This window comes from Schistocerca piceifrons, chromosome 5, assembly GCF_021461385.2.
Source record: "Schistocerca piceifrons isolate TAMUIC-IGC-003096 chromosome 5, iqSchPice1.1, whole genome shotgun sequence".
Lineage (NCBI taxonomy): Eukaryota > Metazoa > Arthropoda > Insecta > Orthoptera > Acrididae > Schistocerca > Schistocerca piceifrons.
The window spans coordinates 177,783,148-177,927,326 of record NC_060142.1 but is presented as its reverse complement, the minus strand read 5'-3'; the positions used below and the strand labels follow the sequence as shown (position 1 = coordinate 177,927,326).

General features: G+C 43.2%; 1 protein-coding gene and 1 pseudogene across 1 annotated transcript; one reads left to right on the top strand and one right to left on the bottom strand.

Annotated features, from left to right (window-relative positions):
• Positions 1-54,677: 54,677 nt before the first annotated feature.
• Positions 54,678-130,662, top strand: LOC124798862 (trypsin alpha-4-like). Its single transcript, XM_047262395.1, has 4 exons — positions 54,678-55,046; positions 64,014-64,386; positions 120,820-121,391; positions 130,588-130,662. The coding sequence occupies exons 1-4, from the start codon at positions 54,678-54,680 to the stop codon at positions 130,660-130,662; spliced, it is 1,389 nt and encodes a 462-aa protein (XP_047118351.1).
• On the bottom strand, positions 107,884-108,001 carry LOC124799614 (annotated as a pseudogene).
• Positions 130,663-144,179: the final 13,517 nt, after the last annotated feature.

The window sequence follows — 144,179 nt, the reverse complement described above, 5'->3', positions numbered from 1 at the left end:
ATCTTGCACGTCAAACCTACAAAGCTTTAACTGAAATCTAAAACAATGAAAAATCCCGGAGTTCTAAAAAATTCCCAGGTTTTTCCAGAATTTGTCCCGGATGAAAAAATTCCCAGGTTTTTTCCGGATCTCCCGGATGTCCCGGGCCGTATACACCCTGTATAAGGGCTCGCCATAGTAACTTAAATACGTTGAACGAATCTTGCAGAATTTGAAAGCACTCGCTGATATCCTACGAACACTACCGCCCTCTCTGCCGGTAACAGAGTACCAACTCAATTTATAGGTACTTAGTTATGGTTCCTCAATCTCTTAGAAATAGTCAGAAAACGTCTACGACGAAATAGGGAATGTGGGTGAATACGGCTGTGACAAAGTCTCCATTAGAAATGCTGAAACTGTGCCACCGTTCTATCTTCTGTGAAGTCTTTTAGTTATGCCGCCTTACGCACGTACGTGAAAGTACGAGAAACCAGTTTGTGGTAAGACGGCGGTGAGCTGAAAGCTCACATTAGCTAGCTAGCCGAATTGACAAGGAATGCTAGTAGGCTGGTAGGTGGGCTCTAGGAGCAGGACTTTCCCCGAGGTCATGCGCACTTGGGTGAAATGTGGAGACAACTCGATGGGAGCTAAAATCGGCGAAATAAACAATTAGTGATAGATTTTAATGAAATTACATTGCAGACCCAACAAAAATGGTACAGAAGAACCAAGTATTCGTACAGTAATAGAAACTGTGGGAACGGAACCAGCTCATTTGCATCTTCAAGAATGATTGTAGGAGAAAGGCTGACAAAGTTACATTTTCTTTAATTAGGATAGAATTTAAAATTCAGATCAACTGAACTGCAGGGACCATCTGACAACATTAATTGCCAAACTGAAGTTGATGATGTCGGTTAAATTCACAGTCAGCTAGTTTTCAAATCATGCATGTGTGTACAGAAACGACTTCTTTGAAATCTGATGCACAAATACGCCAGAACTATAAATCCTCCATAATTACAAGTAGTATTAGAGCACCGTGATTTTCCTAGATAACTACGTATCTTCCTAGTGTATGGCTACAAAAAATTTTCTATTTCTGGATGATTAGTCATGGAATTGCTCATTGACAAAATTGTATACAACTGATATATCAAATGATAACAGCTGCGTAAGAAATGTTAACATTCCAGCATATCACACTGAAATGCCATGCGGCGTTGAAACTTATGATAACTCGCAGCTTATGGTTCTTAAGTTACCTTTTATATCAAACTACTGTTTGGTTACATGTTCATTCCAATATTTATTATGCGATATATACACAGAAATATTTCTGTCAACCTCTGGTAAAAATTTCAACTCAAAATGCTGGCAATGTCTGCACAGTTGATTAATTGTTGCCATAGGAACCAAAGATGTGTTAACATTGTTCTATAGTTGTGTTTATATAGACAGACGAATTACTCCTGCTTCAAGTTTGATTGATTTTAAATTTTAAGTTTCAATTGTGATCATTACCAATTTATTATATACAATAGCTATCACTGATGGATAACTCAAGCATCCTTCATTTCGGAAAATATTGAAATCATTAGCCATAAATTTACTCTCTTGCAGTATCGAAAATACAGAGATGTTACTTGTCTTCATTCTCTGTAATATTCACTATCCCTATGCCATAAAGCAACACAAAACAAGCAAACAAATTCACTATTCCTATATTCTCTACTTTTGAAAAACGGCTACTGTCACTTAAATAATTATGAAACCACCAACAAAAATGGAGTTTCTGAAGGATATCCACTTTCAAAAATCCATAAATCAGAAACATTTTTATCTCCACAAGGGACTTCCTGTAAGTTTATTTCTTCATCAAAGAGCTCTACTTACTTCACCTACTAGAAGTTCATGTCATTTACAACAAACATCAAAATGCAGGTGAGGAATCATGAGAACTGAAATGAGAATTTACTTTTTCTTACGTTTACAATTTCAGTAAATTTTTTATTCCTAAAATAATCAGTGTTGTAATACAATGTAGCTCTGGCGTATTTCTCGTGATATACAACCACCAGCCCGGTAACGATTTTACCTAGTAATGTGAAATTTCTGTGCTGCACGAAGAACTGCGATTCTCTCTCGATCCCTGTGTTGCTCATGAAACAACGAAATAGAAAAGAAATAAGTATCTTATTGTTTCATATATATAAAATTACTACTATAAAACATCATTTATATGTAAATGTAAAAAGCATACTTGACAACATATTGTGTGGTTGGTACAACCACATGGAGGTATGTCACCATCCAATGTATCACTACAAAGACCCTCCTTAGTATCACAAGATATTGTTCTAGAAATATCATATAGGAAATCGCCATAGTTTAAATTCGGTTATCGAATCAAATGCTTTTTAATTAATATTTAACATATAGTCACCCAGATGTTTACTACTCCACACAATTGGAGAGAGCACTTTAACGCGAAAAAGAATTACATACTTACGTGCATCACATTAAAAACTTGGCAAGGGAAATATTACTCTTGGGATGTATGCCGCAGAGACAGGCTGAACAGTGAAGGGCAATGCGTGTTTAGAGCGATAAGAAGTGCAATAGTAGCGAAGGAACCTGATGGAGATTCGAAATGTGAAATAATTTGGGTGAAGGTCACAGTTAAAGCAGGCTCAGACATGGTAATTGGATGTCTCTATAGGCCCCTTGGCTCAGCAGCTGTTGTGGCAGAGCAACTGAAGGAAAATTTGGAAAAGTAGATTTCCCGACCACGTTATAGTTCTGGGTGAAGAATTTAATTTGCCAGATATAGACTGGGAGACTCAAACGTTTATAACGGGTGGCAGGGACAAAGAATCCAGTACAATTTTTTTAAGTGCATTGTCTGATAACTACCTTGAGCCGTTTAAACAGAGAACCGACTCGTGGCAGCAACATATTAGACTTTCTGGTGACAAACAGACTCGAACTATCTGAAACAATTAACGCAGAACAGTGAATCAGCGATCATAAAGCGGTTACTGCATCGTTCATTTCAGCTGTAATTAGAAATATTAAAAAATGTAGGGAGATTTTTCTGTTTAGCAAAAGTGACGAAAAGCAGATTTTAGAGTACTTGACGGCTCAACACAAAAGTTTTGTCTCAAGAACAGATAGTGTTGAGGATCAGTGGAAAAAGTTCAAAACCATCATACAATATGCATTAGATGAGTATGTGCCAAGCAAGATCGTAAGAGATGCAAAAGTGCCACCGCGGTACAACAACCGAGTTAGAAAACTGCTGCTGAAGCAAAGGGAACTTCACAGCAAACATAAACATAGTTAAAGCCCTGCAGACAAACAAAAATTACACGAAGCGAAATATAGTGTGAAGAGGGCTATGCGAGACGCGTTCAATGAATTCGAAATTAAAGTTCTATGTACTGACTCGGCAGAAAATCCTAAGAAATTTTGGTCTTATGTCAAAGCGGTGGGTGGATCAAAACAAAATGTCCAGAAACTCTGTGACCAAAATGGTACTGAAACAGAGGATGACAGAATAAAGGCCTAAATACTAAATGTCTTTTTCCAAAGCTGCTTCACAGAGGAAGACATTAGTGCAGTTCCTTCTCTAGATTGTTGCACAAAAAAAAAAAATATGTTTCAAATGGCTCTGAGCACTATGGGACTTAACATCTGTGGTCATCAGTCCCCTAGAACATAGAACTACTTAAACCTAACTAACCTAAGGACATCACACACATCCATGCCCGAGGCAGGATTCGAACCTGCGACCGTAGCAGTCGCGCGGTTCCGGACTGAGCGCCTAGAACCGCTAGACCACCGCGGCCGGATGACCTTGTGGATAGCATCGGAAGTTCACTTCGGATGATGCTGTAGTATATCGAGAGACTGTAACAATGGAAAATTGAACTGAAATGCAGGAGGATCTGCAACGAATTGACGCATGGTGCAGGGAATGGCCATTGAATCTCAATGTAGACAAGTGTAATGTGGTGCGGATACATAGAAAGAAAGATCCTTTATCATTTAGCTACAATATAGGTCAGCAACTGGAAGCACTTAATTTCATAAATTATCTGGGAGTAGGCATTAGAAGTGATCTGAAATGGAATGGCCGGCCGGAGTGGCCGTGCGGTTCTAGGCGCTACAGTCTGGAGCCGGCATGGCTGTGTGTGATGTCCTTAGGTTAGTTAGGTTTAATCAGTTCTAAGTTCTAGGCGACTAATGACCTCAGAAGTTAAGTCGCATAGGGCTCAGAGCCATTTGAACCATTTGAAATGGAATGACCATATAAAATTGATCGTCGGTAAAGCAGATGCCAGACAGATTCATTGGAAGAATCCTAAGGAAATGCAATCCGAAAACAGAGGAAGTAGATTACAGTACACTTTTTCGACCACTGCTTGAATACTGTTCACTGGTGTGGGATCCGTACCCTTTAGGGTTGATAGAAGTGATAGAGAAGATCCAACGGAGAGCAGTGGTCTTCGTTACAGGATCATTTAGTAATCGCGAAAGGGTTACGGAGATGATAGACAAACTCCAGTGGAAGACTGCAAGAGAGACGCTCAGTAGCTCGGTACGGGCTTTTGTTGAAGTTTCGAGAACATACCTTCACCGAGAGGTCAAGCAGTATATTGCTCCCTCCTACTTATATCCCGCGAAGAGACCATGAGGATAATATCAAAGAGAAACTTCCTGGCAGGTAGGAGACGAGATACTGGCAGAAGTAAGGCTGTGAGACCGGGCGTGAGTCGTGCTTCGGTAGCTCATATGGTAGAGCACTTGCCCACGAAAGGCAAAGGTCCCGAGTTCGAGTCTCGGTCGGGCATACAGTTTCAATCTGCCAGGAAGTTTCATATCAGCGCACACTCCGCTGCAGAGTGAAAATCCCATTCTGGAATATCAAAGAGATTAGAGCCCACACAGAGGCATACCGACAATCTTCTTTCCACGAACAATAAGAGACTGGAATAGAAGGGAGAACCGATAGAGATACTCAAAGTACCCTCCGCCACCCACCGCCAGGTGGCTTGCGGAGTATGGATGTAGATGTAGATTGAAATCACCTAACAGCTAAATATTCAGAAATGAAATATTTTTGATCTTGTGCGTACACCCACCCACCCACACACACACACACACGCACACACACACACATACACACACACACACACACATACAGATACGAGGGGGTACCCAAAAAAACCTTAATAACTTGCGTGAGCGGAGCTTATGTAGCCCAGATTTCTGCCGCTAGCCTTTTATAGTGCCATTCATTGCCTGTTCAGTGCCACCTGTGTTGTCATCCTGGCTTTCTCTGTTCATCTGCAGTGGTGGTTACTGCTAGCACTGTTTTGTTCTTCTCTCGGATTTTACGATGGCAAGTTTAAGTGAACAACGTGCAGCTTTGAAATTTTGTTTTCTACTCTCTAAAAATTCTGCTGCAACTGTTTTAATGTTGAAAACAGCTCTCCAATGGGAAAAACTCAAGTGTACGATTGGTTTGCTAGATCTAAAAACGGTGACATGTCGACTGATGTCAAACCTCGTTTAGACGTCCATCAACCGCCCGAATCGACGAATATATTGAAAAAATTCGAGAGCTTATGCTCACAGATCGTCATCGATTAACTGTCAGACGATGGTGGGTTATCTTGGAGTTCGGTTCAGCGAATTTTAAGTGAGCATTTAAGAATGAAAAGAGTTACTGCCAATTGTTCCTCAGGTTCTGACTGACAACCACGAAAAATGTACAGTTGAAAACTGTGTGCTTTGAAACAACGACTTTAAACCTATCTAGAGTTTCTGTCGAAGGTCATTACTGGTGATGAGTAACGGTGCTATGGTTACGACTCAGAAACAAAGCAACTGTCCAGACAAAGGAAGACGTCATTGTCACCTGGTCCAAAAAAAGTCATCAAATCAAATCAAACATAAAAAAATGCTGATTTGCTTTTCTGACGCCAAGGGCGTGGTTCATTCAGAGTTTCTTCCCCCATTTTAGACTGTCAATCATCTTTTATTTGGAAGTTTAAAGAAGATTGTGCAGCAGTGCTTGTCAAGAAAGACCCGAATTCTGGAAGACAGGAGACTGACTCTTCCACCACGACAACGCACGTGTGCACACAGATATCTCTGTTAGACAAGTTTGGCTAAGGAAGGTATTGTTCGGCTGCCACAATTACTCATCCAATCAGGCTCCATGCGACTTTTTCTTATTTCCATACATGAAAATCCATATGAAGAGACACCGATTTGACAACATTGGAGAAGTTAAGAAAAAACAGAGGGGGGAGTTTCCAGCCATTTCTATAGATAACAAAAAAAAAAGTTTTCAACATTGGAAGCGCTAATGGGACAAATGTGTTAGTTCTAATAAACAATAATCTGAAGGTGATAAAGTTACTTATATATATACTGTCTGCTCATAATACTACAGCTTCATATAAAACTTCAGCATCTCTCACGCCATTTCCTCACACATACCTTATCCTAACATCAATCCCGAGAACCAACTATCAAGATGCACCCACTTTGTCGCACAGTACCACCTTGGACTGGAATGATCGGACCACGTCCTTCGTCAGGGCTTTGATTATCTATCATGATGCCATGAAATGAGAGATATCATGCCCAACCCGCTGCCCACCGAACCTCCATATCCCTATGCCACTCCATCGCCATACCCCTGCCAGTAATCGAACACCACTTACTTCAGTCCTGTCATATGCTTATCCTAACAAACTGGAGGCCAGGCCACTTGTTACAGCAGCCATGCTATATACCAGCTCTGCTGCAACCACTACATAGGGTTTTACATTGGTGTGACAATCAATGAGCTGTCAAATAGAAGCAATGGCATCGCCAAACTGTTGCCATAAAACAGGGTAGATCACCCACTGGCACAATATGCAGCAGAGCACAACATGTTAGACTTCAATGGCTGCCTTGCAACCCATGCCATTTAGATCCTCCCCTCTTCCACCAGATTTTCTGAGCTACACAAATGGGAGCTTTTCTTATAGCATATCCTTCACTCCTGTAAGCTTCCTGGGCTAAATATAACGTAACTCGGTGATCCCAACACCCCTCCAAATTGTGTGTGTGTTTGTGTGTGTGTGAGTGTGCATGTGTGTCTGTCCACATGTTTAACCATCCCCTGCCCCAATATCCCAGCTCATATTGTGTCCCCACGTCACTTATCTGTATGCTGTTATCTCAAACCACAGCCTATCAAATCATGTGGTCAGCCATTTGCCACCCACCCCTTCTGCCAGCACATCCAGATAGCCCACAAACGGCTCCCCACTCTCCCATGAGCTACTAGACGCATCCACCAAACCCCCCCCACTGCCTCGTGCCTCTCTCCACTCCTCACCCCACCTCACCCCACTCCACTACCTCACCCCAGGACAGTCACTATGGTCCAGTAAAAAGCTGGCAGTCGACTGAGTACAATGTGCTGAGACAGGTGTGTGCATTACTGGGCATTAAAATTGCTACACCACGAAGATGACGTGCTACAGACGCGAAATTTAGCCGACAGGAAGAAGATGCTGTGATATGTAAATGATTAGCTTTTCAGAGCATCCACATAAGGGTGGCGCCGGTGGCGACACCTACAATGTGCTCACATGAGGAAAGTTTCCAACCGATTTCTCATACACAAACAGCAGTTGACCGGCAGTGCCTGGTGAAACGTTGTTGTGATGCCTCCTGAAAGGAGGAGAAATGCGTACCATCACGTTTCCGACTTTGATAAAGGTCGGATTGTAGCCTATCGCGATTGCGGTTTATCGTATAGCGAAATTGCTGCTCGCATTGGTCGACGTAGAATGACTGTTAGCAGAATTGGGAATCGGTGATTTCAGGAGGGTAATACGGAACACCGTGATGGATCCCAACGGCCTCGTAACACTAGCAGTCGAGATGCCAGGCATCTTATCTGCATGCCTATAACGGATCGTGCAGCCACCTCTCGATCCCTGATGGGGACGTTTACAAGACAAGAACCATCTGCACGAACAGTTCGACGACGTTTGCAGCAGTATGGACCATCAGCTCGGAGACCATGGCTGCGGTTACCTTTGACGCTGCATCAGAAACATGAGCGCCTGCGATGGTGTACTCAACGACGAACCTGGGTGCACGACATGCAAAACGTCATTTTTTCGGAAGAGTCAAGGTTCTGTTTAGAGCATCCTGATGGTCGCATCCGTGTTTGGCGACATTGCGGTGAACGCATATTGCAAGCGTGTCTTCGTCATCGCCATACTGGCGTATCACCCGGTGTGATAGTATGGGGTGCCATTGGTTACATGTCTCGGTCACCTCATGTTCGCAATGACGGCACTTCGGACAGTGGACGTTACATTTAAGATGTGTTACGACCCGTGGCTCTACCCTTCATTTGATCCCTGCGAAACCCTACATTTCAGCAGGATCATGCATGATCGTATGTTGCAGGTCCTCTACGGGCCTTTCTGGGTTCAGAACGTGTTCGAATGCTGCCCTGGCCATCACATTCTCCAGATCTCTCACCAACGTGAAACGTCTGGTCAATGGTGGCTGAGCAACTGACTCGTAACAATACGCCAGACACTACTCGTGATGAACTGTAGTATCGTGTTGAAGCTGTATGGGCAGCTGTACCTGTACACGCCATCCAAGCTGTGTTTCACTCAATGCCCAGGCGCATCAAGACCGTTATTATGGCCAGAGGTGGTGGTTCTGTGTACTGATTTCTCAGGACGTAATGTAATCACATGTCAGTTCAAGTATAATATATTTGTCCAATGAATACCCGTTTGCCATCTGCATTTCTTCTTGGAGTAGTAATTTTAATTGCAAGTAGAGCATATATACATAAAATTCCAATGATCTCTTTAATGAGACCTTTTAAACAGGACCAAAGCATCTCTTGAAGTAAAGGCTTACATTACATAATGACAGTGATTATATGACCAACACTTGTGGCTAGGATGTTTAAATATACTGCTCCTTCTATGTCCCTTTATTTATAGCCTTTTTATCATCAGTGTGGGCGAGCACTTCATCCCCCAGTATCAATGTGTTACGGTTGCGTACAGTGACATCAGTTTAAGCTAACTGGCACCCAGCCCAATGTGATCAGTCTCATGCAACAACTTTTCTACTTAATATTACTGGGTTCTCCAGGCATTAACTTATGGACTTTCCACAAAGTTTTTGACTTAATACTTACTGGAACAAATTTTCTTATGTTGCGAGCTTAAAACCACATTGTCCTTTCTTCAACCTGCTGAGTGATACATAATATTAGCCTCACTGATCTTCTCGTATGACCTCATTGTATTCTAACGTTATACAACCAATGTTATACATTACTATCAAGACATTTATTCTGATAGCCTTTATTCTGATAACCCATGCGTCATCACTTCGTCACACCATGAAGCCTTCCCTCTGGAATCAGCACACTTGATGACTACATAAAATATTCTCATAACTCAGTTCTATGCTTTGTGTTTCCGACATTCTGCTTATCCAATCTTAATGCCTGCGTTTTTGTTAATACTGTAGACTATTTCATACTATATATGGAAAACAGAGTCATTTTGCAGACACACAGGCTGTAGACAGGACGACTCCATCGTCTTCCTTAAGAGTGGACTCATTGCGAAGAGAATGTCAGGAGCGTGCTGGAACCTGGTGGACCCCTGCATCCTTTAGGATGGGAAGTCAGTAATTCACAAGCGAAATGATGTGAAATCTTCTGGTCTTGCAGCAGTCATTTTACTTGACGTAGAAAGCAAGGAAGTGCCGGTAATTCCAGCACATCACAGCCACTGGGTGGATCGTATACAATGTGTGAAAAATTGGCACAAATAGACGTATGGAAGATATCAGCCTTCCGAAAAAGATGTTTTCTCGACTGTATGGATGTTATTTATAAATAACAGATGTCAACAGATTCTGGGACGAAGCACATACATGAGTCTGTACAGGCCTCATGCAGTTATAGTGGTTACGAAGGAGTGTCGCTGGCTGCTCTCACAAAAACTTCGGAATGCAGAAAAACATCGGAAGGAAGTGCCACCAATGTTAGTGAAGTCGTGCGAAAGACGGCAGTTCCTGGGTCACACGTCAGTACACTCAAGATAGATAGTTTCCACAAACCACAGAGAGGCGTGGCCATGAAATGGTGATGAGACATTGGGCGGCATTGCGAAGAGAGTTCACCAATGACAACGTAGCGCGAGAATAAAATTTAAGGGAATAGCTGAGCTGCGAGAGGGATGAGGAGTGAAGAGAATAGTCAGTAAGATAGCGCGGAAGCTAGATGACATGGGAGCTCTTCCATCCATCGCCTACGTCCATCGCAGCAGTTCGGCTGCGGCAAACTCGGTGACCCTTTAACGTCGAGACAACTCTGGGCCTTTGGTGTACAGCCGGAGAAAACCGACCCGCGCCGCGCAGTTCCGAGGCGACGCATCGTTCAGAGGAGCTCCAGTCGTTGACAGCACTACACGACGAACGATCACGAATAATGAGATGAGTCTTTCCCTTCCTCCTTCAAAATAATAACTGAGTCGTGTCCACTCCCAGTCAAACCGGCCCAGAGATTTGTAATTTTGTTTTGGTTTGTGTATACGGTACTGAAATAAATACATTTCTTACATATTTTAATCACGTAAGCATTCTGTTCGACTCATATATCAACTCCTTAATCAGTTAACCTTTTGTGGGTTATTTCATTTAATTATGGCTATCAGTTGACTGTTCGCTCCCAGTGTGGGGCGGTCTCATCGCATATTTCCATGTTATGTGATGTCACAAACAATTTCTTGAAGTCACTACATTTTCGGGCACAACCTGTGGCGCCTATTTTTCTTTCATTCTAACGGTTTTATTGGTTTTCAAACTTCAAAATTTCCCGACACGACTCAGAAAGAAATAGCTTCCCATTCCTTTTAATATACGTTAAATTCTTCTGTATGATGTCAGGCTCACGCATAGCGTATTAGTGTGTGCTGAATGCACTGCGAATGAGCTGTATGAAGTAAATATAGCGGTAGGTAGAGTTTTTAGTTTCGGTTCACACAGCCCCCCCCCCCCCCCTCCATGTATTTCATGATGTAGTTTCACAACATGTGCCAACGGCCTTGCCGCAGTGGTAACAACGGTTTCTGTCAAACCACCGAAGTGCTGTCGGGCTGGGCTAGCACTTGGATAGGTGACCAGCCTGTCTGCCAAGCGTTGTTGGCAAGCGGGGTGCACTCAGCCCTTGTGAGGCAAACTGAAGAGTTACTTGATTGAGAATTAGCGGCTACGGTCTGGTAAACTGACATACGGCCGGGAGAGCGACGTGCTGACAACATGCCCCGCCATATCCGCATCCAGTGACGCCTGTCGGCTGAGGATGACTCGGTGGTCGGTCGGTACCATTGGGCCATCCAATGCCTGTTCGGACGGAGTTCAGTTTAGTTTTTAGTTTTAGTTCCATAACATGTAGTTTGTCGTGATTACTCTGTTCCACTGTCCTGTTAGCTGCAACCAGCGTTGCCATTATCGTTGTATTGCCTATGTTCGTTCTGTTGACTGTTTGTGGTTTGTGCTTCTGCTTCTCTATGAAACTGACGTCAGGATGATTTATAATTATATACTCCGCAGGACCAATGGAGGAGATATCATGTGTGAGTGAGGGAACACAAGCCACTTCCGTGAGTGCAACGCGAAGCCGAAGTCCACTGGACAGAATTCTAGTGATATTAGAAAACCACACATCGCAGATAACCGCCATGTGGGAGGAGAATAAAACATGGTTTTAAACAGTGGAAAACGAGCTAATACTTTGCTGTCAAAGGCTTGATTCCCATCATCGAAGTTAGGCACAAATTGAAGACCGAAACCAAACTGATACCAACGGAGGTCATTAATAGCCTGGAAGAAATGAAAAACATATTTGGAATCTCGGGTTGACAGTTTATGAACGCGGTTAAACGCGAGGACGATGGACTTGTCTGAGCGTATAGATGAGGAAAGTAGACTTTCCAAGGAGACACAAACAAGAGTGACAGTCCACGAGAAAGCAGTGTCTGCAATGCAACAAGGTATTGTCCTTGCAATGTAGGTTACATCAATTACTTTGCAAGCCGCAAACTGGGTGCACATACCACTTCCCAAGATCGTTGGAACCCACCCGGACGCATACCTCGTGACGGTATTTAATGCCTTAATCGTTGCACGGCAGACGCTCTACCAGGAGGAGGGTGCCTGGTTTGGTGTAACAGTCATCGAGCTCAGTATTTGCAAGGATTTCTGCACGACGTTTGAGGCAACATATAGGAACTGTTCGCACAGGCAAGTGAAAAAACTAGCATACATCGGGGAAAGCATGCGCCACAGTCACTTCATTCCATGTCAACATATGCTTTCCACTTTGACGCTCTGGCGGACGACAAAATGACAGATAATGAATGGTGTAGCGCGATACGCTCACGTTTTGCTGCTCAAGTGCAGCATGCACTTGTCAGGGCAATGTAGAGAGAACAGAGTTTCTAGATATTTTAAAGTGAGAAACAAAGGACGGTACAAGATAGCGCAATGAGGACAGAAAATAAGTCATCACATGGGTTTGTTCGGAGTAATGACAGGCAGAATTGGCTCAATAACGGGCGCAGGAATGAGTAAGGGAGTATATGTGAGTGAGATAGACACCATGGTCAACACCAGGGAGAACTGACCAGGAAACGAAGTGCTGCAGCACGGACGGCACGTCAATTGCATGCCAGCGTCGAATAGTGAGTGAGAGAGAGAGAGGGAGAGAGAGAGAGAGAGCATGAGATTAAGGCCAACAGTGCCATAGGATCACTTGAATTTTTGCCTGGTTCAACTCAGGCCGAGGTGCGTGAGAACGCACAAGTGAATGATCAAAGCCAATGAGATATCATAGGGGGCGCCACAGTAGAGAAGGGTAGTGCCTTAACACGTCCCTGTTTCCAAGCTTCCTTGAAAACACTTGTGGGTGCGAAGTGGATGAAGTTACATGTTGTACTAGGCAGTGGTTGTTTAACAATAAGTGTCATTCTTTGGAATGTGACACTTTCGTGTCCTGATGCACTTGATGGAATTTGGCTTTGTCTGCAACATATTAAACACAAAATTTTTCATGTCTGACTTCATTCATTCTCACTCTGTTTGCGTGTGGAACGGGAAAGGAAATGACTAGTAGCAGACGTACGGTATGGCGGCTTGCGGAATACGTATGTCGATGTATGTACCGGGTGACCAAAAAGTCAGTATCAATTTGAAAACTTATTAAACCACGGAATAATGTATATAGAGAGGTAAAAACTGACACACATGCTTGGAATGATATGGGGTTTTATTAGAACAAAAAAAAAACAAAGTGCAAAAAATGTCCGACAGATGGCGCTGGACAGCAAAACGTCTGTGACTGCGCATGACAATCGTGTATAAAAGGAGCTGTAATGAGAGAGAGAATCAGATGCGGCAGCAGTCGCAGCATGTTGACGTTAACTGAAAAGGCGCTTTTAGTGAAGCTGTATTAACAGAATGGCGAATGTGCTAGTTAGCGTTACGATCCTATCGCCATAGCCGGCTGGAGTGGCCGAGCGGTTCTAGGCGCTACAATCTGGAACCGCGTGACGCTACGGTCGCAGGTTCGAATCCTGCCTCGGGCATGGATGTGTTTGATGTCCTTAGGTTAGTTAGGTTCTAAGTTCTAGGGGACTGATGACCTCAGAAGTTAAGTCCCATAGTGCTCAGAGACAGCCAGCCTATCGCCATAGGAAGGGGATTCAAATGGGTTAAGGTCCGTTTACAAATGCAGCTGTGGCGAGAATGATTTCGAAGTTCGAATCCACGAGTTGTTTAGACGATAGACCCCGTAGTGGCTGACCGAGTACAAGGCGTAATGCTGCTGATACAGTTCAGGAAGAAATGGAGACTGTAGCGGATTCGTGTATGCACGGGGAAGTCAGCGCTCGTGCAGTCGTACGTCGCACCGGCATTCCATACACTACTGTATGGTTGGCACTTAGGCGTACCCCCCGATGCTATCCGTACAAGCCGGCCGGAGTGGCCGTGCGGTTCTAGGCGCTTCAGTTTGGAACCGCGTGAAGACTACGCTCGCAGGTTCAAATCCTGCCTCGGGCATGGATGTGTGTGCTGTCCTTAGGTTAGTTAGGTTTAAGTAGTTGTACGTTCTAGGGGACTGATGACCTCCGATGTTAAGCCCATAGTTCTCAGAGCCATATTCGTACAAAATCTATCGGCATCATGAACTGCTACCTGGCGATTTAGTGAAGCGGAGGGCATTTGCGGTGTGGGCGTTTCAAATGATGGCGGAAGATGACGATTGGTTTAGTAACGTGTTGTAGACCGACGAAGCTCATTTCGTGCTTCGAGGGTCTATCAACGCCCACAACTGCAGAATTTGGGCCACCGAAAATCATAGAACTGTCGTGGAAACTCCATTGCACGACGAGAAAGTCACGGTATGGGTTGGATTTACCACATCTACCGTTATCGGGCCTTTTTTCTTCGAGGAAATGCGTGATTCTGGTTTTGTAACTCTTACCGTGACGGGTGAGAGGTACGCCGATATGTTAGAGAATCGCATCATCCCAAGCCTGGCTGATAATCTCCTGCTGGAACGTACGGTGTTTATGCAGGATGGTGCTCCACCCCATATTGCTGGACGGGTGAAAGATCTCTTGCGCGCGTCGTTTGGTGCCGATCGTGTGCTCAGCCGCCACTTCGGTCATGCTTGGCCTCCCAGGTCCCCAGACCTCAGTCCGTGCGATTATTGGGTTTGTGGTTACCTGAAGTCACAAATGTGTCGTGATCGACCGCATATCTAGGGATGCTGAAAGACAGCATCCGACGCCAATGCCTCACCATAACCCCGGTCATGCTTTACAGTGCTGTTCACAACATTATTCCACGACTACAGCTATTGTTGAGGAATGATGGTGGACATATTGACCATTTCCTGTAAAGAACATCATCTTTGCTTTGTCTTACTTGGTTATGCTAATTATTGCTATTCTGACCAGATGAAGCGCCATCTCTCGGACATTTTTTGAATTTTTGTATTTTTTGGGTTCTAATAAAACCCCATGTCATTCCAAGCATGTGTGTCAATTTGTACCTCTCTATCTACATTTATCCGTGATTTATTCAGTTTCAAAATTTATACTGACTTTTTGATCACCCGGTAAATATAGATGAAGTAATCAATACGTAAATGTTGGTTTTGCGGCTCACTTCTGGTAGTAAGTAATGTGAAGTATCGGTTCAGTTCCTCGACTAGGGCCATGGGATCAGCTTCAGCTTGTACTTTGCCTATACCAAAATGATGTAGGCTAGGTTTTTCTATTGGACAGGTGACCTGTACCTGTCGTTGGTTAATGTGTGTTCATGCTTGAGTTTAGTGTTTCTCACTATGGTACTGACTCTGTCTCAGTTCTTCTTGTAAGTGGTTTGATTCCCTAGTGCAGGGTGTAGTTTTTATGTTCAAAAAATAGTTCAAATGGCTCTGAACACTATGGGACTTAACATATGAGGTCATCAGTCCCCTAGAACTTAGAACTACTTAAACCTAACTAACCTAAGGGCATCATACACATCCCTGCCTGAGGCAGGATTCTAACCAGCGACCGTAGCAGTTTTGCGCTTCCAGGCTGAAGCGCCTTGAACCGCTCGGCCACCCCGGCCGGCGCAGTTTTTATGTAGTAAACAATACACTTGAAAGGCGAGATATGGAATTGGCAAGTAAACAAATATTACTGTCACTGACAGATATACAGAACTGGCCTTGCAAATTCCGACACTGGTAAAACCCACACTTGAAACGCGAGATGAAGAACTGGCCTCGCAAATTACGACACAGGTAAATACAATACTTGAAGTGCGCGACAGAGATAGCATTACGAACTGTAGCACAGGAAAAAGAGTTAGCCGCGTGGATAAAGATTACTTTATCTGATATGTCTAATGAAATATCAGACCTAAGGGAGACTAACGAAGGTGTGTAACATACGTGTTTGACCATCAGCTGCTTTTTTATTTTAAACTGAAATATCGACCGGCTTCAGTCACAGACCATCAACACGGATTAGGTTTAAAACAGATTAAGCCACGACATCAGACAGATGTGATGTTGTGTCACGAACTGTTTTTTTTTATCCCAGTACGAGAAACGATGTGTGACTGAAACCGCTCGATATTTGGGTTTAAAATTAAAGAATTGCTGATGGTCAAACTTGCATTTATACATTAATTGACGGTTGGTAATAGTCACCTGCCAAAAATGTTTACTTACATAGGTACGTATGTTGACATAGAGCAATTATCTAAGGAAGTTCAGACTCTACCGACGATTAAAAATGCTATCGAAAACACCGTGCAGCAATTGTTGGCGATGAGGAGAAACTTACACTCGAACCCGAAGAAGTATTACGAGAGTGCCTAGATACTCAAGGCGAATAAATTACCAGTTACTGTAATATATAGCCAGACGATGAAGACAAAAATGATGTGGATGGGAAGGGGCTGTACAGTGAGTAAGTTCAGAAGCATTCACTAACACAGTGACTCACGTAATGCCTTTCATATCTAAGCACCGAATATCAAGCAGCCATAGAAGCGTGATCTTCCTGAATGACGAATCAACTGTCACGTCGCGGGCCTGCATTATACTATTGCGGTTATGAAGAGCCCATAACGTTACGCATCATACGTCACTACTTGTGCTCCCATTGTTTATGAATGGAAAGATCACCCTCATCGCAGGTCACCTCTCAACGAATTTGAGTAAGTCAGCGAAGTGCTAAACATGTCAATCGACTGCGGTGCAGGGGGTGGGGGTGTGAGAGAAATGGGTGAGTTCTTCTGAGCCGCTCTTCTGTTGAAAGGCAGCCTTTTTAAAGCTTCACCAGTTCCAGGTGTTGACACTAGAGAAAAAGTAACCCCACCCAGTGCAGCACGTATTCTGGGCGACGGAGCCTTACGGATGACGGAAGCCAATGAAATCTGTATTATTAACCTGAAAAGCTTTCATGGCCAAATAGTGTTCACTATGAGAACGGAAACGCGTGCCTTTTCCGGTGTTTAACCCAGAAGTCTATAATGACATCCAGGGTAGTTTATGGAAACAATTTGCGAGGTTTATTAATAAGTCATGCTGGTCAGACGATCCTATAGATGATTATCCTAAAGGCTAAGTTGATTGGCAATATCCGTATCTTAATGTAATTTTTATCAGTCCTGGATACAATACGTATGATTAAGGATGACGTCAAGAGCAGTTACAGCGTAAATATGCCACCGCCTGTAAATTGAGGACACCACAACAGTACTGCGGGTAATGGCGGATACCATGGCAACAGTGCGACACCGGATACAGAAGAAGCAAATCAAAACACAAATGTAAACGGAAATCCACCGGCAGACGAAAAATAACAATAACAAATTTGGTAATTCTGTGGTGGTGAAACACAGACTGTGGGAAAACCGGAACAGAAGAGAATCGAAGCATTGCAGATGTGATGCTACAGACGAATGTTAAAAATCACGTGTACCGTGAGATGTTGTATTTTCACACCGCCACATCTCCTCACATAAAACACTGATTTGAGTAATGAAATACTCCAACAGCCATTTATTTGCCAATATATAATATTTAACTACGCATTGTAATGATGTATTTTGACGGTTTACAAAGAGAAAGAAGAGCGTAGCGTTCCATAGGATTGGAAAAGTGCACAGGCCATCGCCGTTTTCAAGAAGAGACGTCGAACAGATGTTCAATACTATAGACCTATATCTCTAACGTCGATCAGTTGAAGAATTTTTGAGCACGTATTATGTTCGAGTATAAAAACGTTTCTGGAGACAAGAAATCTACTCTGTAGGAATCAGCATGGGTTTCCAAAAACAAACGATCACGTGAAACCCATCTCGCGCTATTCGTGCGCGAGACTCAGAGGGCTATGACACGGGTTCCCAGGTAGATGCCGTGTTTCTTCACGTCCGCAAGGCGTTCGATACAGTTCCCCACAGTCGTTTAATGAACAAAGTAAGAGCATATGGACTATCAGACCAATTGTGTGATTGGGTTGAAGAGTTCCTAGATAACAGAACGCTGCATGTCATTCTCAATGGAGAGAAGTCATCCGAAGTAACAGTAGTTTCAGGTGTGCCGAAGGGGAGTGTCGTAGGTCCATTGCTATTCACAATATACATAAATGACCTTGTGGATAACATCGGAAGTTCACTGAGGCTTTTTGCGAATGATGGTGTGGTATATCGATAGATTGTAACAATGGAAAATTGTACTGAAATGCAGGAGGATCTGCAACTAATTGACGCATGGTGCAGAGAATGGCAATTGAATCTCAATGTAGACAACTGTAATGTGCTGCGAATACATAGAGAGAAAGATCCTTTACCATTTAGCCACAATATAACAGGTCAGCAACTGGAAGCAGCTAATTCCATAAATTTTGTGGGACAGACATTGGGAGTGATTTAAATGCAATTATCATATAAAGTTGATCATCGGTAAAGCAGATGCTAGACTGAAATTCATTGGAAGAATCCTAAGAAATTATAAACCGAAAACAAGGGAAGTAGGTTACAGTACACTTGTTCGCCCACTGCTTGGATATTGCTCACCAGTGTGGGTTTCGTACCAGATAGGGTTGATAGAAGAGATAGAGAAGATCCAAAGGAGAGCAGCGCGCTTCGTTGCAGGATCATTTAGTAATCGTGAAAGCGTTAAGGAGTTGATAGATAAACTCCAGTGGAAGACTCAGCAAGAGAGACACTCAGTAGCTCGGTACGGGCTTTTGTTGAAGTTTCGAGAATTATACCTTCAACGAGGAGTCAAGCAGTATATAGCTCCCTCCTACGTATATCTCGCGAAGAGACCACGAGGATAAAATCAGAGAGATTAGAGCCCACACAGAGGCATACCGACAATCTTTCTTTCCACGAACAATACGAGACTGGAATAGAAGGGAGAACCCATAGAGGTACTCGAAGTACCCTTCGCTACATACCGTCAGGTGGCTTGAGGAGTATGGATGTAGACGTAGAGAATTGAATCCAGCGCCACTAACTCGCCTAAGAGACAATAGACTAATTCAACACGCATGTAAAAACATCGATATTATAGACACACTCTGAAGATATTTGAATATTATAAAAAACAAGCATGCAACCCATCGTCCACTACCGGACGATATCACTCTCTTTTGATCTCCAGTATAATACGGACGGACCTTTGCAGTGGCGTCATTGTAAGATTTGTAATTTGTTTAAATTCTTGATAAATACTGTGATTTTGTTGCGTGTGAGACTAGTATGTGTGAAAAACACAAAGTGGTTAATGAATGGACATTTCTATGTGATTTATAAACTTTTCATACCCGTCAAGCTCTGTCATTGTTACTGACGTAAGTGTTAACATGTTACATGTACGTCCAAGTTCGTAATTATAACGTCAAATGCTCTAAATCTGTGTTTGCTTAATCGTTTACTTCCTATATGCCAAGTTTTTTTACAGAGCCAACCGTGTCCGGCGTGTCATTGTGTGGACAGAACAGTCGAGGCCGGCATTAACATACTACTTATATTCCCCCTCTTGTAATACTCGTCAAACTCAGTTTGAAACTGGCCCTTAGGTACATTTCCAGTGTGACTGACGTCCGGGAGTTTCTTAGCTAACTTCTCTTATCGCACATCACTCGTACAAAGCCTCATTGTTCCACAATGGTACGCGGCGCTTTCTAAACGGGAAAGGGAGCCACGCAAATATGTTGCTTACCCTTCTCAATTCCATGGTTAAATAATAATAATAGTAATATTTCCTTACATCAGATGTGGCGCCCGAACAGGGACGCGAATCAAAATCATGGCTAATCCTCTTGTTTTTAATTTCATGTATAACCGGAGACGGAAATTTTCAGAAAGAGAGGAAAGCGGAAAATAATATGTTGACTACCAACAGAACGGTAAAATACAATTGTAGGCCGTAATTGCAGTTCCGAGTCGCTGTTTCAAGACAACGCAGAGTAGAATCCTTTGTGTTTGCGAAAATCCCGCTTCCGTAGTGCATTTTCCGACATTCAAGTACTGTGCTCATTTGAAATCCAGCTTTCCCGTCAAACCCCACTTCATTTCGTAAATTTATTCAGTTTAGTTATCTCAAAAACGTTTCTTTGCAATTTTTACAGGCAAGTGCAAAATTTTTATTGTTTTGTTGTAATTGTCTGTATATGTTCTCTTGTTGTCATTCTTGTCATTCAAATCCAAGCTGGTGGAAATACAGCGTTGGTGATGGACAGCAGCGTTGTCTTAAATTGTTTACATTTAGTTGGACCCATATTGTCTCTTTCATGTTGTGCTATTCAATTTTCATTGCCGCCTGTGACAATTGACTGTTTTAGTAACTCAGTGATAAGACACCCTGTGCGCAGTACAGTAGTGCATCGAAAAAATATTACCAGTAATTCTACCGCGAAATCTTTATTTGCAAACATGGCAGAATACAAGCGATTGGATAATTCCGCAGATAAACTTTCCGAAACAAACGCGTGTACATACCAGCTCCGGTAGCGTACAGTTTCTAATCGCCCGGAGTCCCCGCAAGGCGTTTTAAATACATCGCAGATGAGTCAATTGGATAAACTTGACATGTGTTTTCAAATGTGGCAGAGAGATAAATGCGAACGGGAAGAGGAAACACATGGAAAAACGCGGAATTGATGAGAAGGAAAACCACGCGAAGAGAAAGAGGGAGCAGAACGAGAAACAAACCTTGTTATTCTGCAATTTAAAATCGGACTTGAAGGCAGATATAAAAGCAGAAATAAGTTCGGTAGAGGCAGATGTACTAACTAGACTTGACTCAATGAATAATAATTTGAAGGCAGAATTAAAAGCGGATATTGGTAAATCAAATTTGGTACAGTGGAAAGCAAGACAGATTCGGTAAAGAACGAGCTAGAAGGTCTCAAGCATGAAGCAGACGTGGTTGAAACCGAATTGTGTGCGCAAATAGCTAGTAACATTTCCACGGTAGCAGACCAAATTGTGATGTTGGAAAGTGGCATGAAATCAGTGGCCGACCTACTTCCGCTTCAAGTAACCGCTTTCCAGTCTGAGGCGGCGAAGAAGCTGAAAAAGTACGAAGAAATGTCTCGAAAGGTCAACAAACGTGAAGACAATATCAGGAAAATAGGCGATGAAATGACAGAATTGTCAGATAACATGTCTAAGTTGAATATTGAAAGTAAAATAAAGCATGGCTTAGAGACGTACACCACAGAACTGAGGAAAAGATACGAAGATTGGGAGGAGACCAAAGACAGAGAAATTTCCGACAAGGTAACGAACGAGCTCAAAGACGCCGTAGAACCAGCCACATTAGAAGTCTTAGCTGCTCCCGGAACTTTAGGAGACACAGTCAGTAGCGAGTTAGGGCAGATTCGACGTGTCTTCATGAGAGATTTACCAGAGCGGAAACGAAGACTTGACGGTCAAATTGAGACAATGTAACACCGTTTAAATGATCTCCAAACCAATGACGCGCAGGGCGAATCCCAAAGCGAATTACCAACCGTCCGGAGTATTTCGACCATCAGCAACAAGCTTCCGCACGATCAACACCGAAGCAGAACTACCAACCTTCACAACCGGAACAAATCGCTCTAGTATTGCTCACGAATCTATTGAAAGAAGAGAGCGAATTGAAGCTTAGAGACTTTCAAACATTCATATCTAACAAAAGGAACGTCCAACCTGTCGTATGTTTAAAAGAATTTTCTGGCGTATTCCCAGAACGTTGGTTAGACCGCCAACGCATACAGTTTGTTATCGGATTCATTGAAGGAGAAAATGCGTTATGGGGAACAGAGATGCTCGATAGATGTCATACCTATGCCGAATTCGAACACCAATTTTTGCGTAAGTTTTGGAGCACAGGAATACGGACTTCGGAAAGAAGTGTATAATGCCGAACCTTTTCACACCAAATTTGGGAGTCTAAGGAAGTATTTAGAGAAGTACTTGACGAAGAGTCGCTATTGTGATACACCAATCATAACTAAAGATGTAATAAGTCGAAATTGCCTATATCGATAAGGGAAAAACTGGTAAACGTTCCAGATGACGACCAGGAGATGTTCTTATCCGTGTTGGACAGTTTAGACCACATCCATGAAGACGTGCGTGTTCAGAACAACCACAATTACGGATATCAAACGCCAAGCGCACCGGCCACCTATATCCACGGCAGCGTGAGCGCGAACAGTCAGGGCAGCCAACAGGAAAATGCGAACTGGCAGCCAAGCGACGGAAAGTGTTGTGGACTGGCAAGACAGCCAATCCACTAGGAGGAAGCCGAAAGGCACGCGTTTAAGTTCACGCAGGCTGGCGTGAGGTCTGGAACAGTTAAAGGAGTTGAGTCTAGTAAAAAAGGTACGGAGCTTCTGGAATACTTAACTTTAATCCATAATTGGTGAACATCGCTCTTGACGGTACATGTTTTATAGCAACACTAGTGACTGGTAATGGCACCTTGCTAGGTCGTAGCAAATGACGTAGCTGAAGGCTATGCTAACTATCGTCTCGGCAAATGAGAGCGTAATTTGTCAGTGAACCATCGCTAGCAAAGTCGGCTGAACAACTGGGGCGAGTGCTAGGAAGACTCTCTAGACCTGCCGTGTGGCGGCGCTCGGTCTGCAATCACTGATAGTGGCGACACGCGGGTCCGACGTATACTAACGGACCGCGGCCGATTTAAAGGCTACCACCTAGCAAATGTGGTGTCTGGCGGTGACACCACAGAAAGAATTATGGCAACTATCGGAATGGAGACCAGCAGAACAGACGTAACAATAAATACAGAGACAACCCCATTTATAATGACAATCAAAAAAACTATGGCAATGGCTACAAACGAAATAGATACGGCAACGATTACCAACGTAACAACTACTGTGGGAACCAAGGGAACCAATACGGCGACGAAACTATGGAGGCTACCAAAATGGGTCGCGAAACCATAACAATTTTCAGCAGCAGAACCAAGTCATGCAATACCAACAACATGCGCCACCACAACAAGCAACGAATGCAAATAATAATCAGCAGTTTAAACAAAATCAGAAGCCGCGTGGAACACACAATCCGCCCATATTCTACACCCAAGTCAATTCGCCGCCGAACTTTAAATTTACAAACCAACTTGAATTCACACCAACGGGAACATGGTATCCAAGCTCTACCGTGACGATAACTGAAGACTAGCACGAGCGCTACGTCAACCGGTACTCAACCAAAAATGGCTCTGAGCACTATGGGACTTAATATCTATGGTCATCAGTCCCCTAGAACTTAGAACTACTTAAACCTAACTAACCTAAGGACAGCACACAAGACCCAGTCATCACGAGGCAGAGAAAGGTACTCAACCCAAAGGAAAGCGGAGAATCAGAAGGAGCTAGGAGAACTCTATGAAAAACTCGGATAGGCCATGATATCACTTACTGTTCATGCGAATATCGGAAAGACAGCTCACGATAAGAAGATCGGGAAAGTGGTAGACTGCAAACTTAATGAAAAAGTATTAGTGAGGACGCATTACAAACCGTCATTACTGTACCGTCTAAATAAAAAGTGGAGATACTTGTACGAGGGTCCGTACATAGTTTTGCACAAACCACACATTGGTTGCTATCTGACAGCCGGTCCCGTGTCTGGAAGAATAAAGGGTCTATACCATCAAGACATTAAGAAGTATGCTTCGGGCCAAGGGAATAATAACAATCATTGAGGAAGATTTTACCGATCACATCTACAAAAAGACCGCTGAAAGACAAGAAGAAGAATGAATCCACGAGTCAAGACACTGCCGCACTGAAAGAGGATAGAAGAAATGATAATTACTAAAGAAAGTCGCCGACCAGATTTACAGGAGAAATTATCGGATTAGTTTTAAGTGAGTTATTAAGACGATGAAGTCCTACGTGACTGATGGCCATCAGTGCCGATTTCTATTTAGGTTTCATTTGAATACAAAGGAAGAACGCAGCCGGTGAGCCGACTTTCGACATTCTACATGATGAATTTTCTTAGATTTAAGACGAAGATAATTTTATCCGAGGAACAGACGGTGCGACACGATGGAGAGAGAACAATTATTCGTAATCACCGCATGTAACGACAGATATAGACGCACGGATGATGAAAGAAACTCCAATGGTACGTGAGATTATGAACCACGTGGACTGAGAGGTAAGAACGAAAATAAGGCAATGTACGCCGTGACCCTGACGGCAAACACGTACGGAATTTTTGTCCCTTGACACGCCCAGCTTAAATATTTACGGATCGCCGCGTGAAGCGAACACTACATGGCGCAGGAAGACGGAATAATGCGACCACGCTTACTCAAAATTAAATTTTCCATATTTAAAGATTTGATAAAGCTACTAGAATACTTAAGCGTTACAAGAACGAAGACCCAAATCTTATACTATGTATCAAGAAGTGTGCAACCAGTACAAAGTAGTGATACATGAGTCTACGAATTTAAATCTGTACTGTTCTATTATTAGAAACCAAATGTAAAAATCACCACCCACGAGGAAGCAATCTGATATGGACATTGTAAATAAAATATAAATTGATAGAGAATGGTATTAGAGATAAATTCAGAAGTAATTTGATTTCACTGATACTTCTGATGTGGCGGAAGTGTCACAGACTTAGTTTTCTTCAAGATTTCAAGGAAGTTTAACATCTTCTTCTCACTATGTATGTATGTGTGTATATATACATGAATTTCTACCTATCCTGTTCCCAACCTAAGTGAGCATCAGTAGTTGAATGGAGGAATTGTAAACAGAATGCGAACCCACACTGGATGCAAAGGATTGTAACACTGCGCGCGACTCCGTGTATCTTCCAAATTTCTTTTAACCCTTTCAATAACTTTCATTACTGAACAGTGTATAAGTGAAGTGATATTCACATCCTCATCCCTTACCCTATTAGTGGTGCAAGCTTAGTGTTAAGCAGAACCTAACTCAGGTTTTCTTTATTGTTTCATGATAAAAAAATGCACCAAGACGAACACACGTCACGGACATTTATCTACGTGGACGAACATTTAACATAATGAGGCTCCAGTTTCACAACGTCCTTGTCTTGCTCACCAAATCATGTATAGATGCGGTGAGACAAGACCATAAACTACCATCGACAACCCACAGCGAAGAACGTCACAATGTTTTGTGTTCGTTGGCAACATGAACGTTCAATAGTGCGCATTTAAGCAATAAGCAAATGCCGTGAAATTCACACTTAAAAAAACAAAAACTCTACAAAAGACAATTAAAATGATGAACCACGTGGACTGAGCGGTAAGAAGGAAAACAAGGCAACGTACGCCGTGACCCTGACGGCAAACACGTACGGAATTTATCAGTCATTTGTCCCTTGGCACGCCCAGCTTAAATATTTATGGATCGCCGCGCGAACTAAGTAAAATATCGTAGAAATGTACTGACAATGATTAGTGTATAAGCCACCTACCTATGATTTTCATGTTAAAATATAAGTTTCTCTCTTTCCAGCAGGACTGAATTTATTAAATTTAAGAATATGTAAACTAGATCAATCTGTTGTACAATTATATTTCAAGGAATGAAGGTCACCGCTTGACCGTAGACAGACGAACACAAATGACCGTGGCACCGACCACAATGGAATGAAACATAATAATGCGAAAACAATGGACTTTAAGATCAAGGCATAAACACTTCTATGCACTTATTTCATAAAAGTTATGGATATTATGATGTATATGTGGTGTTCATTAATTTAAGAGTGTGATTTTGACAATTTACATGAACGCATGTACTGTGTCCAACTGTTGTTTTTGTGGTCTTCAGTCCTGAGACTGGTTAGATGCAGCTTACCATGCTACTCTATCCTGTGCAAGTTTCTTCATCTCCCAGTACTTACTTCAACCTACATCCTTTTGAATCTGCTTAGTGTATTCATCTCTTGGACTCCCTCTACGATTTTTATCCTCCACGCTGCCCTCCAATGCTAAATTTGTGATCCCTTGATGCCTCAGAACATGTCCTACCAACCGATCCCTTCTTCTTGTCAAGTTGTGCCACAAATTCCTCTTCTCCCCAATTCTATTTAATACTTCCTCATTAGTTATGTGATCTACCCATCTAAACTTCAGCATTCTACTGTATCACCAAATTCTTCTGTTCTCATCTTGTCTAAACTATTTATCGTCCATGTTTCACTTCCATACATGGCTACACTCCATACAAATACTTTCAGAACGACTTCCTGATACTTAAATCTATGCTCGATGTTAACAAATTTCTCTTCTTCAGAAACGCTTTCCTTGCTATTGCCGGTCTACATTTTATATCATCTCTACTTCTACCATCATCTGTTACTTTCCTCCCCAAATAGCAAATCTCCTTTACTACTTTAAGTGTCTCATTTCCTAATCTAATTCCCTTAGCATCACCCGACTTAATTCGACTACATTTCATTGTCCTCGGTTTGCTTTTGTTGATGTTCATCTTATATCCTCCTTTCAATCAACTGTCTATTCCGTTCAGCTGCTGTTCCAAGTCCTTTGCTGTCTCTGACAGAATTACAATGTCATCGGCAAACCTCAAAGTTTTTATTTCTTCTCCATGGGTTTTAATACCTACTCCGAATTTTTCTTTTGTTTCCTTTACTGCTTGCTCAATAAACAGATTGAATAACATCGGGGAGAGGCTACAACCCTGTCTCACTCCCTTCCAAACCACTGCCTCTCTTTCATGTCCCTCGACTCATATAACCGCCATCTGGTTTCTGTACAAATTGTAAATAGCCTTTCGCTCCCTGTATTTTACCCCTGCCACTATCAGAATTTGAAAGAGAGTATTCCAGTCAACATTGTCAAAAGCTTCCTCTAAGCTTACAAATGCTAGAAACGTAGGTTTGCCTTTCCTTAATCTTTGTTCTAAGATAATTCGTAAGGTCAGTATTGCCTCACGTGTTCCAATATTTCTACGGAATCCAAACTGATCTTCCCCGAGGTTGGCTTCTACCAGTTTTTCGATTCGTCTGTAAAGAATACGTGATAATATTTTGAAGCTGTGGATTATTAAACTGATAGTTCGGTAATCTTCACATCCCAACATCTGCTTTCTTTGTGATTGGAATTACAATATTCTTCTTGAAGTCTGAGGGTATTTCGCCTGTCTCACACATCTTGCTCACCAGATGGTAGAGGTTTGTCAGGACTGGCTCTCCCAAGGCCGTCAGTAGGTCTAATGGAATGTTGTCTACTCCTGGGCCCTTGTTTCGACTCAGGTCTTTCAGTGCTCTGTTAAACTCTTCATGCAGTACCATATATCCCATTTCGTCTTCATCTACATTCTCTTCCATTTCCAGAATATTGTCCTCAAGTACATCGCCCTAGTATAGACCCACTATATACTCCTTCCACCTTCCTGCTTTCCCTTCTTTGATTAGAACTGCGTTTCCATCTGAGCTCTTGATATTCATACAAGTGGTTCTCTTTTCTCCAAAGGTTTCTTTATTTTTCTTGTAGGCAGTATCTATCTTACTCCTAGTGAGATAGGCCTCTACATCCTTACATTTGTCCTCTAGCCATCCGTCCTTAGCCATTTTGCACTTCCTGTCGATCTCACTTTTGAGACGTTTGTATTCCTTTTTGCCTGCTTCATTTACTGCATATTTGTATTTTCTCCTTTCATCATTTAAATTCTATATTTTTTCTGTTACCCAAGGATTTCTACTAGCCCTCGTCTTTTTACCTGCTTGATCCTCTGCTGCCTTCACTGCTTCATCCCTGAGAGCTACCCATTCTTCTTCTACTGTATTTCTTTCCACCATTTGTGACAATTGTTCCCTTATGCTCTCCCTGAAACTCTGTACAACCTCTGGTTTAGTCAGTTTATCCAGGTTCCATCTCCTTAAATTCCCACCTTTTTCAGTTTTTTCAGTTTTAATCTACAGTTCATAACCTATAGATTGTGGTCAGAGTCCACATCTGACCCTCAATATGTCTTACAATTTAATACCTGGTTCCTGAATCTCTGTCTTACCATAATATAATCTATCTGATACCTTCTAGTATCTCCAGGATTATTCCATGTGTACAGCCTTCTTTTATGGTTCTTCAACCAAGTGTTAGCTATGATTAAGTTATGCTCTGTGCCAAATTCTACCAGGCGGCTTTTTCTTTCATTTCTTTCGCGCAATCCATATTCACCTACTATGTTTCCTTCTCTCCCTTTCCCTAATCTCCAATTCCAGTCACCCATGACTATTAAATTTACGTCTGCCTTCACTACCTGAATAATTTCTTTTATCTCTTCATACGTTTCATCAATTTCTTCATCATCTGCAAAGCTAGTTGGCATATAAACTTGTACTACTGTAGTAGATGTGGGCTTCGCGTCTATCTTGGCCACAATAATGCGTTCACTATGCTGTTTGTAGTAGCTTACCCGCACTTCTATTTTTAAATTCATTATTAAACCTACTTCTGCATCACCCCTGTTTGATTTTGTATTTATAACCCTGTATTCACCTGACCAAGAGTCTTGTTCCTCCTGCCACCGAACTTCATTAAATCCCACTATATCTAACTTTAACCTATCCATTTCCCTTTTTAAGTTTTCTAACCTACCTGCCCGATTAAGGGACCTGACATTCCACGCTCCGATCCGCAGGATGCCAGTTTTCTTTCTCCTGATAACGACGTCCTCTTGGGTAGTCCCCGCCCGGAGATCACAATGGGGGACTATTTTACCTTCGGAATTTTTTACCCAAGAGGACGCCATCATTATTTAACCATACAGTAATCACTGGAATTACGGGTGGATCACGAAAATGCAGTAGGAGTTCTCGTTCTCCACGCGGGACGCAATGGGATGCTGTATTTTCACACCGGCACATCTCGTCACATAAAACACTGATTTGAGTAATGAAAGAGGCCAACAGCCATTTATTTGCCAATGTATAATGTTTAACTACGCATTGTAATGATGTATTTTGACGATTTACGAGAAGAAATGAATCGAGCGCCACTGACGCGCCTAAGAGACTATTGACTAATTCAGTGCGCATGTAAAAACATCGATATTAAAGACAGACACTGAAGGCGTTTGAATGTTACAAAAAATAAGTGTGCAACCCATCCTCCACTGCTGGACGATATCACACTCTTTTAATCTCCTGTATAATACGGACGGACCTTTGCAGTGTCGTCATTGTAAGATTTGTAATTTGTTTAAATCTCTTGATAAATACTGTTATTTTGTTGCGAGTGAGACTAGTATGTGTGAGAAACACAGAGTGGTTAATGAATGGACACTTCTATTGGATTCCTAAACTATTCTAACCCCTCATGCTCTGTCATTGTTATTGACGAAATTATTAACAAGTTATATGTACGTACAAGTTCGTGATTATAATGTCAAATGCTCTAAATCTGTGTTTGCTTATTTACTTCCTATATGCCAAGTTTTTTTACAGAGCCAACCGTGTCCGGCGTGTCATTGTGCGGACAGAACACTCGAGGCCGACGTTAACATACTACTTACATTCCACATCTTGTAATATTCGTCAAACTCAGTTTTAAACTGGCCCTTAGGTATATTTTCAGTGCGAGTGACGTCCGGGAATTTCTTAGCAAACGTCTCTAATCGCACATCGCTCACACAAACCCTCACTTTTCCACAACGGTACGCGGCACTTGTAAACGGGAAAGCCAATATGTTACTTCCTCTTCTCAATCTGATGCTTAAATAATAATAATAATGTATCCTTACGTCAGAATTGATAACGTAAGGAATCAGGAGGCTTGGCCAGAACCGGAGAGGAAAGAAATATGAGGAAAACAAGTAGAAGTGACGGGATGATAGAAGATCTTTAAGACACCAGGGAATGATTTCCTCGGTACTAGAGGGTGCTTGAGAGGGCAAATACTGTAGAGGAAGACAAATATCGGAGTACATACAGCGAATAATTGAGGATGTGGGTTGTAAATCTACTCTAAGATGAAGAGCTCAGCACACGGGCCGAATCGAACCAGTCAGAAGACTGATGACTAAGCAAAAAAAATAAAGAAGAATGCATAGCGTTCAAGGTATCGTTCCAGTCAGAACTGGAACCCAAAGAGTCAGTGCCATTAAAGTTATGAGAACCCGTGTCTTTATGACAGTGGTAACCAGTGTCATGTAGGTCAGAGGGAATCGAATACAAACAGTCCACCACTGCCTATAAATCCGCATAGCGGAAGTGGACAGAGGCATGATGACGGAAGTCCACTACATTGGATACGACAAAACAGACTGAAGTTTCGCGTAGTCCTGGTGGCTGAAACACTGATGCCGAATACAGCTAGTCTAACAGACTACAGGCGACGTCATTGGTGACAGTCACAGTCTCTCTCTCTCTCTCTCTCCCTCTCTCTCTCTCTTTCTCTCTCTCTCTCTCTCTCTGTCTCTCTGTCTCTCTTTCTCTCTCTCTCTCTCTCTCTCTCTCTCACACACACACACACACAAACACACACACACACACACGCACACACACACACAAACGCGCGCGCGCGCGCGCGCGTGTGAGCGCACACACGCACATATATATCAGATTTCTGTACAATCTGTGTATCAGTTACATAATTAACGTCATTAGCATCATGGGAAGAGATGAAGAACCGCTTCTGCTAAGATTCATCTTTCTTACTCCTGCGGTTGCGTAAGGTAAGTAAGTTATTCTCTGCATCCTTTTCACGTACCTAACATAATTAGCGTTTTTAGAGCTTTTTCAGGCTAAAAGCAGAAAATGATGGTTACGAAATGGTTGGCGACAATCGAACGAATACCAGTGGCGTTGTTTACGAATTGTCAGGCGACAAACGAACGAATACCAGTCGCGTTCTCTCGTGGTTTATTTCTTTAAATGAAACTAATGATTCCCTGGGATACTGGTACCGATTACTCTTCGGTAAACTACGTAGAATTTTCCGTAAGAACAGAAACAATCTCATCGGTCACCCACCGTCAAACAAGTCCATCTAAACTACTGGCCATTAAAATTGCTACACCACGAACATGACGTGCTGCAGACGCGAAATTTAACCGACAGGAAGAAGATGCTGTGATATGCAAATGATTAGCTTTTCAGAGCATTTACACAAGGTAGGCACCGGTGGCGACACCTACAACGTGCTGACGTGAGGAACGTCTCCAACCGATTTCTCATACACAAACAGCAATTGACCGCGGTCGCCTCGTGAAACGTTGTTGTGATGCGTCGTGTAAGGAGGAGAAATGCGTACCATCGCGTTTCCGACATATTGGTCGGATTGTAGCCTATCGCGATTGCGGTTTATCGTATCGCGCAATTGCTGCTCGCGTTGGTCGAGATCCAATGACTGTTAGCAGAATATGGAATCGGTGGGTTTTCGAGGGTAATACGGAACGCTGTGCTGGATCCCAACGGCCTCGTATCACTAGCAGTCGAGATGACAGGCATCATATCCGCATGGCTGTAACGGTTCGTGCAGCCACGTCTCGATCCCTGAGTCAACAGATGGGGACGTTTGCGAGACAACAACCATCTGCACGAACAATTCGACGACGTTTGCATCAGCATGGACTATCAGCTCGGAGACTATGGCTGCAGTTACCCTTGACACTGCATCAGAGACAGGAGCGCCTGCGATGGTATACTCAAGACGAACCTGGGTGCACGAATGGCATAACGTCACTTTTCGGATGAATCCCGGCTCTGTTTACAGCGTCTCGATGGTCGCATCCGTGTTTGGCGACATCGCGGTGAACGCACATTGGAAGCGTGTATTCGTAATCGCTATACTGGCGTATCGCCCAGTGTGATGGTATGGGGTGCCATTGGTTACACGTCTCGGTCACCTCTTGTTCGCATTGACAGCACTTTGAACAGTGGACGTTACATTTCAGATGTGTTATGACCCGTGGCTCTTCCCTATATTCGATCCCTTACATCCCTTACATTTCAGCAGGATAATGCACGACCGCATTCCTTCCTGGATACAGAAAATGTTCCACTGCTGCCCTGGCCAACACATTCCCCAGATCTCTCACCAATTGAAAATGTGTTGTCAATTATGGTCGAGCAAATGACTCGTCACAATACGCGTCACCACTCCTGATGAACTGTGGTATCGTGTTGAAGCTGCATAAGCAGCTGTACCTATATACGCCATCCAAGCTCTGTCTGACTCAATGCCCTGGCGTATCAAGGCCGTTATTGCCGCCAGAGGTGGTTGTTCTGGGTACTGATTTCTCAGGATCTATGCACCCAAATTGCTTGAAAATGTAATCACATGTCAGTTTTAGTACAATATATTTTTCTAATGAATACCCGTTTATCATCTGCATTTCCTCTTGGTGTAGCAATTTTAATGGCCAGTAGTGTACCAATTCACTCAATGCTGTGGTATAAAAAATACGAAGAGGAGCCTCTGAGATAAAGATATGCTAAGCGTCTGTTATTTTCCTCTTCGTTTCTGAGTTCAGACAATGTATTACCCATTATTCCGTCCCCCATCACCAATTAAGACTACTTCCCTAGGAAAGCACATAGTTAAAAATGGTTCAAATGGCTCTGAGCACTATGGGACTCAACGTCTGAGGTTATCAGTCCCCTACAACTTAGATCTACTTAAACCTAACTAACCTAAGGACATCACATACACCCGTGCCCGAGGCAGGATTCGAACCTGCGACCGTAGCGGTCACTGGGATCCAAACTGAAGCGCCTAGAGCCGCACGGCCACACCGGCCGGCCATAGTTAAAAAAAAAAGGAAAAGAACACTTCAGTACAGATTACTATGTTAGGGGATTTGTTACATGTACTTGTATATCTATGAGAGTGTAGCTAGTAGCCGTGTTTTCGGTAGGTGCAAGCTGAAGTAGCGTCACCTTTGACGACGAAACGATTGAAATGCTCACTGGAGGGAGCGTTGTGCAGAGCATTTATTTAAACGTCACTAGCTGTAGATATGTGCCTGTATGTTGATTCGAGGCTTAACAGGACAGTTTCGAAACAGGCCTCCTGCTTACTTTAGGATGTTTGCAGAAGACGTAAATTAGTCGCTTTTAGTCAACGGATTTTATCCCTATTAATATGTGATCCACTTTCTTATGTTCTTTATTGTTAGACGTAGGCAGTAAGGTTGGTAATTATTGTTAGACGTAAGCAGTAATGTTAGCAATACATCAGAGTGTCTTTATGACTCTGATTCATCCCCCAGTCTGTTACGTCTATTAGTCTTAGAAAGATATATCCCTCTATATTTACGGAACCAATGAGAATGCTTCTTTTGAGCCAGGTCTCCGACAGAAGGGAGGTATTGCGGCCAAGGACTGCCGGATTTACAACACTCGTGAGATAGCGGAGTGGTGTCAGGAAAAATAATCCCGCTAACCAGAGTTATAATAACCGCCAAGCAACAGTATAAACTGCAGGATAAAAAGAGTAACAGGGCGTACCATTAATGGAGCTTATGGTGGGTAACACCCATTACATATTACATACTTACCAGGAAGGACACACAAAACCGCAGTCGGTTTTTGGCCTAGCAATACAATCTCCTCCTTCTTCTTCGGTCCACACACACACACACACACACACACACACACACACACACACACATACACACATATTACAGGGTGTCCCATTTATTTTGACCACCCTAAATAAATGTTTGCCCAGAAGCAAATTACAAAATGTTTCAAGCAAATGTTCTTTAGCCGTGAGTAGGACATTTCCTTCGTTGTAGCTTTGTTTTTTACAAAGGTATGAACAGCGGTATGACCTTTTTAAATGGCATCCTGTATTTATTTTCGGTAATTCATTTCCTCTCTTAAAGACCTTTTCAAAAATGTATCGCAGTGTAACATTCATTGAAATATAATGTTATTAATTACATAACACAACATTAAATTTGACTCCTGGATCACAAATTCGACCACTTACTGGAGTTGTCAGAAAACAAATAAAAACCAAGTAAAAACAGAACACAAAACTGACTATGGCTCTCCTATACCATTGCTCAGCAGTAGAACATTCAAAGGTGCTCAAAGTCGTGACCCTGGACACCGATACACTGGCGCACTCGTTGAATGAAAGAATTATTTACTGCTGCCAGTTTTGTCTGCTGAAGAGAATTACAAGCAAGCATGATACGTTCCTTCATGTCCTCTGGAGTTGTTGGAATATCGCGACAGACAATGTGTTTAATGCATCCCCAAATAAAAAAGTCCATAGGATTTAAATCAGGAGACCTAGCAGGCCGAGTAACTGTCGCTCCTAGACCAATCCGTCTAGCCGGATATCTTCGGTTCAGAACACGATGTGCACGCAAGGCGTTATGTGCTGGACATACATCGTGTTGACACCACATAAGCATTCTGGTTCTTAGTGGAGCTGCACTTCATCCAGAAGAGGAGGAAGACTTCGTCTGAGGAAGTTGACATACGCTGCGCCGTTGAAACTAAAATTGATGAAATAAGGGCCCACGCCAGACGTTAACTGTCCATTGACGCTGATGTTCCACCTGTCTAAGCCGTCGTGGGTTGTCGCTCGGCCAATAATGAATGTTCCTTTACCTGTCCTTTGTTTGAGAATGAACATTTATCGGTAAATAGAACATTGAAGAAGAACGTTTTGGCGAAGATTTGATGCCGTGTGCCTACTCTATATCACAGTATTTAAAAGGACTGAACTACTGTACTAAATGTAAATAAGAAAATAATATTGTAATTACTGTTCTTCTAACTTGCATTCCCCATAGATGAGCAGCATTTCGACCTTCTCTTCGTTGGTGTACATTCTACTCACACAACTCTTCAACTGACGATGGTTGAGGGAATGAAGGGTGTGCATTCTACTTACGTTTACATTTGTCCTCTGTCAACGTTAGCAGGTGGATGTATTCCATTACCCCGAGACCCTGCACTAAGCGCTGGAAGCGTCAACGTAGATGTTGTATTACGTAATTAATAACGTTGTGTTTCCGTGAATGGTACATTGTGACACATTTTTGAATTGTTCTCTAGGAGAGGAAATGAATTACCGAATAAAAAATACAGGATGCTTTTTGAAAAAGTAATAATGCTGTTCACATCTATGTAGAAAATAAAGCTACAACAAAGGCAATCATGCAGATTGATGTTCCTCCAACTGTCAAGAAACACTTGCTCGAAACACTTTGTAATTTGAATCTGAACAAACAGTTATTTAGGGTGGTCAAATGAATGGGACACCCTGTGTATCCTCTCTGGTCCCGTCAGTCTATCGCAGCTGTCGTCTTCCCGTTATTGTGCTGCCTCTGATATCTTCTTCCGCCATCTGCCCTGTTATCTGGTCACCTCGACGCACTATGTGGTAGTACCACCTCAGTTTCCTCTCTCTAATCTCACCCACAGTGCCCATCGACCTGCACAATTACTGCAGTTCGCCGTTTTTCCTTTTTCTCTACTGGTCGCCATCCCTCACTAGCCCAAACATCTGTCTAATAACAGCATTCTCATAAGTCGGAAGTTTTACATATATCTTTCAATCTTTTGCGTCAGATCCCTGGTCTCTGCTCGGTATAGGACGACAGGCTGTATTAACGCCCTGTAAGTGCTAATCTCTGTGTATCTCGATAGAAGCCGGGACTTAACATCTTTCCGAGTGCAAACCTTGAGCTGTTTCCTGCCTGTATTATTTCCATTATTTCATTATCTGTGTTATTTCTTTCCCTAAGTACTGTCCCAAGGCATATGAACTCTTTTACCCTTTCAAAGATTCTGAGATCCACATTTAAAGGTCTGTCATCGCTATCTGCTCACTACGAGGTATTTGTTATTATCTATATTCATTTTGAAGCCTGCTCTCATTGCCTCTTCCATTAACACTCTTGCTTCCTGATCCAGATCTTCCTGATTCTAGGCTATAAAATGCATCATCCACATACAGCAGAGTGTTGATCCTTGTAGGCATCTGTATTCCAGGCTTGTTATCTTTCTCTGTGGTATCGATAGCTACGATGCCAGAACGTACGTGCGCTCTGTTAGGTTGGCACTACGACACCGACACCAACGACAACGCCCTCTAGCCGTCACTGTGCAGCTCTACTAGCGCCGCCGCAGATTCTATCCATTTGATTCGAACAAGGGAACCTCCCCATCGCACCCCCCTCAGATTTAGTTATAAGTTGACACAGTGGATAGGCCTTGAAAAACTGAACACAGATCAATCGAGAAAACAGGAAAAAGTTGTGGGGAATAGAAGAAAATAAGCAAAATATACAACCTGAGTAGTCCATGTGCAACATATGCAACATCAAGGACAATCTGAGGTTAGGAGCACCGTGGTCGCGTGGTTAGCGTGAGCAGCTGCGGAGCGAGAGGGCTTTGGTTCAAGTCTTTTCTTGTGTGAAAATTTTAATTTTTTTTTTCAGACAATTATTATCTGTGCGTCCGATGCGAGGTAACTGCGCCGTAGTATGGGGACGCTACACCTAAACAAACATCGAAACACACGACGTCACTCGACTACAGCGCACGGAAGAGAGAGTATTCCTGCTAACGAGGCTCCCTGGCTGGCAGTTGACTGTTCGCTACTTTGCACGAGAGTGCATTAAATATGTGAGGTGTATTCCGTGGGCAATATGAATGCAGCAAATATAGCTCGCGACTTCAATAATAATCGCACGGTTTTGCGGTGCGGTCGCAAAACACAGACACTAAACTTAATACAGTGAACAGCGACGTCAATGAACGAACGAACAGATCATAACTTTGTGAAAATAAAGAAAGTGAAGTTTTCGCTCGAGGGAAGGCATGAACCAAGGACCTTTCGTCCCGCAGCTGCTCACGCTAACCACGGGACCACGGCGCTCCTGAGCTCACAGAATCCTTGATGTGGCTTATCCTGTGAATGGACTACTCAGTTTGTATATATTGCTTATGTTTTTCATGGTTCCACACAACTTCTTCCTGTTTTCTCGATTGATCTGTGTTCAGTTTTTGAAGGCCTATCCACTGTGCCAACTTATAACTAAATCTGAGGGGGGTGCGATGGGGAGGTTCCCTTGTAAGTAGACGACCAAGCATCGTTGTTTCTATTTCATTGTCGGAGAGCCACTACAGATTTTGCCTGTGTTTTGTGAGCTTTGAGACATCTGGCTTCTCTCGTAAGTGCTCCTCAGTACAAAGTTATGTATTCATATTCTTCCTATAGTAAAGGTGATTTAAATTTAAACGCAGTACCGAAGCATTTAACCTGTTTGTGCTCCTACTCGCTTCCTACATTCAGCCTACCCTTCAGTTTACACGACCAGACCGACGCGCCGCCTTCCAGGTGGGGTACAAAATTCTCATTTTTGCTTTCCAGAACCAGGCAATTTGAATTTCTCTGACATCATTCCATTCATATTCACCGTTAGTTTTGTGTCTGGTATACGTGCTTGTGTTAGTTTTTTTATGGGTTATTGCGCTTTTCCAATTTCTTGCCATACTGCTTGCCTGTTCCCACTATGGTTCGCTTCTTGCAAGTCCACAGAAAGGCAGTGAACATCTCTGATAAATTCCTAGCTTGTTGATAGCGTTTGCCTTGGTGTATGTAGATGATTCACCCTTTATAAACCCTGCTTCTTGGAATCCAAATACCTCCACAAGTAAAATGTTAATGGCTTCATCAACAACAAGCAGAGGATCTTAGAAGTCCTTCATAGTAAGATAATTCCTATACAGATGACGCATCTCGTTGGACCTCCGTTCTTTAGTGTTGGGCAGATGACAGTGGTAGGGCACTAATCGCTGAAAAATCGCTAGTACAGGAAATGATAGCGTAAATGAGAAACAAGAATGGAATTAATAACAGCAAAAGGTAAATCACTTACCTTGTTTGTAACTTATGGAAGTAATACTAAATTAGTACAGTAACAGATAAAATAAATAAAATTAAAAAACAGTTAGTAATAAGGTAGAGCCAAACAATTAAATTGTTAGTAAGTTATGGCTAAGTACGTTCTACGGCAACAAAATTAACACATAGACAACACTAAATGCAGCAAGAGAGGTCATTATTACCAATGGCCAAGTCGTATCCAAATGATACCTCGGGAGAGGGATCTTATATACCACGAAGACAGCATATATTGTGTTTAAGATATCCACAAGTCGCCTTTACAAAATGAGGACAAACTGAAGAAAACGATCGCTGAGAGGAGATGAAGCATGAAAGGTCACATTGACGTTTGGTAGGAAATGGATGGTGTCTGTGTTACAGGGTATGTATTAACTCATCATGCCTATACAACAAAATGGGGTTCTCGACCTATTGTGATGAGTCCACCATTGGACGAAGTGTTCGAAATGGAAAACATGTGTCTCTAAGCGTGTTTGTACAAGACACAACACCCACTCAAACAAACATTCAAATAAGACAGCGAGCAACCCAAAACGTTACAGGCGGCACTTATACATCGTTGCATTGTCTACAGGTAGGAGATGGTCTGCAGACACACGACTTTTTTTCCAGTGACCAACAGGTATAAATCTAAAAGTCCAGAGAGCACGCGACGCCGCGGCAGGACCACCTCGTTCATTCCATCAACCGGGGTTGAAGCTATCGAAATGTCGCAGCACGGAAATGGGGAAGAGAGGTGCAGCATGATGTAGTAACCACAAAAAAGTGAGGCTAAATGTCCTGCAGAAAGCGCAAAAATGCCTCGCCTTTGCGACGTGGAAGGACGCATGTGGCAGTCAGCAATCATTGCCGCACACACATCGAGGCTTAAGCGGTGCTGATGGTTCGGTGCCATCATGGGGCTTCGCTATAGACCAAAGGTGAATGTTGTCAAGGATGGCAGTATCTCGCCTCGTACAGCTTGCCTCATCTGTATGGATGAAAGAAATCACAGCACTGTAGTGGCCGTGCGACAACCAGTAACAAATCCGTCGCCGTGAAGGGAATTCCGAGGGTTGTCATACATACAGTGGCTACTGTCGGGGAGAGAGTTCCACACGGTCTTTCGGCTTGCCCCTTTCTGGTGTCTCACCTTATAGGGTACTGATAGGGGTGTCGTATTCTCAAAGACAATTGTTCGAACTGAGCGCACCCGACTTTTTTGGTTCCTCATTTTCTTAAACCAGGCTGTCTCACACTAACGAACAAATGCTGTTGCCAACAACTTATGCCGTGACTGCTGTCGGTGAAGATACATCTACATTTACATCTACATCTACATGACTACTCTGCAGTTCACATTTAAGTGCTTGGCAGAGGGTTCATCGAACCACCATCATACTATCTCTCTACCATTCCACCCCAGAAATGCGCGCGGGAAAAACGAACACCTAAACCTTTCTGTTCGAGCTCAGATTTCTCTTATTTTACTTTGATTATCATTCCTACCTATGTAGGTTGGGCTCAACCTAATATTTTCGCATTCGGAAGAGAAAGTTGGTGACTGAAATTTCGTAAATACATCTTGCCGCGACGAAAAACGTCTTTGCTGTAATGACTTCCATCCCAATTCGCGTATCATGTCTGCCACACTCTCTCCCCTATTACGTGATAATACAAAACGAGCTGCCCTTTTTTGCACCCTTTGGATGTCCTCCCTCAATCCCACCTGGTAAGGATCCCACACCGCGCAGCAATATTCTAACAGAGGACGAACGAGTGTAGTGTAAGCTGTCTCTTTAGCGGACTTGTTGCATCTTCTAAGTGTCCTGCCAATGAAACGCAACCTTTGGCTCGCCTTCCCCACAATATTGTCTATGTGGTCTTTCCAACTGAAGTTGTCGTAATTTTAACACCCAGGTACTTAGTTGAATTGACAGAATTGTACTATTTATCGAGTAATCGAATTCCAACGGATTTCTTTTGGAACTCATGCGGATCACCTCGCGTTTTTCGTTATTTAGCGTCAACTGCCACCTGCCACACCATACAGCAATCTTTTCTAAATCGCTTTGCAACTGATACTGGTCTTCGGATGACCTTACTAGACGGTAAATTACGGCATCATCTGCGAACAACCTAAGAGAACTGCTCAGATTGTCACCCAGGTCATTTATATAGATCACGAACAGCAGAGGTCCCAGGACGCTTCCCTGGGGAACACCTGATATCACTTCAGCTTTACTCGATGATTTGACGTCTATTACTACGAACTGCGACCTTCCTGACAGGAAATCACGAATCCAGTCGCACAACTGAGACGATACCCCATAGGCCCGCAGCTTGATTAGAAGTCGCTTGTGAGGAACGGTGTCAAAAGCTTTCCGGAAATCTAGAAATACGGAATCAACTTGAGATCCCCTGTCGATAGCGGCCATTACTTCGTGCGAATAAAGAGCTAGCTGCGTTGCACAAGCACGATGCTTTCTGAAACCATGCTGATTACGTATCAATAGATCGTTCCCTTCGAGATGATTCATAATGTTTGAATACAGTATATGCTCCAAAACCCTACTGCAAACCGACGTCAATGATATGGGTCTGTAGTTCGATGGATCACTCCTCCTACCCTTCTTAAACTCTGCTGCGACCTGCGCAATTTTCCAATCTGTAAGTACAGATCTATCGGTGAGCTAGCGGTTGTATATGATTGCTTAGTAGGGAGCTATTGTATCAGCGTAATCTGAAAGGAACCTAATCGGTATACAATCTGGACCTGAAGACTTGCCCGTATCAAGCGATTTGAGTTGCTTCGCTACCCCTAAGGTATCTTCTTCTAAGAAACTCACGCTAGCAGCTGCTCGTGTTTCAAATTCTGGAATATTCCATTCGTCTTCCCTGGTGAAGGAATTTCGGAAAAGTGCGTTCAATAACTCCGCTTTAGCGGCACAGTCGTCGCTAACAGTACCATCGGCACTGCGCAGCGAAGGTATTGACTGCGTCTTGCCGCTTGTGCACTTTACATTGTAACCTCTCCGCAAAATTGATAAATGAAAATTGATCATAAACCCACAATAATATTAATCAAATAATGAACCATGAACCGTATCTAACATCTCAACAGAAATAATTAAATCTGCAGCGCTGACCTTCGGCCCTGTATTCTGATTAAAACAAGCAAAATTCTTAAATCAATAAAAACTGCATCTATATCTGCTCTTATCTATCGACATAGCTTCGTGCAATGCTGGAGTGTATATATATTTTTTTATTCTTGGAAGGAATGCATAGGAAAAATACTTTAAATTGAAATGAATTCTTTTCTTTAAAAGAGTTACTTTATAAAAAATTATTATTGGGGCATTTTTTGACCAAATTGATTACAATTAACATTGGGGTGAGGAACGCTGCGAATCCGATATGGACCTGCGTATTAAATCTCAAATTTACTGCACCTATCTTTTACTCTATTGGATAAATAGTGTGTACGTACTAATAACTTCTGTCCAATGTGAAAGTCACGGCGTGTACAAACCTGTTTTTGCTGTCTTCTTCGGCGCTCTGTGGCACGTTTGATGTTGTTCAGCGCAATGTCAATTATGTCACGGTGTCGTAGTCGACGAGATGTAGGAAAGTTTACTAATTCTTTAATTTTGTTAAGTGGTTCAACATTTTTCAGTATAACAGATGGAGATAGCATAGTGGATTCATTTGGTATGGAATTAATTACATCCTGGAATGAGAGTATGTGTGTGTCCCAATCAATATGTCTTTTATGGCAGTATATTCTACACAGTTTACCAATTTCTTTCATTAATCGTTCACAAGAGTTCGAAGAAGCATGGTACCTGGATATATAGATCGGAGAAATGTTTCTAGCTCGTAACGTACGTGTCCATATAGCAGATCGAAACTGTGATCCATTGTCGGAAATTACTTTCAACACATGCCCTACATGAAATAGAAAATGTTTTACAAATGCTTTCGAAACAGTTTTAGCAGTAGCTTTGCGTAACGGAGTGAAGGTAACAAATTTTGAAGTGAGTTCAACAGCGACAAAGATGTAGCAAGAACCTCTATTAGTTCTGGGAATCGGACCAAAAAATGTCTACAGCGGCCGTATGTCTCAATTTAACAGGTACAATGGGATGTAATGGAGGAATATGTGAAGTCGTATCTGATTTAGCTTTCTGGCAGATTTTACATGGCGCTAAAACTCGTCGAATACGTTTCTCCATGTTCGTAAAATAACAGTTCTGTCTCAGTATAAGAAAACATTTTCTGGCTCCGTAATGTGCGTAACTTAAATGAGTATACCAGATTAATTTGTTAACAAGTTCATCAGGAATGCATAATAACCAATTGTTGCTGTCAGGATGAGAACGGCGAAACAGAATGCCATTGCGTACAGTGTAATGGTTTCTAATGGTAACATTATTCCTATCTTGCCAAAGGTGTTTAATCTCTTTCCATACGTTGTCTTTACTCTGCTCTTGTGCTATGTCTTGTAATGGCCCGTTGGTTTTGTTGCTGTTGTGGAGAAAAACCTCTATTGTTACTAAAATGTATTCGCTATTGCTGATAATTTTGACAATTGCTGAAAATGCTATACATACTGATGATCAAATTTTCGTCTGTTATTAAAGATTACGCTGGTTGTCGTTTCTGGAGCGTCTAATGATAAATTGTCACTTTCGGTAAAAGTTGTCGTATCGGGTTTTCTTGACTCATTTCTTAATCATAGGTAGACCAATAGTTAAAGAGCTGTTTTGATAGATATAAAGGATAGTAGAAGAAAAGGCAGCAGTGCAGAAAACTAAAAATGAAACAGCACTACTATGGCTCAGCGCCCTGTGCACGCTACGGCACATACTCATTAAAGTGTAATGAACCCCCTGAGGTCGATTATGCGCTGCAAATAAATTTTAGCTTTTGTGTTACAGGCAATGCCAGTGCTGTATCCATGCTAATTCAAGTTTCTGCATTACAGGCAATGCTATTGAAAATACAAAAATAAATTGTCGAATACGGTTCAAAGCGTGTACCTGTGCTCTGTCATTTTCAAATACCTTAGATTTTTTTAGACATACAAATTGCTCGTAATCAACGTTCTCGTCACTGAATGTGTGGACAGGTTCACGATTACATAAGATTCTGTTTGTCTGTGTCTTTTCGGATTTTAAGTCACGTAGCTTTTCGGATTTTAAGTCGCGTAGTCTCTGTAAATTATCCAAATTGCACTGGCTGTGTGAGTCTAACAAATGCTCGGAACGTGGCGTATGCTGTAACGTGTTAATGAGTGAAACAATTTTAATTTCTGTCACTTTAAAACATTCGTCAATTTGGCTATTCTGTTGTTCACACTTCTTATCGACTTCCGTATCCACAGTGTGTGAAAGTTCTGGTGACTTTAAATTAAACTCGTCGTGTAACTGTATCGCATTTTCAGAACATTGTTCAGCGACTGCATTAATTTCATCTCTAACTAATTCTGTTGTCGCTAAGGCAAAAACATTTTTCATTTCTGTTACTTTAATACGTTCGTCAATGTGGCTGATCTGTTGTTCAAATTTCTTATCGACTTCCGTATTCAGAGTGTGTGAAACTTCTGGTGACTTTAAAGTAAACTCGTCGCGTATCTGTGTTGCATTTTCTGAACATTGTTCAGTGACCGCACTAATTTCATCGCTATGTGATTCTGTTGTGGCTACATGTGTATTAATTAATTCTTGTGCAACAGATCTATTTTCTTCACTACTTTCCCTAGCATGAGCCTTACTTTCTTCACATGATTTTTCTTTCGTGTCGTGACGTTGCACGGTAACAGCTATAATCTGTTCACTAACTTGTTTGTTCTGTTCGTTAAGGTTGTCGTGTTTTTCATTCGACAGATTGAAACTTTCATTAATTAGTTCATTAAATTTATCTAGCATCTCCTTCCGCTGTTTGAAATGGTTGTCTATCATTTCATTAAGTTGTTTGAGATTGTTCTCGTTAAGTTGTATCATTAATGCTATGACTCGATCCATGCCAAAATTAGCTACTGTATTCTTTGTGCTGTTTAATGGCGTACCTGCAATTGTCACGTTTTCTGTAACCATTTGGTCATTCTGTAATTTTTGAAAATGTTCGCCAATCGGATGTACACTGTTAGTCCCTAAACCGGAATTAAATAAATTTGTCGTACTCTGATTACACTGTTCATTCTCATTAGAAAAATTTGTCTGTTCGTCACGCAAATCCTGCAAACCGGGTATGTCAAGCTGGGCAGCGCTCATTGCAACAGAACGCCCCGCGTCATCAATTGTCGTAAAATTAACAGAGGACACAATTGAATTTATTTACTCATCATTAGCAATAAAATCATTACCGGTGATCAGCCCGCACTGATTGTCCGAAAATGGGAAACTGTCATTATTACACTGCGTGTCGCAAGTACTATCGATCAAGTTATTTGAGTCGGCTATTTCACTCATTGTACATCGCGATGTACTGTTAACAGTTTACCGCGGCATTTTTACACAAATCAAGATTATTCACTAGTGAAACAAACACAATGCAAAATGCAACAAACAGAAATACAACAGAGAGCAACAAATTGCCGATGATCTGTGGAAGAAAGAGCGACAAATTAGTAAATGCTTTGCGCCAAATGCTAATTACATTTAAGTAAATAAGAGCAGATATATGACTGCTTATCAGAAGATTCACAAAGAAATACGATCCTGGTCCGGATTTCGCAAAAATTTTAACTAAATGAAAATTTGAAATGGAGCCAAATGTAAACTCCCACAAAATTGATAAATGATAAATGTGAAATGGAACCAAGCTTAAACTCCCCACAAAATTAAAGAATAATAATTGATCATAAATCCACAATAATATTAATTGAATAATGAACCATGAACTGAATGTACCATCTGAACAGAATTAATTAAACCAGATAAATTTTATAAGGACAGCAGCGCTGACCATCGGCCCTGTGAAATAATTAAACCTGATACATTTTATAAGGACAGCGGCGCTGACCTTCGGCCCTGTATTCTGAATAAAAAAGCAAAAATTCTTACCTCAATAAAAAACTGCATCTATATCTGCTCTTATCTATCGACAGAGCTTCGTGCAATGCTGGCGTATATTAAATTTTGATTCTTGGAGGAAATGCATAGGAAATATTCTTTAAATTGGAATGAATGTTTTTCTTTAAAAAAGTTACTTTATAAAAAATTATTATTGGGGCATTTTTTGACCAAATTAATTACAATTAACATACATTACTAGATGTGCGCAATGCTGCTTCATTACCTTCTACAACAATACTCATCGTCCACTACAATCCCGACCAGAGTCGCAAGAAGAACACGCCGTCGACGCATGCCGACGCCTGCTCAGTACAACTGTCCACTCGCTACTACTGTCGACTGACTACTCCTGCAGACAGAGTACAACTGGACACTCGAGCGGTCAAGCGCAGACTAGCAACGATAAATAACTCTCTGGTCAGCGATTCTGTCATGCGCCGCCATCGCTGGTAATGAATACATACGTGTTTCAACATACGACCAGAATTTCTTCGGGTTTTCTACCAAATTTCGAGACAATGTACTGTCCCCAGTACAGCAGTGCCTGCCATCCGGATTCCCATTTGTCTGTTCGCATGTAAAGCCAACTAGTCTTTTCGTGGTGGGCATCACGAACCATCGTCTCGCAGCACTACACTATATGACTCACTCCAACACCAGAATAAGTAGGAAACACTATAGAAAAGGATGCAGCCTAGGTCCTGTGTCTGAGTGGGCAGCCGTCTTGGACAACATTACTGCTCTCTTGAGTCTGACACTGAAACACTAGTGCAGACAGAACATACCCACTTGCCTGGAGTGCTCTCTTGTGTGATTTTAATCACTGACTGAAAGTTACACTTGACAGTTCTCGTACATCCATCTTCAAAGGTTCCTACCTACCTGGGGACCCATTTCCATCCACACGTCCTTGCGGCCATTTTGCTCACCGTCTTACATTTCATTTCCTGTAGTTTTTCCTCGTTTAGCAAAATCAGCCTTGTATGCCAGAGCTAACAGTGCACAGAATCATCAGCAGATAGTATCCATCTCCCGCAGAGATAGTATCTCTGGTGGTGAAGTTGTTGTATTAGTTCACACGGTCACCAGTAGAGGGCACTTCACCCGTATCACTTGTGTGATCAGCAAACGTGCGATACTTGAAGCACCCGATGATGATGCTGTAACGCATCCGGCACAGAACTGATAACCGTCTCCAAGAGGCGCGGCCTTCGTCTTCAGATCACGGTGTACTGTTATTGACCGCAGGATTACGAGTCTGGCATATTGTAAGAGTGTTGTTGACGTACTTGGTGAGAGAACATGAATTTCTGTGCAAACCTGGTCGACAGAAGCACTTTAATTCACCCAGACGACACCACTTCATGGATCCTATTCTCCATAATACTGAAAATTCTACGCACTACGATACTTAGCCAACAAATTGATGAATTTATCAAAATGTCCCCTACAATGAGTATGTTTGAAACCAATATGGAGGACAAAATGTCAGAGGCTCTCAAATGAAACGAAACACCGAAAAAAGGTACTTCACTATTTCATAAGTAATCGATGTAGCCGTTAATATATTTATCGGAAAAACGACGGTCTATTCCCTGACAGAAAAATGTAGGCCTTTGCCTACGGAACCATGATTCTATTCAGACGTATATCTCTTTGCCCGTAATAAATCGGCGGTCACGAATTTTTTCCTTCAGCACTCCAGAAATTTGGGAATCGTGTCCGGAAAGGTCGGGACTGTGTGGAAGTTGTGTCTGGAAATTATGATCTTTAGTTAGACTGCAAAATCCTGCTTGAACACCGCACCACAATTAACGCACTGGAGTGGGTGAATACCTCGCAAAACTTAAGCTCTCCTTCAAGTCCAAATACCCAGCATAGTTGACAGGCGATATCATTCCGTTAAAGTAAAATGGCCGCCTATTGCCTAGGCTATTTCGACTACGCTGCAGACGTTTCGTTAGGAAGCTCTTACACATCATTTATATTGTCCCAATCTGCCCATATACCATATCCAAATCTTTCGAACTCTGAAGAAAGACATTCATGGCGGTCGATGAAGTTCGGATGAAGAGATACACGCCTGGGAATAACTATGGTTCCATAGGCAACGACCTACATTTTTCCCTGAGGGCGTTGCTCCTATTAGTGAGTTCAATTTGTTAATAGTTACTTTTCAAATAATAAAGCATTAGTCTTTTTCTTCTATATGTCTCGTTTTCATTTAACTGCTGCTTATATATCTTCAAGTACAACATTATAACTGTTAAAAGGACTGTGATTCAATATGTCCATGAGGATGAAGCCCATTTGTAGAGTGTTTTATTTTATTAGGTCTACAACTTTGCTCCCGCCGTTTTCGAATAGATGGCAGTAGTGGAATGTTGTGGTGCAAGTCTTTCGTCGTAAGTGTCATAAGGTAAGCTTAGGCATTTGAGAACATATCGCCATGAAACTGTCAGTCGGTTTTTGATTGCATCATAAAGTTATTCTCGACTGAATACGTCAGCTTATGAGCTCAATTCTCGCCATATTCTGGAGGTTTTAATTTTTTGCTTTGATAGGAAGAAATCTGCGGCTGAGGCTCATAAAAAGCTGGGTAAGACCTATGATGAGACGCCTGTTAGAACTTCGCAGAAAATGGTTTCCACGCTTCAAGAATGGTGATTTTGACGTTGAAGACCGGCATGGTTGTGAAAGAGAGAAAGCTTTCGATGCTACTGCAACCGACGGGAACAATCACAGGAAATCGTTATCGAAGGCAGCTGATGTGTTTGAGTTAAGTACTGAAAGACAAACGGCCACACTACAGAGATACATATGAAAAAAATGACAGTGCACGACCCCATGTCGAAAATCCCGTCAAAACACACTTGAAAACATTGAAGTGGTAATTTCTACCCCACCTGCTGTATCCACCAGATATTCCTCCCTCTGACTAAGACCTTTCTCGATGTGTGACACACGACCTAGATGAATTGCACTTGCGGTCATGTGAACAAGTGCAAAAGTGGATCGATTCGTGGCTCGCCTCAAAAGATGCCCAGTCTATACACTGCGAGATTCGTAAGCTGCCCTAAAGCCAGGAGAAAGCAGTGGTCAACGATGGCCAATACTTTGTATCGTAAATGTTTTGCAAGTTTTTCACAATAAAGCTTCCAACTTCGAGAAAAAACGGTGGAAGCACAGTTGTAGACCTAGTACATCTACGTCTACATCTACATTCATACACCGCAGCCAACGTACCGTGTGTGGCGGAGACTACCATGAACCACAACTACTCGTTTCCTGTCCTGTTCCACTGGCTTAGAGAGCGATGGATAACGACTGCCTATATACCTCCGCATGAGCCCTAATTTCTCGCGGTCCTTATGCGAAATGTATGATGACGGCAGTAGGATCGTTCTGAAATCATCTTGAAATGCCAGTTCTCTACACTTTCTCAGCAGTGTTCTTCGAAATGAATGTCTTATTCCCTCCAGGGATTCCCATTTGAGCTCCCTGAGCATATCTGTAATACTTACATGCTGATCGAACCTACCGGTAACAAATCAAGCACCTCGCCTCTGAATTGCTTCGATGTCCTCTTTCAATCCGACCTGGTGTGGATCCCAGACACTCTAGTAGCACTCAAGAATAAGTCCCACTACATCCTATGTGCGGTTTCCTTTACAGATGAACCAGACTTTCATAAAATTCTCCCAATAAACCGAAGTCGACCATTCGCCTTCCCTGCCATAATCTTCACATGCTCGTTCCATTGCATATAGCATCGCAGCGTTTCTTCCAGGGATTTAAAGGACGAGATTTTCTCAAGCAGGACTCACATTAAGGGTTTGTTTTTCCTACTCATCTGCATTAACTTATATTTTTCTACGTTAAGAGTTAGCTGCCATTCATCACAACAACTAGAAATTTTGTTTAGGTCATCTTGTATCAACCTACAGTCATTTATCTTAGACATCTTCCTGTACATCACAGGGTCATCAACGAACAACCGCAGACTGCTACCCACCCTGCCAGGTCATTTATGTGGATAGAAAATAGCAACTGTCCTATCACACTTCCCTGGGGCACTCCTGATGTTACCCCTGCCTCCGATGAACACTCGCCGTCGAGTATAACGTACTGGAATCTATTACTTACGAAGTCTTCGAACCAGTCTCTCAGCAGGGAGCCTATTCATTATGCACATACTTTCCTTAACAGTCTGCAGTGGGGAGCGTGTCTAATAGTTTTCTGAAATCTGGAATTATGGAATCTGCCTGTTGCACTTCATCCATAGTTCGCAGCACATCATGTGAGGTAAGAGCGAGTTTGGTTTCGGTTAACCGATGCTTTCTAAAGACGTGTTGATTGATGAAATTGAGCTTCTCAGTCTCTAGGAAATTTATTGTATTCGAATTCAGAATATCCTCCAGAATTCCACACCAAACCCATGTCAAGGATATTGGTCTGTGATTTTGCGCGTCTGCTCTTTTATCCAGTTGTTTGGGACTTGGCACTGGTCGCGTGACTCGCGATAAATGCAATCTAAGTAAGAGGCCAATGACATAGAGAACTCGTTCTAATACATAACTGGAATTTCTTCTGCACCTGGCGATTTACTTGCTTTCAGCGTTTTCAGTTGTTTCTCTACGCCAGGTACACTTATCACTCTATCATCCATACGGGACTCAATGAGACTGTCCAAAAACAGTACGTTTGTACGAATCTCCTACGTGGACGATTTCTTAAACGTGGAATTTAAAAACTCAGCGTTGCTTTTGCTATCTTATACTGAGAAACCAGGCTTGTCAACGAGTGACTGGATGGAACCCACAGAATTGCTTAGAGAATTTTGTCGGGATCTCCACCATACCTGTAGCCAAGATGTGACGGTGATAGCTGTTGTATGCTTCGTGCTTGGATCTTTTCACAGACGCACTAATTTCTACTCACAATGATGACATCCTGGTCGCTAATCTCTGTGTCTATAGTGACGCTTCGATGAGGTCAAAGCACTTTATAAGGCTGTACTTTATAAGACTGTCTGTCTGTACCCCTGCAATGAATCCATTCACGTCTCAGTCGATGCTCGTTAGGTTGCAAGACAGGGGGATTTATGCACAACTGACCATGTACTTTCTTTGAATTACTCTAGAACTGTCGCAATGGAGTGGGGTGGTTGGTAAAAAGATTAAACAAGTATATTTCACAGATTCCTGTTACTAGCGACCAGATAACTTCACTATTACACTCAGTTTCAGACTCAGTAGAATGATTTTGTCGACTGCAATGCAAACTGTCCCTTCTGCGGCGTATAAACTGTCTTTCCGGTGAACATTCCAAGCCTCGCTAAATATCTCAGAGCTTTTTACTTCGGGCTTTAGCCAGTTTCAGGTCGTAAGAGTAATTTGAGCTTGGGAACTTTCCAGGAAGGCAGAAATTCTGGATCTTTGTTTCGAATGCTTCGACAATTTAATGATAAAATTTTTAAAGTCGACCTGTGTTTACTCTGTACGCGGTCTGGTGTCCCTATATGCGTATCGACTGGCAAGTGTTCATAAGAGTACCTCAAACTGCAGCTAAGCCTAAAAGAAGTCCCATGTACTCTTCACAAGTATTCTGCTAGCCAAGTAGCTACTTCCTGTGTGTAGAGCACACCTAACCTATCAAGAGGAATCCTACAAATCCCCACCCGATAATGCTGGTCCAGATATCTGCGAAACCTTTGGTTGAGACCCTCCGCTTGGCTCCAAAACAAAAGAACCCGGTCAACCCTGGGAACGATGGTGCAAATTGCGAGCTCTATTTGCACCCCACGTGTGAGGCCAGCAGTATTCACTATTTGCGACAGCCGCCTGTATGAACTGCCACGAGCCGGCCGCGGTAGTCTAGCGGTTCTAGGCGCTCAGTGCAGAACCGCGCGACTGCTACGGTCGCAGGTTCGAATCCTGCCTCGGGCATGGATGTGTGTGATGTCCTTAGGTTAGTTCGGTTTAAGTAGTTCTAAGTTCTAGGGGACTGATGACCACAGATGTTAAGTCCCATAGTGCTCAGAGCCATTTGAACCATTTTTGAACTGCCACGCGACAAGCGTCTTTGGCGCGCGACATGAGCCACATATTACAGACGACTATACCCTCCACGCTCGATAGCCTCAGGCAAGGCCGCCTCCACATCTTGGATGAGACTCCCCGCCAAACATATCGAGTGCATGTGATCTTTCTTCTCAGACCTGAACACTGTCTTCCTAAGGGGCTCCTCAACGTGCCTAACATTGCAGCTCCTAATCACTCGCAAACATCTGATCACGTGTTCATACTAGGACCCTGCTGAAGTAACGGCAGCCCGTCACTGCCATCAGTATTGTAGCAACTATTTGCAATTAAACGTCTATCTTGTAGAACACGGTGACTGTCAGCTTTGCAAAGTAACGTTATTCACAATACATTCATCGGGGTCATACAATCGATTTTATTCTGTGGGACTTTTTTCCATGCTGTTTAACTAAGACGATCCTACATCTACGGAGATGACTGTTTGAATGAGATAGTCATATAATAACGAATAGCTCTGCGAGAATGATGCCGAGAGAAAGAAACAAACGAAATTACGTTAGCACACTTGGTTTATACAGGGTGAAAAGTATTTAAACCGACAAACTCTGGAAGGGTGTAGGGGACATCAAAACAAATATTTTTCCCTAATGTCATTTTTGCCTGGGAGGATTATTTAAACCGGTGGAGGCCGTATTACGCTCTTCAGTTGTTAGAGGCCGTATTACGATCTTCAGTTGTTAGAGGGCGTATTACGCTCATCAGTTGTAGGCAACTGCTGTCCACCAGTGTACTACTGCATTGTCGCTGTTTACTGAGATGGAGCGATACACCTGGAGTGAGTGCGCTGCGTACTACGCAGCGTACCAAAACGGACGAGCTGCACAGCGGGTTTATCAACAACATATCCTAATCGGCGTATCCCGCATCGTACGACCTTTGCTGCTGTGTACCAACGTCTGCATGAGACTGGGTCATTTAGCAAATTACCTGGACAGCGACGCCGTCGCACGGTAAGAAAACTGCTATTTTAGGAAGCTGTCTTGCTGCATGTGGAGCGGGATCCTTCAATCAGCACTCGTGCAATCTCACGTAACGTGGGGACCAATCAGACGAATGTAAGAACAGTCCTTCGAGAGCAATTGTTACGTCCATTTGGTTACAGCGTGTCCACAACCTGGAAGCAGTTGATTATCCACTCAGAGCACAGTTCTCGCTGTGGTACGTGGAACAGTGTGAAATGCATCCTGCATTTCCATCATCTGTGTTGTTTACCGATGAAGCAACATTCGGGCGTGATTGAGTCATCAACATGCACAATTCGCATGTTTGGCGTGAGGATAACCACATGCCACATTTATTAGCACTCGTCAAGTGCGGCTCTTCGTTAATGTGTGGGTCGGTGTTGTTGGGGACTGTTTAATTGGGCCGTATCTGCTACGTAGGCCATTAAATGGCAGGCACTATTACAATTTTCTCGCCGGAGCATTGCCAGAATTGCTCGAAGGCGTCCCACTCCCTACAAGACAATGCATGTGGTTCCAACATGACGAGGCGCCGGCACATTTCAGTGGTCGTGTGCGTCGATTCGTGGACCGACGGGTCCCAGAAACGTGGATTGGCGGAGGTGGTCCTGTACCACGGCCTGCTCGATCCCCAGATATGTCCCAAAAAGATGGTTCAAATGGCTCTGAGCACTATGGGAGTTAACATCTGCGGTCATCAGTCCCCTAGAACCTAGAACTACTTAAACCTAACTAACCTAAGGACATCACACACATCCATGCCCAAGGCAGGATTCGAACTTGCGACCGTAGCAGATATGTCCCCTCTTGACTTTTTTGTGTGGGGAGGAATGCACAACCCTATCAACGCAACTCCTGTTGCATCAGAAGAGGATCTGGTTGTCCGGCTAGTAGCAGCAGCAGGAACAATTCAGGATACACCCCGTGTCAGACAGAACATGATCCGACGTTGTACCCTTTGTTTACGTGTCAATGGAGACATTTTTGAAAATATACTTTAATTGAAATTGGGTTGCGTTAATGTGTTGTCTCTTGGTCATAAAAAGTGGATAAGTATTTGTTGGTTTGATTAATTTTCCGCCAGAGAAATCTTCCTCTACCGGTTTAAATAATCCTAACAGGAAAAAATGAGATTAGGGAAAAATATTTGTTTTGATGTCCCCTACGTCCTCCCAGAGTTTGTCGGTTTAAATACTTTTCACCCTGTAGAATCAAAATCTCTGTCGATAGTTGCATGGATTGGGTTCAAAAATTGTTCAAATGGCTGTGAGCACTATGAGACTTAACTTCTGAGGTCATCAGTCCCCTAGAACTTAGAACCACTTAAACCCAACCAACCTAAGGACATCACACATATCCATGCCCGAGGCAGGATTTTGAACCTGCGACCGTAGCGGCCTCACGGTTCCAAACTGTAGCGCCTAGAACCGCTCGGCCACTGCGGCCGGCGATGAGTGTATTAGGATAATAATGTACCCAGTCATACAGCAACATCTTTGAGCAACTGTTCGTGTGCTACAACATCCTTCAAATAGATTGGTTGGCCCAGAGTCACTACCTGAACGCCATGAATCTCCCTTCGATGTGTGTTAGAACGTTTAATTCGTAGCAGATAGCAGCTTCGGCTCTTGAGGAAAAATGGACGGCTATTCCTGAACAGACATTCAGACATTGGGAATGTTCATAACACGACGTGATGAAGGCAAAGTGTGGACTCACACCATATTACTATCGATTAACAGGCTCCCAGGTATCTTTGATGAGGTAGTGTACCACCCTCAAAGCGACATTGTAAATATGGCTTAGTGATTATGAGTTCACTGAGAAGCCATTTTGCATATCATTTGGTTGATAGCAGCTATTTTCCATTAAAGTGACGCCCTTCTTTACTGTTTTCAGATCTTGGCGGTCAGTTATATTGATTCTTTTCGGTTTCTTTTTACTTCTGTGTTAAGTAAACATTGGGTACTTGCGCAGACAGGAGAGTGAGTATGTGTGAAAAACTGTAAGATCATCGTAATTTATATTTTCATCATTTCCCTAACTATTTCACGTAAACGACAGTGAAAGTATTCCACTTACTATATTAATCTATACCGTAGTCGATTCTAGATGAGCTAGCGCTCTTTACCTTGTTTCATATATGTACACGAAATTTTAAATCGAAATATTCCATCCTGTCCTTCATATTATTTCAAGAGCTTTCAGTGACAAGAAATGAGGACACAGATTTGTGGGGTTATGATACATGAAGTTTTTTAGGATCAAAATGATGTGCAGTGGGCATCGACTAGTTACATATACACTAATTTCAACCCTGCCACCTGATTATTCTGTTATCCTTTACATCTTCAGACAGGTCAGCAATCTGAAGTGGTTGATGACAGATACAAGAAAGTGGAAAATACCGGTAGTTTATCTAGTGTGTAAGAAGAAAGATAACAAATTGAGTGTAGCTGCTAATATAAAGATGTTGCAAAGCTGGACCACAGTAGCTGCGATGATGTTGCGCCTCCTCGTCGCGGTCCTGTGTCTGGTGTCTTGTGGCCTGGCCGCTCCCCGGCCGGTCAGGGTCAGGGCCAGAGGGGACGGCCGGATAATCGGCGGCACCGGCACTGACATAACTAGCTACCCGTGGATGGTCTCCATGCAGATCAACGGCCACCACTCCTGCGGGGGCTCCGCCATCAGCAGCTACTGGGTGCTGACTGCCGGCCACTGCCTCTACGGTGCCAACATCGGAACGTACAGCCTGAGGGCCGGCACCACGACCCGCGAGAGCGGCGGCGTCATGACCGCCGTGTCGTACGGCGTACTGCACGGCAACTACGACCCCAACACGATTGACTACGACATCTCGGTACTGCAGGTGAGTGTGATCTACTTCCTAGCACTGCCCGATTCAGTTACTGTACCGGCTCTGTTCCACAGAATGTAGTGGGGAGAGGTACTGGTCATTACAGAGCAACATGGTAACTTTTGTCAAGTGAACCCATACTGTTGGTTAATAAAAAATGCTAAGAAACGAAGTTCTTATGGCATGTAATAGAGCAAGGCTATTTGTATAAGTAGATGACACAACGACTAATACTGGTTGCTATGAGGGGCAGTCAAACGAAAACCGAACACCTGTCTTATCAGGAACATGCAATGGTTCCATTCAGAAGTAATCATCATACGCGTTAAGACATTTATTTCACTGGGAGACGAGAGATGATCAATTCCTGTCTCGTCGAATCTGGGCAGCTGCTGACGGATTCACGGCTACACTCTTTCACTTCCTCGTCAAACTGAAAGCGATGTCCACACATGTATTTCTTCAGGTCGCCATTAACACATACTGTCTGTACGGAGGATGTCGTAGTGTTTCTCGACCAAAGCGGTGAAGTGTAGCCTTCTACGTATTGGAAGTGTGGGAGCGGGTGTTATTGCGCAACTTTGTCACAGCATTCCGATAGCCAGAGGGCAGACGGCGAAGCTAAAAATTAAAACATACCACATTCCCACGCCACGGATATCTAAAATTGTTGACACAGGTTCCGGTAAGATAATGACGACCTTCTTCTCTGACTGCAGCGACTCTGCTCGTCGATTCCCTCGAACGTGGGACCCCAGTCAATGCGCACCACAACGAAGACCCTTTGCAGAAGCTGCTGTGAACCATAAGGTCACAACACCCAGGGTTACTGTCGCACGCACTTATCCTTTCGTTCGATAACGCTTGCCCCCACACTGTCAATCGGTTGAGGTCTTCAGATGTAGTCATCCTGTTGTACCATAATGCCTACCTCCACACTGAAAATTCGGCAAGGATTCGCTTCAGCGATGTCTGCACCACGTGATACAGTCGCTACCGTTGCTGCATATGTTTTCCAGGGTCCCGGGCTCGACTCCCGGCCGGGCTCGGAATTTTTTCTCCAGGGGGACTGGGTGTTTGTGTTGTCCTCATAATTTAATCATCACCATTATTGGTGATAGTGGCTAGATTGGACTGCTTAAAAATTAGACTGTGTAAAAAATGGGACTCTCTACGGTTGCTGACGACCGCGCAATTGGATCTCCCCCAAACACCACAATCTTCGTTTCAGAGGTTCAGTTAGGAAACGCTGCAACTTCCTCCGTACAGCTCGGATCTTTCACCAAGTGATTTCAACATCTTTGGTGAGCTGAAGACAGTCAGGGGTGCACCTCAATTTCAGACAGCCGAGGAAGGGCAAAAGTGGGTCTTGCTCCATCAGCGGCTAACCGCTTTCTACGGAGCAGGACCTGATGGTGCCGTCTCCCAGTGTATCAATGCGTATTGTGATTTCTTTTGAATGGAACTGTTACGTGGTCCGGCCGGCCGTGGTGGCCGAGCGGTTCTAGACGCTTCACTACGGAACCGTGCGACTGCTACGGTCGCAGGTTCGAATCCTGCCTCGGGCATGGATGTGTGTAATGTCTTTAGGTTAGTTAGGTTTAAGTAGTTCTAAGTTCTAGGGGACGGATGACCTCAGATGTTAAGTCCCATAGTGCTCAGAGCCATTTGAACTATACGTGGTCCCATTGTCGTTAGCGTTATGTTTTTATTTGGCTGTGACTTATACTTTGACCTGAGGGGCGGTCGTAGGGTGCATATTTCGAATACAATATTTGAATACTTGCATTCCACACCGCCACTCAGTTTAACATTACATCAGAAATTGACTCCCGTTAACTGAAAAACAAACGCTATTAGCGTTCGCCAAGGCAGAAGTCTATAGTTCTTATCGAACTAAATTGGACCCATGAGTGTCAATTTCCTCCCACTCCCGCCTCAGATAAGGATATTATTATCTAGGAACAACCCTAAGTTAACTCTTCAGAATACATTAACAAAGGCGCAAAAGAACACTCTCTCGGATAAAGGGTCAACATTTAACAAGCTTACCAATAAAATAACTTACCAATAACATGACTTAAAGTTTCACTCTGTCCGATTACTTTTTTTGGGTCATTAGTCTTCAGACTGGTTTTATGCGGCCCGCCACGAATTCCTCTCTCCTGTGTCAACCTCTTCCTCTCAGAGCAGCACGTCCTCAATTATTTGCTGGGTGCATTTAAATCTCCTTATTCCTCTACAGTTTTTTCCCTTTACAGCTCCCTCTAGTACCATGGAAGTAATTCCCTCATGTCTTACCATACGTCCTATAATCCTGTCCCTTCTCATTATCAGTTTTTTCCGCATTTCCTGTTCTCCCACATTCTACGGAGAACCTCCTCATTCCGTACCTTGGTAGTCGACCTAATTTTCAGCACTCGTCTGTAGCACCACGTCGTAAATGATTCGATTCTTTTCTGTTCCGGTTTTCCCACAGTCCATGTTTCACTACCATACAATGCTGTACACCGGACGTTCATTCTCAGTAATTACTTCCTTAAATTAAGGCCTATGTTTCATACTAGTAGGCTTCTCTTGGCCAGGAATGCCATTTTTGCCAGTGCTAGTCTGTTTTTGGTATCTCCTTTGCTCTCTTTGTGATTGGTTATTTTACTGCTTAGGTAGCAGAATTCCTTAAGTTTATCTGTTTCGTGACCATCAATTTCGATATTAAGTTTCTTGCTGTTATAATATCTGCTACTTCTCATTACTTTCGTCTATCTTCGAGTTACTCTCATTCCATATTTCGTACTCACTACACTGTTCATTCCATTCAGCAGATCATGTAATTCTTTTTTACCATCACTCTGGATAGCAATGTCATCATCGAATCGTATGACTGATATCCTTTCAACTTGAATTTTCATTCCACTACTGAACCTTTCTCTTCTTTCCGTCATTGCTTTTTCGATGTACACGTTGAGCAAATATAAACTAATCGTCACCTGGTATATCGTCAATTTTCTTTTCCATTCTTCTGTGTTTTGATCTTGTTAGCAACTTGAATGCGTGATCTGTTACACTGACTGTGGAATAAGTCTCGTACTTGTCAGTTTTTTCAGTCTTCGGAATTGTTTGGATGAAATTCTTCCGAAAGTCAGATGGTATGTCGCGAGGAACATGCATTCTAAACAACAACGTGAATAGCGTCCGGTTACCATCACTTTCTAAAATCCTAAAGGAAATCTGGTGTGGATAACATAATAGGACATTTTTTCGTCACACAGTCTGGCTACCACTGTTTTAGAGGATACTGCAAGCACCAGAGTAAAACATATGTCAAGATACTACCTCGTTTATTTGGGCCATACAACATTAACGCCCAATACGCACAGTGGTTAGCAAGTTCACTAACTCAAGCCCCAGAGACAAGCTAATTGTCAGTAAGAGTCCCTGCCTTTGAGTTTTGCAGTCAGCATGTGTGCCCTGTCTCACAGTGGGTGCGCTCTCGAATACAGCCTAGATCAAACTAGTTACTTAACCTAATGGATGAAACGTCCCTCTTGAATTTCATATTTCTTGGAATTCCGTGTATCACTTCATAATAGCTTTTTCCCTTCCTGGGAGTTCCACTGCGCTCGTATAATACTCGAAAGTATCTAAGATAATTACGATTCATGAATTTCTGGGTGATAATCCGGATTCCGGTATAAATGCAACCCATGAAAGTGCTGCAGACAACGGGGCCAAGACTCAGATCACTAACAGCACGACGCACTTCCCCTAGCTCCACAATTTAACCACCGCCGGCAGTTTCCTAGGTTCACAACCTGTAGCCCACCCAGGACGTTCCAGGCACTCTTCGGTGCAATCGGTTATAGGTGGCACCACTGAATGGTGCCAAAGATCCTCGTGACAACTAGAGAGGGTCGCCAAGCGGCACTACACCAAGATTATCAGTAATTTAATCAGGTATTGTCACTCACTCATATAATACACTGAAAAAAATGTTGATCTCATACTCTTTAGATCTTGATTATCGAATTAAGTGTAAATTTTATGTAAAGTACTTATCCATTCCATAATGTAGTATATAGTACATGATTTTTGGCGTGCTGGAAACATTTCATTGCGTTCGTGTCATGTTTCACCAAACGATAACATACTCTCTGGTGACAAAAGCCATAGGATAACGACATGCACTTCTGCAGACGGCGGTAGTGTCGTGTACACAATGTAAACAAAAGGCAGTGCACTGGCAAAGCTGTCAATGACAGGTGATCCATATGAAAAGTTTTCGGACGGTAATATGGACTGAAGACGGCAATTAACAGACCTTGAATCCGGAGTGGTGGTTGCAGCTAGACGTGTCGGACATTCAACTACGGAAATCTTTATGGAATTAAATATTCTGAAATTCACAGTGTCAAGAGTAGGTCGAGTGTACCACATTTTAGACATTACCTCTCACCACGGATAACGCAGTAGAAGACGGCCTTTACTTAACGACCGAGAGCAGAGCAGCGTTGTTTGCGTAGAGTTATGAACGCTATCAGACAACAAAAAATCCTGCGTGGACTAACCATACAAATTTATGTGGCGCATATCGCAAACGTATGCGTTAGGCAGGGCACGAAATTTGGCGTTAATGGGTTATGGCAGCAGACGACTAAAGCAAGTGCCTTTGCTAAAAGCACGACATCATCTGCAGTGCCTCTCCTGCACTCTTGACTATATCGGATGGACGCTAGACGACTAGAGAACCGTGGCTTGGTCAGATGAGTTACGATCTGAGTTGGTAAGATCTAATATGGTTCGAGTGTGACGCACACTCCTCATAGCCATGGGGCCAAGCTGTCTAAAGGCATTGTACAAGTTGGTGGTGAGTCTATAATAGTATGGGCTCTATTTGCATGGAATGGATTGCGTCCTCTTGTCCAACTGGAGTTAGGTAAATGGTTATGTTCGACCACTTAGGGACAGTTCGCAGCCATTCAACGGTGGAATTTTTATGTATGACGATGAACCAGGCCACAGTTTTCCTCGATTGGTTTGCAGAACAATCTGTAAGGTTCGAGCGAATCATTTGGCCACCCAACGCCCAACATGAATAACATCGAGCATTTATGGGACATAATCGAGAGGTCAGTTCGGGCAAAACATCTTGCATCACCAACACCTCCGCAGTTATGCACGGCTGTATAGGCAGCATGGTTCAATATTTCTGCAAAGGACTTCCAACGAGTTGTTGCACTATGTCGGGCAAAAGGATATCCAACACGATACATGACTTACATCGCCTCAGCATAATTTTATCCCCAGTTAATTACATTTTAGTTAATTTATGACCCTAATTGATTATTCCAGTAACCGTTACGAGAGAATAAAGGGAACAATTGAAGTGATCATGCAACACAGTTACAGGCTTTCGCAACGAAGGGTAGGTGCGTACACATGAAGGGGCAGTTACCCTTTCTGGAATCACAGAAGCTGTTCGCGGGAAATTATGCCTCTTCTTTGGCGCGGTCGGATTTCGACAGTGCCCTGCGTTAAAGAGAGACGTGGAGATCTACAAAATATTGTGAAAATATAGACCCATGATTATCCTATGTCTCTCCATCATGAAGTCACAATCGAGCCCTACGAAAGAACCATTCCAACATGGCGCTTCACCATTTCCTCCACCTGTTCCCAGCCTCAAATAAACTGGGCTAAGTATATCTGCCCAAATTCCATCCACATTATCCACAAGGAGACTCTGCCCTCCTGCTGCACAGCTTAATCTAAACAGTAGTCTCAATTTGTCGGGGGACGAAACAGCCCTGAAACAGCTTTCTCATACCAAATTCAGTTTTATAACTGCGCAGCGAGTGTAGCAGGTTCTAAAGAATGCAATCATACTGTACTTCATCTATGGGCCAAAGTGAGAAAATACCAGTTTTTTGGGCTAGTGGCGAGGAAGAAAGTGAGAAATATCGATGTCGAAAAGATCTACACTTCAATAAATGAAGAAATGGGTCTTCAAACTGAATTGAGTGCAACAGGGCTCGAAATGCAGCCTTAGAATTGCTAATTCAGCTGTCCAATTGGCATGGCTTTGCAATAACGTGTAATACTGTGTGGAGGGGATAGGTAGGGGGGCATGGCTCTCCTTGTTTCAATCCATGACTATCAAGATTCAATTGTACTGGGTGATTCGTGATTGATTTGTGAGGTTACCCTACATTAATCTCGTTCAGTGCTGACCCAGGCTATAAATTAACCTAATAACAACAAAAAATATGACTCTGAAAACACGTTTTATTATATCCTTAGTTTCGCCTGTCAACTTTAAAAAGTGGTAGGTATGCAAATAATGTCAAAAATAGATTAACATGATGAGGTAAGCAGTTTTATAATCAGTTTTAATGGCGCTATAACTTTAATAAGCATTTTTAAAGTTTCTTCCTGTTCCTACACTTTGAGAAGTATTAATCAATTAAATTTTTTCTGTTTTTTTGTTAGTAAACAATAATAATTTCTGAGACTGTAGGACATAAAAAATGGCAATTGTATATCCTTGCCCACTCTAGGTACATTTCTGTAGACGGCCGTGCGCGCTCCCATCATCTCTTAGTGAAACGTGTGAGCTGGTAGCAGCATTGACAAAAGATATCAACGACGATAAAGCTTTCCCACTAATAAAATTCATAAATTGGAAGACTACAACGCTGGTTACTTTATTCATATATAACCAGCTCAGCTATCGTTTATTTCGCCCCAACGCTACGATAATCCTTTTGTTATCAGCACATTATTTTTACTTCCCATATTGTTGGGACAGAAATTAGTATTTCTTTGTTATTGACGCCAGAGCTACAGCATCGCCAGTAACAATAGTTTTATCGTCTTCTTAATCCTTCGTCTTCTTCTTCTAACCTTGTCGGCTTCAGTGCCCGGCTTTGTCTGTGTATTCAGTGAAGATTGTAAAAAAAAAAAAAAAAAAAAAAAATCACAGCGTTCCTTGTTCTTCCTCATTGGGTTAAAGTGTAATGGTTTGTTCCTCAAGTAAAGCAAATCTTCCTCAATATTTTAACTTTTTGTCCTTTAAAAACTTCTATTTTTCTTCATGAACGAAAAATTATGTTCGATTTTCATGAGAAAGTACGAAAAACTCAACGATTTTCTTTGTAAAAAGGAACCTATTTTTTTCGGCCATACGGAAAGCACCAGTACAGTATGCCAGTCAAGCCGTCAGCATAATATTAAAAAGAGAAATCAGAGGACGAGGATCAGCTGTTGACAGTGACGCTGTAGTACTATTGTCTAAAGGAAAAAAAAAATGCTACTTACTGTTGTAAAACGGGAAACTTACATCTTGTGCCAACAGTAAAAGATATTTTTGTGTGTTACTTGGTGCGAAAATGTCTACGATACGTGAAAGGTTGTACACTTACTACTTGGTTCAAATGGCTCTGGGCACTAGGGGACTTAACTTCTGAGGTCATCAGTCCCCTAGAACTTAGAACTATTTGAACCTAACTAACCTAAGGACATCACACACATCCATGAAAGAGGCGGGATTCGAACCGGCGACTGTAGCAGCGGCACGGTTCCGGACTGATGTGCCTAGAACCTCTCGGTCACAGCGGACGGCAGTTCAGTTGGAAGTAAGGAGTGCAGAACTAATGAATGCTTTAATTTAAAATCTGATGTTGAATAACAAATGACAAAAGAATAATTTTTCGTGTGCCATTATTAAAATATTAGCACTTCTCCGATTTTTTCCTGTACTTGTACTTTGAAATCTTGCTTCTCGCCAAATTTCATGATTCTACGCCAACGGTAAGTACCCTATAGTTTGGATGAGAGATTTTGCGAGTGTTAAGGTATGTGACGTAAATGACTCGAACTTTTGATTGTCCTCACTTGGAAACTTAATTCTGTTATCTCACCAAGAGACAGTAGACCTAAGTATGTGGCATAAGTTACAGCTTGATCCGCCTACCGTTTCCTGATAAAGAGCGGCGTTAACGGAATGACGAACAGACGGAGACAAATAAGAAAAGACAAACACCTTTTTCCCCGTATTATAACTACAAATTTGCAGTTTTAGGATTTTTCCTTTAGTTGTACTGTGAAACCTTGTTTCTTGCCAAATCTCATGATTTGGCATCGGAAATTACCTATAGGTTGTGATGAGTGAATCAAACAATGTGACAATGACGGACGTAGCTTATGAGTACATCGACTTAAAAGCTGTGCCAAGAGACCTCAGGCCTTAGACATGACATAAAACTCGACTTGATACACCCTCCCTCCGTGAGAGAAAGAGGAAGTAACAGAGGGACTAACAGAACGACAGTCGGACTAGAATTTAGCAGAAATGTTTTTCCGAGCGGTATAGTTACAAAATTTACAGTTTTCAGATATTTCTCTTCGTTTGTACTGTGAATTCTTATTTTTTGCCAAATTTCGTGATTCTAGTCCAACGGGAAGTACTCCAATGATTTCTATGAGTGAGTTAGCGAGTGTTAAAATATGTGCCGTAAATGGCGTATTTTTCGATTGCATTGATTTGAAGATTGATTTTTTACAACGTCAATGGGCCACAGACATCAGTGTCCAATCCAAATTAGAACTTTACAACTTTACGCGTTCGTGAGAAAAAGAATATTAAAGTCGAAAAGAGAGAAATACAAAAAAGTGATTCTGTAGCGGTTCGATTTTTACCTGTTGCAAAACGGAGCTCTAAAAATATGAAATTTGTAAAAGGTAACCTCAATCCCATCTGACGATGGTCACAACACTGAACTAGATACGACGAAATAAATAATCGATCGGAATATGCGACTATTTGCAGTTTCTATAATCAGTCATATTTGCATCTAATGTGTCTTAAAACTTTAATTAACAGTTCCTTGTATGTCTATATTGATTTGCTAACTGGCTCATTGTGTGTCCCGATGTCCCCTACGCACATAATCAGAAATTAAGGAACTGCTTGTTAGGCTGCAGGCAGCCACTCCTTTCCCCGTCGGTGGATTCATACAGAACGTGGGTCTCCCTGCCGAAGGCTACGACCCACCAGGCGGGCTCGCAGTCACCATCACTGGCTGGGGCGCCACAGCCTCCACGGGGTCGGCGCCGGTCAGGATGATGAAGGTTGACATCACCGTCATCGACCGCGCCAGCTGCGTGGCCAGGTTTGGCGTCACCGACCGCATGATCTGCGCCGGCGAGGCCGGCAAGAGCACCTGCTACGGCGACTCCGGCGGTCCGCTCGTCAGTGGCAGCACTCAGGTCGGCATCGTCTCGTGGGGAAGGCAACAGTGCGAGTCCGATGGCGCCGTCTACGCTAACGTCGGCAACCTCCGGTCCTGGATCAGGGGTACCACAGGAGTCTGATCATGTTCTCTCATTCTATCTGCATCAATGTAAAACGAGTTGCTGCCTAATTAGTTTTGATACAAACTCAGAGCTTCTTAAATTCCAGTCTCCTGCCAAGTTTAGCGTGATCGTGTATGTCGTACGTTATTATCATCAAATAAAGAATATTATCTCTTAATTGGAATATATTTTATTTTCACTCATTATTTTCTGGGAGTAGGTGGCAGGCGAATTGCTGTGTTAAAACGTAATTCGTCAACATTATATTACTGTAATAGCTGGCGTCTGATCAAGTTCTCTCATTCTATATACATTAATAAACACGTTGCAAAATAATCAGTCGTCATGTACACTCAGAGGTACTCAAACTTCTGTCATGTATCAAATATGCCTTTACGAGTTGTGTCAAGCATTACTAGCATCAAATAAAGAATTATTATCTTTAACTTGGAAAGTATTTTTGCTCAGTGCTTTCTGGGAGTAGGTGCTAAAATGTGATTCGACATAAGCAGCGACGTCATATTACTGCAATACCTCTCAAGTGGGAAAAGGTATACGCAGCTTTTCGCTGTTGCATTCCGAGGAAGCAACTGGACACACTTCAGCTTACAATGGTTTTGGGTAAATTACAGGCATCTGTAAAGCGAGTAACGTTGTTCGTTAATTGTGCAGTTGGTATATGTGTCTTGTATTAGAGTTGGTAGATACCTACTCAATGCGCACCTGTAAAAATGACTTCGCTGGATACGCAAGGTCGCCGCTTCATTCAATCAGTTTTCCCACAGTGAAGACATCATAACCCGCATGGTACTGTCGTCCACCGATTAACATGATTGAGATAACTCTTTATTTTTAAACTCCAAGAGAAGTTTATTAAAATTTTTTCCGTCTGGGTCATCACAAATATATGATTTTTCTCTAAAACATGCTTTTTATTTTCGTTACTTCGAACATAGCCATTGGTATGAAAATAACACGAACATGATCACTTGAAAGCTTGGGTTTCTTCTACTTACGGCACATTCTCTTTTTATTTGACAATTATGTGTTGTATATATTTCATTTTGACACGTATTTGCCAGCCGAAGTGGCCGTGCGGTTCTAGGCGCTGCAGGTTCGAATCCTGCCTCGGGAACGGATCTGTGTGATGTCCTTAGGTTAGTTAGGTTTAACTAGTTTTAAGTTCTAGGGGACTAATGAACTCAGAAGTTGAGTCCCATAGTGTTCAGAGACATTTGAACCATTTTTTGACACGTATTTTCATATTTGATATATGTGTAGTACTTCAAGCCGTACACTTTGTAACCTCCCAACAGTTCAACTCCCGCAAGCTCGCAATAAAACTCTGACTAACCTCCAATGAAGCACGCCGGGTTGGCCTTGCGGTCTAACGCACGGCTTTCCGGGCGGGAAGGAGCGCCTGGTCCCCGGCACCAATCCGCCCGGTGGATTTGTGTCTAGGTCCGGTGAGCCGGCCACCCTGTGAATGGTTTCTAGGCGGTTTTCTATCTGCCTCGGCGAATGAGGGCTGGTTCACCTTAGTCCGCTTCAGCTGCACTATGTCGGCGTTTGCTTCGCAAACAAGTTCTCCACGTACGCTTACACCGTGTGGGGCGGCCGAAAAATGAAGTGGACTGCGGTAGTCGTCGTGGGGTTGCGGACCACTGCGACTGAGGCGGGGGTGGAGCCTCTCCGTCGTTTCTATGTCCCCAGTTAACATAAGGTAACATAACATATCCTTCAATGAAAATGTGACCCATATATATTCTTTCAATAATTAACTGACTGTGAATGTATCAGGGAAATCTAGACGTCAGCAATGCTGCGTCATGGGCCTGAAAAGTCTTTCTGAATGAACCGAAAATTCTTACCTCCGCGAAGTCGCTGTATAACGCGTATATATCTGCTCCTACAAGAAATTTTTTTGGCATAGGCCAGTGCAATGCTGGCCACTAGTTTTAGTTATGTATGATAAACAACTGATTTTATTTACGATAAGTGGCATGACTATGGATAGGAGAAATTAGTAAAAACTTTAAATTCAGATGAATGACTGTCGAAAGTTATCTTTATAAGAAAGATTATTATTGAAAAATATTTACATGTGACTTGGATATAACTATAGTACAAAATAAGTTGTTGCAAATTACTTATACGCGCGGCAATAAATAATTATAATTTTTGCTTTTACCTTATACTACATCGCTCAGGCACCGCCATCGTTCTCCACGTCCAGCCTTGGTATTTCCATACAGGACACAAGTGCTTTCTGTGAGCTATACAACTCGACAGCTGCTCTCTAAGAGCGACCTGACCCAACCGCCCGTCTGCGAGCTACTACTCCTACTTTAACTGCTGCCGACACAGCTCTCTGGTCTGCGATTCTATTGTAGCATACTTATCGCAGGCAGCGCGTGAGCAATCCATCGAAGCTACATCTGCTCGATTACACCAGCAATAAATTCCTTAGTCATGGACCTCTTACAACTTTCTCGTTACTGTATACAGTTTCACATATTGTATAAACTTCAATCGTCTACATTCAGTTTACTCACATTTAATTTTTTTTGTTTCATCAGCTTACTTTGACGTTCAGAGTGATTCAGGATTATAAATTAGATTAAATGCGTATGAGATACAACTTCAAGCTACTTTATATACAAGTGGATTTAGTCTTTATCAAGTGTGTTTTTATACACTACTGGCCATTAAAATTGCTACACCACGAAGATGACATGCTACAGAAGCGAGATTTAACCGTCAGGAAGAAGATGCTGTGATAGGCAAATTACTAGCTTTTCAGAGCATTCACATAAGGTTGGTGCCGGTGGCGACACCTACAACGTGCTGACATGAGGAAAGTTTCCAACCGATTTCTCATACACAAACAGCAGTTGAACGGCGTTACCTGGTGAAACGTTGTTGTGATGCCTTGTGTAAGGAGGAGAAATGCGTACCATCACGTTTCCGACTTTGATAAAGGTCGGATTGTAGCCTATCGCGATTGCGGTTTATCGTATCGCGACATTTCTGCTCGCGTTGGTCGAGATCCAATGACTGTTAGCAGAATATGGAATCGGTGGGTTCAGGAGGTTAATACGGAACCCAACAGCCTCGTATCACTAGCAGTCGAGATGACAGGCATCTTATCTGCATTGCTGTAACGGATCGTGCAGCCACGTCTCGATCCCTGAGTCAACAGATGGGGACGTCTGCTAGACAACAGCCATCTGGACGAACAGTTCGACGACATTTGCAGCACCATGGACTATCAGCTCGGAGACCATGGCTGCGGTTACCCTTGACGCTGTATCGCAGACAGGAGCGCCAGCGATGGACTCAACGACGAACCTGGGTGCACGAATGGCAAAACGTAGTTTTTTCGGATTAATCCAGGTTCTGTTTACAGCATCATAATGGTCGCATCCGTGTTTCCCGACATCGCGGTAAACGTACATTGGAAGCATGTATTCGTCATCGCCATACTGGCGTATCACCTGGTGCGATGGTATTGGGTGCCATTGGTTACACGTCTCGGGCACCTCTTGCTGGCATTGACGGCACTTTGAACAGTAGACGTTACATTTCAGATGTGTTACGACCTTTAATTCGATCCCTGCGAAACTCTACATTTCAGCAAGATAATGCACGACCGCATGTTGCAGGTCCTGTACGGGCCTCTCTGGATACAGAAAATGTTCGACTTCTGCCCTGGCCAGCACATTCTCCAGATCTCTCACCAATTTAAAACGTCTGATCAATGGTGGCCGAACAACTGGCTCGTCACAATACGCCAGTCACTACTCTTGATGAACTGTGGTATTGTGTTGAAGCTGCGTGGGCAGCTGTACCTGTACACGCCATCCAAGCTCTGTTTGGCGCAATGCCCAGGCGTATCAAGGCCGTTACTACGACCAGAGGTGGTTGATCTGGGTACTGATTTCTCAGGATCTATGTACCCAAATTGCCTGAAAATGTAGTCACATGTCAGTTCTACTATAATATATCTGTCCAATGGATAATCGTTTATCTTATGCATTTCTTCTTGGTGTAGCAATATTAATGGCCTGTTGTGTACTATATGTTCACTCTCAGTTGCCCGTGATCCATCCAGTGGCTCATTTATCAGCACTTCCATACAGCGCATCAGTGCTGCAGAGATGAGAGCCGATCAGAGGAAACGTCACAGCCCAGGGCGTCTAGTAATAAGCATTCGTAACTTACCGCAGTCATCTGAAAAACTGTCGTCGCAAATAATTTATACTGGTGTAGTTAGGAAGATGCAGCACTTTTAACACATTTTGCCGTAACTTAGGGTCTCGTATATTATAAGCTCAATACTCGGTCATCAAACAGCTGTCACGATTATATGCGAATAAATTCTACACGTATTTTTCAGCTACTACATTCGTATAGAGTTAACATTAGGCGACTTTCCCTTAACATTCTATGGCATGTGTAACTTCTTGAACGAAACTGTTGGAGTGCGTTGCAGTTCACTCAAAATGTTTGGACGGGTGCTGTACGAGAGACAATCAGTTCACACATTCAATGAACCTGTATTTTTCAATCTTGGTAACTATAATCACGCTAAAAATTATGATGTAACTTTCACCGTCACGTTGAAATGTATTTCTCATATCGACAATAGATGGAAATTCATCGGATTATGGATTTACTGGTCTTATTTTTGACGATAAAATCAAATACCCGGTTTCTGGTATGAGAGAGGGGAGAGGGGAATGGAGATAGTGCGATTGCGTAAGGTATAATGTGACATTTGCTGGAAGTTAGAATGTGTAATTGGTGTAAGTGCAGATATTCTTATATGTGGAACCTTAATATATACTCATATCAGTATGTTGATTGCTTTCTCTCTTTGCCGAATGGTCTTGCCATAGACACATCACAAATTCTTCGACCTGATGAAGTCTGCACGGTCATAACTGCACCACTAAGCGGGCTAATCCTGTCAGTATAGCCTACCCGGTTTGCATCCACACTTTGACAATTGACCTGTTGCTCCAGGGAGAATAAGCCTTAATGGTTTGCTTTTTCCACATGTTCTTGGAGCTACTCGACAATCTAAAAACATACTATTTGTATTAGGAATATTTATTAGCCGGCAAATTACGTAACTGCTGATGTAACGTTCTTCGGTTTACTGCCCTCAGTCCCCAATAGAAATATCTGCAACTATACCTGCTACACGCTGTATTAATGACGAGGAATAAAATATCACACCATTAGGAAACTGTGAGCTGTTAGTCACGGCAATCAGGAATATCATACAAGGAGTTTTTCAACGGTTGGTAGTTGGAAAAGGGAAAAATATTATAATTGCATTAATGTTGTGTCATCATTCACTTGCTTTTCTATTGCAGAGTACTAAGAAACCAAAACTGCTATTCCCTGTTTGGTGTTTTTACCTATATAATGTCTTCTTATCCCCATCCGGATCAGTTCCTATTGTCACGTGACCATGTAGCTCAACATTGTTGGCAACAAGTTTGTTGGATGACAATGTTCTACTGACATTTAAGATAATGCCAGATGGTTGCTAAAGTAAGCGAAAGCAAGAGCGATTCTCGAGTCTGAACTCGCACTTACATTATCAAATCAACTGTAAATTACCGTGGACGCCAATGGTCATGACAACAACAGCCTCAGAGAAGGTAGCAAAAGTTATACATAGTGCCTGCATACAGGATAGTGGGAAAACTCCACGATTATAATGTTTTTAGATTGTAGGGTGTACATAGCCCGAAATGTAGTACACTGAGTTACCACTTCTGGTAACAATTACTGCTGCAACCCGGTCCATCACCGAGTTGATCTGTGCTTCCGTGAGAGAAGCGATTACATCATTCATTGCTCAATCAGATCTGTGGTGAAGCTCGTCAATCGTAGTGGCTTCCCAGCTGAGGTGTGCCTCTCTCTTGGCACCCCATGACCAGATAGTTTCAGTGGGTAAGAGATGGAGAGAATGTGCTGGCTATAGCAACAATCAGAGGTAGGTCAGCACTGCATGAACAACAAGATTTGTCCTGATTTTTTTTACGTAACTCCACAACAATGCCGGGATGGTACTTTTGAAAGAGAACTGCCGATATCCTTCCCACTCCTTGAATCAAACGGAGCTCGTGTTCTATCTCTAATGACATCGGTGTCGACAGGACGTCAGACCATGATCTTCTTTGCTATTACAGCCTGAGCAACTAAAGGTATTGGCTTGCTTTAGGGAACGATATGGTGACATGGAAGACAGGGGAACTGTCAGTGTCATCAGCAGGTTTAAAGCCTACAGTCCAAACTACCAGCCATTTGAACCAGACGCGCTATCTGACATTAACCACTTTCCTCGGGGATTTCACAACGTGTTCATAGAGTTGTCGTATGCCGAACCGGGACGCATCAAAAACGAAGACGTGATCGCTCTTCTGTGTTCAGTGTTATCGTTGGAATCACCAGTGGTTGTACGCCTCGCTACGACGCCGAGTCCATGCAAACTGAAACAATGGTTGCCGTGATGGAAGTCGATGGTGTTACAGTCGACATTTCGGAGTCCGTGAGGTTGCCGATGCAGTCGGTACAAAAAACAATTTCGACCACAATAATAATAGCAATGATAACGAGTACAAATGAATACAGGTTGTGAGGAATTGCCGGCCGGTGTGGCCGAGCGGTTCTAGGCCCTTCAGTCTGGAACCGCGCGACCGCTACGGTCGCAGGTTCGAATCCTGCCTCGGGCATGGATGTGTGTGATGTCCTTAGGTTAGTTAGGTTTAAGTAGTTATGAGTTCTAGGGGACTAATGACCTCATCTGTTAAGTCCCATAGTGCTCAGAACCATTTGAACCATTTTTTGTGATGAATTCCAGGTAACAGACTAGAGTGTAATTAATACTATTCACATATGATGTATTCCTGTCAGATATATTCGACAGGATAGACACCGCTTATCATCATATGGATATACTCTCGTTAGAATCCCGGTCCAGCACGTACTTTCACACGTCCCGCTGACAGTCCTAAAGGTCAGACAACAGATATTCATACACTCAACAACTTCTTTCCCAACAAGCTTCATTTACCTCGACAACTACACTTCAGTACATCATGTACTTTCATTATTTAGTGTAGTACACGACGACAATTTTCTTCCAACACTCTGATCGTGTTACATTCTTACTCCATAACCTCCAATACTTCATCAACAAAACAAAAACTTATCCGAAGACGCCGCTCTCATGGCTCGCGTGGGTTACTACTTTGAATTATCACACTATTTTCTCATGTCTGAAATTTATCTCATGTATTCTATCGCTACTATCGCTGCTCCACCACAATTAACGTATTGGGAACAGATCGCAGGTGTGAATACGTTACTTAAATTATCACACCCCTTACATATAAAACATCCGCACTGCCATACACAGTATGTAATTCAAAAATAATTACTACAATCGTAGAAACAAAATCTTCGAAAGTTAGACACAGTGGAACAAAATCAGAGACAAACACACCAAAAGCTTCAAAAGTTAGACACAATGGAACAAAATCTTCGGAAGTTAGACACCACGATTGAACAAACACGTAAGATTTAACTACTGAGTTACATAACATTGAAAAGAAATGTCAAAAAGTTTGTAATGACGTAAAACACAAATTTGTGAGCATTTTCAACCTATTTTTTCGCGGCATGAAAATGCGTTACAGAATCACGAAGCAGCCATAAAAGAACAGCAAACTATTGTTCATGAAAATCATGAGACCTAGCAAGCTAAAACTGACTCAGTTGCATCTACCGATTCGGTTACGCAACTTGCAAAAACTCAGGAAAACTTTAAGGACACAGTAGATACGTGAAACGTCCCCTTAGAACAATTATACATGACTGTCTTTAAACTGACACACAATATTTTTAGCGCAACGCAATCTGACTTTCAAAAATCCCTACAAAAGAATGGCCCTGACTGACATTAACCTATATCTTTCACAAATCACTTACCTCACAAAAATCTTCGTTACTCGGACTACTGCAATACAGCGAGCGCCACTACTGCCAGCTAAATAAAAGATTCAAACTACGGAAGGCATTAACTACTGATAGGCATAGTTAGCAAATGAAAGATTTTAATAGAGAACAAACAATGTATTTACCTTAACAGTGAAAAATCAAAATATACATAGCAGTTCATGACATCCAGTCTTACAAATTTCAAAACTCCACCATTTCTCTCCCCACATCCACCACTGCTGGCGGCTCACCTCCAACTGCGCAACGCTATGCGCTGTTCACATCCAGCTACCCAAGACTACAATGGCAGACAACAATGCAAACTAGCCACAGACTGCACACAGCACAGCCAGTGATTTTCACACAGAGCGCTACGTGGCGTTACCAATATAAGAAAACATAAACAGCCTACTTACATTGCCCCCATGCTCCCCACAAAAAATTTTACAAATGGTTTTGGGCAGTGGCCAATAATGATTTGATAAAATTTTTTATAATTACAATAACAAAGATATCAAATGCACACACTTATTGGTACAATGTTGGTCAAAAGCTAAAATTTTCTCACAGTCCATAAAGACAGTCCACATTGTTCATCACAGTAAAATTGCAGTGTTTTTCTCAAAGTCTGAGCAGTAAAAGAAAATGCACACAGAAGTAGTGGATTTCCATGCAGTCTTGAAGAAGTAGTGTTGTCCTTCAAACAGAAAGACAATGCTGACTCTTGACATGCTGACAGGTAATGAGTCACAACAGAGCAAACCCACTGCAGAGCCAGTCGAAGGTTTGAAGAATATTGGTAGGTTGGTCGTCACAGAGCAGACCACTGTAGTCCTGGTAGAGGTTACTGTATTGGTGGGCCACCAGAGGTGCAGACCGACTTCAATCCTTGTAGAAATAATAGTAGTGGTGAGTCAGCAAAAGTGTAGACCCACTGTAGTCCTTGTAGAAATAATGGTATTGGTGGGTCATCAAAGATGCCGATCCACTGTAGTCCTTGTAGAGATGGCCCACAGCTTTTTGTTGTGACTGTGCAGGTGCACAATCACCATTGAAGAGTCTTGCGGACAATATAGCAAGTCCATAACCACCACTTGTGCACTCACTAAGTGTTTGGAATTGTCCTTAGAACCAGCAATGCTGATATCCAGTCCCTTGCTGAATTATTAACACATGTGCAAACATTAACAGTCCCTACTTCTCACATACTGTCCATATACTATGACCAACAGAGACATGTGCAGTGAAATGGAACTTACAAGTTAAGAATATGATGAACTGGTGTCAATTACAATTTTATAACTTAAGAATACAATTACAAAGGTACAAAATACATCATTAAAGAACATAACAATAAAGATAGCATTTGTAGTACAGGCTTTACAAAAGAATCGTGATAACATATACATCAGTGTTACAGGAATTATGACATGAGTACATACATAAAAGATCAGAATAACTTCCGAAACATCAACATCACACATGAGCATTAAAAAAAACAGAATAAATAATGTCTAAACACCTTTACAAAGTAAATAACACATTATCAGTAAAATTCTACAATGTAACTCTCATCAGATAAACACATAAAGACAGGAAGAACACAAATACCTATGGTTACACAAACACATATTGGGATAACACAAGGAAAGGACAGGGTTTCTTTTACTGCAGTATTTTGTAAACAAAACTTTCTTTACGTCTGGGAAATCTCACTTTGTTCTTCATTATTTCCAAAAAGTCCTATCTATACCTGCTTTCTGTACTTTTTTCGTATAACTTCTCATTGCATTTCTTCCAATTCATCGCAACTCATTCTCTTATATAGTCTACCCTCTCTTAAGCTAACTTAAATCTACTGAGCTCAGATGCTAAACTAAGGGATGAGGCAATGCAGCAGCACAAAACAATTAATACAAACAGCAATGAAAAAAATGGAAATAGTCTAAGCAAGCTGCAGTAAATCTAAATTACCAAGCAATGCAACATTACAACTAATATGAGCCAATGTGCAGCAACAAGAAAAATAAATCTGTAGTAAAAATGGCTTAACAGAGTAATACAAAGTCAAATTCAGTGTCATTATGCCTGGCAAACAGCAGCAGCAAATGCAATAACTTATATCTAAACATGACAAAGCTCAAGCAGAAAAAAATATTACAGTGAAAATGGCCATGTTTAATACCTATGTCACATCTTAACACTAGGGTGATGCATCACCTTAATTTACACTACTAAATAAGTTACCCAGTCATTGACAAAAATTATGTATGCAATTCCTGTGGAGGGAAATGTCTTTTTGTAATCTCTCGTTTTTTTGAAGTAGATTATAAAATGGTTATTTACTGGATCTGTAGGCATAAAATATCTATATTAGTACATCTATTAAATTTTATTTTAACCATTGCTGCAGTGCAGCTAGAGACTAGATATCAAACGAAATGAGCAATCTCTCAACTAGAAAATAATAGATGTAAATTGTTTCTCATCATTTCATTAGGCATTTTAGTAAATATCATAAATTAAGAGCTCCACAGTGTAATTATATATTTTCAAGTTTGAACGTGTCGTATTTGCGATGCTTTCAACAAAGGAATGTCAATAGCGAGCATAATGGCCTCTTTTTTTTCCACCTGTGCCTCTGAAAGGCACACACTAATGGCTTTTTTCCAGAACACTGTTGCGCAGCTGGGTGCCCACGACTCATTATGTGAAGGTGGTCACTTAACTTTCTTACTGAAATGTTTACGACACCAGTTTGCATTACAGTGACAGTCTCATATAAAACATTTCACAGGTCGAGAATTTGCGTTGCAAATGTATAGAAACAAAATCCTATGCAAAAAATTTTCGCCTGCATTGTGATACATTCACGCATTTACACACATTTCATAACTCTTAAAGTACGATTATTGGTTTCCAACATCCTTTTTCACAAGTCAGAGTCCCTAACCACTACTCATTATTCCTTACCTTACTACACATACACATATTCGTCGACACTTCTTCAATATTTCATCTTAATAAATACGTAGCATAGTCAAATTCCTCATATAACATCAACTTATTGATAATAAACATACCTCAGCAGCATAATACACATCGTCATCATAAAAATAACATCATAACACCTCAGTCAAATCTCTAAAACGTTGTAGCTTTCTGCAATAATGTCAAAACCTAAAAAAAATTCTCTCCTCATTTCAATAGTGTCATCTACCTCAAACGTACTTTAAAAATCATGACCCATTACCAAATACATCATTCAAAGCTCTTGTAGTATCACAATGGTTCCAAAAAAAATATGAACAGTTCACAAGGTACAGATAATATACAGTTTCATAAGTGTGAAGCTATTCAACTGTGTTATTATGTAAACATCTGTCACTGATGTAGTAAAATAAATGTTTGTCTATTCCAGTTAAATGATCAGATAGCTGTGTAATTTATGTGTTAGAGAAATGTGGTACCGATGTGTAAAGTTGTATATGCCAATACCATATTAGCTAGGGCTCTTTGTGCTTGCCAAACACATGGTACACAAAGTAGGCGTGTACCCCCTTGAGGATTAATGTAATTATACCCTCAGGTGTTACTGATTACAGCAATGGAATGAAATGTATCACGGAAAACCTTTGTATCATTGTGCTTCAAATATCTTTAAAAATAAATGATTTAAGGACAAAATTAATCACTCAAATACGTGTCCTGTAGCGCTAAACGTGCGTCTTGCTGTAAGATAATCTCTGTGGAAGTGTCATAGTTATTTTCCTCCGAAAGCTAAGTTTCTCAGAAGCCAATGTACTTACCTCATGATAAACAAAAGTGAAATGCTTTGCGTATAGATATCGTAGTTATTACGTACAGTACCGTGATCAAGAAAGTACTACACTGTAACGTTTTCTTGTGCTACAAAACAAAAAAAGGATATCTTATTTTACATATAGCACAAAAGTTACTACTAAAACATGTTTTACTTTCCAGAATAATTCAGAAAAACTGTGCAGATATAAAACAGAAACACCGCAAAAGCAACATTGTAAATTGTGTTACACATCAGTAGTGTCGTGATATAATCGTGTAGTTGTCAGAGAAACCAAATACTAAGTCATCTTTAATCTCACAGAAAGTACTTCAAATAAAGAATGTCTTTTCAAGTGAACCAAAATGTTGCAGTAAAATCTCATTAGAAGTATATGTTCTAATTAAGTAAGCCTTATAGTCGTTACATAATCGTGCAATTAACAAGCAAGAATGTACACACACAATAACACTGTGTCCTCTGTTCACTATAACAATACATTCGTAATTTCTGTTTAAATAAGTTCTCTTGGTTCTTGACTGGATATTTAACTTCAAACATTGTTGCATGTTAACAGATTATAAGTCTGACAAACCATACTAGTAATGTAAAATGAAAAGTTATATGGCAAAGACAAAGTTAAAAAACAGATTATCTCCCAATAAACGGTTTTACATGTGAAATGTGGTGTAAACCTTTACTCTTCCTAGTACGCAGAGTTTAAACTTCAACGCAATTATCATGAGGTATACGTCGGTAAGGAATACTGGAATTTTTCTCAAGGTTAGCGTCTATGTCATTTTTCTCTGAGTCAGCCGGCGCACGTGGCTGCCGGCGGTGCAAGTCATTGTCTGTCTCTTTGTTGGCGCGCGTCGTTATTGGGATTTGGAGATCTAACTTCTACAAATTCACCTTGTCGAGAGTGCCCTGCACTGTTTGAATCCTGCCAGTTCTGATGCAATTCAGGTCTGTCGTTACGATCATATCGCGCCCCATTACAGGAAGAGGGACATAAAAATACGGAACAGTCGCAAAATAATAACACAGCGCATTTAGGAAATTATGAACGAAATTGGCAAGGTGCACCGAATTTTGAAATGGAACCGCCGAAACGACGTAACAATGACCGATATGCGACTCGCCGACATGATGATTTTGACTATAAGTTGTTCATTACTACACGTAAATTTAAAACATTTAAGAATTCTGGCAATGACATTCATCCACAAGCGTGGCTCCATCAATTCTCTCATTGTTTTCCTCCCAACTGGTCATTAGAGTACAGATTAGAATTTATGTGTGGCTATTTAGAGAATGAACCAGCTGTAAGAATGCAATCGGTCATTCACGATTGTCACAGTGAAGGGGAATTTTACCATGCCTTCCTCTCAGCATATTGGTCTGAAGCTACACAAGACCGAGTAAAACATAGCATCATAATGATGAAACATTTTGAACAATCTGAATTTTCCAGTCTCGTGAAATATTTTGAAGACATGTTGCAAAAGAATCAGTACCTGTCAAACCCATACAGCCCCTCCGAACTCATCCGCATTTGCTTAATCAAATTACCTGAATATTTACGACATATTACTTTGGCAGGACGTTGTAAAGACGACAATGAAGCTTTTCATGGACTGTTAGAAGAATTAGATATTGACACTGACAATCGCGGAACGCGAAAACAGGAACACAACAATTACAGGTCACATCCGTCGCTATTGCGCGATGAAAGAAATAATAACTGGACATGACAAGGCTAATCTCACAACACAAATCGTGACCTAAACAGACACCACCTGTATGACAACCGTTGTCAGAGTAGTAATAATTACAGGGAAAGATCACCTCTCCGCGGTAGTGGCTATCACAGAGACAATAAGAGAAACAGACAATTTGGGAATCAAAATAATTATTATCAAGGGAGTCAGAATAACTTCAGACGCAACAGTTCAGCACGCAGTTACGATTCCGGGAGAAATTCTCCACCACATGACCGACAAACAAGAAACTATATAAACTACCGACAAAACGACAGACCTGAATTCCATCAGAAACGACGGGATTCAAACAGAGCAGCGCACTCTCGACAAGGTGAATTTATAGAAGTTAGGTCTCCTAATCCCAATAACGACGCACGCCAACAAAGAGACAGAAAATGACTTGCACCGCCGGCAGCCACGTGCGCCGGCTGACTCAGAGAAAAATGACATAGACGCTAACCTTGAGAAAAATTCCAGTATTCCTTACCGACGTATACCTCATGATAATTGCGTTGAAGTTTAAACTCTGCGTACTAGGAAGAGTAAAGGTTTACACCACATTTCGCATGTAAAACCGTTTATTGAAAGATAGTCTGCTTTTTAACTTTGTCTTTGCCATAAAACTTTTCGCTTCACATTTCTAGTATACATTGTCAGACTTAGAAACTGTTACCATGCAACAATGTTTGAAGTCAAATATCCAGTCAAGAACCAAGAGAACTTATTTAAACAGAAATTACGAATGCATTGTTATAGTGAACAGATGTCACAGTGTAATTGTGTGTGTACATTCTGTCTTGTTAGTAGCACGATTACATAACGACTATAAGGCTTACATACTTAGAACATATACTGGTACTGCTAATGAGATTTTAATGCAACATTTTGGTTTACTAGTAAATACATTCTGGATTTAAAGTACTTTCTGTGAGATACCAGATGAGACAGTGGTTAGTTTATGTGACAGCTACACGATTTTATCATGACGCTACTAATGGATGACAATTTACAATGTTGCTTTTGCAGTGTTTCTGTTTTATATCTGCACAGTTTTTCTGTATTATTCTGGAAAGTAAAACATGTTTTAGTAGTAACTTTTGTGGTATAGTTACAATGAGACTGCCTTTTCTGTAGCACAACAATACGTTACAAATGGTTCAAATGTCTCTGAGCACTATGCGACTTAACTTCTGAGGTCATTAGTCGCCTAGAACTTAGAACTAATTAAACCTAACTAACCTAAAGACATCACACACATCCATGCCCGAATCAGGATTCGAACCTGCGACTGTAGCGGTCACGCAGTTCCAGACTGAAGCGCCTTTAACCGCACGGCCACACCGGCCGGCAATACGTTACAGCACAGTGCTTTCTTCATCACGGCAATAAGCATAATAACTAAGATATTTATACGCAAAGCATTTCACTTTTGTTTATCATGAGGTAAGTACATTGCCTTCTGCAGAACTTAGTTTTCTCGGAGGACAATAACTAAGAAACTGCCACAGAGATTATCTTACAAGACGCACATTTAGCGCTACAGGACACGTATTGGAGTCATTAATTTTGCACTTAAATCATTTATTTTTAAAGATATTTGAGGTACAATGACACAAAGGTTTTCTGTGATACATTTCGTTCCATTCCAAATGGCCCTGACCACTATGGGACTTAACATCTATGGTCATCAGTCCCCTAGAACTTAGAACTACTTAAACCTAACTAACCTAAGGACATCACACAACACCCAGCCATCACGAGGCAGAGAAAATCCCTGACCCCGCCGGGAATCGAACCCGGGAACCCGGGCGTGGGAAGCGAGAACGCTACCGCACGACCACGAGATGCGGGCATCATTCCATTCCTGTAATCTGTAAGACCTGAGGGTATAATTACATTAATCCTCAGGGGGTACATGCTTACTTTGTGTACCATGTGTTTGGCAAGCACAAGGAGCCCTAGCTAATATGGTATTTGCTTATACATCTTCGCACTTCGGTACCATATTCCTCTAACACAGAATTACATACCTATCTGATTATTTAACAGAGAAACAAACATTTTTTTACTACGTCAGTGACAGATATCTACGCAATTATACATTTGGATAACTCTACACTTATGAAAATGTATTTTGTCTGTACTTGTGAACTGTTCATATTTTTTCGGAACCATTGTGATAATATGAGAACTTTGAATGTCGTATTTGGTATGGGATCGTGAGTAGATGACACTATTGAAATGAGCAGAGAATTTTTTTAGGTTTTGAAATTACTGGAGGAAGCTACAACATTTTTCAGAACTGACTAAGATGTTATGATATTATTAAGACGACGATGTGTATTATGCTGTTGAGGTGTGTTTATAACCAATAAGATGTGCTACTGTATATGAGGAATTTGATTATGCTACGTATTAGTTATGATGAAATATTGAAGAAGTGTCGACGAATATGTATATGTGTAATAAGGTAAGGAATAATGAGTAGTGGTTAGGGACTCTGACTTGTGAAAAAGGATGATGGAAACCAAGAATCATACTTTAAAGAGTTATGAAATGTGTGTAAATGCGTGAATGTATCACAATGCCGCCGAAAATTTTTTGGACACACTTATATTTAAAGGATTTTGTTTCTACACATTTTTAACGCAAATTCTCGACCTGTGAAATATTACATGAGACTGTCACTGTAGTGCAAACTGGCGTCGTAAATATTTCGGGAAGAAAGTTTAGTGACCACCTTAACGTAATGTGTCGTGGGCACCCAGCTGCGCGACAGTCGCCTGGGAAAAAGCCATTAGTGTGTGCCTTTCAGAGGTACAGGTGGAAAAAAAAAGAGGCCATTAACTTCGCTATTGACATTTCTTTGTACAAAGCGTCGAAAATACGACACGCTCAAACTTTAAAACATATGATTACACTGTGGAGCTCTTACTTTATGATATTTACTAAAATGCCTAATGAAATGATGAGACACATTTTCACATCTGTTGTCTTTGTAGTTGAGAGATTGCTGAATTTGATCAATATCTAGTTTCTAGCTGCACAGCAGCATTGCTTAAAATAAAATTTAATAGCTTTACTAATATAGATATTTTATGCCTACAGATCCAGTAAGTAAATAATTTTATGATCTTTTCCAAAAAAGAACGAGGGAGCACAAAAAGACATTTCCCTTCACAGGAATTGCATAGATAATTTTTGTCAATGACTTGGTAAATTTTTGGTACAGTAAGTAAAGGTGATGCATCACTCTAGTGTTAAGATGTGACATAGGTATTAAACATGGCCATTTTCACTGTAATATTTTTTATGCTTGAGCTTTGTCATGATTAAATATAAGTTATTGCATTTTCTGCTGCTGTTTGCCAGGCATAGTGTTACTGAATTTCACTTTGTATTTCTGTGTTAAGCCAGTTTTACTACTGATTTATTTTTCTTGTTGCTGCACATTGGCTCATATTAGTTGTAATGTTGTATTTGCTTGGTAATTTAGATTTACTGTAGCTAGCTTTGCCAATTTGCATTTTTTGTCATTGCTGTTTGTGTTAATTGTTCTGTGCCACTGCATTGCCTTGTCCCTTAGTTTAGCATCTGAGCTCAGTAGATTTAAGTTAGCTTAAGTGGGGGTAGACTATATAAGAGAATGAGTTGTGATGAATTGGAAGAAATGAATTGAGAAGTCATACGAAAAAAGTACAGAAAGCAGGTATAGATAGGACTTTTTGGAAATAATGAAGAACGAAGGGAAATCTCCGAGAAGTAATGTAAGTTTTGTTTGCAAAACACTGCAGTTAAAGAATCCTTGCCCTTTCCTTGTGTTATCCCACTATGTGTTTGTGTTCCCTTGTGTATTTGTGTTTTTCCTGTCTTTATGTGTATAGCTGATGTTGTTATGTTGTAGAATTTTTCTAATACTATGTTATTTACTTTCTAAAGATGTTTAAACATTATTTATTCTGTTTTGTTTTAATGCTCATGTGTGAAGTTGATGTTTCGAAAGTTATTCTGATATTATATGTATGTACGCATGTCATAATTCCTGTAACACTGATGTATACGTTATTTCGATTCTTTTGTAAAGTGTGTACTACAAATGTTATATGTATTGTTATGTTCTTTAATGATGTATTTTGTACCTTTGTAATTGTATTCTTATGTTATAAAATTGTAATTGACACCAGTTCGTCATATTATTAACTTGTAAGTTCCATTTCACTGCACACGTGTCTGTTAGTCATAGTATATGGACAATATGTGAGATGTAGGGACTTTTAGTGCTTGCATGGGTGTTAATAATTCAGCAAGGGACTGGTTAACAGTATTTCTGGTTCTAAGGACAATTCCTAGTGGTGGTTTATGGACTTGCTATATTGTCCACAAGACTCTTTGATGGTGATAGTGCACCTGCACAGTCGCAACAGATGGCTGCTGGCCATCTCTACAAGGACTACAGTGGGTCTGCATCTTTGATGACTCACCAATACCATTATTTCTACAAGGACTCCAGTGGATCTGCACCTCTGGTGGCCCACCAATAACATAATCTCTACCAGGACTACAGTGGGTCAGCTCTGTGATGACCTACCTACCACTATTCTTCAAAACGTCAAAGGACTCTGCTGTGGGTTTGCTTTGTTGTGGCCCATTACCTGTCAGCATGTCAAGAGTCAGCACTGTCTTTCCGTTGGAAGGACAACACTACTTCTTCAAGACTGCATGGAAAACCACTACTTCCGTGTGCATTGTCTTTTAGTGCTCAGACTTTGAGAAAAGAAACGGCAATTTTACTGTGATGAATGATCAGGTCTGTCTTTATGGACTGTGAGAAAATTTTAGCTTTTGACGAACACTGTATCAATAAGTGTGTGCATTTGACATCTTTGTAATTGTAATTATGAAAAATTTTATCAAATCATTATTGGCCACTGCCCAAAATAATTTGTAAATATTTTTGTGGGGAGCATGGAGGCTATGTAAGTAGGTTGTTTAGGCGCTTCAGTCTGGAACCGCATGACCGCTACAGTCGCAGGTTCAAATCCTGCCTTGGGCCCTTAGGTTAGTTAGGTTTAAGTAGTTCTAAGTTCTAGGGGACTGATGACCTCAGCAGTTAAGTCCCATAGTGCTCAGAGCCATTTTTTTGTAGGCTGTTTAGGTTCTTATATTGGTAACGCCGCCTCCACGTAGCGCTCTGTATGAAAATCACTGGCTATGCTGTGTGCAGTCTGTGGCTGGTTGGCATTGTTGTAATACTCGCCATTGTAGTGTTGGGCAGCTGGATGTTAACAGCGCGTAGCGTTGCGCAGTTGGAGGTGAGCCGCCAGCAGTGGTGGATGTGGGGAGAGAAATGGCGGTGTTTTGAAATTTGTATGCCTGTATGTCATGAACTGCTATGTATATTATGATTTTTCAACACTGTTAAGGAAAATAAATTCTTTGTTCTCTATTAAAATCTTTCATTTGCTAACTATGGCTATCAGTAGTTAGTGCCTTCCGTAGTTTGAATCTTTTATTTAGCTGGCAGTAGTGGCGCACGCTGTATTGCAATAGTTCGAGTAACGAAGATTTTAAGGCATAGGTTAATGTTAGTCAGCGCCATTCTATTGTAGGGATTATTGAAAGTCTGATTGCGTTGCGCTAAAAATATTGTGTGCCAGTTTAAGGACAGGCATGTATAACTGTTCAAAGGGGATGTTTCAGTATGTAATTCAAAAATAATTACTACAATCGTAGCTCGCATCTGAAGCATCAACTAATGACATGCCTCTTCAAATAACTGTTCTTAAGGGCATTCCTGTGATCTCACTCAGTGTCAACTATAATTTGAAATTCTGTCAACTGTTTTTGGTCTCATCATAATTCCTCTGACAGCTTTCTATACTCTTATTACTTCCAGTTAACAGAAGACTGATACAAACTCTCTGTTATCACACTTATATATCATCCCATTTTCAGGTTGAACATTGATTTTCTCGTTAGCCAGTGATCAGACCTGGAGGCATCTCATTATTTTATTGACACTCTCTGCATCTGACTTTATACTTGGTATAATATCGTTCCTTTCTCTACGCGTACAGTTCATGTCCTCTGAGACGTGCCAGTTAAAATATACAACTACGTATTTTGGAGTGTGTGAGTTACTGACGATTTCATCTTTGTCACATCCTCGTGTTTCTCATATTCTCTGTATCATTTGACGACGTGAAGATTAGGAGAAACGAATGCTCTGCCACTGCGTCGGTCCATACATGCTGTAACTGTGTCAAAACATGCGACACTCTCCCTAATAAGGTATCTCACTGCTATCAATTACTAGCGAGCCAGCATTGATATAGCTTCGGTAGGGCTGCTGCTATGTCCGCCATAATTTGACATCGTAATGAAACTGTTTCTTGTGGAAACGAATCAGTTTCCCGATGTAGCGCAACATTGATTTGAAACCAAGTCAGTCTCATTTGATCTATCCATGATTTCTTCACAGATGTCGCTCATTATTTGCTCTTCAGTATCTGGCATTACTACACCCGCACATTTTCTGGTAGTTGCTCCTGCTTCGCGTCAGTCGGTGTGTATGTGGAAATACAGTGCAATGCATGTTCCGCACATTAGGCTTTTTTCCGCAAATTTGTGATTATACTTTCCCCAGAACATGCTGAGTTGATCAAACAAAGCTTTTCATCTCTCTGAAAATTTTGTATTCACGTGATGTATGAGCCTCTCTACGATCTGCATCATTCTTCAGCTTTGTATGGATCTGAATTTAGCTTTCATTCACTTTTACCTATCATCATGACTAGCCTCTATATTAGATTTGTTTCGGGAAACTAGCCTGCGGCTAGCCGCAGTGGCCGAGCGGTTCTAGGCGCTTCAGTCTGGAACCGCGCGACCGCTACGGTCGCAGGTTCGAATCCTGCCTCGGGCATGGATGTGTGTGATGTCCTTAGGTTAGTTAGGTTTAAGTAGTTCTAAGTTCTAGGGGACTGATGACCTCAGATGTTAAGTCCCGTAGTGCTCAGACCCATTTGAACCATTTTTTTGGCCTCCTCTAAGCACATCTTCATTTACTGCTGACTTCAAAACAGCCACTACATTCAGTACTCCGTCGAAGCAAACAATTCACTTATCCTAATTTCCCCCAAAACAAGACAAAAACAAGATCAACCCAACATTGGTATGCAGTGCCGATAGATTTTGATTGACAAGGAATACGAAAAACCGGTAATCAAAATTGAAACTGTACTTGAAGTGATAACCATATTCAGAGAATGTACAGCATACACACGTGCATTCGCACTCGCAAGTCTACTACTAACTGCTTGAAATGCTGTTCTGTTGATTTAAGTTAGTGAAACGTCCTGGCAGATTAAAACTGTGTGCCGGACCGAGACTATAACTCGGCACCTTTGCCTTTCGTGGGCAAGTGCTCTACCAACTGCGCTACCCAAGCACAACTCACGCCCCGTCATCACAGCTTTACTTCTGCCAGTATACGAAATGGCCCGCGAAAGGCAAAGGTACCGAGTTCGAGTCTCGGTCGGCACACAGTTTTAATCTGCCAGGAAGTTTCATATCAGCGCACACTCCGCTGCAGAGTGAAAATCTCATTCTAGATTTAAGTTAGTATTAATTAAAGTGTCTTTAATTTAGAAAAACATTGTCTCTTAGGAAATCAAAAATATGCGTATTTAATAACAAAGTCATGGGAGATAGACACTTAATGAAAAATACGTGCCCAATTTTGGCCGCCATTTTATATAATGGTTGAAATATTCACATTAATACGAGTAGAGATACGGAAATGGCTTTCCTAACAGGGAAGATTAATATTACAAGGAAATCAAATAGTTTTTTACAATTGCCTTTAAAGTTAACGTTAATACTCCTTGTATTTTGACAGGGGGTGTAGCGGGCTTTTAACTCCCTTCAGGTAATAGATTTTATTGTTCTTCTACTGATGATTTTACGCTGCATGCAGTTCAAATGGATGCCAACAGGTCTTATAGCAATGGTTTCTTCTCTTACATCGCTGATTAATATTTGCGTACTGGTTTTTAAATTATTCATTTAGACTATATTTCAAACTTAAAAACTTTTGTAAATTATAAATAAATATAAACTTTAGTAAAATACATAAACATTATCATGGGTATTCAGCCAGGCACTATTTAAAGTTCAGCTATTGCGACAACACAGAACAGATAACAAAAGACAAAAGAAGATCGAAAATGTTTACTTTAATTAAGATTGGAAAAAATTTAGAAAAAGTGTGGTACATTTCGATGGGATCAAACTGCAGGGGACATCGGTCCCTAGGCTTACGCACTACTTCAACTAACTGAGCCGGCCGGAGTGGCCGTGCGGTTCTGGGCGCTACAGTCTGGTGCCGAGCGACCACTACGGTCGCAGGTTCGAATCCTGCCGCGGGCATGGATGTGTGTGGTGTCCTTAGGTTAGTTAGGCTTAATTAGTTCTAAGTTCTAGGGGACTGATGACCTCAGAAGTTAAGTCGCATAGTGCTCAGAGCCATATGAACCAACGAAACTAACTGAAGCTAACTTACGCTAACGGCAACACGAACGTCCATGCCCGAATCAGAATTCGAACCTGGGACCGTAGCAGCAGCGCGGTTCCGGACTTATGAGGCTAGAATCGTTCGGTTACAGCGGCCGGCCCATACGACGTGGGTTTCACGGGGCAAGTCGCCGCGAGGCAAGTCGCCTCACAAGGGGAGGCCACGACGTTTGGAACGCGGATTTACGGCAAACTTCGTACACTCGTAGTACTCCAGTAGGACAACAGAACATGTAAGCAGTAGCGCGTACTTCTCAAGCATTATTGAGAAAATCGCGAGATAATTTCGGTCGTCAAATATATATATATATATATATATATATATATATATATATATATATATATATATATACCTGTGCGTGGCCATTTTTACCGTGAAGCACCGGCAGCCGAGTGGCCAGTCCGGCTTTCGCCGCCGTGCAGTGCGGACGTGTTATGGTTCCGCCTGCGGACCGCGCGCGCTCGCTGTTGTTTACATTTCAGTGGCCGTCACTTACGTGTCGCTTACGTGCACTAGAACCACGGCCAACCGTTTTAGGAAATCCACATTACGATTCAACTACTGAAATGACTACGCACGACCAAAGGCCTTGGAAGTAGAACGCTTCCTACGCGACGTTGCTAAGATCCCAGCTTCCGACATCTTGGGCATCCATTTGTCCATATTAAGCAGTACGGTGTACGTCAAAGTCGACAATGACGCGGTATGTGAAAGAATACTTCATGACACCAACCATGGATTACGCTTCTGCCACGCCCACGGCAATGTAGGAGCGGCCACTGTCGACCATACAGTCTTAGCAGTGCGCCCCATACGAGTTTTCGAACTCCCGTTCGAGCTCACGGTGGAAGACGGTATCGCGGCTTTCCGCGGCTGGCGAACGCTAGGCGCAAATCCAAACGTACCCCGTTGTTAACGGTGTACGGCAGATCACCATCGATCTCCATCGCCACGTGCCATCTTACCTGCAAATTAGCGGGTGCCACGCGGTTGTCATATACGACGGCCAACCCAAGACCTGTTCCGGGTGCGGCAGAGAAGACCACCTCAGATCTGAGTGTCTTCAGCGACGAATCACCCAATTGCCAGCCGCTACCGTGGCACCTCCGGCTGCGACGGCGGTTTTACCGATTACCTACGCATCGGCGCCCTCTTCTCCTCCCACCGGCCGCCGCCCTTCGGACCATGTACCGGTGACACTTCCAGCTGCTACGGATACTGCCGGGGCCGACACGTCGCCACTACCAACAGCGACGACTTCGGACCCCCACCCACCCGATCCTATGGACGCACCTTCAATTGACGTTCCCGCGACGGCCTTCCTCTCAGAGCGATGCGACTCCCTTCCATCTTCCGACACAGAGGGACGAACCCGCAAACAACGTTTACCTAAGAGGCGCAAGAGGAGGCGCCGTATGGTCTCGGAACGAGACGGATCACCTCCCCCTGATACGACAGAGTCCGTCCGACCAGACGAAGCTTCGGAGAATCTGCACGACGATACGAATGACGAAAACAAGAGGCCGACTGTTGCTGTGTCGATGCCTACTCTACTGGCTCGCCAAGGTGCTCCTGAACCAATGGACTCCACCGTTGCGACTGCCGACGAGACGTCCTCCGCCCCTATGACCGAAGTGGAACGTACGACCATCACAACGACAACGCCTTCAATTGTGTGGAGTGAGGACGTCGATGAAGACCCGGACCACACGCTGGGGACAGAGTTACCCTAGACGGAAGCATCGTTACGCCGCTGATAACGCCGTCAGGTGGCGTACGGCACTACTCGCCGTTGCCTTGCCCCTCTTCATCCTCCGCTGGTGGAGTTCCCCTCCACGGTGGGGTACGGCTCCAAACCTACCGAATAGCGACGATCAACACCAACACCATTAGCTCACCCGTGAAACTTCAACTGTTGCGAGAGATGATATGGGAGTCGGACGTCGACATCGCACTACTACAGGAAGTACACTTGGCCACACTCCCAGACGTCGTGGGATATAACATTTATCCTTCTCCTGGTGACCACCTGGGACGCGGCGTAGCCATCTACGCCCGAGAAGGCATTCCAGTGGCCGATATCACACACCTTCCATCTTCCAGAGGCAAGGCCGTCACCGTCATGGGGACGCGTATTGTCAACATTTACGCTCCGTCAGGCTGCACCCGCAGACGCGACAGGGCACTCTTCTATTCAGAAGAATTCGCTCCTTTGTTTCTTGGACGCTGCGACCATTACTTGCTTGGGGGTGATTTTAATTGTGTCTTGCACCCTAAAGATCAAGTGACCCACTACAACACCTGTCAAGAACTGCGTCTTGTCGTCCGAGATCTGTTGCTCCGCGACACTTGAGAAGTTCGGCATGGGGACGCGCCTGGACATACTTACCAGACGAGTCACTCCGCGAGCCGCCTTGATAGGATTTACGTCTCTCGGGAACTCACGCCTGCAGTCCAAGGTGCAGAAATTTGGCGATTGGCCTTTTCGGACCACAGTGCCTACATCTGCAACATTCTCTTCCCCAAGCAAGTGGTCTGGCGCAGTCGTGCACCGTGGAAGCTAAACACCTCCCATCTTCATGATTCCGAATGTCTTCAACCTGTTACCGAGACATGGTCCACCTGTGAACGTCACTTACCTAAGTACTACACGACCTTGACCTGGTGGCTGGAATGTGCCAAACCTGCCACTCGACGTACTTTGATTCAGTATGGAAAGGAAGTTGCTATGTGGCGCCGGCACACTACCGACTATTTCTACGCCGTTCTCAGCGACCTGGACGCTCAACCGCCCACCCCCGACACCCAGAGGGAACGCAGCAGGATTGATACGCAAATTGTAACTTTGACACGCCGTAGACTGCAGGGGGCTATGGTGCGAACCCGATGTCACGATTCGGCGGACCAAGAACATCCCACCTTGCATCAAGTCGCCTCCGACAGGAAACATCGACGACAACGACTCATCACCGAGATCACCACCTGTCGCGGCCAGCACGTCACTTGCCAGGCCAAAATCGCCGGTGCCTTTGTCGACCACTACCGCACAATGTATCAGGAGGAGACTACCGCCAACCACGCTGAGGAGTCTGTGTTACCACACGTAACTCGCACCCTCACCAGCGACGAAGCGGACGAACTGATGGAGCCAATTACGCGTGACGACATCCACGATGCAATCAACAAAAGTGCTCTGAATAAGTCACCTGGTGTCGACGGATTTCCGATATAATTATATCGCGCGTTCCTCACACTAATGGCGTATCGGTGGACGACGATTGTTTCATGACCTGATGACAATGGGGAACGCCGTACCGCCGTCCTTTGTCACGGGAATTATTATACCCATCCACAAACCGACACCAGGTATGACGACAGCCCATTACCGTCCCCTGACTCTGCTTAACGCAGACTATAAAGTTTTTACACGCCTACTGGCAACGCGTTGCCGCAAGGTCCTGCCTAGCGTTCTATCCCCGGAACAGACAACTCCGGGCGGCTCCGTTAATATACAAACGGCCACGGGAGACTGTCACGATTTAATTGCACTGCCAGCAGCGTGCAGACTCCGCGCCGCGGTGGTTGCCATTGATTCTGACAGCGCATTCGACAAAGTGCGGCAAATTTTTCTGTTCTCAGTGATGAACCGCAAGGGTTTTCCACCAGCCTTTATCGACATCATCCGGCGCCTGTACGGCACCGCCGAATCGCTGATTCAGGTTAATGGCCGTGTGGCGGGTACCAGTGGCGATCCGGCGTTCCGTACGGCAAGGCTGCCCACTTTCGACCCTACTCTATGCCATAAGCCTGGAGCCGCTCATCAGGAGCCTGACGAGCCACCTTTCTGGTCTCACTTTGCGACAGCACAGTTTTCGATGTCGTGCGTATGCAGACGACCTCCTCCTCTTGATCCGCTCACGGAGTGAAACAGACACGGTACTCGATTTGATATCAACGTACGGAACTGCAGCGGGCAGTAACATGAATGTGGCTAAATCCGCGGCGATGCCCATTGGACGCGGCCTCTCACACGGTGACTTAGCGCCTCTCCCGTGTGTACAAAAACTACGGTACCTTCGTATCATTTTCACCTCCACCGTGCGCCGCGTCCGCTGCCATCAATTTTCGGCGTGCACTCCAAACTATCCGCACGACAGTGCGACAAAATCTTCTCCGACGACTCAATTCTTTACAACGTGTCCAATACCTCAATCAACATATGGCGTCCACAATGGTCCACATCGCACAGGTCCTCCCGCTTCCATCAACAATTGGACGCAGCCTCCAGGCTGCCTGCGGATACTTCCTTACGGTCGGTACGCTCTTTAAGGTCCGCTACGACACGCTCACCCTTCCCCCGCGAGCGGGAGGCCTCGGCCTTGTCAATGTGCGACTCCGAGCGGCGTCCTTGTACATGTCCACCATGCACAAGCAGTGGCACGGGGGCACCTCCCTTACGCGCAGCTTGCTGGAAATTCTTGTGCCCGTGACCATAACACCACCAGTACCAGTCGGACACATGAAACACCATCTGACGCACATTTCTGATTTCATCGTCAACTTCAGTTATGTTCACACACACTTACCGACCACGCGTTCTCATCGACCTAAAAATTTTTACACCCCACTGCTTCGTTCCATATCCAGCAACAATATCGAACTGAAACATCCGTCCAAGCAGTGGCCCATGGGTTGGGTTGTTTTGGGGAAGGAGACCAGACAGCGAGGTCATCGGTCTCAACGGATTAGGGAAGGACGGGGAAGGAAGTCGGCCGTGCCCTTTGAAAGGAACCATCCCGGCATTTGCCTGGAGCGATTTAGGGAAATCACGGAAAACCTAAATCAGGATGGCCGGACGCGGGATTGAACCGTCGTCTTCCCGAATGCAAGTCCAGTGGCCCATGGTTTGGCCTCATATCCACCAGCCATTTCTTCCCTCCAACGTGGTACCAAGTCGCAAATACAAAATTCGCCACAAACCAACGTCTTCACGCCATCGGACTAACACACTCTCCACTTTGTTCCATTTGCCACCTCATGGATGACGATGTCCATCAACTGACTTGTGCTGCCACCAGTGACGTCTGGAAACTTGCCCGACAGTTCGTTGCCTGTTACCTCCGCGTTCCACCGGACTCGATTGACCCATGGACTTTAATCCATCCTGAGGATACTTATTTCCCTGACACCAAAAATCATGCGATTGTATGGGTCAAGGGATGGACGATCACCTACATGTATAATGTTGGCGACAAATGACGCCTTGATTTCTGGCAGTACTTACAAACCACCCACAGTGAAGTCGAACACCGACCGCGCTACCTCGCCTTCTTCGCCAATTACCTACATGCGATCTTTATGTCACCCCCGCTCAGTTGGATGGTGCCACACGCCGACAGCACCCCCCCCCCCCCCCCTCAGCCCCACTGCTGACATCTGAGACTCCCCGCGCTACTTTCTATATTGTAACCCACAGTGGAGTAGGCAGCATGGACACACGCCTCCTTTCTTTTCTGCACTATACCAGAATACACTGGTTTTTCCCCCACTCCACTGTATATTGCTTCACACCTCTTACCTTACATCAGTATTATTATTATTTTTTTCTACACCTTGTTCAAAAGAAAAAAAAAACTTGCTCGCCTTGTACGAGTGTAATGTCTTGTATTATTTTCGCCGGAAGGATAGCATTACTGTTGTATTTAAGTTTGTACCAATGAAGATCCTTTGTTCATTTACCCTGTTCCTGGTAAAAAAAATAATATGAATCATAATAAAATAAAATAAAAATAAAGCAAAATGGTACTTTGAGGGAGTGATTCAGGGACGGGAAGGGGGAGATATCGTTGCCAGGCCTCGGGTTCCGCCCCCTGCCCGCCTTGTCTCCACCTAATCATAACTGAACACTCAAAACAAGAAAAAAAAAGTGGTTGGCGTTCAAGTTCCGTAATCACTTGGTCGCTGGATAGAGTCCCACTCGTCAGTTTTTTTTTTTTTTTTAATTTCTAACACAGACATATTCTTTACAATTCATATTATAGTTGATGTATTGGGAAAAATACGTGTAATGGGAAAAATACGTGTAATCAGATGAACTGTTATTAAATTTACAATGTTATTTGGCAGTCTACAAATGTTTATTATCACAAATAATATAATATTCATAACTACCGACTAGTAAACCACCAAACGCATAAAGTGATACTGAAAATGTATGCTTGTCATGACTTCGAAATTGTTCGTATTTACTCGAAAGAGAACGAGAAATTGCTTCTCATGGAGACGCTATTAAAATACACTCGATACTGCACGACCAATGATCAGCACCGATATTTAAGGAAATGCTGCGTTATGCATGGTTTGCTTCCATATTATCGGCTGAAAGAGAGGTTTTTGAAAATGTTAACGACGTTTGTTTTTCCACGGAAAACCTCAAAAGACCTTGCGTGTACGGAAACATAGCATTTATGCAATGCATCTGGTACCATTTAACTTTGTTTTTCATGTTTTTACGAAAAATACCAACCCGCAGCTCGTACTCGTAATGTCGAAAGCGACGATTAATTCTACATCTTTCCAAAGCCGTCTGTGCCGGTCAAAACTTGGAGGTGACAAGTAGTTTCGGACTCCTTCCAGGTACAAGGGATTTCTCAAATCGCGGACAAGCATGCATTTTCAGTATCACTTTCTGCGTTTGGCCGTTTAATAGTCGGTAGATATGAATATTATATTATTTGTGATAATAACAGTTCGTAGACTGCCAAATAATATTGTAAATTTAATAAAAGTTCAACCGATTACACGTATTTTTTCCCAATACATCAGTTGTGATATAAATAGCTTGAACGTTAACCACTCGGTTGCCAGTGCTTCACGGTAAAAATGGTCACGCACAGGTACAATTTGACGACCGAAATTATCTTTCGAGTTTCTCAATAACGCTTCAGAAGTACGCGCTACTGCTTGCACATTTTGTTGTCCTAATGGAGTACTACGAGTGTACGAAGTTTGCAATAAATCCGCGTTCCAAACGTCGTGGCCTCCCCTTGTCAGACCACCCGGCTACCCCGGGCGCCATTAAGATTCCTTTGATCTCTGCAACTGAACTGTATCCCAGTTTTTCTGCACATCTTTATACAACTTAATTACTGATTGTGAATAAAATTTTGTTTTCATCGTCAGCCTTTGTACCATCGGTGAATCAAAATTATTGTCTCAGCTCCGTTGGACATTCGTTACATCACATGGTTGAAATTTTACAAGTTATATTATCAAATTGTACTTGAGTGTGGCATTACTTCTTATCAAGTACAAGACTCTCAGGGTCGCTCCCAAGGCGTTTAAATCGTGTTTGCTCTGCAACAACCTGGCAGGTGGCCTTGGATGACAGCAGTACTACCTTTTGATTGACGTTGATAAGACTGTTATCTGCGTGAAGTAAGGCGCACTACAGACAGCTGTTTATGTGTCGTTGCATAGCACAAGCGGCGAGCACGTGCGATGCACACGGCTGTCCCTATCTGACGGCAGTGTAGATGAGGTGTGCAGAGCTGTCTCGATCACAAGTGCCTTCCTTCTCATCTGGCGATCAGCGTCCTTCCAACGTGATCTCTGCGCAATCGCGAGCTACGTCCATGTGTGTGGCCACACACTGGTTGGCTCATATTTTCCTCCAGCCCATCAATTTACTGTTTCCCATATTTGTTACACGACCTGTTCCACCCATAATCCCCATTACCAGACGAACCCATGTACATCTCATGATGGCTGAAATTCCCTCACTAGCCAAATTCCATGTGATCAGTTAAGAATAGTGTGACATGTGCGCGTGACGTCTTCAGAATCTAGTATCGATGGTATGTGTCCTGTACTTTCCATAACGTGCGCCAGTTTGGAAGAAATTACTATGCACTCAGTGTGCGATATGCAGATATATTGTGTAACTTGTTTTTTAATATTAGTGTTGACTTTACTTCTTATTGAAAAATGTTCCTAGTACTTTAATTTGCGCCACCTGCACTCTGATTCTTCCTTCTGATTTCAACATAAGTACCGTATATATTTTAGTAATTTGTAATTTAGTATTTAAAAGTGCCATTGTTATGTAAGGTTACTAGATTTTACTTTTTAAATAAGTTTTGGGATGTAGAACACAACCGTGTGTAGTAGAGATGGCGCTAGTTACTACTGACGTCACATACAGAGGTTATGTGTAAGGAAACACAAGCAACGAACTGAGTTTCAACCATGTTTGTTATCCGTAATTGGTAACATGTGCCATTATTGGTACGATAAAGCATCATGACTTTGATGTAATAGGTATGTAATTTTACGTTTTACAAGCTGATGTTTTTATGAGATCGTTTAATTTGTATTTGAATGCCTAGCGCTCAATGTGTTCGTGAATTCATACAGCATTGAAAATAATCCTCAGTTCCCTAATAAATAAATTAAAAACTTACCACCTGGGCCTCCCTTTCTTCTATATTGATTCTTATTAATACGGTCGTGGAGCACGATAGTGAGAGTGCAGTATACTCTCACTCGCCAGAAGACAATGTTGTACCATCTACAGTCGAGAAATGTGCAGAAGTCAGACGGTTTTCGGAGGACTACATGTGCTTTAATGCGTCCAAGTGGTGAACTAAATTGATAACGCGTCACTCGGAAACAAGGGACACAGAAGATGACGCCCTGTGTACAGACGGTCAGCCAGAAGTGGGTGTGGAGAAAGTAGAGGGTGATTCGTTCCGAATACTGGGAGAGAGTAATCAACCTATCCCATGGCTGAGCGCGAAGCTGAGACAGGAGAAAATGATAATGGGATTCAGGGATACATTCGCGTTCCTACTGAAAAGTTTTCTGAGAGAAATCCACAAGTTTATGGTAACGTGTGACCGTCTGCCGACAAGGAAAGCGTTCTCAGTGGCCTGGAAGCACCGAAAAACTGCAGTCGATGCAGGCAGTGGACGTCATATCGAGGGGGCGCGTTGGAATATATGAATCCGCTTGTGATTGAGCCTAAGAAGGGCGGAATGGTACATGCCTCAATGCAACGGTGTCCAATGATCACACTAAGGCAGAGGGAACAAGGCCGGAACCGTGCTGCTGCTACGGTCGCAGGCTCGAATCCTGCCTCGGGCAGTGTGCTCCCTGACGTCGTTGGATAAGCACCTGCAGCAGCAAGTCGTATACTCCTAGCTCACTCATTTGCTACATAGTTTAATTCTTAATTTCTTTGCGTGTTTTTGGTACTTGCATTGTCTAATTCATAAATTTCTGGCGTATTATAGTGTTTGAGAGTTGTAGCATCGTGTTTTAGTACCAGAATAGTGTAAAATCGCGTGGTCTCCTTCCGCCGCCGATCAGTGTGTCAGCAGTGCGCAAGTAGCACCATTACTGCATATACTAGGCAATCTTGTATTTTAATAACCGTTTAAATTTTGTGTCGATTTGTTTGCGCTCTATGTAGATTAGTTCAGACGTTCTTTGCACAACAGTTTTTAGCAAGGATAGGGACTGCAACTGCTGTGTTCGGATGCAGGCTGAGTTGGCATCCCTTCGCTCCCAGCTGCAGGCGGTGTTGGCTTCGGTCACACAGCTTGAGGCTGTTGCCAATGGGCATCACTGTGGGGTTCCGGATGGGGGTTTGTCGGGGACGGCCAGCTCGTCCCACGCATCCCTCAATCGGACTACGACTGTGGTTGCCCGGGATACTGCCCGCATTGAGGCTGATCCCTCACCTGTGGTAGAGTGGGAGGTCGTCTCAAGGTGTGGCAGGGGGCGAAAGACATTCTGGAGGGCTGAACGGAAGGCCGCTCCAGTTTGTCTGACGAACCGGTTTCAGGCTCTGTCTCAGGCTGATACTGATCTTCGGCCTGACATGGCTGCTTGTCCTGTTCCAGAGGTTGCCCCCAGTCTGCAAGATCCGGGCGGTCGCAGAGGGTGGGCTTACCGGTAGTTGGGAGCTCCAACGTCAGGCGCGTAGTGGGGCCCTTAGGGATATGGCAGCAAGAGAGGGGAAGAAAACCGATGTGCACTCCGTGTGCATACCGGGGGGAGTCATTCCAGATGGGGAAAGGGTCCTTCCGGATGCCATGACGGGTACAGGGTGCACCCATCTGCAGGTGGTCGCTCATGTCGGCACCAATGATGTGTGTCGCTATGGATCCGAGGAAATCCTCTCTGGCTTCCGGCGGCTATCTGATTTGGTGAAGACTGCCAGTCTCGCTAGCGGGATGAAAGCAGAGCTCACCATCTGCAGCATCGTCGACAGGACTGACTGCGGACGTTTGGCACAGAGCCGAGTGGAGGGTCTGAATCAGAGTCTGAGACGGTTCTACGACCGTGTGGGCTGCAGATTCCTCGACTTGCGCCATAGGGTGGTGGGATTTCGGGTTCCGCTGGATAGGTCAGGAGTCCACTACACGCAACAAGCGGCTACACGGGTAGCAGGGGTTGTGTGGCGTGGGCTGGGCGATTTTTTAGGTTAGATGGCCTTGGGCAAGTACAGAAAGGGCAACAGCCTCAACGGGTGCAAGGTAAAGTCAGGACATGCGGAGACCAAGCAGCAATCGGTATTGTAATTGTAAACTGTCGAAGCTGCGTTGGTAAAGTACCGGAACTTCAAGCGCTGATAGAAAGCACCGAAGCCGAAATCGTTATAGGTACCGAAAGCAGAGATAAATTCTGCCGAAATTTTTACGAAGGTACAGACGGTGTTTAGAAAGGATAGATTGCATGCAACCGGTGGTGGAGTGTTCGTCGCTGTTAGTAGTGTTTATCCTGTAGTGAAATAGAAGTGGATGGTTCCTGTGAATTATTATGGGTGGAGGTTACACTCAATAACCGAGCTAGGTTAATAATTGGCTCCTTTTACCGACCTCCCGACTCAGCAGCATTAGTGGCAGAACAACTGAGAGAAAATTTGGAATACATTTCACATAAATTTTCTCAGCATGTTATAGTCTTACGTGGAGATATCAGTTTACCAGATATAGACTGGGACACTCAGATGTTTGGGACGGGTGGTAGGGACAGAGCATTGAGTGACATTATACTGAGTGCACTACCCGAAAATTACCTCGAGCAATTAAACAGAGAACCGACTCGTGGAGATAACATCTTGGACCTACTGATAACAAACAGACCCGAACTTTTCGACTCTGTATGTACAGAACTGGGAATCGGTGATCATAAGGCCGTTGCAGCATCCCTGAATATGGAAGTTAGTAGGAATGTAAAAAAAGGGAGGAAGGTTTATCTGTTTAGCAAGAGTAATAGAAGTCAGATTTCAGACTACCTAACAGATCAAAACGAAAATTTCTGTTCCGACACTGACAATGTTGAGTGTTTATGGAAAAAGTTCAAGGCAATCGTAAAATGCGTTTTAAACAGGTACGTGCCGAGTAAAACTGTGAGGGACGGGAAAAACCCACCGTGGTACAACAACAAAGTTAGGAAACTACTGCGAAAGCAAAGAGAGCTTCACTCTAAGTTTAAACACAGCCAAAACCTCTCAGACAAACAGAAGCTAAACGATGTCAAAGTTAGCGTAAGGAGGGCTATGCGTGAAGCGTTCAGTGAATTCGAAAGTAAAATTCTATGTACCGACTTGACAGAAAATCCTAGGAAGTTCTGGTCTTACGTTAAATCAGTAAGTGGCTCGAAACAGCATATCCAGACACTCCGGGATGATGATGGCATTGAAACAGAGGATGACACGCGTAAAGCTGAAATACTAAACACCTTTTTCCAAAGCTGTTTCACAGAGGAAGACAGCACTGCAGTCCTTTCTCTAAATCCTCGCACAAACGAAAAAATGGCTGACATCGAAATAAGTGTCCAAGGAATAGAAAAGCAACTGGAATCACTCAACAGAGGAAAGTCCACTGGACCTGACGGGATACCAATTCGATTCTACACAGAGTACGCGAAAGAACTTGCCCCCCTTCTAACAGCCGTGTACCGCAAGTCTCTAGAGGAACGGAAGGTTCCAAATGATTGGAAAAGAGCACAGGTAGTCCCAGTCTTCAAGAAGGGTCGTCGAGCAGATGCGCAAAACTATAGACCTATATCTCTGACGTCGATCTGTTGTAGAATTTTAGAACATGTTTTTAGCTCGAGTCTCATGTCGTTTTTGGAAACCCAGAATCTACTATGTAGGAATCAACATGGATTCCGGAAACAGCGATCGTGTGAGACCCAACTCCATTTATTTGTTCATGAGACCCAGAAAATATTAGATACAGGCTCCCAGGTAGATACTATTTTTCTTGACTTCCGGAAGGCGTTCGATACAGTTCCGCACTGTCGCCTGATAAACAAAGTAAGAGCCTACGGAATATCTGACCAGCTGTGTGGCTGGATTGAGGAGTTTTTAGCAAACAGAACACAGCATGTTGTTATCAATGGAGAGACGTCTACAGACGTTAAAGTAACCTCTGGCGTGCCACAGGGGAGTGTTATGGGACCATTGCTTTTCACAATATATATAAATGACCTAGTAGATAGTGTCGGAAGTCCCGTGCGACTTTTCGCGGATGATGCTGTAGTATACAGAGAAGTTGCAGCATTAGAAAATTGTAGCGAAATGTAGGAAGATCTGCAGCGGATAGGCACTTGGTGCAGGGAGTGGCAACTGACCCTTAACATAGACAAATGTAATGTATTGCGAATACATAGAAAGAAGGATCCTTTATTGTATGATTATATGATAGCGGGACAAACACTGGTAGCAGTTATTTCTGTAAAATATCTGGGAGTATGTGTGCGGAACGATTTGAAGTGGAACGATCATATAAAATTAATTGTTGGTAAGGCGGGTACCAGGTTGAGATTCATTCGGAGAGTCCTTAGAAAATGTAGTCCAGCAACAAAGGAGGTGGCTTACAAAACACTCGTTCGACCTATACTTGAGTATTGCTCATCAGTATGGGATCCGTACCAGATCTGGTTGACGGAGGAGATGGAGAAGATCCAAAGAAGAGCGTCGCGTTTCGTCACAGAGTTGTTTGGTAACCGTGATAGAGTTACGGAGATGTTTAACAAACTCAAATGGCTGACTCTGCAAGAGAGGTGCTCTGCATCGCGGTGTAGCTTGCTCGCCAGGTTTCGAGAGGGTGCGTTTCTGGATGAGGTATCGAATATATTGCTTCCCCCTACTTATACCTCCCGAAGAGATCACGAATGTAAAATTAGAGAGATTAGAGCGCGCACGGAGGCTTTCAGACAGTCGTTCTTCCCGCGAACCATACGCGGCTGGAACAGGAAAGGAAGGTAATGACAGTGGCACGTAAAGTGCCCTCCGCCACACACCGTTGGGTGGCTTGCGGAGTATAAATGTAGATGTAGATGAAGATGGATGTTTGTGATATTCTTATGTTAGTTAGGTTTAAGTAATTCCAAGTCTAGGGGACTGATGACCTCAGATGTTAAGTCCCTCAGTGCTTAGAGCGATTTGGGCAAGGCCGGATCCTATCCAAGAAGTAGTATGCCAATTCTCTGGACAAATTTGGCGGATAAGCTTTGACATCACGGCTGGTTTCAATCAAGCTGAGCTCTATCCATCCTGCCGAAAGTACACTGCCTTCTTACTCGAAGGGGAACTACAGTACGTGTACAGCTGAGTACTATTCGCGATTCAACACTGAGGTTCGGCATTTGTGGGGGTCCTGAATAATCGTACCACAGATCAGGACATTTTGTGTTTTTTCTACATCGACGACATATCTGTCGTGTCTGCAGTATTTGATGAACTCATGTGTCACATAAATCAGCCTATGACGGTACTCTAGAGGTATAACGTGACGGCCAGACCTGACAAAGTGAAATTGTGAGCAAACAGGGTGATATATCTTTGGTTTTATACCTCGGCGGAAGGTATTCATCCGGAAAAGTGCAAACTAACGGAAATCGCGAAAATGAAATGGCCATCTCGCGTATGAGAATAAAGACAGTTCTTGGAGATGATTTCATTTTACAGTGGGCACGTCGTCACGTTCGTGCAGATGTTGAGTCCTCTATACGCCCTGTTGAAGAAAGGCAACAAGTGGAGTTGGGAAAAACAGAGGAAAATGCGTTCAAAAGGGCAAGATTGGGTTTCTTGACTGTATTTGTTAGGCGCATTCTGACGTCTCGGTGTGTTTCCATCTCTTCAGAGACGCAAGTGCGTAAGGCATTGGGGGACGTATATAACAGGAAGGCAAAGATGGGACTACGCGCAATTGTGATCGCATGTAGCCAGGAGCTACCGGACTCAGAGACACCGTATTTAACTGACGAACTAGAAGCCACTGTCTATGCGACAAAGCAATATAGAAATTACCAGCTAGGCTGGAAAACGTTTATATATAAACCACCAAGCGCTAATGTTCCTAAGATCCTTTTGATATACGAGTAACACAGTCATGTGTTGGGTCACGGCGATTCAGGAATTCGATCTGGAAATCGGTTATTGCCGGGGGAAACGTAACAGATTCGCCGCCTGGCTAAGACGAAATCCGCCGCGGTAGAGCAGCGACGAAAATGTCGTGAGACAGTAATGAGTTCTTATGGCAAAAACTGAAACTGGTCATTAGCAAACAAACAGAACTGGCAGTAAATAGTTAATTAATTTTCGTATTTTTACGACATCGGTGATGGCATGGAAAGGGGAGGGACTCTCCTTGGTAGTAATGTCTGAGGACAATGACATCACAGGCACCCTAAAAGTTCTAACTATAGCAGGTTGTTATTCACGAAAGTTAGTCAAAGTTTGGGATAGAAATGCCATTAGGTAGCGCGAGTACAATATTAGTGACACTGTTTCAGTTAACAATTCTACGATGTTGTAGCTGTGTGGACGATGAAGAATGTAGCCGATGACATTGCTCCGCTGCTGCTGTTGCTACTGCTGGTTGAGAACCACGAGTAATCTCCAGAGCCACGGATAGTTATAGGACAGGCTATAGTTATAACTGCAGCTTCCTTCGCCTATTCACTCCTATCGTGCTCTCAATACTCGAGGGTTAACGAATTGGGTGCACCTACTCTGGCGCGGTCATAGCTGCACACCGCGTCTGCGGGGTCACCCAACAAACACTTCCCCAATCTTTTATGACACAAGCTTCTCTGCTTCCTCTCTGCTTGGAGCGTGACAGGAACTCTCCACAGGTAGGGATAAACGACGGCGCAGCTACTGCCATTTCTACGTTGCTATCGATACATGTAAATAATGTTCCCTATAACCCAGCAATTTACAATATTTACATCATAATTACAGTCAATTGTATACATTCACAAATAAATACACTATTACATGTAGGTTTAGTTTCTATAATAAAGCTTACAGCTCCACAATTAGAAGCGCTGTACAAGATTTCAACGTGTATTAGACGGCGAAAAGTTTTGAATGGTGGAGAAGGTATTTTATCTGCAAATTTCGGTGTTACAGATTTTGTCTGCACAATCTGCACAGCTTACAATATGAGACATAATAAATGAGATTATTTAGCATATTAGAACTAAAGGTGCACAAAGTTAGGTATATTTCTTTTTTAGTTTTGGTTGACATTCGAGTCCGTACACGTTGCTCGCACAGCTGGCACTATGCATCGTCGTAAATAAGAAGGAGACCTCCCAAATATCAGTGATGCGTACGTTTATCAGTGATGTGTAGCTCATACGTAGTGGTTGTAGGGTCTGCGTCATAAAAAAAGGTTAACATCTTATTTGTCCTTTTTTTTGCAATCCTATCTGTCTTGGCACAGTACAGTTGAGTAACGTATGTCACGATAAACCTATTGTTATGCATGAGCAAGTGTTTCAACTGACACCCATATTGCATCCGCTTTATTCAGCTCTTTTAAGAACAATACTATTTTATAGGGTCAACTTCTGTGTCACTTGTCTTACTTTTAAGTGTCTTGTGTGTTTTCCACATTGGTGTCTCTGAAGTATAACTCATTAATAAAACATTGCTACGGTGTAAAGTTATCATTTGTGCCGCATGTTATAATTGTAAGTGGCTTCTGTGTTTCTCATGCTGAAATTTGTGACATATAACTCTTTGATAAACATCCTTGTTTTCATTTTTGCTTCACGTATCTAAATTCATTGAGTTGTGTAGGTATATAGTATTGTCATCTATGATGTGATGAACAGAATCACTATGATTGGCTTATTTTATACCTTCACACATCATGATTCCATGTTCATTTTGCATATGTCCTGTGAAAATCTGTGATGTTATCATTATGTTAGATGTAATTTTTGTTACTAGTGTATTGTTTACTTCTTTTTGTCTTTATTTATCAGTGCACATCTTGTATCTATTCGTAAAGGGCGACTATATATGTAAAGAGTGGATTGGGCTTGAAACGTGAGAGCACAACGAAAATGCAATTTTCCCCCCAAAGCATAGATTAGTGAATGAACTATTAGTGTTACAACTAGAGAGTGAAGATTTTTGTTTACTTTTTGAAATATGTGTGCAACAGGCCAAGTGCACATTGATGAAGCACTCTGCCATGAAACGCAATCTTCTGTATCAAATGCCTTACAGTCACGAAAAGGAGCTGTCTGATACATACGCCTGGGGCATTATTCCGCGTCTTACACCACCAGCGGCCGAGGAGAAGACCACACAGAGTGTAGGCGGGAGATGATCTCGCCTCCCTTAAGACAAGACACATTGCGAAGCACCTGGCACAGTGGGAAGTGTGCCAAAAACTTATGGACATCTGCAGACATTATGATGGAACATCAGGAATGCACACTCGAAAGCATGTGAGTTCTTCTAGCCAGGCATTAGTCTGCTTTAGAAAGCAATTCCTGCACACCACAGCCAATGGGAGGAACGTACACAAAGAGCAGTGAATTGTCGCAGGGAGCCACGTCAAAGAGGTTTGCCTTCTTAGAAAGACGTTTCCCGCGCAGTTAAGACATCCCTTATAGATTATGGATGCCAACAGACTCTGCGTTGAAGCACAAGCACGAGTCTGTTCAGACGTCATGCAGAGATAACGGTTACGAAGAGGTGTTGTGTGGATGCTCTCACAAGAACTTCAGGATTCAAAAACCAGCGGAAGGATGTGCCATCGACACTGGTGAAATCGTGAGAAAGACGCCAATTCCCGAAACCAGCCTACCCAAGATGGCTGATTTCGACCCTGCACGGAGAAGCACGGCTATGAGACGGCAATCAGTCGTAGGGCGACGCTGCAAGTGGAGTCCGGTCAAATGGTTCAATTGGCTCTGTGCACTATGGGACTTAACATCTGAGGTCATCAGTCCCCTAGACTTAGAACTACTTAAACCTGACTAACCTAAGGACAGCACACACATCCATGCGCGAGGTAGGATTCGAACCTGCGGCCGGTGGAGTCCGTCAGTGAAAACGCAGCGAGAGGAGAAACTTTCGAGGGTCCGTTAAACTGAGAGAGGGATGAGTGGTGAAGAGGGCAATGGGTCAGACAGCGCAGAAGCAAGGAGACATTGCGGCTTTTTCGTCTGCCGGCAACATTCACCTTCCGACATCGTTATAACGCTGCTTTGGCTATCGGGACACATGGCGACTTGTCAACATGGAGACCATTCCGGCCAAGATCACGGCCTCAGAACACCGGGTCAGAGCATCCAACTCGCGCCGCACTGCTCCTAGGCGATGCACGGTACCAAAACAGGGCGTGCCGCCGACAGCACTACATTACGAACGATCGCGAAGACCGGTGAGATGATTCGTTGTCACGGCCTTTCCTTTAATAACTTAGTTGTGGCCACGCCCAGTCAAATCAGCCCCGATATTTTTAATTTCTGTTCATTTGTGTAAACGGTATTGAAATAAATATATTTTTTCACATTTTAATCATCTAAGCAATCTGTTCCATTCGTACACCAAACATGTAAACTCATTACATTTTGTGGCTGATTTCATTTAATTATGAACATTGATTAATTATTGGCGCTCAATGTGGGGTGATCTCATTGGTATTTTTCATGTTATGTGATGTCACTGACATTTTCTAGAATCCACTACAGGGTATTAATTTTATACTGCAGTCATCGCTTAAGAAGGGAGTCTTCGAAATTCCCAAGGGAATGAAATAGGGAATGAAAGTTATGAAAAATACGTCGCTATTAAGGCAATTTTGAAGCTAGAACTGTTGTTTGGTTTCTCGGTCACATATAAAAAGAATATTTAAGCATTTTTGGGAATTCAGTTCCTAAGTGGATGAAGTACCCAACGCATTTTTAAAGAAAAATTACTAATTAAAATATACTAAAACATTTTCAAAGCAACACCTGTAACATTGATACTTGACTTCTCGACAGGGGAAAAGATTATTTTGGGAAATGAAATGTCTTATGAAAATATTTTCCTATAAAAGGATTGCTAACGCTAATTCTATGAAAATTACTATTTAATTTTTAGAGACAAAAAATATGTGTTTCAATTATTTTGGAATTTCAACCCCTAAGCCAGTGTAATAGAGGATGAAAATTGTTATGAAAATATTTAGTTATATTAAAAAACATTAAATTACATTTGGGAAGGGTTTGATTTTAAATTGTAGGCACAGATTAAGACTGGACTTCTCGAAATTTTACCTCTAGGTCCTGAAAATTGGGCTAAAGTTTGTTGAAAATATGTCACTATTAAGCTAATGTTAAAACTAATTAATAAAGAAACTAAATACATGTGCATTATTGGAAATTGAACCCCAGATGGGGTGTAATTGTGGGTTAAACTTCTATAAAAAGTAAATAATTGTTAAAGACTACTAAATCAGTTTTAAAGCTGCTGAAATGGAAAATGGTATTGGACTTATCAGTTGAAAACATAGAGATATGTGTATCACTGTTTTTGGGGACTCGTCTGGTAAGGGGATGCGAAAGTGAATAAAATGATTTATGAAAATATAGTCTTTTCATGGAATATATAAAAGCATTGCAACGTGACATTTTACTACCGGTGGTATTGTTAAAACTCGACCTGGTAAGAAGATTGCAGTCCCTTGTCATGTTCTACAGCTCCTGCAAGCTACCCTCTGTAGTAATGGTTTAACAATTTCGTGTGGTGCACGAAATTACAGGCACCTGCGAGTTACTGCTGGGGTATTAATAATTTCTAGTGGATGGTTTTAACCAACCGGTAGAAATTTGAACGCAACGGATAACGCACTGTTTAAGAAACACTACAGAAGACACCTATGCAGGGCTTAGTAGGCAGCATAGAGCTTTTATTTACTATCATTTGTCGACCCAGCCTTCGACTTTGGTAGTGACTAACTTTCACCTATTCTTTATGATGAACGGAGGAAATAATTAGTTGAGGGTATGGTTTAATTGATATTTATTCAGCACCGATGGCATTTCAACATCCAGCCGTGTACCTGTTGGAACATAAATCATCACAACTGGTCTCTTTAATTAACATGATTCACTTCCTCCTCGTAATTATGTAAAGGGCGAGAGGAGCGCAGACCTGGCTTCAATGGATTTTATGCAGGCACAAAATTACACCTAAACCCATGCTTATTACATTTAATTGCTATAGGTTACGCTGAACAAGTTCAGCAAAGGCATTAAAAACGAAGTCACTCAGGGCCGAAGAGTATCTGCCTACATATTTTAATTTTCATTAAAATGTAAGCTGAAGACGGGGTAGCAAGTGCTGCATTTTACTATAAGTGCCAACTTTGGTTTTATGTTCAGAAACAACACCACGTCACTGAACTGGGGGGGGGAAGAACTTTTACTATCATATTGTGGTTATATTTTACAAGTCTTTATCCAATCAGTGGGCATTAAAATCTGGTCTTTCCTAGATACAAGAGTTGAAACCGCATATTTTATGTAACTCACAACATTGCAAGCAAATAAATTATTTATTAGTGTACAAGAAACATTGACTATCACATTAATACCATTCCACACACGTGGCCAAATTGCGGTAGCCAACAGAAGTGCAAAAATACGGACAGATATGCTTATTCCTTCCCTATCTTACACTCATCCACTACCGTATGGTCTGCTATACATTTACAGACCGAAATTACGCTTTACCAATGTGGCGGTGGCTCCAACCGACCACGTGGCGGTTGAGCGTACGGCATTGTGGGGCGGGAGTACTGCATTCGGGGAAGGTCGTCAGCTGGGAAGCGAACACGGGCCCCTTGGCGTGGCATTCAACTGCGCTGACCACTCAGCTAACGAGGGCGGACTACGTGGCGGAAAAGCAAGTACCCAAAGAAAACGCATGAAAAATTAAAAAAAATCCCCCAAAATATTACTGTTAATGAAAGACCACATTAAAATACATTAAACGAGGTAGCTTTTGTTCGGCACAGAGCAATAATATGACTATGAGCTTAAGGCCAATGGTGCGTTGCCTGTCTGAAGCATAAACGTCAAGTTCCTACTGAAATTTGACTAAATTACGAAAATGAACTCCCTTATGGGGGTTTAGCGGTAATCTAACACTTGATTTCTACATCTGGCCTTTATTAACGAATAGATTTGAAACATTCTAATACCTTGGTTAACATTACCAAAATTGTCCGCTCGGTCCTCCATGTCTAACCAGCGCCGTTACCCAGGAACAAGTGGAACTGCACCCACTTTGCCTAAACCGTTGCTCGCTCCAAATGTGGTGGAGGGAATGATTCGCCATCGCACAGAGCCAATACCCATGCTTTCGCGCCCTCTCTGACTTGAATTGCCCATTTTCTTTGCCAGACTTATTCGCGTTTAATGGTTGATACTACCCTACCACAGAACCACGCTCCTCATGCAATGCTATGACCTCTGACCAAGGCTTTCTGCTATTTCACACAATTTCTCAGTCATACAGTCCAGGTCGCTTAAGGGAAAGGTTGCAGGGAAACGTGACACACAAGTAATAAAAATCAGTGAATGATTCAATGAATACCGTTTGGTCCATTATCCCCCTGCATGTTGCCCAACTGATATATTTCTGCAAAGACGCTCTCGCTATAATTGTCCTGTATCGGAATTTACTGAAAAAAAAAATGAACCGGGACAACAAGTTCCGTCTCAGCATTTTTGAAGCTTAATCTACGAAATAAATTTCAGTTAGAAATAAAGAAAGTAGTGTTTCATGGTTTTTGGAAATTCTACCCTTAAATGGATCAAATTAAACCCCTCCGTCTTCAGGCAACAAATGGCTCATCGGGACCATCCATACGGAGTGTCATTCTCACCGAGGATGCGGATAGGAGGGGCGTGTGGTCAGCACACCGCTCTCCCGGTCGTTATGATAGTTTTCTATGACCGAATGCGCTACCATTCGGTCGAGTATCTCCTCAATTGGCATCACGAGGCTGAGTGCACCCCAAAAAATGGCAACAGCGCATGGCGGCCCAGACGGTCACCCACCCAAGTGTCGGACACGCCCGACAGCGCTTAACTTCGGTGATCTGATGGGAACCGATGTATCCACTGCGGCAAGGCCGTTGCCAGAATTGGATCAAATGGGGCATGAAAATTTATAAGAAAATATTTCGTTGTATTAAAACGAATTTTTAGGTAAATCAATGAAAACTGGTACTTGATTTCTCTGTTAGAAATAGGGAAATATATTCAGGGCATGAAAGTTTCCACGGAAATATCACGACAAGAACGCAAAAGGAAGGATTAACAATTACTTTCGACGCCTGTAACCAGAATCACTTTCTTCTCAGTAGTACATCCGGGAAAGGCCTCGCTTCTATGAGCGTGAAAATTTACCAAGGAAGGATGCGCTCCTGTCGAAATATCGGCGATTGTACACGACGTCATACGGCTGCATTCCCGGCAGTTATTTGAGTAACAGTTCTCATAGTTACTGTCTAAGGCCTCTCTCAGCTTTGACTCACAGAAGTAACCATTCAAACACCAGTCCAAGCAGTTCCATTCAAGCCCAGTTATGGGGTAATCTAATACCTCAGGGACTCGCTGAGTTTGCTCACAACGACAAAAGCTGTAACAGGCCAACATCACAACGCAGCACTGATTTTTGGTTCATCAAAAGTCTCACAACTATGACATGTTGACCAGTTGCAATTACAGCATACACGAAAGCACACATCACTTCATATTCTGCTCTGTATCGCCATAACCAGAACTCTGTGCCACCTTTCCTCCGTATTTATGAGCTGCTGTCATCCACTGGACGCCAGAAGGGACGCACTGTCTGCCATCCCAGCTCAACGATGTTTATGTTACAGACCATGCCCCGTCCTGGTCATTACATTCCACTGCTGTTGCTTCGACGTTTCTCTCAGCTCCACGAAGCTCTGCTCCGCTGGGTCTGTTTGCTCTGATAGCCGTCAAAGAACTCTGTTGGTGCTCTGCCTCGTCTCAGCTAGGGACCAAGTCTACCCTCTTACACAGGAACGCCGATAAGAAGACAACGCGCTATCCAGTGTTGGTGTCGAACCCAAAGCTTGTCTGCCGCGGACAATAGCGTCTCCTGGCGCTGGCTGTAATTGATGAAGCAACTTCTGCTCTGTACTGTCACCTCCCTCTGACCTGACATCTTCTGGCCATCCGACATTTTCAGACAACTCCGGCCGTCACGCAAATGCATAGCCCGCAGTAGCGCACCACACAATTGTGAGCTATTTCCACTCTGTGGCCACAAATCTGATATTGTAAAAGGCTTGTTTCTTATTTGTATTATAGTATTGGGCATGTATTATTACTAACCGTTTAGAGTTCCCTAAAACATTGACGAAGTCAGTATGTATATTTTCCTTTGTTGAGCTTATTCCTCTTTTCTCTGTTAACGTTGCTTATCTTGGGTTATAATGAATTTGTGCATACTGTTGCCATGAGATGTATTGTGTGGGAATCAGTATTGTTGTTCATTGTGTAATGTTGATTCCATATGTGAATGTAATTTCGTTGTACTTTTAGGAGCTTCGACCGATTAGCAAAATTAATATCTGCGAATAATTTTACGAAGAGACAGTTGAGGAGTGATTGTGAGCTATGTTACGTTCCAAATACGAGATTAGCTGAACATTACTGAGAGCTAAGTACCGTCTTCCTTTGGGTTAGTGAGCTGTCCATATGGCGTGGTATGGTAAAAATTGCATTGCAGTCTGAACGGTTGATTTTGGTGAAGTGAAAAAAAGAAAAAAGGAAAACGAAAAGAAAACACGGGCCGACTGCTCGTCGGGATTGACGCTCGGTCAGTCAATTACTGTCGTATCTGGAAATCTGTGTTTTTGGTATAGGAGTAACTCGATTGGCATTGCCCGGTTCTGCTTTTTGACCAATGAGGGTTATATTAACGGTGTGTTTTGACCGACCAGCGATTGGCGGACCAACAGAGCGCCGGCACCAGAGATCTTGCAACAGTCGTCTCAGGTACGAAGCTGCCGACCACACATCTGTGCAATCACACCGTCAAATTCCAACCGATTTTTCATTGCTGCGAGGCATCAATAGAAATAAAGTCTTACAGACAAATGTTAGTTAAGTTCGTTGAAAAAGTTCAAGGCAATTTTCAATTTACATTTTAACAGTTGATTTTCACAAACACCTCGAATGAAAATTATATTTATGCTCTTAAGGGCAATTTTAGCGTCAGAACTTAACGTAGTTGCAGCATGAATTATTGTGTCGACCTGATCATTATAAGCTAATTAACGATATATTGAAGACGCTCTAGGTAAAGAGTGAGCAAATTTATTCTAGTGATATTGTGAACTCACATTATTAATGATAGTGTTCGTGAAAGAGTAGAGGCACATATAATCAGTTAACTGGGACGTAAAGTCGAAATTGCTTACAGCTGTATCATTTCCCTCCAGATTAACCCTAATTCTTCGTATCTGACTATAACTTTATTGCAATCAGGCATCATGTACTTGTTTGTTGACTGCATTGTTTAACAATTATAATTTACTACCAAGAACATTACTATTCCTAACAGATCTAAATTGGTATTGGTAACAAGACAATACCCATCAGATTTAATAATTCTGTGAAAGGCGTTTTCGTATAAGAATGTTGCACTGCCTATCCATATATCCATCTTCAGTAATAAACAGTAACCGAGAGTTGTTTATTGTTGTAGCAGCTCTTGCTGAATAATATTTGTATACCATTTGTCTATATTTCTTACATATGTGTATTTATTCTGTATGTGACTGAAGTGTGCTTGAGTCCATGTATGTAATCTCAGTCTTTCTTAGTGATAGACGTAGTCAACCAAATAATGTCAGTGATGCATTATTTCATTAAACAAACACACTTCCTACAGGATGGAGGGTACCTGGATAGGAACTGTGGGAAACAAAACTATCTAAACTACACTAAACACCACCCGAACGGGCTATGAAGGCCAAATGATACCGACTGGCCTCCGTGTCATCCTCAACACACAGACGTCACTGGATCCAGATACGGAGAGGCATGGGATCAGCACACGACCGTATGTCAGTTTACGAGACCAGAGCCGCTACTTCTGAATCAAGTAGCTCCTCTGTTTGCCTCACAAGGGCTGGGTGCTCCCCGCTTGACACCAACGTTCGGTAGATCGGATGGTCACCCATGCAAGTTCTAGCTCAGCCAGACAGCGCTTAACTTCAGTGAACTGACGGGAACCGGTGTTACCATGCGGCAAGCCTCTGGGATGAGAAACGGAACACATACTTCATTTGATAAGCGTAACAAACAGGTACAGAGATGTTCAGGAAATGCAGGAATACTGAAATACAAGTCACTGAGGTACGAAATAAATCGGAAGTGCGGGGAAGCTGAGACGTAATATCTCCATGAGAAACGTGAAGGAATCGAAAAAGAAATTAATGTCATAGAGACTGACTCATAATATAGGAAAGCCAAAACGACCAACGGTGAAAGTAAAAGGAAGGATGGTAACATCAACAATGCACTGGTCATTCCACTGTCAAATGCAAAGGAGAGAGGGGATATTTGGAAAGGGTACAATGAAGTCCTCTATGACGGGGAAGACCTCTCTGATGACGTGATAGAAGATGAAACAGGAGTGGATGTAGAAGAGACAGAGGATTATTATCAGAATTTAAAGCAACTTTGAAGTGAATGACGTAGAAGGGAGAGATAACTTTCCATCAAAATTTCTAAAATCGTTAGGGGATGTGGCAACAAAACGTGCATTCGAGTTGGTGTGTATACTGTATGAGTCTGGCGTTATACATTCCGACTTTCGGAATAACATAATTCACACTGTTCCGAAGACTGGAGGAGCCAACAAGAGCGAGAATTTTCGTACAATCAGCTTAACGTCTCATCAGTTCGAGTTTCTCAATGGTTAATACACAGGGGAATGGAATTGAAAATTTAGGATCAGTTTGGCTTTACCACTGCAAGTTCTGACGTTGCGGTTGATAATGGAAGAAAGACTGACGAAAAATCGAGACACGTTCATAGGGTTTTTAGACTTGGAAAAAGCGTTCGATAATGTCAAATGGTGCAAGATGCTCGAACGTTACTGAAAAATAGCGGTAAACTATAAGAAAGACGTCTGGTATACAATATGTAGATGACCTGGAGGGACTAATAACAATGGAAGACTAAGAACGACATGTTCGGATTAAAAAGTGTATAAGAACGAGAAGTAGTCTTTCATCCCCACTGTTTAATCTATACAACGAAAGCGCAATGACGGAAATAAGAAGAAGACTGGAGGTGGAATCAAAATTCATGGTGAAGGGTTACAATGATAAGATTCACTGATGACCCCGGGGATACTGGGTGTTTGTGTTGTCCATATGATTCAATCATCATTCACGATAGTGGCTAGATTGGACTGTATTCAGATTGGGACTGCAAGGGTGTTGATGACTTGGCAGTTGAGCGCCCCACAAACTAAACATCGTCATCATCATCATCATCATCATTCACTGATGACATTTCTACCCTCAGTGAAAGTATAGAAGAACAGCCGGAGCTGCTGAATGAAATGAACGGTCAAATGTGTACAGAATATGGATTGATGGTAAATCGAAGAAAGACGTAAGTAATGAGAAGTAGCAGAAATGAGAACAACCAGGAACTTAATATCAGAACTGGTGATAACGAGGTAGATGAAGTTAAGGATTTCTGCAACCCAAGTAGCAAAATAATGCATGACGGACGGAGCAAGGAGGACATAAATAGTTGACTAGTATTAGCAAAAAAGGGCTTTCGTGGCCAATAAAAATCTACTAACAACAAACATACGTCTTTCTGGAAATGTACGTTTGGAGCATAACATTGTACGGTAGTGAAATATGGAATGTAGGAAAGTGGTTCAAATGGCTCTAAGCACTAAGAGACTTAACATCTGAGTTCATGTCCTCTAGACTTAGAACTACTTAATCCTAAGTAACCTAAGGACATCACACACACCCATGCCCGAAGGACGATTCGAATCTGCGACCATAGCAGCAGTGCGGTTTCGGACTGAAGCTGCTACAACCGATCGGTCACAGCGTCCGGCGGAATGTGGGAAAACTGAAATAGTTGAGAATCGGTGCATTTGAAATGTGGACAGAAGAATGTTGTAAATTATGTTGGCTGATACGGCGTATAATCAGGAGCTTTTCGGCAGAATTGTGGAGGAACGGAATATAAGTTAAACAATGACTAGAATAAGGGTTAGAATGGTGGGACATATGATAACACATGACAGAGAAAGATCCAGTTCAGTAGAAGGAGCTACAGAGGGCAATAACTGTAGAGGAAGACAGAAATTGGAACACATCCAGCAAATAACTGAGGACGTAGGTTGCAAATGCAGTATCCACTGAACAATGTCTCTTATTTTATTCCAACCACACGAGTTTGGAAACGAAACTTGAAACTAACAATAGAAGTAACGTGTAGCTTGTATTTCAGATGTCTTGGGATGGCGTGTACCCTTTCACAACAGATTTTTCCCCTCTTGGCATTCCAGCTGAGTTCGAATAACGCTCAAAGGTAGATAGCTATAATTTTTACAGTACTGGACGCTAATCGGATACCTATACAAATGCAGCCCAGTAACTTGCTGCAGTAAACGTAGCCATGTATGTTTCACTACTACCACAATACACGTGACGTAGCTATGCCAGATGAACTCGGCCAGCATTTTACAAGTATTGCCGGCACCTTCACGTTCGTAGATTGACAACAGACTGCCCTCCACGTCCGTTCCGGGCATTTTTGCCAGCAACCAGTTACAGGGGGCGCCATCGCACGAACCGACAGATTCTCGTCACAGCTATAATGGATCGCCAAGGCGGCACAACACCGAGATTATCATTAATTTCATCAAGTATTGTCACTCACTTATATAATAAACTAATAAAATATCGATTTGATAGTCTTCCGATTTTGATTACTTCCATTACAGGTATCGGGTAGTAAATGGTATTATATGTAAGGTATTTACTGTCTGCATATTGGAATATGTAGTATCGTAAATGATTTTTGCCAAGCTGCAAACTTTACATTGAATTTGTGTCAGCATTAACCAAAATATAGCCTACAGTGAGGAGGCAACCGTCATGGGATAAAGATATGCACGTAGACAGATGGCGGTAGCATCGTGTACACAAAGCATAAAAGGGCAGTGTATAAGTGGAGCTGTAGTATGTACTTAGATGATTAACGTGAAAAGGATTACGACGAGATTATGGCCGCAGGACAGCAATTAACAGCCTTAGAACTCGGAATGGTACCTGAAGCCAGACGCGTGGAACTTTCCGTTTCGAAAATCATTGGGGTATTCAACATATCAGGATGCGCAGTGTCAGGTCCCGAGAATACCACATTGGAGACATTACGTATCACCACGGACAACGCTGTGCGACGGCCCTCACTAAACGACCGAGAGCAGCGATGTCTGTGCACAGTTGTTAAGTGCTAAAACATAGACAACACTGTGTCAAGCAGCCGCAGAAGTCAATGTGAAACGTACGTATCCGTCAGGATAGAGCGGAGAAATTTACCTTTAATGGGCTGTGGCAGCAGACGACCGACGCGAGTGCCTTTTCTAACAGTGCGACATTGCTTGCAGTGATTTCTTGTTCTCGTGAACATTTTGGTTGCACTCTAGCTGACTGGAGAACAGTGGCCTCTGGTCAGATGAGTCCCGATTTCAGTTGGTAAATGTGGTATCGATAGTAACGATGCTACATAGTTTCTCAAGTTGGCACTACGAGAGACACAGACGACAGCACCCTCTAGCCGGTGCTGTCGAGGTCTACGAGCTCCGCGACTGCTTCACCCCATTTCATCAGATGCAGACATTCAGGACAAATCGCTTCAGCTACGCACCTCATTCAAAGTTATGTATTCTTATTGCCTGAGTAAAGGGCATTTAAATTCATACAGCAATACCGACGTGTTTTACCGTTTCCTGATCCAACCCACGCGCCGCCTTCCAGGCGGGACACATAAGTAAAAGCTGATGGTAGTCTTCTTGTGGGGCGCAGATCCATCGAACAAATGGACCCAAGCTAGTGGTGGACTGTATTTATATAGATTGGACTGGATCCTCTGGTCCATCTGAATTTCTTGGAGACCAACTGTTGCCGTTCATGAACTCCACGTTCCCGAACAGTGATGGAATTTTTATGGGTGGCAATATACCATGTCACTCGCCCACGTTTGTTCGTATGTTTTTGGTCTGAAGAACTTTCTGGACAGTTGGAGCGAATGGTACACTCACCCACATAGGTCGACATGAATCCCATTCAACATTTATGGGACATAATTGAGAGGTCAGTCCGTGCATAAAATCGAGCAGCGTTAAGACATTAGCAACTCGTACATATGACTGTAGAAGCAGTTTGGCTCGGTATTTCTTCAGCATACTTCCAACGACATATGGGGCTATGCCACGAGCTGTTGCTGCACAACACCGGGTGAAAAATGGCTCGAGAAGATATTTTAACGTATTCGACATTTTGTATCACCTCAGTTTAGGTTTCAGTGATTGAAATCATGCAAGGCAACACAACAGTCAAGTGGGAAAGTTTTGGAACATACGTTTCGCTGCTGTTGCCCACTCACCCTTGTGTGGACGTGTTTCGTATAATGTAGCGATGAGAAACGATGGCTCGATACAATAACCAGAAACAGGCTGAGATGATCGACGCATGTGGCCAAGCAAATAACAATGGTTTGGAGGCCGCACTCTAGAAGCGGGGAAAGAATCCCGCCGATAGCACCGCACCATGAATTGTTAACAAAGGTATTTGTTCGTTTGTGTGAGACAGGCTCGTTTCAGAAAGTGGGTAACAGAGAAAGCTGGATGGGCCCAGTACGAACACAGGTCTTTGAGATATGACACAAGCATCAGTACCAGGCAGGAGGACCACTAGAATGGGTTAAACCAGGCTATCGTGTTGAACTCTCCTGACAACTGCCTCTACTTGTTTCACAAGGCTCACAGGTCTTATCACACACGATCTCTCTACGGCGACGGTTTTGTCGCTCGTTGTCGAACAGGCCACCATGCTGCTAGGTTGCCTGTCATCCATCCAGATGAGGCAACCTGTGCAAGGGGCAGTATCGTTATCCTTCGCAAAATTCACCTTTAGTCTACGGCGAGTCTCCAGTATGACAGTGAACGATCAGCACCGCTTCAGCCTCGATGTATGGGCGGCGATTACTAGTGGCCACTACATGGTGTGTTCTACAGCTTCTCAAAGACTAGGCGGTCGTTTCCTGTAGGTTGGCCCCATTTTGCAAAGGCGTTTTGTGGACATATAAACAGAACATGGGCTGCCTTTGTGATGGATAGTATCCTTCCTCGCAGGTATCAGTTGGAAATGGTCTGGCAGATGGTGATGATTGTGTCTCTTGCAGCTCTTAGGTCTGCCTATGTGCTTATTTTGTAATTAGAACATAATTAGCTATAACTATGTAATATGTTATTTGCTTTGCTTTATCTCATCACTAACTGTTTTTAGTAGTAATTTAGATCACCTGTTACTATTCTAATTTAGTAGTACTTCCATTTTTATTTAGCAATTCCTAGTCATATAATTGTTGTTATTATAAGTTACTAGTTAATTAAGAGTTTTACCAGACTTGGTATGTAATCCTTTACTTGTTTATTACTTACACTATTAGTTCCTGTACTACCTTAATATAATGTAAATTTTTTAACAATATAGTGTCACACCACTGTTACTTGCTTAACACTGAAGAAAGGAGACCCAAGGAGATGTAGCAACTGTGGAGGAATTATCTTACTGTAGACAATTAATAATAACTTGAGTATGTTGTTACTGAATCCATTAACACCATACGTCAAGGAGGTACTTGGATTCCAACAAGGAGGGTCGAGAAAGGAACCGTAGACCACCTATATAAACGAGGGTTGGAACTTTAATAGTGGCAACTATTTATTTATACCTTGTACAAAATAGACATATGTTTGAAAGTTTTACTGACCCTCGAAGTAGTGACCAGCACTGTGTATAACCCGTTGCCAGCGGTGTTGAAGTTGTAGGAAAATTTCAAATTTTACATTGTAGGATGCTCTTAGCAGTGACAGTTGTGTTGACAGTTCGAGCGGCGCGGTCAATTTTCCGACGAATTTCTGGCAGTTCTGAAGCGAATGCCGTGAAGTGTTTCTTTCAGTTTAGAAATCGAGTTGACCTTACGAGGGCTAAAGCCATGGGAGCGCAGTAGATGGTATAGCAAACAGCAGCCCCATCAGTCAAACAAATCAGTAACGGCTTGCACTGTCCGTGCTTGAACATTGTCCTGCAAAATGATGGTTAGCTCCTGCAGAAAGTGTCATCACTTCTGCCTCTATGCTGTTCATTTTTGGAACACAACCTACGACTGGCTTAGAAGTGATGACTCTTTCTGCAGGAATTGACCATCATTTTGCAGGACAATGCTCAAGGACGTACATTGCAAGCTGTTACTGATTTGTTTGACTTATCAGGCTGGTAATCGCTATACCACATACTGCACTCCTATGACTTTAGCCCTTGTGAGTTCAACTCGATTTCTAAACTGAAGGAAACAATTCAAGGCATTTGCTTCAGAACTGTTATAAATTAGTCGGACAATAGACCGCGCCACTCGAATTGTGAACTCAACTGGCACTGCTAAGAGTATCCTTCGAATTCCACATCGCTTGCAAGGGGTTATACGCAACGCTAGTGACTAATTTGAAGGTCAGTAAATTTTTTAACCACGTATCTATTATGTACGAGGTGTAAATAAATAGTTGCCACTATTAAAGTTCCAACTCTCGTAGTAAGGCATATGTCATTAAAGAGCTGGGTATTTCGCAGAGATGTTCATTGTTTTTTTGTGGACTTAAAAAATGAGTAATTTAATGCAAACAGCCCAAGTCATGTGGCATCATTTGGCAGGTCACAGGTAGCCAGAAAACGAGTGAAACTAACCCAAGTATGTAGACAATAGACAATATGAATAGTGGAAATGACCAGTGGAAGTGAGTGGAAAGGTGTGAGAGAAATTGAAAGTGAAGTTTGAAGTACGACATGGAGGTTGCCACTCCGCCGTATGTTTAATCTGGTTCTGGAAAGAAACAATGAGAATGGTAATAAGTATGGACACAGGAACAGTATCGGTTAGGAGGGTCAGGACTCTGGCCTATGCTGATGATATAGCTTTAATAGCACAGAATGATCAAGATCTGGTTCAGAATGAAAGAATGTCAACGGAAGAGGCGCTGAGAGCAGGCTTAAAAATGGATATGAATTTGAATAAGTAGGTCTAAGGGTAAAAAATATGTCAGATACCCCGAGAAGGGTATAGTTTCTTCTTCAAACGTGCCACAACTTGAGATGGCGCCTACTTAACACACGGCTTGTAGTTACACGCTCATAGATGTACGAATGCATGTAACGAATTCCCCAAACACAGGAAACTGTACTGAAGTACTCCTTTCCTTAAGTAAATTGTTACCTGGAAGGCTCCATTTTCCTATTTTGTATATCAGACGAGTCCATTGATCGTATTGGTAGACGGACTGGTTAGACGATGGATGTACTATCAGCTTATTAAAGTTCTTACGGAGAATCCCTTGTATGCCATTGAAGTGTGATCGGTACAAGTAAATCAAGACGCTTTAATTTCATTTAAAGAAATTTGCCACTGACGTTCGGTCGTTTGCCGTCTAACTATTCGTAAGCAACCTTTCCTACTTTAAGCCTGAAACAAAAATCGAAGAACATAGATAATATTATGTAAACGAAAATGACACAGAGTTTAACTTACATAGCTTATAGAACTTCAAGAACAAGAAAGATGAGTATTAGACAGTAGAAGAGCAAATTTTCATCCTTTTCCGTGATGCTAATTATGTTAGTTACATAGCTGGCACACTGACTATACACGAACATATATAAGCGTGTGTGTGTGTGTGTGTGTGTGTGTGTGTGTGTGTGTGTGTGTGTGTGTGTGTGTGTTTGTGCCGACCGGTGTGGCCGAGCGGTTCTAGGCGCTTCAGTCTGGAACCGCGCAACAACTACGGTCGCAGGTTCGAATTCTTCCTCGGGAATGGATGTGTGTGATGTCCTTAGGTTATTTAGTTTTAATTATTTCTAGGCTCTAGGGGACTGATGACCTCAGATGTTAAGTCCCATAGTGCTCAGAGCCATTTGCCATTTGTGTGTGTGTGTGTGTGTGTGTGTGTGTGTGTGTGTGTGTGTGTTGTGTGTGCGTGTGTGTGTGTGTGTGTGTGTGTGTGTGTGTGTGTTCGTGTGTTCCGCGACTATCACCAGCGAGCTCAATGACGCAGCCTCTGCTCTTTGTGAGCTGCAGAATCCTCCCAATAACGTGTCTTCTTGATAGACGTCTCAAAGATTGCCTTAAAGTAGCCTGTTTGCAGCTATACACTTCATGATTGAACACCTGCTTACGCAGACATTCCTGATTGCATCCATCTAGCAAGTGGCCAAGAAAGCCTTTTCAGTGTGGTCACAAGTAGCACTATTTTCAGTGGCTTCCGTCTAAGGCTCCGTCGCCCTGAACGTGTGATGAAAGAATTGAACACTTTGTCTCTCGTTCAGTGCACTTCGTAACACATTCCTGAATGGCCTTATAAAACAACAATGTTTGGGTACTTTTGTCCTGTGTAAACGGCTGGAACTTGCGATGCTATAAGAGGATCTCTTCTAGTAGTAATCATATCACATTGGATGCCGTCCTCAGCAGTTCATTAGCTTTTTCAGTGTATTCAAGTACAACGTCTAACCTGTACGGGAATATACATAATGGATGTACGGGTCCCGGGTTCCCGGGTTCGATTCCCGGCGGGGTCAGGGATTTTCTCTGCCTCGTGATGGCTGGGTGTTGTGTGCTGTCCTTAGGTTAGTTAGGATTAAGTAGTTCTAAGTTCTAGGGGGCTCCCATAGTGCTCAGAGCCATTTGAACCATTTTTGATGTACGGGTATTGGTCATAGGCGCGTGGTTGCCTATATATGGAAGTTGGGGTCTGGCTGTGGGTCGTCATGGATAGCCAAATGGCAGTCGGCTCTCAGCCGTGTTGTGAAGCGGACATGCTCGGGGCTGTGTACGGCGCTCCGCAAGCGGGCCGTTGTTTACGAGCGCGTGTAGTGGCATTGCAGTGTAAACAGATCACCTCTAACGACGATGGTGCTTTCTTATAGAAAGGCAACGATTAAATTAAACTTCCATGCACAGTACGCAAGACATAAGGCATAAGAAGTAGAGCGTTTCCTGCGTGCAGTAATGCACGTCGATCCACAGGAACTTCTTAGTATACATCTTTCGATCGTCTCCAGCACAGTTTACCTGAAATTTGTCGACGAAGCAGCGTGCAAACGGCTTATTCGCCGTTCCATGGATGGATATCGTTTCCACCACGCGGATGGCAACGTGGGTGTAGTGACTGCCGACCATGCAGGACAGAGCGTTCGGACCGTCTGAATCTTCTAGCTGCCATTTGAAGTTCCTGCCACGCTTGTCGTGAACGCGCTGCGGCATTATGGGGAAGTACTAAGTCACGTGGAAGAAAAGTGGCATGCGTTCGAGACGTATCCTGTACTAAATGAAGTGCGTCAGGTGGGAATCGAACTGCGCAAACACATCCCATCGTACGTATCGGTTGCTGGCTGTCGAGCGATCGTCATTTATAATGGTCAACATCGGACTTGTTGAGAATGTGGGCAGGAATGGCATGTACGCTCTAAATGTCTGCAGCGTCGCATCGTCTAGATACCAGGTGCAGACACGACGCCTCCATCACAATCGACAACGCAGCCTATTACATACGTTGAAGAAGCGAGGAGTATGGTAGCCGCGGACATTGTTCCGTTCCAGTTACGACTTCCGTGGGCCAGCTTTTTCTTACCACGACGACGCAGCCTCCATCGGAAACGTCGCCGTGCTCGATAGCAGCACTCCAGCCGTGTGACGAGGGAGAGCACCAGAAGATCGATTCGAGCTCGGACACAGACTTGTGGGAAGTGCCTACTACTTGTTGTGATCCACAGGACGCGGACACGCGTTCCCGCAAGCAGAAGTCGCCCAAGCGACGAAAGATGAGGAGGCTGTCTGCAGCAAATGCTTGGCAAGATGGTGACACGTTCCAGGAGGATGCGCAAAACTCATCTGCGTCCCAGGCTCCAACGGTTCCTGGTCCGCTGCTGGCAACGACCACCCAAGGACAAAGCCAAGTTGACGATGCTCAATTGACCGACGAGCCCCCTAGCGATTTTGCAGCTAAGGCATCAGATGAACGTCATGCGTCGCCTAACGTACCATCCCTCAAGCTTGGGGCGTGCGAGATGGAAAGATTGATATCAGACTCGAGCGACAACCAGGTGCCCGCGACCCGCGGATCGTCTCAGCTGATCAATAATATATACGGTGTGGGTGTCAGGAACGCTCGGGTGGGTGACATGGCTCTTACGTCGTCGTGCTATCAAATGACCAAGGTGTATCACATAGATACAGTCAATGTCAACGGCATTAGTTCCACGATGAGAACCCTGTTCTTAACGGACATGATTCGGGCGGCGGACATTGACATCGAGTTCCTTCAAGAAGTACGGCCTGATCTACGCCTGGATGTTAATGGATACTGTTCTTACGTCAACCCAACCTCCGACGGTTTTGGTGCTAAGGCCATCCTACTACGCGACGGCATCGAACCAATGGCTATTCGGTATTTGCCATCAGTGAGAGGCATTGTACTCACCATCGGCGCAGTCCGCCTTGTGAATCTGTGTGCCCCGTTTGGTACTGCGAAGCGTCGAGAGCGAACACTGAGGTAGCTCCATTGTTTCAAGGCCCTACAGAGCACTTCGTGGGGTGGGGGACTTTAACAGCGTCTTACGCTCTGAGGATCAGATTCTTCGTCATGTCCCATGTCCAGCCCTTCATGTTATGGTCAGGGATTTCACTTTGCATGATACATGGACACTAACCCAAGTTCACCGACGAAGATATACACTCTTCACCAGCCACTCGGTCAGCAGCTTGGACAGGATTTACGTCTCATGAGGTCTTCGGGCAGCAACTATCGATGCTGAGCCATGGACCACTGAGTTCACCGACCATCAGGCGTTCAGCTGCGCCGTGACTCTGCCAGAACAGACGAGCTGTAGTACGGGACCTTGGACTCTTAACGTCCAAATTCTTCAGGAAGAGGCTTCCGTGTAGTCGGTACTACTACCTGGCACAGCTGTGAGAGACGGCGTCATAACCATGATTCCACAATACGATGGTGGACATACTGCGCCACACCGGCTCTTCGCCGCACGCTCATTGCGTATGTACGAGACGTGGATCTTTGGTTCCGATCGACCTCCGAGTTTTACTAAACTGTCTTGCGAGAACTAGCGTCGCAACAGCCTTCGCCAGAGCGCCAGATGGCCGTCCACCGAACACATGCACAGCTTCTGTGGATCATGGCTGACAAATTAGACGGCACGCGGGTTCGAGCAAGACTCCAGCATTGCATCCCAGAGGAACGTCCTTCTCTTTATCACATCGTCAGAAAGCGGAGACATCGTAAGAGGCGACTCACCACTGCAGTTATTTCTGCGGACGGGCAACGCGCTGAGACACTGAACACCATCTTACGTGCCCTCACAGATTTTTACCGCACTCTTTACCAAGCAGATCACTGGCGTGACAATGACATTGAGGACGTCCTACATTCTTGGCGGCAGTCGCGTGGGAAGAAATGCACATGCCCCTGTCGCTGGGCGCCAGAAACAAATCCCCTGGACCCGATGGTCTTCCGCTTCAATTTCTCAGCACCTTTTCTGACCTGATGGGAGAAGTTTGGTGGCAGAAATGCTGCATCCGGATGTGTGCCAAAACCAAAGGGCGGAGTGGGGGGGGGGACGTGGGTGGGGGGTGCAGACTGCAAGACTTCCGGCCGTTGACGTTAGTGAGTTGATTACAAGCTTTTCGCCCGCATTCTTCGTACTCGCCTCCTCGCTAATGTCAAAGATGCGATTCATGCCGACTAACCATGTCTGGTAGGTGGCAGTAATATACACACGGCGTTGAGCTCGTATACAGATGTGGCGCTCATGTCGGCAGGCTGCTTAGAAGGCGCCCTCGTGGCAGTTGACCTAGACCAAGCATTTGGCCGAGTTGGGTACCATTTCTTGCAGGCTGTCTTAGAGAAGATGGGACTGTCCCAAATATCGGCAGGTGTGGTTCTCCGTCTCATCCAGGGAGCCTCTCCCACAGTCCTGGTCAATGGCTACCGCTCGCCAAAGTTCACCATTGAGCTCTCAGTCGACAGGGATGTCCCCTGTCAACCTTTCTCTTTGCTGTTGCCTTCGAGCCTGCACTTCACGGCCTACGGCAGCGTTTGGAAGGCATTCGCTTCCGCAGTGTGCATTTCTTTTTTGTATATGCGAACGATGTAGTTTTTTTGGCGAGGTCGGCAGAAGATACAAGTACGGTGATCGCATGACTTCCGCGATACGGTGGGGTGACCAGAAGCCGTATCAACCTACGAAAGTCACACTACATGCATGAGTGCGGAGGATTGAATATGATTACACCAGTGCCCATTACCAAAGTCCCGGCGATGTAATGTTTGGAAGTGAACTTCCGTGGGAACATTCAGTGTACATCAGCAGATACCTATGGCAGACTACTTAATCTGATCCGCACATACATTTGTCTCCATAACTTTCGAGCACTTGATTTGATCATGCGGATACATTTTGTCAATGTCTAACTCACTTCGAAACTTAATCACGTTCTCCCAATATCCACTACGGTAGCTGCCAGGTACCAGTCGACCAAGGTCATTTCGTCAGCGAGAGTAGGGTGTTCAAGAAATGATACGAGACGCTTAAGCTGCCAAAACATGCAGGCGGCATTGGAATGGTAAAGGTAGACAACAGTACGCGTGCTCTCTTCCTGCGGACGATGCATCGCCTACATATTTCGGACAAGGACACCCTACCTGGTACACTGATTCAGGAGGTGGTGCCTCAGACCCTCTGGCCTCCGATACCTGTTGGGCGTATCACGCCAGCACTGTGTCTTATTCGCACCTATCTGGTCGACATTAGTTATCTGTGGAATGTGTTACCGACTACGCGGAATCCTGGAACAAAGGACTTCTACCGATACTTCCAACGGACGCTGCCTGCTAATTTGGTTGAACGTCGTCACTCTTCGGTTGGCTTGGGACGGTTGTGGAGTAACTTACGCTCGCCTTTCCTTTCCACCACGGTCAGGGAGCTCCGGCATAACGACTGAAAAATTTCCTACCCGACAACGCTTACACATGATAAATCTTGCGGAGGACCTCTCTGCCCCAGATGCAGCGCTGTCGACACAGATATGCACCGTTTAGTTTGTGGCACGGAAGCCGACTGCTGGCTCCTCACACTGCACATGGGGGCATTGTTGCTGCGACGGGCGCCTCAGTCCGTAGAGCGTACCGAACTGATCCATCCCGACATCACTTTCTTCCCTGCTACTCGTCAAAACGCCACGGTGTAAGTTAAGGGTGTGGCATTGTCATACGTTTTTAGTGAGAGCGTTGCTGGTTTGTTAGATTTTTGGCATTATTTAACGAGCAATTGCACGGTTTTACGGCTCAAAGCGTCGTATGGTTCGCTTTTTGAGAATTACTTGGGGTCGTTGTTTACGAGCCCTCCAGATCATTGGGGTGTACCGGGTGTGAGAAGAGACTGAGATATAGCTCCTGAAGGACTGATAAGGCACATGAACGGTAGTTCTGAGGTGTTTCACCCTCTCTGAACGAGAAGACGACCAAGACGTCGCGCCACCTGGTTACTGAGGATACCCCCAAAAGACGGTAAGAATAAATAAATCAGATAAAAAATTACAAATAAGAACATAACAACGAATGAAAAACAAATAAAGTATATTAAATGTATTGTACTTCTTCCTATATCCTTTTCTATTTTTAATAAAAGTTCAGAGGCGGATTTAATTTTTGTTCCTTGGCGGACCGTAAATTGGTGGCAAAGTACCGTCCTAGTTAGCTTTTAGGGTGAAAGAAGGGTGGTAGTAGCTTTGCTTTTGTTTTTAGATTTGATAAATTTTTAGGGGTACTATGGGTGATAGGGACCAACGCCTGAAGTGGAAGAGGGCAATGAAAAATATTAAAAAATAAAAAAAAGAATGGTAAGGTAACCACTCGCGATAAGTAGGAAATCCGGGTTCGATTCCTGATCCGGCACAAATATTCACTGTTGTCATTCCACTCTGCATCTGATGGTTGCATTTACGAATTCATTTAATGTATTCAGTGTTCGGTCTCACTTGCTCATATTCGTTGTGATACGACCGATAATGGGGCTTGATGAGTCCATAAAATTCGTTACTTGTCCTCGCGATATTTATGAAGAGATAGTGACGTAAGACACATCAAGCTGAGGACTGTGCACAGCTGCGATCACATGATGCAGGTCCACGACCAGAAACTTACGATTGTTTCGTCAACTTTCAGTCCTCTACTTCTATTTGAATATCATCGCTTGTATTACTCTCCCCAGTGAATGCTTCGGCACTTGCTCGCAACACTGCCTCCTTCCTATCCGTATTTATTTTGTCTGTTTCGTCTAGCCATTTAGTAAAGTCATTGGCAATTCTTTCTCCTTGAACATCTAGGCACACTTGTAATACCTCTTCGGGATCCTGTGTCAATTTCTGTACCCTTGCAGACAACTGCTGCACGGGGCTTTTCAATGCATTTTAGCCGCTTGCAGTGCCTCTGCTTCATTAAGTAATTTTTGTATGCCAACAGACACAGTCACTCTTGGATCTGAAATTTCTTTAGACACATCAGATAAAATATTATTTGTCTGCGCGACTAATTCTTTCTCCTGTGCTGCAGTTGGCAGTGCTAGCTCTTTGTCCCGCATTTCCAGTATGGCATTTACCTGGCTCGGCCAGGTCTTTATCTCGCGTTTCAAGTGTGGTTTTTAATTGTGTCGGAATTTGCGCGGCCAGTTCTGTATTTCTCCCAGCGAAAGCTAAATTTATATACCTGGCTAATTACCCTACGTTTCAAGTGTTTTGTTTACTTGTGTCGGAACTTGAGCTGCTAATTCTTTGTCTCACGCGCTCATCATAGCCAAAATTCTGTAAAGTGATACAGTTAAGCGATCAACGTGTTGATCGGTTTGACAAACATTCTAAGTGGATTGAGCAGGTGTATCAGATTCTAACTGAGAAACGAGAGTTATTTACGGCGTCGTCGACTCGGTGTTACCGCCGGCATCTACATCAAACTCAACGGGTCCGTCATTTACCGTAACCATTATTACTGTCACACCAAGTTTATTCAAGGCACACAATACGAAATGAGCTTAAAATCAATTATTTTACCATATGAACAAGATGGATGGTGTAATTTATGCGCCGCTAGACTAATTTACACGCAAAAAGACAAGAAGGATGCTCCAAATTAAATCGACACGCGACAAAACGTTCCACCTTGCTTTCGCTCTGGGCGGAAGCAGCCATCTTAATCACGTTTTCTTACAACGGTGAAAATTCCATTTCTTAAATCGTATAATTGAAAAAATTGCAATGGCTGATTTAAAAAAATGAACTATTGAACATTCGTCCTGAGAATCGTGATAAACATAATGCAAGCAGTAAAACAGTGGAAACCAAATAATTCGTCCGCTCTGATGTTCACAGCGAGTCACTCAGTCCATTCTATTGGACTGTTTAGTCGTTTTAGAAGTACAGTTTCCTTCCCTCTTTTCCTGGCAATCACATTCTCCAGAGCAGTTGCTTAGACATGAAACTAGAAACACCTGAATTAGATACAAATAATGGCGGTCCCATAGAGGGTGCTAGATGAGGCGTATCACAATTTTTTCGGAAAATACTACGTACACTATTGAAGACTGCTTGGGCCTGCCGCTGTGGCCGAGCGGTTCTAGGCGCTACAGTCTGGAACCGCGCGACTGCTACGGTCGTAGGTTCGAATCCTGCCTCGGGCATCGATGTGTGTGATGTCCTTAGATTAGTTAGGTTTAAGTAGTTCAAAGTTCTAGGGGACTGATGACCTCAGATGATAAGTCCCATAGTGCTCAGAGTCGCTTGAACCATTTGAAGACTAGTAGGTGCAAGAATCTCAGGGTCGCTTAACTTTTAGTTAAAGAAACATGCCAAGAGAAAGCGTGAGTGGCGTTCGCTCGTTTACAGCCTAACTATTAATTACCAACCTTTCCACTTTTCAGCCTGAAATAAATTCTAAGGCCACAAGTTCAAATGGTTCAAATGCCTCTGAGCACTATGCGACTTAACTTCTGAGGTCATCAGAGGCCTAGACCTTAGAACTAATTAAACCGAACTAACCTAAGTACATCACACACATCCATGCCCGAGGCAGGATTCGTACCTGCGACCATAGCGGTCGCCCGGCTCCAGACTGTAGCGCCTAGAACCGCACGGCCACTCCGGCCGGCAGGCTACAATTAACATTACGTAACTGAAAGGGTTTTGTTGAGTGATAGAAATGAAATATGATATGTCAGTATAGATGGTAACACCATCAATTAATTACCGAGGAGGGGGGGGGGGGGGTGGAACAGTGGTTTGCACACTAGACTCGTAGTCGGAAGGACGACGGTTCAAACCTGCGTCCAGCCATCTTTATTTACGTTTCCCGTAATTTCCCTAAAATCACTTCAGGCAAATGCCGGGATGGCTACTTTGAAAGGGCACGGCCGATTGCCTTCCCCATCCTTCCCTAATCCGATGGGTACGTTGACATCGCAGTTTGGTCTCCACAGAGTTTAACTTACATAGCTCACAAAGCCACACGAACAAAAAAAAAAAAAAAAAAAAAAAGAACCTCAGAACATATAAGAACTAACTTTCGTCGTTTTTCGTGATTATACACCAACATGAATCAATAAAAATGATTCAACCTTCTCTCTTCTCCATCACGAAAAAGCTCCAGAACGGTTCATCCTTGAAATTATTAGTGAATATAAATATCATTTTATTACAATGGTAATGAAGTAATGCCTCTCAAATACGTGAAACTGCCATGTCCTTCCTGTACTAGGAAGAAACTGCAACTGACTGCTTACGGACACTAAACGCATCAAAGTACGTCAGCTTGCTGCTGTGGTGCAATATGTTGTTTAGCAGACGACTACCGTTCCTTTCTCGCACATAGATGAAAAACGTCATGTATTTGCAAATAGACTTAGTCATCTATATGAAGAACATGCTCCACTAAAGAACGGAAAAGTGAAAGGGAAACCTGCATCTTGGCTGACTGATGAGCTTAGACAGTTCACGAATCTGAGAGACACTGTACGTACACCATAGAAACTACACTCTGCGCCAAGTAATCATAACGCTTACAAGAAGAAATGGAACAGTCAGTACCGCAGTGAGAAATATTACACCCAGGAATAGCCATACATTAACCCACGGCAGGAGCAGATCACCGGTCCTATGGAAAATCGTACATAATTTTGGTATAGGCAAAGTAAAAGCTGCATTTTATGCCATGGTCCCAGTCGAGGAACTGAACAGGTACTTCATAACACTTACAACCGCAATTGAACAGTAATATAAGTAGTCTTAATGATTACTTCATCTATATTTTCATACATCTACGTACATCACTGACATTTTCGCACTGTTCCAGCCATGTCCAAGACCTTGGAATAAACAGCTGTCCCATAATTAATCGCGCTAACACATACAGTCGAAAAATGATTCAAATGGCTCTGAGCACTATGGGACTCAACTGCTGGGGTCATCAGTCCCCTAGAACTTAGAACTACTTAAACCTAACTAACCTAAGGACATCACACACACCCATGCCCGAGGCAGGATTCGAACCTGCGACCGTAGCAGCAGCACGGCTCCGGACTGGAGCGCCTAGAACCGCACGGCCACAGCGGTCGGCTACAGTCGAAAGTACACTATATTGCAGACGAGGAAGTCTCAGTAAATATAAACAGGTCTACAACGAACTGTTAGCCAGATATTTGCAACTTTCTGATTGTCAACCACTACTGACGTCATTCTCCGTAAACGCTGCATGCCAGTCTTCAGTGTGGTATTAGTTTATGCTTTCGAAACGTGGACCTGGAAACAGAATGGATAGGGCAGTACTGTACTTAGTCAGAGTGCCACTCATCTCTGGTAACCTGTAACACTACAGTAACGAGGAGTATGCCGATAAGCATTTCATGTGTGGCAGGGCAACAGCAATGCACGGGAGGTTGCAGGTATTTACTAAAGATGCATACCCTGCCCGAAGACATCCGGATAGCCGAACATTTAGAGGGTTGCTTGACGGCCAACGAGACACTGGGAGCTTTGCAATGCTATGGGTGCAGGTAGGCCTGCACGATTTACACTTGCGCTTGAAGATGCGGCGCTGGAAACTCACCTGGAATCTCGACAAGGGAACGAGCCACACATGCTCCTCGTATAAGCCATAGCAGAGATTCCAAAATAAAGCATCGCAGTTTAATGAACCGGTGACACCTCTAGCGGATGTATTCCAATCCTTGTCTTCCTCTAAGACTTTTACCCTCTGCAACTGTCTCTAGTATCATAGAAGTTATTTCCTGATGTTGTCGCACATGTGCTGTCATCCTGTATCTTCTTGCTACCAGTGTTTTGAAAGATGTCTTTCGTCACCAATCCTGCGGACAATCTCCTCACTGTTCATCAGCTCACTTAATTTTCAACATTCTTCTGTAGCTCTACACCTCAATTGCTTGGACTATCTACTGTTCAGGTTTTCTCACAGACCACGCTTCACTTACCACATTATGTTGCGCTCCAAACGTAGATTCTCAGACATCTCTTCCTCAGATTGTGATCTATGTCTGATACTAGTATACTTCTCTTGACTAGAATCGCCCTCTGTACCAATGTTAGTCCGCTTTTTGTATCCTCTTTTCTGCGTCCGTCAGCCGGCCGGAGTGGCCGAGCGGTTCTAGGCGATACATTATGGAAACGCGCGACCGCTACGGTCGCAGGTTCGAATCCTGCCTCGTGCATGGATGTGTGTGATGTCCTTAGGTTACTTAGGTTTAAGTAATTCTAAGATCTAGGGGACTGACGACCTCAGAATTTAAGTCCCATAGTGCTCTGAGCCATTTGCGTCCGCCATGGGTTATTTTGCTGCCTAGGCGACAGAATTCCTTAACTTCGTCAACTTCGTGATCCCCTATTCTGATGTTAATTTCTTCGCTATTCTCATTTCCGGTACTTCTAATTACTTTCGCCTTTCTTCGATTTACTCTCAACCCATATTTTATACTGATTCCAGTGTTCGTTCATTCAACAGATCCTGTATTTCTGCTTCACATTCACACAGGACAACAATGTCATCAGCGAATCTCTTCGTTGTCATCCTTTGACACTCAATTTTAATCAAACTTTTGAACGATATCTAACATGACGATTTGGTGAAAGATATTTTGGCGGAGGATGAACTGCGCTGTGGTCTCTAAGATCACCTGATCTGAACCACGCGAATATCTGTATCTGGGCCCACATTAAGGATGTAGTGTACGCCAATCCAGTTAACGCGGTTGAAGAATTGGACCAGATACTTGACAATGCTTGTGTGTTTTAAAGGATGCGAAACTCATTGGTGGTTTCGGTGCAGGCCTGGACAAAACATTGAACACCCTTTCAACTATGAATCTTTGAACTAGCCTCTTAACCACTAGTACAATCATGTACCTGCTGTGTTCACCTCCACTTGCACTTCTACCAGTTTATTCTAATAACTATTCCTAGTGTTGTACAATATTCGTAATTGGGATGACGTTTAAACAGAATCAAGTCGGTGGAGACTGGTATCCACGAAGTCGTAACTACGTCCTATCTTAACTTACAATTTTTGTTCCAATATTGTCTTCATTCAACTGTATGCGATTACGTCATTAATTGTGATATACGCTGTGTACTCCACGACCAGTTTAACATGTATTTAACTACAACCTACTAGACAAACACCAATCAGGTTTCCGCTGGCATCGCAGCACAGCATCTGCTATAATACAAGTTACGGATGATCTGAAGCTAGAAGTGGATGGAAAAGAGGTGGCCACCATGTGCGTCTTACAGTTTACCACACCCTCTGACACTGGAGACTTCGACATTTTACTTGTCAAAGTGAACAGTGGAAATTTCTGTCCAAGTGTTGTACCATGATTTTGTATATACCTGACGTCTCGCCAGCAATCCGCTGTGTCCGGCACCATAAAGTCACAATGGAGACGAGGTAGTATCAGACGTCCTCCAGTGTTCGGTATTAGGTCCTGTATTTTCATCATTGTATCTCTTCGATGTGTGATCGGTTTTGTCCTACAGTGAGTACTACTTATAGGCTGAAGATCTCCAGTTGTACCTAGGTGCAAGATCAATAAACTAGGAGACTGTTACTGAAAATATCAGTACTGACCTGTGTGCACTACCTAGCGGCCACAGAGAATAGATTAACCTCAACCCACTAAAAACCATAGCCATCCTAGGCTTATTGGTCCCAAATATCGAGAATCCTAAAATATATTTAATCCTAAATGGGACAAATATCAAGTTCTCTCCCTCAGCAGAAATTCCACAAGCAATATTAGACGGAAAACTACGTTGGGCCGAGCACACAGTTACAGTGCGCAAAAACATAGTCAGCGTCTCCCCATTCTCTCCAAATATATAGTAAAATCTTCCCTCTTAATCTGAAAAAGAAACTTATATGAACACTTATACTTCCTGTTACTAAACACAGCGATGTACCTATGTGATCAAAAGTATCCTGACACCCGGCTGAGAGTGACTTACAGGTTCGTAGGGCCCTCCATCGGCAATGCTTGGATTCAATATGGTGTTGGACCACCATCAGCTTGCACGATAGCTTCCACTCTCGCAGTCATACATTCAATCAGGTGCTGGAAGGTTTCTTGGGGAATGGCAGCCCATTCTTCTCGAAGTGCTGCACTGAGGAGAGGTATCGATGTCTCTCGGTGAGGTCTGGCACGAAGTCGGGGTTCCAAATCAGCCCAAAGGTGTTCTCTAGGACTCAGGTCAGGACACTGTGTATGCCAGTCCATTACAGGGATGTTATTGTCGCGTAACCACTCCGCCACAGGCCGTGCATTATGAACAGGCGGTCGATCGTGTTGAAAGATGCTATCGCCGTCCCGGAATTGCTCTTCAACAGTGGGAAGAAAGAGGGTGCTTTAAACATCAATGTAGGCCTGTGCTGCGATAGTGCCATGCAAAACAACAAGGGGTGCAAGCATTCTCCATGAAAAATAGGACCACACCATAATACCACCGCCTCCGAAATTTACTGTTGGCAGTACACACGCTGGTAGATGACGTTCACCGGGTTTTCGCCTTACTCACACCCTGCCACCGGATCGCCATATTGTCTACCGAGATTCGTCACTCCACACAACGTTTTTCCACTGCTCAATCGCCATGAAATCCAAGTTTTCTCACTTCCCATCTAACTGTCATAGTACTTGCAGTGGATCCTGATGCAGTTTGGAAGTCCTGTATGGTGGTCTGGACAGATGTCTGCCTATTACATATTACGACCCTCTTCAACTATCGGCGGTCTTTGTCAGTCAACAGACGAGATCGGCCTGTACGATTTTGTGCTGTCCGTGTCCCTTCACGTTTCCACTTCACTATCACATCGGAAACAGTGGATCTATGGATGTCTAGGAGTGTGAAACTCTCGCATACAGTCGTATGACACAAGTGTCTCCAAGTCGCCTGACTTCGTTCGAAGTCAGTGAGTTCCACGGAGCGCCCCACTCTGCCCTCTCACGATGTCTAATGACTATTGAAGTCGCTCATATGGAGTACCTGGCAGTAGGTGCCAGCATAAAACACCTAATATGAAAAACGTGTGTTTTTCGGGGTGTCCGGATACTTTTGATCACACAGTATACATCTTTCTCAGGAAAGCCAATGAGGGACTATTGGGAACCTGCTCGACTATTGTACTCCTTTCCATTTAATTCTCTAATCACAGTCGTCCTGCTAGCTGGCCTGCTGGTACAACTTGGGATCTCACGAGTAATTCCTTCGCTGATTTCATGTGATTTCTTACAACCATCTTCCTCACTCGTCGGCGGTCCCTGTCCGTCGCAACTATCTGCGTAGATTATGATTCAATAAAGCTCTCGCGAAGAAACTACATTTGCTAACTTAACACAGTTTGTTGCTTTACCTCAGCATCTGCCTCCTATCACCAATTATTGTAGGCTTCCATTTTCAACACAGTGGCCTTTATAGATGTTAGATTATCTTAGTTAATCGGCGTGGAAATGACTGTTCCGCAGAATAAAACTTATGAATGGCCCCAACGAACGAGCTGTTATTAACCTTAATTCACGTACCTAATGATCACCATTTGCTAGAAGCTTGACGTTCTGTTACCTTTAGCTAGTACTGTACTGATGGCAACGAAGTGAAATAAAGTACTCTGCAACAGCAAATGTGCTTCAACCTCAGGAATATACACTCCTGGAAATGGAAAAAAGAACACATTGACACCGGTGTGTCAGACCCACCATACTTGCTCCGGACACTGCGAGAGGGCTGTACAAGCAATGATCACATGCACGGCACAGCGGACACACCAGGAACCGCGGTGTTGGCCGTCGGATGGCGCTAGCTGCGCAGCATTTGTGCACCGCCGCCGTCAGTGTCAGCCAATTTGCCGTGGCATACGGAGCTCCATCGCAGTCTTTAACACTGGTAGCATGCCGCGACAGCGTGGACGTGAACCGTATGTGCAGTTGACGGACTTTGAGCGAGGGCGTATAGTGGGCATGCGGGAGGCCGGGTGGACGTACCGCCGAAGTGCTCAACCCGTGGGGCGTGAGGTCTCCACAGTACATCGATGTTGTCGCCAGTGGTCGGCGGAAGGTGCACGTGCCCGTCGACCTGGGACCGGACCGCAGCGACGCACGGATGCACGCCAAGACCGTAGGATCCTACGCAGTGCCGTAGGGGACCGCACCGCCACTTCCCAGCAAATTAGGGACACTGTTGCTCCTGGGGTATCGGCGAGGACCATTCGCAACCGTCTCCATGAAGCTGGGCTACGGTCCCGCACACCGTTAGGCCGTCTTCCGCTCACGCCCCAACATCGTGCAGCCCGCCTCCAGTGGTGTCGCGACAGGCGTGAATGGAGGGACGAATGGAGACGTGTCGTCTTCAGCGATGAGAGTCGCTTCTGCCTTGGTGCCAATGATGGTCGTATGCGTGTTTGGCGCCGTGCAGGTGAGCGCCACAATCAGGACTGCATACGACCGAGGCACACAGGGCCAACACCCGGCATCATGGTGTGGGGAGCGATCGCCTACACTGGCCGTACACCACTGGTGATCGTCGAGGGGACACTGAATAGTGCACGGTACATCCAAACCGTCATCGAACCCATCGTTCTACCATTCCTAGACCGGCAAGGGAGCTTGCTGTTCCAACAGGACAATGCACGTCCGCATGTATCCCGTGCCACCCAACGTGCTCTAGAAGGTGTAAGTCAACTACCCTGGCCAGCAAGATCTCCGGATCTGTCCCCCATTGAGCATGTTTGGGACTGGATGAAGCGTCGTCTCACGCGGTCTGCACGTCCAGCACGAACGCTGGTCCAACTGAGGCGCCAGGTGGAAATGGCATGGCAAGCCGTTCCACAGGACTACATCCAGCATCTCTACGATCGTCTCCATGGGAGAATAGCAGCCTGCATTGCTGCGAAAGGTGGATATACACTGTACTAGTGCCGACATTGTGCATGCTCTGTTGCCTGTGTCTATGTGCCTGTGGTTCTGTCAGTGTGATCATGTGATGTATCTGACCCCAGGAATGTGTCAATAAAGTTTCCCCTTCCTGGGACAATGAATTCACGGTGTTCTTATTTCAATTTCCAGGAGTGTATTCACAGCCCTATTAACAGCTGTGATATATAAAGGGAATCAAATGAAAACGCGACAGAGGGCAAAGAAGTAAGTAAACTGTTTATTATTTCAAAAGTGATTGTCACAACTGTTAATACGTTTAACCTACTGTGAGACATGGCTGGCAATGCCACTGTGGAAAAATGTAGGCAGTGGTCTATGGAACAATGATTATTCAAAGGTGTACACTTCTTCGTCCGCACCTAATCGAAAGACACGAATGTCTTTCTTCAGATTCGAAAGATGTGCAAATCTCATGGGGAGAGGATGGGACTGTTTGAATGATGTCTAAGAGCTCCGTGCGAAACGTATGCATTGTAACTGGAACAGCATAGGAAAAACGTGGAAGACCATTTTCCTTCAACGAAGTGATTCCGTCCGTCAAGTAACCTGGGTATGGGAATGCCGTGTGGCTATGGCCTCCCGTCGGATGGACCGTTCACCTGATGCAAGTCTTTCGAGTTGATGCCACTTCAGCCACTTGCGTGTCGATGGGGATGAAATGATGATGACAAGGACAACACCCATGCCCTGAGCGGAGAAAATCTCCGACCGAGCCCGGAATCGAACCCGGGCCGTTAGGTACGACTTTCCGTCGTGCTGACCACTCAGCCACGAGGGGCGGACAGCTATGCTGGGTGATTAGACTAGACGGATATCTCCAGTTTTTGCAAGGTATCCATCTACTACTGTGCGTTGACTGTGGTGCAGTGTTCCAGGGCGCTCTTGTATTTGAAGAAAAGGGTAATAATAACTTTCCCTCACATCCTCTGTACAGTCCTGTTCTCTTCCCATTCGATTTCCGTTTTTCTGGAGTGCTCATGAATATCATTCGTGGCCTTCGATTCTCTACGGACAAAGACGAGTACGTCTGGGTAGCAGAAAGGCAAGGTCAAACATTTTCGTATGAGGCCATTGGCTCTCGTGTCTTTTACTGGGATAACTTGTCATTGAGATGAAGTTTGAAATAACAGAGGGTTCACTTACGTTTTCTCAAGTGCCTCGTTTTTATTTGACACTCTCTTTCATTATGTCCTCACACTTATTGTGTAGGTGCGCATTGTGGACGATATTTTGATAAATACCTAAATTTTTGGGCTGTGTCATATAGTAAGAAGCGTTGATACTATTGAAGGGAAAGAGTTCACAAGTTAGGCAGAATATAGGCCACGAACTGGTGTGGCCTCCGTGAGCTAACGTGATTTTGTCGACTAGGTTTCGTACTCACTCGCCAACTTTGTCAACAACACTTTTAAAATGTTCCAAATCCGAAAGCACCGCCGGTCGGAGTGGCCGTGCGGTTCCAGGCGCTACAGTCTGGGGCCGAGTGACCGCTACGGTCGCAGGTTCGAATCCTGCCTCGGACATGGATGTGTGTGATGTCCTTAGGTTATTTAGGTTTATTTAGTTCTAACTTCTAGGCGACTGATGACCTCAGAAGTTAAGTCGCATAGTGCTCAGAGCCATTTGAACCATTTTAACCGAAAGCACCCTCAGACTAGGGATAGGCGGAGCTGGATATCGGGCTTTGTCTTGGGAAGGATACAGTCGATCTACCCCTATCAGTTACTGAACTGAGATATTTCTGAGTCACATTTACGAAGGATGTGCGCAGAACGGCTGAGGCAAACTATCGGTGGCTACTACAGATTATACACGTGATGGTTCGTCACGACCTTCTCAATGACTTGTACCAGCTACAACGTGTGGAGAACCTTTATGTGGCGTCAAAACCCTATCACGTGACACAAGTCCTCCACTACCGGAGGCCTTCGGTTATTTCCCGGCCACAGGGCACACTCCTTTGCACAGTGGAAGACTGGGACTGGTTAATGTCCGGGAACGGGCAGCTTCCCTTTATATGAGCAATATGTGGAAACAGTGGACCCGTCAATTAGCCTTCCACACGGGTCGTCTATGTGAGGTTCTGATGCCGGTGTATCACGTCCCATTGGTGTCGGTGTCACACGTAGCGACATAGCTATTCCATTCCATAGCTCTTTCATTCTGGAATACAGCAATGTGACCTCGAATCTCCCCGCAAGGCGCCCGCTGAAGACAAAGGATTCTTACACCAACTTTCTGCTACAGTTCCGCGTAACATGTTAGTAACCAAGTACCCGACTGCCAATTGTCCACGAGTTTGGAAAACCAGTTTCTGCCAAACACAGTGTGGGAGACGTTTTATCAAGTCACCTACAAAAGTATACGACGTAACACCGGCTCCACACTGTGGGATTGACAGTTGCCCCACTTTGCACTGACTGTCGCCTCCTGACCACCGGTGAACATGCATCAGGTGCGTGTCGTCGGTCGGTGTTTGGCGACTGACGCAGAAAATTTTACCCTATTACCTCCGTGACACCCTGACGTGAATGAACCCTGGACCTTCCTGGGTACAGAGGATGATTACGTTCCCTTCGCAAAATATCATGCGCTTGCACTGTCAAAGGGAAAGAACATAGACAAGGGGAGCCTGATTACTGAATGGTACCTACAAAATGCTCACGACTCACTTGAAAGCGCACCGAGCTCGTACACTCTTTGCAGATCAGTTAGTGTAACTCCCCCTTGTTGCGGAGTCCCATACTCAGTGTGACGTTCTGCACCGCGTCACACGGAAGAAAGAATGACCTGAATAGTAAGCAGTGAGGAAGGATAGAGACTGGTTGATTCATGGAAAGCGGCAATCTTTGGGGCATCATGAATCTGTTATAGATATTTTAGAAGGCTCTGTTGCGGACAGGAAACTTCAATCGAAGTGGCAAGAAAACACTATTTGCTCCATTTCTAGAAGACAGATTTTTCTAGCTGAAACAGCACAAGTAATAGACAAAGTTTTTTTAGTTTATCCTTTGAATCACATGTTTTGTAACATAGTGATCTGTATAATTTTCATCTCTACACATATACTGATTAAAATCATGTAAAATAGTAGGAATTAATTAAATGAGAGTAATAGAAGTGTTGAGAAATTTTGGGAATAGTTAGTGGCGACAATGTAAGGGTGACTGTTAATTTTTTTATGGTAGTGTAAAAGAGGGGATATGTGATTTCCTTTTTTGGGGGGGGGAGGGGGGGAGGGAATTAAACTTAGTTACATAAGGAACAACGTGAAAACGTGAAGAGAACGTGATCAGCGTCGCGCGAAATGAATGAAGGAAGTAACGTCCTTAGTTAATAATCAGAACGTCGTTGCTTCCGGGTTCGAACCCGGGCTTCGCTTCAATTTAGGATGAAAACCATCAGATGTGAGGGCAACGATCTCCGGCGTAAGAAGTAACGCACATTCTATCAACGAGTTTGTCAAAGAGCACGGAGTTTCTGTCAGAGGTGCAGGACAGTCTGTTGCGGTTAGGGTGGGAAAATAACCCTGAAAGGCGGGAGAATCAGCAGTAATCAACGGGATATGGTTACAGAAGACAGTGGAAACCACTGCATTGAGGACACATAGCGTACATTCATAGGAGGTATGGTATTAGATTACAAAAATGGTCAAGATTATCTCTCCATTGGCAAAAGGTATGGGACTAGACCTACAATGCAACATCCGGGAGGGGACTGCCACGGCGGAGGCGACCATGAAGAGAAATTAGGATAAGCAACGAAAGGCTCCTATTCTATGAGCCTAGCGATGGATTATCAGAAGCCTAAACTTGGTAGGAAGCTATAAGATCCGAAAAGGGAAGTGCTAGGGGTCAAACTAGATAATGTGTGAGTTAGTGAAATGAAATGGAAGGAAGACACGAATTACGGCAACAGAAAATGACATAGTGGGAATAGGATTTGCTAAGATCACGAAGGTGGGGCAGAGGGCGTGTTACTGATAAAAGTTCAGTAATACGGTTTTTCTCATCAGAAACACAAACCGACAATAGTAGCTCAGCCATACATGCAGACATAGCAGGCGGAAGATGAAGACGTAGAGAAAGTATATAAGGGTTGAAAATGGTTGAAATGGCTCTCAGCACTATGGAACTTAACTGCTGAGGTCATCAGTACCCTAGAACTTAGAACTACTTAAACCTAACTAACCCAAGAACAACACGCACATCCATTCCCGAAGCAGGATTCGAACCTGCGGCCGTAGCGGTCGCTCGGTTCCAGACTGAAGCACCTAGAACCGCTCGGCCACACCGGCCGGCGTATATAACGGTATTGAGCGGGTAATTCAATACATAAAGGGAGGTGGAAACCTAACAGAAATTGGAATGCGGTGTACGGGAAGGAGTAGAAGAAAGATTTACGGGGGGACGTTGGCTTGATGGGAGGAATGAGAGACGAGAGAGACTAGTTGAGTTCTGCAATAAATTTAATTTAGTACTAGCGAATACTGTGTTCAAGAATCACAAGATAAGGTGGTGGTATACTTGGAAAATACTGAGAGATGTAGCAAGATTCAGCTTGGATTACATCATGAATAGGCAGAGATTCCGAAATTAGGAGCCGGCCGGTGTGGCCGAGCAGTTCTAGGCGCTTCGGTCTGTAACCGTGCGACCGCTACGGTCGCAGGTTCGAATCCCGCGTCGGGCATGGAAGTGTGTGATGTCCTTAGGTTAGTTAGATTTAAGTAGTTCTAAGTCTTGGGGACTGATGACCTCAGATGTTGAGTCCCGTAGTGCTCAGATCCATTAGAATCATTTTTGAAATTAGGAATCAAATAAACAGGAGCAGCGGGAAAGGTTAGGTAAACTGACAAAGCGAAAAATGTGAAGAAATCGAAAAAGACTGTAGAAAGGACTAACCCCCATACAGAAAAGTCTAAACAACCTTCGGTGAAATTAAAAGCAATGGTTGTAACATTAAGAGCGCAACCGGACTTTAACTGTTGATCGCAGAAGTTGCTACGAATAGGTGACAAGAGTATAGAGGATGTTCTATGAGAGGAATACCTTATATGATGATAAAACAAGAAACGGTAGTCGATAGGGAGAGATAAGAGATCCAGTATTAGAATCAGGAATTAGAAGAGATTTGAAAGATTTAAAATCAAACTAGGCAGAAGGGATGGATAACATCGAACAAATACGAGAGTAATTAAAAGTAGCGAGAATGAGAACAGAGACACACTTTACCTCATAATTTTTCATCACGAAGTATATGATGTTAGGGAACCGTGCTACCTGGTTGGGAAAGTAATCCATGACGGCCGGAGCAAGGAGGACATAACAACCAATCTAGAGTTGGTAAAAACTGCATTCGAGGCCAAAAGTAGTCTACTACTTTCAAACATAGGTTTTATTTTCAGGAAGAAATTCCTGAAAATGTATGTTGGGAGCAGACTGTTGTATGCCGACGAAAAATTTAATGTGGCAAAACCGGAACCGAAAAAAATCGAAGCATTTGAGATGTGGTGCTATATAAAAATGCTAAAAATTAGGTAGACTGATATGCTAATGAGTGAGGAGGTTCTCCAAGGAATCGGCGAGGAAAGGAATATATTTAAATCAGTGAGAAGAAGAAGGGACAGATGATAGGACAAGTGTTAAGGTACGAGGAAGATCCAGAGTGTAAAAGCTGTAGTGGCAAGAAGGGATTGGGATAAATCTAGTAAATAGCTGAGGACGTGGGTAGCAAGTATAGCAAGTGCCACTCAGAGATTAAAAAAAAGAACAGTATCATTGAGATGATTATCAGTTATGTACCGGCTGATTTATCGCATAATCAGCTAGCACTTATCGTATCGAACGTTTGCTGATCAAGTTGGCTATCTAACTGATACTGGTGACCGTGAGAAACAATATATCGACACAAGTGCCGCAGAAATTTTCTCTGCAGGAGGCAGTATGCCCTCTACTAATGATGCGTGGACCATTAGCTCTAGCACACCACGATTATTGTGATAACGAGGGAAAACAGCAGAAAATGAGACCTAAGACGTTGTTCAAAATGTTCATATGGAGATATGAACGGAAATTTGTTCCAAGGTACCGAACACTTGAAGTAGGAGATAACGAATTTGCGAGAAAATAAGTTTTGGAGATTGAAATCACGCAAGAGAACACAACAGGCAAGTGGGAATATTCTGTCTGAATTTGTGGTTAATCACCACACTCAAGAGAACCATGTTGTACATGAGAGCGGTGCGATCACCCACCATCAGCCTAGAGGGCACCCACTTCACTGCTGCTTCCGAATCACGTCGGTGAGGACATCTGTCGTGTAGTGCAGTGCTGAGAGTCGATGGCTCGGTACACCAACCAAGAACAGATCGGCAGTGTATTTAGACTTGCAGAAGCAAATGGCAATCGGCGACCAGTAGCACAGCTGTTCCAGGGAAAGCATCTCCGCCGACAGTACAGCTCCATAAAGTGTTTGCAACAGCGTTTGTTAGATTGTAGACTGTGTGCAACAGAATCGTTTAAGAAAATGAGTGATGAGCGAAACTCGGTGCACCCAGTGGTACATAGGTCTTGGAGAATATGACTCCAGTATCAGCACCTCTCAGTTGGAAACCTGCAATGGGTAAGCCACGCAACCACGTGATACACTGTACCCAACAACTGTCATTATCTGTATGAAAATGTGCACAAAGAAGGGATGTTTGCCATTCATCCAAATGATGCAACCTGTGTTAGGGGCGCTATCGTCAACCTTCACAACACCAACTTTTCGTCTACGGCGAATCCCCACGGAGGCAGTGCACCAACAGCAACGCCTAATTCTCGATGTCTCGACGTCGGTTGTTGGTGACCACCACGAGTGGCCTCCCACAATCCCTCAAAAGACGAGGCATTTCTGCCTCTCCTGCGGGCAGCTCTGCCTGCCTTGCTCGAAAACGGGACTTTGGCGGTACGAAGGGCAGCGACATGATGTGGTTCGTGCTCACCTTGGGACTTCCATGCCGTAGCTTCTTGACAAAATGTACCCCGGCTAATGTAATGGACGAAGTGGTCCAGCCGCACGTCCGTCTGGCCGCTGGACTTTTAGCATCATACATATTTAGTGCTGGAAGAAACTCGTGCCTATGGAGACCATCCAGGACCTGCACACACTTGAACGAGGTACACATGCCTCCTGTGCCGCCATTTAGTAGCAGGTTGACACATCTGAATGTACATATCAGTGGGTGTTATGTCGTGTTGGAGCATGGTTAGAGACCCATGGGGTTCCCTTGGAACACATAGTGAGACGGTAGTCTTATCACAAGCCGTCGAGCAGTGGATTTTACTCTACAGGCATAGCGAACTACTAAATACCCTGTAACAGAGAATCCATTTTCTCCCATATTACCATATGCCGTTGCTCTCTAACCTCTCAGAGATCGTTTGCTGCAGTTTGTCTCTATATTGCAAAGGCGCCCTGTGGATGTCTGAAAAACAGCATTTACTGTCATTGGTGTATACGATCCCTCTCCCAGGTATCAGATTGAAATGACCTGGCAGTTGGTAATTTTGATGTCTCTTGCTGCTGCTAATTCTCTCAATGTGTTTCTTTTATTACTATAGAACATAGTTAGCCATAACTAACGATTACGTTAATTGGTTAACTTATTACTAACTGATTTATAGTTCTTGTTTACACTATCTGTTACTGCGCTAATTTAGTCTTACTTCCAGTTTTATTTTGTAGTTTATTGCCATATTATTGGTGTTACAATAACTTACTAAGAAGCTGAATGTCTCATTACATTATTTTTAATTCCGTTCATTGTTACTTATTTACAGCATCAACTCCTACACTTATTTTAGCTACATAGTGCCACTTCATTGGTCTTACTCATTATTAACTCAAATAACAGTACACTGTATTTCTATTTTTATCTTGCATTTGATGCTGTTGTGTGCCGTTTCTTATGACAGTGATTAGAGGGCATTGTTTTTTTGTCACCACTTCGCTATCTCACTACTGCTGCAAACCCAGCATACTTTGACCAAAATGACTCTCTTCTACATAAAACTACCTTACCCGCCTTTGTCTTCCTTTTTGCTGAAGACTTGGCTCGAATGAAGCACTCTATAAATATAGATGCCTATGCCTGGAAGACACAACTGACATAAAAGGCGAGGCGATGGAGGAAAATCATAAATAAGCCTACTGGGCTACTTACATCCAACAATAATGGTCATAAGAGGGTGGATTATATGTTTGTAGTGTAAGTAGGCTGTTTATGTTTTCTTATTGGCAACGTTACGTAGCGCTCTGTATGAAAAATCACTGGCTGTGCTGTGTGCAGTCTGTGGCTAGTTTGCATTGTTGTCTGCTATTGTAGTGTTGGGCAGATGGGTGTGAACAGCGCGTAGCGTTGAGCAGTTGGAGGTGAGCGGCCAGCAGTGGTGGATGTGGGGAAGTGAGATGGCGGATTTTAGAGAGCGGATGATCTGGACGTGTGTCCATCGGAGACCGTACATTTGTAAGACTGGATGTCATGAACTGATATATATAATATGACTTTTGAACAATATTGAGGTAAATACATCGTTTGTTCTCTATCAAAATCTTTCTTTTGCTAACTGTGCCTATCAGTAGTAAGTCCCTTCAGTAGTTTGAATCTTTTATTTAGCTGGCAGTAGTGGCGCTCGCTGTATTGCAGTAGTTCGAGTAACGAAGATTTTTGTGAGGTAAGTGATTTGTGAAACGTATAGGTTAATGTTAGTCAGGGCCATTCTTTTGTAGGGATTTTTGAAAGTCAGATTGCGTTGCGCTAAAAATATTGTGTGTCAGTATGAGCACAGTCATGTATAATTGTTCAAAGGGGACGTTTCAGTAGGATTAGAATCCCTTTACAGAAAGTGACTAAGATCTTAAATTTTGTAATTAAGAAATTGCAGTTACCTAATCTAATCCATGAACTACTCATCATGCATCCTGAGAAATCGTGATAAGCGAAATGCAAGCAATAGTACAATGGTAACCATAACTTTCGTCTGCTATGATGTTTGCTGTTCTTGAGTCATACCAAAAAATTTCCTTGATATTGTATTGTTCTGTCCATTATACAAGTACCACTGCCTTCCTTCATTTATAAGGAATTATTTTCTCCACAGCTGCTACTTAACCATGAAACTGAAAACAAGTGAATTAGACACGAATAATGCTGAAATTTTATTTCCTCCCCCCATACTAGGTGCCAGATGATCACCTTATTAAAAAGAAGAACTACGTCTCCTTGCAGGGAAGGAGGTTTCATTGAAAATGGGAGCAACAATAGTAGTTAACATTTTCTTTTCTAAAGAAGAAGCAAATATCAGGCAGTTAGTAAATTTTTACCGCAGATACTATTGCTTCTTATCTTATATATCCGAC

Excerpts from the sequence above, each read along its gene's own strand:
- LOC124798862 (XM_047262395.1), top strand. The coding sequence starts at position 54,678 with ATGATGTTGCGCCTCCTCGTCGCGGTCCTGTGTCTGGTGTCTTGTGGC. Across the intron at positions 55,047-64,013 it reads ACGACATCTCGGTACTGCAG|GCAGCCACTCCTTTCCCCGT; the intron begins GTGAGTGTGATC and ends GTTAGGCTGCAG. Across the intron at positions 64,387-120,819 it reads CCTCCGGTCCTGGATCAGGG|TTACGACTTCCGTGGGCCAG; the intron begins GTACCACAGGAG and ends GTTCCGTTCCAG.